The sequence below is a fragment of the Oncorhynchus mykiss genome, chromosome 16, assembly GCF_013265735.2.
Source record: "Oncorhynchus mykiss isolate Arlee chromosome 16, USDA_OmykA_1.1, whole genome shotgun sequence".
Lineage (NCBI taxonomy): Eukaryota > Metazoa > Chordata > Actinopteri > Salmoniformes > Salmonidae > Oncorhynchus > Oncorhynchus mykiss.
The window spans coordinates 25405569-25545415 of record NC_048580.1 but is presented as its reverse complement, the minus strand read 5'-3'; the positions used below and the strand labels follow the sequence as shown (position 1 = coordinate 25545415).

General features: G+C 41.8%; 1 protein-coding gene across 2 annotated transcripts; it reads right to left on the bottom strand.

The window, feature by feature from the left end:
* Nucleotides 1-18412: 18412 nt before the first annotated feature.
* On the bottom strand, nt 18413-111306 carry plxdc1 (plexin domain containing 1). 2 transcript variants are annotated; one of them, XM_021565397.2, is made up of 14 exons: nt 110580-111306; nt 83861-84021; nt 73878-74021; nt 73613-73682; nt 58850-58972; nt 58474-58592; nt 21730-21829; nt 21477-21572; nt 21264-21345; nt 20994-21054; nt 20754-20880; nt 20257-20292; nt 19548-19705; nt 18413-19173 (listed from the first exon to the last, which is right to left on the bottom strand). In XM_021565397.2, exons 1-14 carry the CDS (start codon nt 110653-110655, stop codon nt 19048-19050), a joined length of 1479 nt encoding a protein of 492 aa, XP_021421072.2. In that variant the 5' UTR covers nt 110656-111306; the 3' UTR covers nt 18413-19047. The 2 variants fall into 2 exon arrangements, with proteins under 2 accessions (XP_021421072.2, XP_021421073.2); XM_021565398.2 differs by lacking the exon at nt 20257-20292 and having other exon boundaries at nt 110580-111303.
* Nucleotides 111307-139847: the final 28541 nt, after the last annotated feature.

Below are 139847 nucleotides of genomic sequence, written 5' to 3'. Positions count from 1 at the left end.
ACCCTGATCTGTTTCACCTGTCCTTGTGCTTGTCTCCACCCCCCTCCAGGTGTTGCCCATCGTCCCCATTATCCCCAGTGTAATAATACCTGTGTTTTATGTCTGTGCCAGTTCATTTTGTTTGCCAGCGGTTTTCTCCTAGCTCCTGATTTTTTTTTGTTGTTGTTGCCCAGTCTCTGGTTTTCCTCATCCTCCAGGTTCTGACACTTGCCTGTCTTGACTCTGAGCCCACCTGCCTGACCATTCTGTCTGCCCTTGACCTCGAGCCTGCCTGCTGCCCTGTACCGTTTTGGACTCTGACCTGGTTGTGAACTCTTGCCTGTCCCTGACCAACCTTTGCCTACCCCTTGGAAAATAATAAATATCAGAGCTCAAACCATCTGCCTCCTGTATCTGGGTCTTGCCATCTAGCTATCTAATGTTGGCCAACTTAGTCTTGTTAACACCTGGTTTGCATAACAGCTGAAAGAAACAAAAAATCTATCATATTTACCAGTGGATTCAGGTCTTGACGGGTAATCTGTAAATCCGTTATTTTTCCTGCCTTGTTAGAGCAGCCAAACACTGCACAGAAATTGACCGTCGTGATGAATTAACTAGTTTGAAATCACTGTTATCATGCAGCTTGGGGAAGCCACACAGCAGTTGTTCAAAGAATTGATGCAGTGGTATTCCAACATAGCTGCCAGGAGGAGTCATACGCAGTGGCGACTTTAGCATGTACGTTTTGGTGGGGCAAACACCCCCTCCAATTATTTTTGTTTAGATGCATGCCAGCAAAGCCACTACACAACACTAAACAATATATTAATTGCACTATAACGGTGAAAAGCGGTGCCCACAAACTGTTAGGGCCGACATAAATCTGTCCCAAGAGCAGAGCTTTCTTTCCAGCACAATGTAGTGAATCCTTACCACTGCTACACCTGGCTATCAGCCGAGCCTTGTCTGGCAGTGAAACAATTCATTCAGCCTCGTTGAATTACTTTTTAAAAACATAGCTGATATGGCTGACCATATCTCCCTGGCATGTTACATAATTTATGCAGCAGCAGATAAGACATTTTTGGACTCCCCTTAATGTGTGCGGTGGTCCTTTGTTGGCAAATGTTGTCATTAAAGAAAAATATGTACAATTCCGAGTTGGATGACGGTTCAAAACTAATTTTCCCAGTCTGACTTCCCAGTTGCAATGTTTGCGGTTAGCCACTGCCACCGATTCCTTACAATCAACTCATTGTTGAATTTACGATTTTCAACGTGTTGTGGAATGTTTATGTCCAACGGCCGATGAGCACCGATACGTTTTATCTATAATTTATCTTTATATGACAAGGATTTAAAATGATTTGCCAGTAGACTTGATTCATGATGATGACTGCTAGCTAAGATTGTGAAATGATGATGTTGACATGATCAGTCCAGTCAAAGCTATTGTAGATATAACGTGATTTGACGTCACTTTATCTGTGGCCAATGACTTCGAGCCTTCTTGGATGGGCACTTCTAATGTAACTATGGACCCAAAGGGCTCACATTCTTGATGTCTACCCTTACTAAAGGCGGGTGACATAGGGTCCCGATGAGTGACAGAACACTGAGCCAATCACGATGCAATGCTCCTATTTTCTGCTGGCCTGCCCCACCACAGAAAGTACTGAGCTAGGCTGAAAAACCTGAGCTAGGCTGAAACACCTGCGTTTTGGAAGTGCCTGTTTGTATGCGGCTTTATTAACTAAATTAAAACATTTTTTTACATTGTTTGCAGACTGATATATGACACGTATTAATGCCAAAATATATAGATACTGTATATGTACATACACAGTTGAAGTCAGAAGTTTACATACACCTTAGCCAAATACATTTAAACTCAGTTTTTCACAATTCCTGACATTTAATCCTAGTAAAATTTCCCTGTTTTAGGTCAGTTAGGATCGCCACTTCATTTTAAGAATGTGAAATGTCAGAATAATAGTAGAGAGAATGATTTATTTCATATTTTATTTATTTCATCACATTCCCAGTGGTCAGAAGTTTACCTACACTCAATTAGCATTTGGTAGCATTGCCTTTAAATTGTTTAACTTGGGTCAAACGTTTTGGGGAGCCTTCCACAAGTTTCCCATAATAGGTTGGGTGAATGTTGGCCCATTCCTCCTGACAGAGCATGTGTAACTGAGTCAGGTTTGTAGGCCTCCTTGCTCGCACACACTTTTTCAGTTCTGCCCACAAATGTTCTATAGGATTGAGGGCTTTGCGATGGCCCCTCCAATACCTTGACTTTGTTGTCTTTAAGCCATTTTGCCACAACTTTGGAAATATGCTTGGGGTCATTGTCCATTTGGAAGACCCATTTGCGACCAAGCTTTAACTTCCTGACTGATGTCTTGAGATGTTGCTTCAATACATCCGCATAATTTTCCTTCCTCGTGTAACAGTTGTGAAATGGCTAGCTAGTTAGCGGTAGTGCGCGCTAATAGCGTTTCAATCGGTGACGTCACTCGGTCTGAGACCTTGAAGTAGTGGTTCTCCTTGCTCTGCTTTTGTGGAGCGATGTGTAACGATGCTTTGTGGGTGACTGTTGTCGGTGTGTGCAGAGGGTCCCTGGTTCGAGCCCAGGTATGGATCGAGGGGACGGACTAAAGTTAAACTGTTACACTCATCTATTTTGTGAAGTACACCAGACCCTCCTGCAGACCCTCCCCACAACATGATGCTGCCACCCCTGTGCTTCATGGTTGGGATGGTGTTCTTCAGCTTGCAAGCCTCCCCCTTTTCCTGCAAACATAACGATGGTCATTATGGCCAAATAGTTCTATTTTTGTTTCATCAGACAAGAGGACATTTCTCCAAAAAGTATGATCTTTGTCCCCGTGTGCAGTTGCAAACCGTAGTCTGGCTTTTTTATGGAGGTTTTGGAGCAGTGGCTTCTTCCTTGCTGAGTGGCCTTTCAGGTTATGTCGATATAGGACTCGTTTTACTGTGGATGTAGATACTTTTGTACCTGTTTCCTCCAGCATCTTCACAAGGTCCTTTGCTGTTGTTCTGGGATTGATTTGCATTTTACGCACCAAAGTACGTTAAGTTCTAGGAGACAGAACGTGGCTCCTGCCTGAGCGGTATGACGGCTGAGGGGTCCCATGGTGTTTATACTTGCGTACTATTGTTTGTGCAGATGAACGTGGTACCTTCAGGCGTTTTGAAATTGCTCTCAAGAATGAACCAGACTTGTGGAGGTCTACAATTGTTTTTCTGAGGTCTTGGCTGATTTCGTTTGATTTTCCCATGATTTCAAGCAAAGAGGCACTGAGTTTGAAGGTAGGCCTTGAAATACATCCACAGGTATACCTCCAATTGACTCAAATCAATTTGCCTATCATAAGCTTCTAAAGCCATGACATCATGTTCTGGAATTTTCCAAGCTGTTTAAAGGCACAGTCAACTTAGTGTATGTAAACTTCTGACCCACTGGAATTGTGAATAAGTGAAATAATTTGTCTGTAAACTTTTGTTGGAAAAAATGACTTTTGTCATGCACGAAGTAGATTTCCTAACCAACTTGCCCAAAACTATCGTTTGTTAACAAGAAATTTGTGGAGTGTTTGAAAAACAAGTTTTAATGACTCCAACCTAAGCGTATGTAAACTTCCGACTTCAACTGTATATACATTATTTGTTGTATTTTTTTATTTTGCAAAAAAATGGGGTCTCTGCCCCACCTGCCCTGAATGACAGGTTGCCACTGGTCATACGTCAATTGGCAAATCTCTATAATGTTCCATGTCGCTCCTGGTCTCTTTTCCGTATCGAGACAGTGGACATTATTAGCATCTAAAAAGCTTTGAATATTGTTTTGTATAACATGTAACATAATGAGTAACAAACGTTCCTGTCCATGACACAGCTAATTGTTTTTTGCATAACTGTTAAAAGGCAGGTTGCCTATTTTGAATGCACTGGGTGAGGTAGAGGCTGATACGGGGGCAGGTGTCCCGGTTAGAGTACAAGGATAGGGAGATAGACTTGAGGTTCCGTTTTAGAGAGTTGCAGCTCCCAATTATTTTATTCTTTCAATTATCCATTTCCAGAAGTGTGTCTGCTTAAAATAAACATGTAAACAAAACGTTTGCATTAAGATATTTTAGATCAAACATTATTCTTCGTCATACATATTTCATCATATAATCTAAATGATTTCCTACACATTTACTAAATATATTAATCTCAATCTCATCCAATATTACTGTCCATACGCAGCAACATCAAAACATTCTACCAGTAATAAACCAGTTTGTCTAAATATGCATCTTCACAAATGAAAAAGCGAGTAAAATTCACTTTTGGGTACTGTGATGCACAGTGGGAACACTATGAGGACCTGACCCCCCTTTCACTGGTGGATAAGGTGGAGTTGGCTTGCATGCCACAGGAAGCAACCTTCTCCAGGAGCCAGGTTGAACTCAGGTGAGAGTGTGAGATGACTGTTTGGAGACAGCGATGTGGCCTTGGGAATCCTGGGTAAGGAGATAAGCTACTGCCCCATAGTCTCTCTCTGATGAGTCACAGAAAGTGTGCAGTTCACATTCTACCATCTGATTGTTTGCCCTTGGGGGCACATAGGATTGGGGCATGGTTATGTTGGAGAGGTCTGAGAGCTCACGTTCCCATGTCTTCCATCAGGCAGGGTCATCCCAGCCCCTCTTGCTGCACGAGAGGTCCTGTACAAAAACGTTGCCCGGGTTGTGAAAGGGAGGATGTAGCCTAAGGGATCATATCGGCTGGCCAACACTCTAAATTACCTTCAGGGTAGGTTTCTCTTCTCTATGGACAGGTCAATGTTCATAACCGAGGGTGTCTGACCCTCAATGGTGGACTGGGAGAGCCATAACTCACTGCTCTCTGACCTCACTTTTGGAGGAAGGTGTTCCACAACAGAGGTTATGTTACTGCCCCATTGCCTGACCTCAACCCCCCCTTCATGGGTAGTGTGATGCATATACTCTAAACATTAGCGGTTCAACAAGGGTTCTTCTAAGATCCTCAAAGTTCTTTGAAGAACTTTAAGGTTCTCAGCACTGAAAATTGCACACAAAAGGTCTCTGCTGGGAGTTTACCTCATATTTAGATTTTTTTATTCTGCTTTGCCGCTAAAATCATAATAAACATTAACAACTAAAATATTGTGTTATTGTTATTGTTCATGTGTATTATTATTATTAATAATAAGAATAATAGGAGGGGGGGGGGGGGGGGGGTAGTTAACAATTTACCCCAAAAGGTTCGCCAAAAGGTTCTTTGAGGATCCATTTAAAAGGGGTCTTCGAAGAACTTATAGGGGTTCTCCCACAGTGTCAATTTGAAGCACCCCTAAAAGATACTCCAGGAACCTTTTTTTGTATAATTTTTTTTTTAGAGCGGAGACACATTTTTACTGGCTGTTAAAATGCAAGGTCCTTTTTCTTTCTTCCTTTTTGCCGGAATATAAAAGCAAAAGGTGGCGCTACAAAGTATTAACTTAAGGGGGCTGAATAATTTTGCACGCCCAATTTTTCAGTTTTTGATTTGTTAAAAAAGTTTGAAATATCCAATAAATGTCGTTCCACTTCATGATTGTGTCCCACTTGTTGTTGATTCTTCACAAAAAAAATACAGTTTTATATCTTTATGTTTGAAGCCTGAAATGTGGCAAAAGGTCGCAAAGTTCAAGGGGGCCGAATACTTTCGCAAGGCACTGTATACGGAGACTTGATTACACACAGGTGGATTGTATTTATCATCATTGGTCATTTAGGTCAGCATTGGATCATTCAGAGATCCTCACTGAACTTCTGGAGAGAGTTTGCTGCACTGAAAGTAAAGGGGCTGAATAATTTTGCATGCCCAATTTTTCAGTTTTTGATTTGTTAAAAAAGTTTGAAATATCCAATAAATGTCGTTCCACTTCATGATTGTGTCCCACTTGTTGTTGATTCTTCACAAAAAAAATACAGTTTTATATCTTTATGTTTGAAGCCTGAAATGTGGCAAAAGGTCGCAAAGTTCAAGGGGGCCGAATACTTTTGCAAGGCACTGTATATGGACACAATTATCATGGTGCTTTTTGATGTTAAGGTTACAAAACATTGGTTGTGGTAAGTATAATTTAAACTTGGGTATCATTATGGTAAGTGGGGAAATAAGTGTAGCAAGTTATAATTGTAATGGCTTAGCAGATCATAAAAAAAGAAACTCATTTTTTGCCTGGCTAAAAGAGAAAGAGTACAAATCTATTGTTTACAGGAAACTCACTCTACAACTATAAATTAGGTTCTATGGAAAAAGGACTGGGAAGGAGAAATATATTTTTGTCATGGTCAATGAAACTCAAAAGGAACGGAGATTATATTAATTAACAACAATTTTGATCCGATTGTGCAAACTGTGCAAACAGATCCGCAAGGAAGATGGATCATTTTAAATATGCTACTGGACCAAAAACAGATCTGGCTAATTCATCTATATGGGCCAAATAATGATGATCCACACTTTTCGGAAAGATATATATAGGAAATTGAATCAAAGCCTACTGGATGACAATTTGTTAACTAATACAAAATAATTCATAATTTCCTTTTTTATGCACAACATAGGCACATCAGATCCCCTTGTATGGGTCACTTTGAAATGTACTTTTAGAGGCCATTCAATACAATACTCATCATTAAAACAAAAGCATTATAGGTCAAAAGAGATTGGACTAATAAAGGAAATAGAGGAAATAACAGCGCAGGTAGATGGTAATGGAAACAGTACTAGAGAGGCACAAAATAAGTCAGAGGAAAAACTAAAATAATTTGAGGAACTTATTCAAGAATAATCACGTTATTTTATTTATATCAAGCGAATTGGATGGAAAATTGTGAAAAATGCACATTTATCTTGAATCTTCATCATAGAAGTGCTATCGGCCTCCCGAGTGGCACAGAAGTCTTAGGCACTGAATCACTACAGCCTGGTGTTCGATACCAAATTATATTTTGAAAGAGGAAGCAAAATGTTTTAAGCAGTATTCAGACCCTTTTCCATATTTTGTTAAGTTACAGCCATTTTTGCTCATCAATCTACTCACAATACCCCTATAAGGACAAAGGAAAAATTGGTTATTGGACATTTTTGCAAATGTATAAAAATAAGTAAAAAAATATCACATTTACATAAGTATTCAGACCCTTTACTCAGTGTTTTGTTTAAGCATCTTTGGCTGCCTCGGGTCTTCTTGGGTATTATGCTACAAGCTTGGCACACCTATATTTGGGGAGTTTCTCCCATTCTTCTCTGCAAATCCTCTTAAGCTCTTTCAGGTTGGATGGGGAGGGTCGCTGCAAAGCTATTTTCAGGTCTCTCCATAGATGTTCAATGGGGTTCAATTCCGGGCTCTGGCTGGGCCATTCAAGGATTTTCAGAGACTTGTCCTGAAGCTTCTCCTGCTTTGTCTTGGCTGTGTGCTTTGGATCGTTTTCCTGTTGGAAGGTGAACCTTCGGCCCAGTCGGAGGTCCTGAGCGCTCTGGAGCAGGTTATCATCAAAGATTTCTCTGTACTTTGCTCCATTCATCTTTCCCTCGATCCTGACTACTCTCCCAGTCTCTGCCGCTGAAAAACATCTCCACAGCATGATGCTGCCACCCCCATGCTTCACCGTAGGTATGGTGCCAGGTTTCCTCCAAACGTGACGCTTGGCATTCAAGCAAAAGTGTTAATCTTAGTTTCATCAGACCAGAGAATCTTGTTTTTATCATGGTCGGAGAGTCATTTAGGTGCCTTTTGGCAAACCCCAAGTGGGCTGTCATGTGACTGATCCTGCGATCCATTCAGATGTTGAACATCCGATTTCTGATTCATGAACCTGTTACTCACCAACTGACTACTCACTGGCAGAGGACAATGACACAATGAAAGGTTGTGGCACCCTGGCTGCTCCTGTAAGCCCCTCCTCCAACTGTTGAAGAGAGCCATGAGCTCTATTGTTGGGGGGGGGGGGGGGGGGGGGGGAGCCAGGCTCAACCCTTTGTTGTTGCTCTGGGTCAGGTTCACCACTTTTCTGTTGGTTCCTCCAAATCCCCTCCAGATCCCTTTCAGCTTGCCGTAGCAGTCTTTCTTGCCGTTTGGCTATGGTTTTGCGTGCTTCAAAGGCTTCGTGTTTGAGCATCCATGAGCCTACAGTTCTCGTCAGCTTGAGTGCCCGCTATGATTTGGCATTTGACCTACTTTAAGGAGCTTCATACATTTCTTGAGAGAAGCAGCTTGTGAGTCACTCAGGGCCTCTGACGGGACTCCACTCATCCACTCCCACAGCTCAGAGATGAATGATATGACGAGTGGCCCTCATTGAATGAGATGATTTAGTGGACCTGAGAGATTCAACAGAGTGTCGCTCTGATCCCCCAGTTTGCCTCCTCTGTGAGGTGTCTTCCAGAGGCGGATGAAATGGCGGGCCTTCATGTGTTGGGGACTCCATAGGCTCCGAGGAAGAGGGATGGAGTGTTTACAAATAGCTGCTGTGGTTGTGTGGATAATCTCTTCTGAGATTGGGTTATGTGGGGGAAAAGCTAATTGTCTCTCAAATGGACTGGGGGCTGTTTCCCCCCCTGTGGCTCTTTCCACCCAAAACAGGCTCCTCTGGATGTGCACTTGCTGCACCCACATGTGCCGGGCCCGACTATGGCAGAGTCAGGCTGAGGTTCCCCACTGTCGTTGGAGAAATTGAGGTTCGTATCCATGCGAACACCTGTATCCCACGCCACGTTCGGCCAAAGGACCATTTGTTATGGCAGGTTGCCTATTTTGTACTGTGTGAAGGTAGGAGCTGGTACAGGAGTCCCAGTTAGAGCACAAGGATAGGGAGAGAGACTCGAGGATGCATTCTAGAGAGTTGCAGCTCCCGTTTGTTTTATCATTTCAATGATCCATTTCCATAAGTGTGTGTGTGCAAAGAAAAACAGTAAACAAAACATTTGCATTCTCACATATTATTCCTCGTCATACATATTTCATCATATAACCTAAATTATTTCCTAAACATTTACTAAATATGTTAATTTCAAGGTATATCCAACTTCACCATCCATACGCAGCCACAGCAAAACATTCTACAACTAATAAACAACAGTGCGTCTAAATGAGCATCTATACACATGGAAAAGCAAGTAAAACGTAAACAACATTTGGGTTTCGGTACTGTGATGCACAGACAACAGAAATAAAAGGCTAAATGCAGGAGAGTTCTTCACAACTGCATGGGTTGTTTGGCACTGAACTAAAAGACAAAAGGAACTCAGAGATGTGTAGAGATCTTTAGTGCCCAAAAGCCTGAATAACACGGGGTACCGCCATTTGTGGACTGATATGTAGTGATCTCTAAACATATCTATGGCTAAGAGGTGCCTGAAATTAAAGGGACCATTAACTAAAAACTGCAATTAAAGGAACCGTTAACCATAAAGTGTCTGAATCATGAGAGCCTTTTCAACAATAACACGGGACATGCAGTAATGGGCAGGCATAAGCCCACTTCAAGACACTTCACTACACTGCACTTGTCTAAGCCCAATCATAACGTTAGCTAGATGAAGTAAAACACTTGTAACAGGTGAAATACAGTATATTGTTTGAATTCTAAGTTTAGCTACTAAGATAAGATGCACATTTCTTAACGGAAGATGACTTATCTGGTTACATTGATGCTGAGAAAAGCCGATAGCGGGAGCCGTGAATAGCAAAGCTTAACTTTCCTTAACTTTCGTTTATTCTTATCGTGACGGATGCAATAAATATTTTCTCGGGGGGGGTTATACTAAGTTAAATATAATTGTTTTAAGAATTAAAGGATGATTTTGCTATTTGATTTGGAATTTTAAGACCACTTGAAGTATAAAAAAAAAAAAAAAAAAAAAAAATTTGATGGACATTTTTGTTTGGCCTTTGCTATTGGCACATACAAACGCATAGAGCAACAGATAGTCCCCTCAAACATTATCCAAAAGTGTCCTGAAGTGTATATCCTATACAGTTGAAGTTGGACATTTACATAAACTTAGGTTGGAGTCATTAAAATTCATTTTTCAACCACTCCACAAATGTCTTGTTTACAAACTATAGTTTTTTTTTCCAACAATTGTTTACAGACAGATTATTTCACTGTATCACAAATCCAGTGGGTCAGAAGTTGCCATACACTAAGTTGACTGTGCCTTTAAACATCTTGGAAAATTCCAGAAAATAATGTCATGGCTTTAAAAGCTTCTGATAGGCTAATTGACATCATTTGAGTCAATTGGAGGTGTACCTGTGGATGTATTTCAAGGCCTACCTTCAAACTCAGAGACCCTTTGCTTGACATCACTGGAAAATCAAAAGAAATCAGCCAAATTGTAGACCTCCACAAGTCTGGTTGATCCTTGGGAGCAATTTCCAAATGTGTCATGAACGTTATAATAACTGGACCAAAGCGCAGCGTGATCTGGGTTCCACATCCTTTTATTTCTAAGTGAAACTCACAGCAAAACCAAAACAATACATCTCAAAACAAACCGTGAAGCTAATAATAGTGCTTACAGGCAACTATCCATAGTCAAGATCCCACAAAGCACAATGGGGAAATGGCTACCTAAATATGATCCCCAATCAGAGACAACGATAAACGGCTGCCTTTGATTGGGAACCATACCAGGCCAACATAGATATATAATTCACCTAGATAAACCACCCTAGTCACTGTCACTATAATAAACAGTGACTAGGGTGAATAAACAGCTCTCTATGGTCAGGGCGTGACAAAATGCCTGAAGGTACCACGTTCATCTGTACAAACAATAGTGCGCAAGTATAAACACCATGGGACCACGCAGCCATCATACCGCTCGGGAAGGAGACACGTTCTGTCTCCTAGAGATGAATGTACTTTGGTGCGAAAAGTGCAAATCAATCCCAGAACCTTGTCAAGATGCTGGAGGAAACAGATACAAAAGTATCTATCTATATCCACAGTAAAATTAGTCCTATATAGACATAACCTGAAAGGCTGCCCAGCAAGGAAGAAGCCACTGCTCCAAAACCGCCATAAAAAATCCAGACTACGTTTTGCAACTGCACATGCGGACAAAGATCTTACTTTTTGGAGAAATGTCATCTGGTCTGATGAAACAAACATAGAACTGTTTGGCCATAATGACCATCGTTATGTTTGGAAGAAAAAGGGGGAGGCTTGCAAGCCAAAGAACACCATCCCACCGTGAAGCACGGGGGTGGCAGCATCATGTTGTGGGGGTGCATTGCTGTAGGAGGGACTGGTGCACTTCACAAAATAGATGGAATCATGAGGAGGAAAATTAGGTGGATATATTGAAGCAACATTTCAAGACATCAGTCAGGAAGTTAAATCTTGGTTGTAAATGGTTCTTCCCAAATGGACAATCACCCCAAGCATACTTCCAAAGATGTGGCAAATTGCTTAAAGGACAACACTGTCAAGGTATTGGAGTGGCCATCACAAAGCCCTGACCTCAATCCTATAGAAAATTTGTGGGCAGAACTGAAAAAGCGTGTGGGAGCAAGGAGGCCTACAAACCTGACTCAGTCACACATGCTCTGTCAGGAGGAATGGGCGAAAATTCACCTAACTTATTGTGGGAAGCTTGTGGAAGGCTACCCAAAACGTTTGATCCAAGTTAAACAATTTAAAGGCAATGCTACCAAATCATAATTGAGTATATGTAAACTTCTGACCCGCTGGGATTGTGATGAAAGAAGTAAAAGCTGAAATGAAATAAATAATTTTCCCTGCTATTATTCTGACATTCTGACATTTTTTAAATGAAGTGGTGATCCTAACTGACCTAAGACAGGGAATTTTTACTCTGATTAAATGTCAGGGATCCTGAAAAACTGAGTTTAAATGTATTTGGCTAAGGTGTATGTAAACTTCCGACTTCAACTGTATCTGAGAGATATACGAAAGATCAGGAAACATTTGTTTTAATTTTCTACATGTATTTAACACCTTATTTTTGGCACTTAAACAGTCTCCATATATAGAGTGTTCAGACCTTTTCCCACATTTTGTTACGTTACAGCCTTATTCTGAAATGGATTAAAAACAATAAATAAATTGTGTCGATCTACACACAATACCCCATAATGACAAAGCGTAAACAGGTTTTTAGAAATGTTTACAAATTTATTGTGACACACCCCATGTATAGAAACCCTATCTCTTGCTTAAACTGACAGGGATTTTTTGTATTGTTATTCGATTTCGGACATCAACTCTAGAAACTAAATAATTTAGACCTAACCCATCTTTTCTAAGTATGTTAACTTGAACCTGTTTGCAGTCCACATTTGTTCAAAGTAATTGCATGGCTTCTATATTGAAATAATACATAGCATTCGCACTGATATAGGGGCTAGGCCTACTGAGTTTTAGACACATCTAATCTTTCCAAAGTAACTGGACAAAGATCCAATATAAAGAAAAGGGGAGAATGTCCACTCACCCTTATACTTCTCCCAGATATAATGCTTTATACACACACTGAACAAAAATATAAATGCAACATGCAACAATTTCAAAGATTTTACTGAGTTACAGTTCATATAAAGAAATCAGTGAATTGAATTAAATTCCTTCGGCCCTAATCTATGGATTTCACATGACTGGGAATACAGATATGCATCTGTTGGTCACAGATACTTTTAAAAATGTTTTAGGGGCGTGGATCAGAAAATCAGTCAGTATCTGGTGTTACCACCATTTGCCTGACACATCTCCTTCGCATAGAGTGTTATCCCACTCCTCTTCAATGATTGTGCGGAGTTGCTGGATATTGGCGGGCACTGAAACACGCTGTTGTACACGTCGATCCAGAGCATCCCAAACGCGCTCAATGGGTGACATGTCTCGTGAGTATGCAGGTCATTGAAGAACTGGGCCATTTTCAGCTTCCAGGAATTGTGTACAGATCCTTGCGACATGGGACCCTGCATTATCATGCTGAAACATGAGGTGATGGCGGAGGATGAATGGCACGACAATGAGCCTCAGGATCTCGTCATGGTATCTCTGTGCATTCAAATTGCCATAGATAAAATGCAATTGTGGTCGTTGTCTGTAGCTTATGCCTGCCCATACTATATCCCCACCGGCATCATGGGGCACTCTGTTCAATGTTGACATCATCAAACCACTCGCCCACACGACGCCATACACACTGTCTGCCATCTGCACGGTACAGTTGAAACCGGGATTCATCTGTAAAGAGCACACTTCTCCAGTGTGCCCAACGAATTTGGTTACGAGGACGACGAGCCAAAATGTTTCATTTGTGCAAACCCACAGTTTCATCAGCTGTCCGGGTGGCTGGTCTCAGACGATCCTGCAGGTGAAGAAGCCGGATGTGGGGGTCCTGGGCTGGCGTGGTTACATGTGGTCTGCGGTTGCCAAAAAAAAACAAAAAAACAAAAAAAACGTTGGATGCAAATTATGGTAGAGAAATTAACATTCAATTCTCTGGTGAACATTCCTGCAGTCAGCATGCCAATTGCACGCTCCCTCAAACATCTGTGGCGTTACGTTGTGTGACAAAAGTGCACATTTTAGATTGAGCTTTTATTGTCCCCAGCACAAGGTTCACCTTGTGTAATGATCATGGAGATCATGGTGTTTAATCAGCTTCTTGATATTCCAGACCTATCAGGTGGATGGATTATCTTGTCAAATGAGATAATTGTGAACAAAATTTGAGAGAAATAAGCTTTTTTTTGCATATGGAAGATTTCTGGGAACTTTTATTTCAGCTCATGAAACATGGGACCAAAACATGACATGTTGAGTTTATATTTCTGTTTGTATACAGTACATATTGGAACCATCTTGCAGATCACATTCACACTTCTTACCATAAGACTAGGACAGTGAAACATTCTAATAAGTTTGTTTTTAATAAAATTAAACAAAAAAAACAAGCAATCTGTTAGTTTTTTGTTAACAACAATAAATACATGTCAAATGTAATAATATCATAAAATCGCCAGGGTAAAAAAAAAGACACGAGGCATTGCTGTTGAACCAGCTTTTGTTATAGTAGGCCGAGGGTAAGTAAGGGTAACCTACGTGGGCTTGGGTTGATTTTCTTTTAACAGAAAAACAAACTACTGTTACAGGAAATAACTTCTAAATATGAGGTTTGCCGGTATTCACCGAGGTTCTTATCTCTTGTTTCATGATAGGTATGGACACGTAGTCTACATCACGGAGGGGGTTTTACGCATGTCCAAAGCATGGCTAACAACAATGTAGGCCTGCCTACAATACATAGATAAAAAAGGGAACGTCAGCTCACTGTTTTGCTCCTCTCAAACTTTAGATTTGAACAAAGCTTAAGATTAAAGATGAAGATTTCTTTCCAAGCGGCCTCACAAGCCAAACACTTTGTCAACGGTCTTGACTAGCCTACTTGATTACATTGAGCAGGGTGAAAGGAAAACAGCCTTCATAAAGAGGAGGGAAGTGATGCTTGGTTTTTAATATGTTTATAAATATGAAGTATACAGGCACCAAAAGCATACCTTGTTCCATGTGCATCTGAGCAAAATCGTACGGATGTTAAACTGGTAAATTGCCGAACTTTGTGTGAGGGTTGTAAAATGCCATGTGCGCCAGTTTTTATGTGCGTTTGACACTATCGCCACCTTAAAATAGAGCCCTCAGTGTCAGAAATATGCAAAAATAGAGAAAATTAGGAAGTGAGCAAATACTCTTTCACGGCACTGTTTATCAGTGCATTGGAACAACCTAACCATTACGAAACGTATATATTCGATCAGATAAGTCTCACGTAGCAAATTAGCAATAAAACATTTTGTAGCCCAAATTCAACATGTTGTCATTCACCTCCATTAAAAAAATCCTCATTTTGCAGGGCTTATTATCGTGGACCTATTTTTTTGTAAAACCTCTCGCTTTGCCTATTTCTCTCTGGCCTCGGCTTATAACTGTGTACTAAAACCTTGAATGACTGTATAGGCCATGCCATGACTGACCATGTGCTTGAAAAATGCTAATTTATTTGAGCGACTCAAGGATTTTATCAAAACCAAACACAAGTTTTTATTGAAACATTTTCAAACAGTACTGATGTCAAACAAAACATGTTTTTTTTCATATGCTAAACTTAATGAAAGTAAATTTCTCCAAAACAATGTAACCAGGTTTTTCCAAAGTGGTTCATGGCAATAATGATCATTAGAATCACTAAAATATATCTGTTATATTGAAGTCCATCTGGCTATAGTATTGTACATATACTGAAACTCAACGGTTGTTCACCAACCAAGACATTTTAGAAAACACAAGATATCTTCTCAAAACAGAACAAAATTAAAACACAGCCATTATAAAGTTGAACTGTACATTGGTTTGCAGTAATGAAGGCTAGTGTGTCTGTACCATTCCCTGACTTTACACGCAATGTGTATTCAGCTCTTTTCTCTCAGATGGAGTTTTACCAACATCCATCCTCTCTGATTATACATACAGTGTCTTCGGAAAGTATTCAGACCCCTTGACTTTTTCCACATTTGACTACGTTACAGCCTTATTCTAAAATATATATATATTTAAAGATTCCTCAGCAATCTACACACAATACCCCATAATAACAAAAAGAAAAAACGTATTTAGAAATGTTTACAAATGTAACAAAAACAAAAACAGAAATACCTTATTTACTTAAGAATTCAGACCCTTTGCTATGAGACTCGAAATTGAGCTCAGCTGCATCCTGATTCCATTGATCATCCTTGAGATGTTTCTACAATTTGATTGGGGGCTCTGAGACAGGATTGTATTGAGGCCACGATCTGGGGAAGGGTACCAACAACATTTCTGTTGCATTGAAGATCGCCTAGAACACAGTGGCCTCTATCATTCATAAATGGAAGAAGTTTGGAACCACCAAGACTCTTCCAAGAGCTGGCCGCCCGGCCAAACTGAGCAATTGGGGGAGAAGGGCCTTGGTCAGGGAGGTGACCAAGAACCCGTTGGTCACTGACAAAGCTCAAGAGTTCCTCTGTGGAGATTCTTTCAGAAGGACAACCATCTTTGCAGCACTCCACCAATCAGACCTTTATGGTAGAGTGGCCAGACAGAAGCCACTCCTGAGTAAATAAACACATGACAGCCCGCATGGAGTTTGCCAAAAGGCACCTAAAGACTCTCAGACCATGAGAAACGAGATTCTCTGTCCTGATGAAACCAAGACTGAACTCTTTGGCCTGAATGCCAAGCGTCAAGTTTGGAGGAAACCTGGCACCATCCCTACGGGGTAGAATGTTGGTGGCAGCATCATTCTGTGGAGATGTTTTTCAGTGGCAGGGACTGGGAGACTAGTCAGGATCGAGGGGAAGATGGACGGAGAAAAGTACTGAGAGATCTTTGATGAAAACCTGCTTCAGAGAGCTCAGGACCTCCAACTGGGACGATGGACCACCTTCCAACAGGACAATGACCCTAAGCACACAGCCAAGGCAACCCAGGAGTCTCTGAATGTCCTTGAGTGAACCAGTCTGAACCCGGAGTTGAACTTGATTGAACATCTCTGGAAAGACCTAAAAATAGCTGTGCAGCAATGTTCCCCATCCAACCTGACAGAGCTTGAGAGGATCTCAATAAACACTACCGGTCAAAAGTTTAAGAACACCTACTCATTCAAGGGTTTTTCTTTATTTTTTAAATATTTTCTACATTGTAGAATAATAGTGAAGACATCAAAACTATGAAATAACACATATGGAATCATGTAGTAACCAAAAAGTGTTAACAAATCAAAATATATTTTATATTTGAGATTCTTCAAAGTAACCACCCTTGATGACAGCTTTGCACACTCTTGGAATTCTCTCAACCAGCTTCACCTGGAATGCTTTTCCAACAGTCCTGAAGGAGTTCCCACATATGCTGAGCACTTGTTGGCTGCTTTTCCTTCACTCTGTGGTCCGATTCATCCCAAACCATCTCAATTTGGTTGAGGTAGGGGGATTGTGCAGGCCAGGCCATCGAATGCATCACTCTCACATGCGGAGATCATCCGTTCACCTACACCGCGTCTCACAAAACCATGGCTGTTGGAACCAAAAATTCCAATTTGGACTCCAGACCAAAGGACAATTTGCCACCCGTTGTCGCCAGTCAGCCAGGGGCCGCCAGTGCCGCCAGTCAGCCAGGGGCCGCCAGTGTCGCCAGTCAGCCAGACTCTTCCAGATCTGCCAGTCAACCAGACTCTTCCAGATCTGCCAGTCAACCAGACCCTTCCAGATCTGCCAGTCAACCAGACCCTTCCAGATCTGCCAGTCAACCAGACTCTTCCAGATCTGCCAGTCAACCAGACTCTTCCAGGGGGGTACTGTCACACCCTGACCATAGTTTGCTTTGTATGTTTCTATGTTTTGGTTGGTCAGGGTGTGAGCTGGGTGGGCATTCAATGTTACATGTCTAGTTTGTCTAGTTCTATGTTTGGCCTGATATGGTTCTCAATCAGAGGCAGGTGTTCGTCATTGTCTCTGATTGGGAACCATATTTAGGTAGCCTGTTTGGTGTTGGGTTTTGTGGGTGATTGTCCTTAGTGTCTTGATGTCCTTGTTCTGTTGCTGTGTTACTTTGCACCAGTATTAGGCTGTTTCGGTTTTCGTGTTGCGTTTATTTGTTTTTGTATTTGATCGTGTTTACTTTGTCCTATTAAACATGGATCGCAATAGCCACGCCGCATTTTGGTCTGACTCTCCTTCCCATACAGAAAACCGTGACACCGGTTGCTCATGTTTTTTTAGTAGTGGTTTCTTTGCAGTAATTTGACCATGAAGGCCTGAAGGCCTGATTCACACAGTCTCCTCTGAACAGTTGATGTTGAGATGTGTCTGTTACTTGAACTCTGAAATATTTATTTGGGCTGCGATTTCTGAGGCTGGTAACTCTAATGAATTTTTCCTCTGCAGCAGAGTTAATTCTGGGTCTTCCATTCATGTGTCGGTTCTTATGAGATCCAGTTTCATCATAGTGCTTGATGGTGTTTGCGACTGCACTTGAAGAAACTTTCCAATTTTGTGAAATTTTCCAGATTGACTGACCTTCATGTCTTAAAGTAATGATGGACTGTCGTTTCTCATCGCTGATTTGAGCTGTTCTTGTCATAATATGGACTTGGTCTTTTATCAAATAGGGCCATCTTCTGTATACCCCCCTACCTTGTCACAGCACAACTGATTGTCTCAAACACATTAAGAAGGAAAATATTCCACATGTACTACATGATTCCATATGTGCTATTTCATAGTTTTGATGTCTTCACTATTATTTTTGACCGGTAGTGTAGGTGTGCCAGGATGGTAGAATAATACCCAAGAAGACTCACGGCTGTAATCGCTGCCAAAGGTGCCTCAACTAAGTACTGAGTAAAGGGTCTGAATACTTATGTCAATGTGATATTTCAGTTTATTATTTTTGATAAATTAGAAACCATACAAAAAAAATGTTTATGCTTTGTGTAGATTGATGAGGGAAAAAACAATTAAATCCATTTTTAGAGTCAGGCTGTAACGTAACAAAATGTGGAAAAAGCCAAAGTGTCTGAATACTTTCCGAAGGCACTGTAGGCCCTCCTTCCTTGAAGTTATCGCTGATCTGATATGATACGATTGGTGAAATCAATGTAGTGGACTTCTTGCTCACCTATCAAATAACATTAGATTTGTGCTTACCTCAAGGAAGGGAAGGAGGAAGAATGTATTATTAGAGTATTCGAACAGGGCCATAGACAGCTGCTGCATGTTGGACAGGCGAAGAGCGAGAGACACAGACAAAACAGACAAAGTACTGTTCTCTACAAGCAGTTACACATTGTCCACCATAGTACGAATAAGGGACGTTTTGCATTTCTGTCCCCTTTAGTTCCTTTTTTAATCCCCAAAATGGCGCTCACTCTCTTGTCCAACGTTGCCCCGGAAGTCCAGCCTAGTTAGCAGCACTGTTCGGCCTCAATGAAGCCCTCCTTATCGTGACCCCCAAGCTCCACCTCAGCATAGGTGGAGTGACAGCTCTGGTTGTGGAACTTCATAGATGGCCAGTAGTTATTGGTGTGTCGCTGTGAACGACAGACATTTGACCCAACCAGGATTAGTCAAGTCCATGAGTACAGTACAGCCCTAGACCAAGGTTGTGTTCAGTAGGGAACAACCATTTTGAAACGGGGAGGTTCTACCTGAACGTGTCCAATAAAAACAGCAGATTTTTGTTTCCGGCCCCAGTGTGCCGTACTGAACACCACCCAGCACATCTGGCCCTCAAGGGCCGAAATCCTGCTACCTATCATTTCTTCGTGGCATTTAATGAATATTTTCATGCAGTTGATCATAGCTTAAATTGAGTCATGCATCCCTGCTCTAGACATTTATATATAATAACAGAGCATTCAAGTGGAATTTATCTAATTCTGTAAGGGCCTGCTCTCAGTCTCACCTGCATGAGGTAGAATGGAGGAGCAACAGTGGGGTGTGTGTTGATATAGTAGACAGCCAAAAGGGTCAAGGCTACCAGCAGAATGAGGGCTGCCACCACACCTGCAATAATCGCAGTGTGCTCTGTCCGTTCCTGGTGCGGAGGACCCGTTTGCAAGTCTGAGAGAAAAGGAAAGTGAGGTAATGCCAATGATTCTAAATCCTTGGAATGACTGTGAATAAGAATTGCTAATGTCAAATGAAATTAGCACTAGTCTAACCTGCTACGCTTCATAAAATGGCTAATGGAGAAGGCAAGGTGCCCACGACAGGATACATACAGTACAGACAAACAGTTAGCCAGCTTCACTTGCACATTAGCGACAGTTATAGGACAGAAACACATCACAAAGACAGAAAAACAAAAGATTTACAGTACAACACTAGGAACTCCAGCAGTATTCCAGTTTGCCTGGACTTTTGGTGATAATAAAGGCTTGGAACAGCCAGGATATTGTCTTTCAGGAGGTAGCACACTGAAATGTATATTATATTCATAGTTGCATCAGGATCTTTTTTTTCTACATTTTTTTAACTGAGTTCATCCTCTCAGTGGCTCAGTCTAGTCTACGGTCAGTGCTTCCGGGTAAGGATAACATTACTCACAACCAGGCAGCCTCACTGACCAATGCAAAACACCCACGTAGCCAACCAACTACAAGCCAACTCACCACCACCATTGTAGCGAATGAAAAGTTTGGTGTCATCTGTGGACAAAAAGAGAGTATTGTTGTACAGACACATGAGATGGGAAGAGACAGACGGACATAGAGAAACAAATAGACAGACTGACAGACAGAACCTAGACAACAGAATGCAAGCACAGAAAGCATGGATTGGCATCTCACTATATTTATCAATCTTTCGAGGTTGGATTTGGGTTGCAGCTACATAGCAAAACTTGAAATGTCTCCTTATAATTATACTATGGTATCTTTAAAAACATAGGGAGAAAAACGTTTAAATCTGGAAATTGTTAAATGTCTCGAACCTGGCAACATTGATTTCCTATGTCGACATTGGACTGGACCATTTATTTGGGTTGGACCATACTATCTTTAATAAGCTAATCGGGGTGTGCTGATTTGGTATGTGAATGGCCAGCAACCCTGGGCACCACTATAACTCAGACCCAGCAGACGGGTGGTGCTTCCGGCCCCCAACTCACCCTCGGTGACGGGGATTTCTGAGAGCACTGCAGGGGAGGACGTGGGCTCTGGGGCTGAGTGGTTGAAGGACCCCATGGAACCCTCAGGGCCACCCTGAGTGTAGTCCTCACAAGTGGCCTCTTTTGCCTGAAAGAAAGTTACAAAATAATATTGCCGGGAGAGGGGGAGTAACGGTTGTTCGATGTAATTTGTCGATGTAATTTCTGATTTTTCGGCCCAACGATCTAATACCATCTCACCTCTTCAGGACAGTTGTAGTCGAGCCACTCCTGTCTGTGACGATCAATTCCATCGGAGCATCTGAAATACAAGTGGAGAGGACCGTGAGAGAGGACAATTATGCAGTATAATTCACAAATACTACACAAATAAACCATTTTTACGTCTCATGTTAGTCCTTCTGACATGACATTAAGTCTAACACTCACATGTATGCATACACATGCAAGATTATGCAAACTTGCGCACACACACACACACACACACACACACACACACACACACCTCACCTTTGCAGTGTGTTGCACCAACCACAGCCATTTGTCAGGTTGGATATGAGACAGAGTTCACAGGTGGTGTGTTGGAGACATGCTGGAAAAATAAGTCAAATGATCCACTACAACTTTTACAGGCTTGTATTCAGTGGGGGGAAAGCGTGAAACTGCCATCATGATGTCACAAGTTTGGCTGAGTAGGGGTCTGTGAGCACAATGCATACTTACTGGGCAATGGTGTGAATTCAAAGGCAGAGTGATTGTTGATCTTAGTGGTGTCAATCTCTACTCTATGGTACTCATAGATGGTCCGCCGTCTTGCATCTATAGAGAGGAAATCAAGTAGAAGTCGGGCCAGTATTCTTGACCTTGTGACATTCACACACAAATAATATGACGGTACATCTAAAACTGGTCTGGGTACAGTAGAGAGGGAAGGATATCGGATGGCAGGTGTGAGTGTAGTCTTGTTGTGACTGACCTGAGGACTGTGGAGAGGGGAGGAGGGCCATGAACGCATCAGACAGGCCCACCTTCACTGGGTGTTCAGTGGAGTTGATCTTCTCTACTGGCAAAGGAACCTAAAGGAGTAGGAGAAGGAGGGAATCAAAGACTGGAGAGTTGGCTTTTGCGTTTTTACACACAAGTTGACTTTGAGAGACTGGTTGAGGTATTCCCATTTTGAGCTAGGGTGCGCCTACAGTGATCAATAACATGTTCGAAAATCCTAACCTGTTGTTGTGAGCGTTCCACATCTCCGAGTGAGTATTATTTTATATCTATAAAATGAGGCCAGCTATCTATGGCTGCAGCTAGCTTTTCTGCCACACTGTGCCCATCTCTTTCAGTGTTTGCATAAGAGGATAACTTAAACAAGGCCATACACATTTTATTAACGGTTTAACAGACTTCACATTTTTTTTAAGTGAGGTGAGCAAGCGAGAAAACAAAATACAAAATAAAGTTGAACCCATTGTACAAAATACCAAACAACCTCAGTACAACACCTAGTGTTCACGCCAAGCGACCTCACAAAAACATTGTATAACAGTCACAGAGACCAGGGTTTGAGTCCCAGTCAGGGTACCCCTGCATTGGTGTCAGGTGTTGGATAGCACCTTTGAAAGCATGGCTGAATCTCAAACCGAACACTTAGCTATTAAGCCCTTCTTTGAGTGGCCACTAGCTAATGTGTTCGACAGTTAACACTCGAGTCTGCAAGTGTTTTGGCCAACATGAACATTGAGACGATGCGCACTCAACGTCCCAACTGCCACTTATCAATATTCCAAAATTCCGAAATCCATTCATGAGCATTCTCCCGCGACCTGTCTTGTAGCATATATACAGTATACAGTACCTTACAAAAGTATTCAGACCCCTTGGATTTCCTCACATTTTATTGTGTTACAACGTGGGATTAAAATTGATGTAATTGTCTTTTTTTGTCAACAATCTACTCAAAATACTCTGTAATGTCAAAGTTAAAGACGTTTTGTCATTGCATAAGTATTAAGTAAAATGTTTCTTAACGAATCACATAATAAGTTAGATAATAGGGGTTGACATGATTTTTGAATGACTAACCCTTCTTCTGTCCCCCATACATACAACATCTGTAAGGTCCCTCAGTCACGTATTGCATTTAGCTCAGATTCAACTACAAAGACCAGGGAACTTTCGAAAGCCTCAAATAAGTGATTGGTAGACGGGTAACAATAACAAATCAGACATTGAATATATCTTTAAGCATACAGTGGGGAGAACAAGTATTTGATACACTGCCGATTTTGCAGGTTTTCCTACTTACAAAGCATGTAGAGGTCTGTATTTTTTTTAATCATAGGTACACTTCAACTGTGAGAGATGGAATCTAAAACAAAAATCCAGAAAATCACATTGTATGATTTTTTAATTAATTTGCATTTTATTGCATTTGATACATCAGAAAAGCAGAACTTAATATTTGGTACAGAAACCTTTGTTTGCAATTACAGATATCATACATTTCCTGTAGTTCTTGACCAGGTTTGCACACACTGCAGCAGGGATTTTGGCCCACTCCTCCATACAGACCTTCTCCAGATCCTTCAAGTTTCGGGGCTGTCGCTGGGCAAGACGGACTTTCAGCTCCCTCCAAAGATTTTCTATTGGGTTCAGGTCTGGAGACTGGCTAGGCCACTCCAGGACCTTGAGATGCTTCTTACGGAGCCACTCCTTAGTTGCCTTGGCTGTGTGTTTCGGGTCGTTGTCATGCTGGAAGACCCAGCCACGACCCATCTTCAATGCTCTTACTGAGGCAAGGAGGTTGTTGGCCAAGATCTTGCGGTACATGGCCCCATCCATCCTCCCCTCAATACGGTGCAGTCGTCCTGTCCCCTTTGCAGAAAAGCATCCCCAAAGAATGATGTTTCCACCTCCATGCTTCACAGTTGGGATGGTGTTCTTGGGGTTGTACTCATCTTTCTTCTTCCTCCAAACACGACAAGTGGAGTTTAGACCATAAAACTATATATTTTTCTCATCAGACCACATGACCTTCTCCCATTCCTCCTCTGGATCATCCAGATGGTCATTGGCAAACTTCAGACGGGCCTGGAGATGCACTGGCTTGAGCAGGGAGACCTTGCGTGCGCTGCAGGATTTGAATCCATGACGGCGTAGTGTGTTGCTAATGGTTTTCTTTGAGACTGTGGTCCCAGCTCTCTTCAGGTCATTGACCAGGTCCTGCCGTGTAGTTCTGGGCTGATCCCTCACCTTCCTCATGATCATTGATGCCCCACGAGGTGAGATGTTGCATGGAGCCCCAGACCGAGGGTGATTGACCATCATCTTGAACTTCTTCCATGTTCTAATAATTGCGCCAAGAATTGTTGCCTTCTCACCAAGCTGCTTGCCTATTGTCCTGTAGCCCATCCCAGCCTTGTGCAGGTCTACAATTGTATCCCTGATGTCCTTACACAGCTCTCTGGTCTTGGCCATTGTGGAGAGGTTGGAGTCTGTTTGATTGAGTATGTGGACAGGTGTCTTTTATACAGGTAACGAGTTCAAACAGGTGAAGTTAATACAGGTAATGAGTGGAGAACAGGAGGGCTTCTTAAAGAAAAACTAACAGGTCTGTGAGAGCCGGAATTCTTAATGGTTGGTAGGTGATCAAATAATTGTGTCATGCAATAAAATGCAAATTAATTACTTAAAAATCATACAATGTGATGTTCTGGATTTTTGTTTTAGATTCTGTCTCTCACAGTTGAAGTGTACCTATGACAAAAATTACAGACCTCTACATGCTTTGTAAGTAGGAAAACCTGCAAAATCGGCAGTGTATCAAATACTTATTCTTCCCACTGTAGCATGGTCATATGCTGTGGATTATGTATTAATCCACCAGACACATCAAAGATACAGTCGTCCTTCTGATCTGAGCTGCAGGATAAGTATGAAACTGCTCAGGAATGTTACCACGAGGCCATTGTTGATTTGAAAACATTTACAGAGTTCGATGGCTGTGATGAGAGGATAGATCAACAACATTGTAGTGACTCCATAATAATGACTTAAATGACAGAGTAAAAATAAGAATACAAATATTCTAAAACATGCATCGTGGATGCCCCTCAAACTCAACTCTGGACCTAGAAGCCAGTTCCACTGCTTTTTTTCATTACATTTCCCCCTCTAATCAGGGACTGATTTAAACCAGGAACACCAGGTGTGTGCAATTAGTTATCTGGTAGAACAGAAACCAGCTGGTAGAACAGAAACCGTCTCTGGACCTCTTAGGGTAAAAGTTGAATACCCCTGGTGTTTGCAACAAGACAGTAAAGTAATACTGCAAAATAAATGAAATGCAAAGCCTTATATTTGAGGCAAATCCAACACTCTACATCACTGAGTAACTGCCTACATATTTTCAAGCATGGTGTTGGCTGCATCATGGTATAGGTATGCTTGACATTGGCAAATACTGGGGAGTTTTTTCAGGATAAAAACCAACAGGATGGAGCTAAGAAGCAAAAGCAGAATCCTAGTAGAAAAGATGCTTCAGTCAAATAAAATAATAATGCACAAACAAAATAAAATCGTATTTGTCACGTGCTTCATAAACAACAGGTGTCGACTAACAGTGAAATACTTACTGACGGGCCCTTCCCAACAATGCAGAGAGAAAGAAAATAGATCAATAATAGAAAAGTTAAACAATAATAATAAAAGTAATAATAAATACACGAGTAACGATAAATAAGATATATATTTACGAGGTACACACACTGAGTCGGTGTGCAGGGGTACGAGGTAAATGAGGTAGATATGTACATCAGGGAGTTCCAAAAGGTTTTGAGACAGTGACACATTTTTGTTTTTTTTTGCCTCTGCACTCCAGCACTTTGGATTTGAAATGATACACTTCTAAAATGATACAATACATTATTTACCATTTCTTTTGGGAACAAAATCATGTGAAACCCAACCAAAACATACAACAAATGAATCCAACAAGTTTTTAGAGTCACAAGCTTGATGTAATCACTGTGTGCTATGAATATGAGACCAAATACCAAACTTTTGACTACTTTACTACACATATAAATGAATTCCTCCCAATACTTTTGGTCCCCTAAAATGGAGGCACTATGTACAGAAAGTGCTGTAATTTCTAAAGGATTCACTCGATATGGATGAAAATACCCTCAAAATAAATCTAACCGTCTGCCCTTTAACCTCGGTCATTGTATCAAAGTGCTGGAGTACAGAGCGGAAACAAAACGTGTCACTGTTCGAATACTTTTGGAGCTCACTGTAACTAGGGATAAAGTGACAGATAATAAACAGTAGCAGCAGATTGTGTCGAAAATTGACAGATAATAAACGGTCAATGCAGATTGTACGGGTAACTATTTGGTTAACTATGTAACTAACTGGCTTGGGGATAGAAGCTGTTAAGGGTCCTGTTGGTTCCAGACTTGGTGCATCGGTACCACTTGCCTGCGTAACCCTCTATGACTTGGGTGGCTGGAGTCTTTGACAATTTTTTAGGGCCTTCATCTGACACCACCTAGTATAGAGTTCCTGGATGGCCCTCCTACCCTCTGTTACACCTTGCAGTTGGATGCCAAGCAGTTGCTATACCAAGCGGTGATGCAGCCAGTGATGCAGCCAGATGCTTTCAATGGTGCATCTATATAACTTTTTGAGGATCTGAGAGCCCATGCCAAATATTTTCAGCCTCCTGAGGAGGACGAGGCATTGTCGTGCCCTCTTCATGACTGTGTTGGTGTGTGGGAACCATGATAGATCCTTAGTGATGTGGACACAGAGGAACTTGAAGCTGTCGACCAGCTCCACTAGAGCCCGATCGATGTGGATCGGGGCGTGCTCGGCCCTCTGTTTCCTGTAGTCCACGATCAGCTTCTTTGTCTTGCTGACATTGAGGGAGAGGTTGTTGTCCTGACACCACACTGGCAGGTCTCTGACCTCTCATCTTTGTCGGTCATCAGGCCAACCACCGTCGTGTCGTCGGTGAACTTCATGATGCCGTTGGAGTCGTGCACGGCCATGCAGTCATGGGGGAACAGGGAGTACAGCAGGGGACTAAGTACACACCCCTGAGGGGCCCAAGTACGCACCCCTGAGGAGCCCCTGTGTTGAGGGTCAGTGTGACGGATGTGTTGTTGCCTACCCTCACCACTTGGGGATGGCCGGTCAGGAAGTTTTATTTTTATTTAACCTTTATTTAACTGGGCAAGTCAGTTAAGAACACATTCTTACTTACAATGGCGGCCTACTAAAAGTACAGGAAACAGTTGCAGAGGGAGTTGTTCAGTCCCAGGGTCCTTAGTTTGGTGACAAGCTGGCACTATGGTGTTGAATTCTGAACTGTAGTCAATGAACAGCATTCTCAGATAGGTGTTCCTCTTGCGCAGTTGAGAAAGGGCAGTGTGGAGTGCAATAGAGATTGTGGCATCTGTGGATCTTTTGGGGAGGTATACGAATTGTAATGGGTCATGGGTGTCTGGGATTATGGTGTTAACGTAAGCCATGACCAGCCTTTCAAAGCATTTCATGGCTACAGGTGTGAGTGCTATGGGGAGATAGTCATTTAGACAGGTTACCATGGCGTTCTTGGGCCCAGGGACTATGGTGGTCTGCTTGAAACATGTAGGTATTACAGACGGGGTCAGGAAGAGCTTGAAAAGCCACTTGCCTGCTGGTCAGTGCATGCTCTGAGTACGCATCCTGGTAATCCGTCTGGCCCTGTGGCTTTGTGAATGTTAACCTGTTTAAAGGTCTTACGTCAGCTGCGGAGAGCACTGGTAGAAGAATTCACCTTTCATCAGGACAATATTTTTCAATACAAAGCCAAATCTACACGAGTTGCTTACCAAGAAGACAGTGAATGTTCCTGAGTGACCAAGTTACAGATCTGCTTGACAATATATGGCAAGACTTGAAAATGGCTGTCTAGCCATGATCCCCAACATCTTGACAGAGCTTGAAGAATTATGAAAATAATAATGGGATAATATTACACAATCCAAGTGTGTAAAGTTCTTAGAGACTTAACCAAGAAGATCCACTGAACTGAAAACGCCTCCAAAAGAGTTTCTAACATGTATTGACTCAAGGAGCGGAATCTTATGCAACAACTATATTTTAGTTATTTCATTTCTATTAAAACATTTTTTTAAAGATATTCTTCCACTGACATTACAGAGTATTATCTGTAAATTGTTGACAAAAAATACAATTAAATCAATTTTAATCCTACTTTGTAACACAAAATGTGAAGAAATCCAAGGGGTATGAATACTTTTGCAAGGCACTATACATTATAAATGATGCATTATACATTATAAATGACAGGGAGAAAGTTGTAAAAACAAAACGACATCTCTACCTCTGCCAAAAAATATCTGTAGCTCGAATCATTTGGTCACTTGTCAGTACACTTGTAAAAAATATTATATAAAACACCTTTATATAAAGTACATATGTACAACAGCTAGTAATATCTATACCACAATGAAGTTGTGAACATACAAGGCATTCTATATTATACTACAACATCAGTTTAACTAAATGTGGATATGTGTTGGTTGAATGTTTCAGGCAGGTTCCAGAATGTTCTTCAGCTGGTGAACCTCTTTTTGTGTTGGGTAATGGCAGCTGGTTTAGCAGGCTTAGGCAATGTTTTTCACCACCCACGGCTTCGACCTCTCGCAGAAGATTTAAATGTACTGTCAGTCTCCTGGAAAGACATGAAGACTAATCATGAGGATGTGTAACCATACAATACAATAGGTTAATTTGTAAACAAAATGGGAACAGTAGACGGGGTGGGGGGGGTGTTTTGTTACACATACCCGGGGATGGGAAATGGGATGTCAGCAAAGATGTGAAAAGTTTGAGTTGGCTTGACTTGTACACAGTCTTGTCGTGTATTGTTGTGTATGAGCACCTACAGTTGTGCTGTTGAGTAGACAAGCACTGCCAACGATAGAGTGAGTAGGCTTGAAAAGTATACTAACAGCCCCTCTCCCCAATGAACTGACTGCAAGGGTGTGAAAAGTTTGAGGAGCACTATTGTAAACAGTTTAGTGTATTGGTGATTTAAATACCTTTGGCTGTCCTGGCTTGTTTCAAAGTCAGATGACCTTGAGCTTGACCTTATTCCAGGCTGAAAGCTTTCATCCAATGGGTCTACAGGCTCTGTACAACTAAAGCTAGGGTCAAGGCCATCATCATCATCATCAGCAGCAGCAGCAGGATTAGTCTGTAGGACACACAGTAGTCAGTGATTAGCCAACATTTTACTACTTTATCCCCATCAATACAAATTCAAAAGATGATGCATATTAACCTTCACACACAATACCCAACCCTCAACAGTATATTGATTTGCTCCTCATGGAGCCATGGAAAGATTTAATAGATTTTAGTAAGATTTCAGAAGGTGATTTACACTAATTGCTGGTGCTGAGCTTAATGTTGATGCCGCTGCAGATGTTGATGGGATCAGACTTTAAATGGAACCCATAACGTTAGTCATATTCGCCTCTGTGGAAGTTAGTTAGCTGGCTAGCTAACGTAAGCTAACGAAGCTAAGGTTAGCTTGCAAAGCTACAAATCACACCACCAGATAGTCAAGCCAGTGTATTTTGAATGCTAGCTAGCTAGTTTTTAGTTTAGGTAAACAAACGTAGTTAGCTAGATAGTTAGCTAGGTAACATTAGCTACGTTACCTCAGCTTGACTTATTTTCTTCTGTGCTGATGTTGGCTGACCGGAGGCCTTCCTCTTTGAAGTGATGGGGAAAGTCGATGGAATAGCATCACTTTTCAACGACATATGCAACCCCATCGGTTGAGACTTCAGTTCCGTTTTGAAATCCTCTTGCTGAAAGTGCTGGCTACAAACACAGACATTTAGATTTTTCTCACAACAATTGGATACACCTCCTCAGGGCAGTACTATGTCCTGAAATCACTATGAATTCTGGATATTGTGGTTGGCTTACAACCAGGAAAATTAGCTGGCCCGTTTCTACCAGTGATATGCAGCAACTTCATCTTAAGGTAGCTAGGTGAGACAACCACATATCACAGTCATGGTAAGTACAATTTTTTTCCTCAATTCATTCAAGTGCAAGAGACTGTTGCGTTTAGCCAGCATTGTGTCTGTAGTGGTCTATAGTGAGGAACTATAGTGGAGAATTATAACGGCCTTCTATGCCCTCAGAGAAGGCCCAAGGATTGATAAAGTAATTTTACCTCCTTTTTCTCGTCATATCCAATTGGTAGTTACGATCTTGTCTCATAGCTGCAACTCCCCAACGGGCTCCGGAGAGGCGAAGGTTGAGTCATGCGTTCTCCGAAAACATGACCCAACAAGCCATGCTGCTTCTTAACACCTGCTTGCTTAACCCAGAAACGAGCAACACCAATGTGTCGGAGGAAACACCATTCAACTGACGACTGAAGTAAGCAGGCCCGGCCCACCACAAGGAGTCGCAGGAAAGGAAAGCCCCCCGGCCAAATCCTCCCTAACCCGTCTGTGTGCCGCCCTATGGGACTCCCGGTCACGGCCAGTTGTGACACCGCCTGAGATCGAACGCCAGTCTGTAGTGATGTCTCAGCACTGCGATGCAGTGCCTTAGACCACTGCGCCACTCGGGAGGCCCTTCAATGGTATTTGTTTTGGTGGTCTCTTGGGAGATAAATATAGCTATCTAGATGAGCAATTGGCTAGGCCTTCAGAAACTAGCCAGAAGCCCTCTGCCATTTAATTGTATTAGAGCAGAATTGTGGAGTGGCAATGGAATCAACCAATCATGAGACAGCTTATAGGGAGGAGGTCAGAGACCTGAGCATGCGGTGTAAGGACAACAACCTCTCCTTCAACGTGATCAAGACAAAGGAGATGATTGTGGACTACAGGAAAAGGAGAAACGAGCACACCCCCATTCTCATTGACGGGGCTGTAGTGGAGCAGGTTCTTGGCGTCAATCACCAACAAACTAACATGGTCCAAGCACACCAAGACAGTCATGAAAAGGGCATGACAAAACCTATTACCCCTCTGGAGACTGAAAAGATTTGGCATGGGTCCTCAAATCCTCAAAAGGTTTTACAGCTGCACCATCGAGAGCATCCTGACGGGTTGCATCACTGCCTGGTATGGCAACTGCTCAGCCTCCAACCACAAGGCACTGCAGAGGGTAGTGCGTACGGCCCAGTACATCACCAGGGCCAAGCTTCCTGACATCCAGGACCACTATACCAGGCGGTGTCAGAGGAAGGCCCTAAAAATTTCAAAGACTCCAGCCACCCTAGTCATAGACTGTTCTCTCTGCTACCACAGGGCAAGCGGAACTAGAGCGCCAAGCCCAGGTCCAAGAGGCTTCTATAAACAGCTACTACCCCCAAGCCATAAGACTCCTGAACATCTAATCAAATGGCTGCCCAGACTATTTGCATTGCCCCCCCCCCCCCTATTACGCTGCTGCTACTCTGTGTTATTGTCTATGCATAGTCACTTTAATAACTCTAATACCTACATGTACATATTACCTCAATTACCTCGACACCGGTGCCCCTGCACATTGACTCTGTACCGTTACACCCTGTATATAGCCCCTCTATTGTCATTTTACTGCTGCTCTTTAATAATTTGTTATTCTTATCTCTTACTTTTTTAATGGATTTTCTTAAAACTGCATTGTTGGTTAAGGGCTTGTAAGTAAGCATTTCACTGTAAGGTCTACACACCTGTTGTATTCGGCACAAGTTACATTTTTTGTTGTTGATTTGATCACATTTTGACTTGCATTGGGTGGGAACATTTTTCCCATTTACATTTTTTCAACAGAATTTCTTCTCGAAGGCCTAGAGGCACATCACTACTAAGAGCACGAGCCTATAGTGTACCATAGTATGAGTCATAATACCCATAAAACCTAGCGGTCAAACATGGAAATGGTTCTAATTGTTTTTTCCACCATTCATTTTTTCATAGGGGATTAGATGATTAATGGTATCAGGTGTGTTAGCTGGGGCTGGGGCAAAACTGTGACTCCAATCAGGCCCTCGAGGACTGGAATTGCCCACCCCTGAGCTAGCTCATGGTTAGCTAGTTAGCAACATAAGCCTGAATAGAATAGCCTGAATATAATAAATTGTCTAACAATTTAAAATGCATGCGAAATTCATAAAAACTAGTTTATCTTTCTTTAGGTTTTATAAACCAGCGGTCTAGATTTCTAGTTGACTAGCTAGCTATATTAGAGGGTGAAACTAAGCATTCTTGATAATGTTTACGTCTGTGGGTGAGGGGTGGGTAGCCCTTTTCAATTACTACTTGACATGTAGCTTAGCTGTATTAATTTGTTGTGTATTTTTGAGAGGTTTCAGAGATGGATTGATTAGCATCCTCTGTTGAATCAACAGTGTGCTTACTTTACTGTGGGAAGAAATTGATTTGTTTGCTGTTTCCCTCTGGACAGCAGATCGTTGGTATATCTTGTCGGCAAAGGTATGTAATCTTATTTAGTCCTACATGCTATGGTGGGTTTTAAATTAATTGGTATTCACATGTTTGTTTTTGAGGTAGAATTACTGTCATGTTATTGATGCCAAATTGCAAACCTTATTTGCACTTTCTTTATTCCAGAACCAATTGATTATTTAAGTCAGGTGTCAGAGCTGAGCTCAGACCAGGTTTGCAAAATTCTGAGAACCTTAAAAAAATTCCCCGGTTTCCCTGAAATCCCGGTTTAGGATTCACGGAATCAGAAGGGTATGAGCAGGAAATCTGCAATCCTCCAACCAGGATTTCTGGAAAACCAGGGAATTTATTGAAAGTTCACGGAATTTTGCAAACCTGGTCTGAGCTCAGCTCTGACACCTGACTTAAATAATCAAATAACAAATCACAGCGATAGGCTATATGATTTGTAATCATGTATGAGCTGGGCTGTAACAAAAGCTTATATACACTCCTGCCATTCAGATCTGGAGCTGTCCACCGTTTAACTCATTATTCTGTACTATGGGTACAATTAATTTAGAATTATGGTATTGCTATATAAACAGGGTTGGGGAGTAACAGATTACAAAAAATGCTAACTGTAATCCGTTATGTTACCAGTAAAAATATTGTGATCAGATTTCATATACTTTTGAAAAACTAGATTATTACTTCGAGGATTACTTTTCAATTCAGAAAGAATGTTTGTGAGAAAAAACACTTTGACACTTTGTTTTCTCAATGATATTCAAATCCGCATTGAAGAAAAGGTGCAAGTTTACGTTTGTTCCACCTGAGTGAGTCTGACCACAACTCAGAGACCACTATCGCATTACAAGGGGCAAACTACCTGCACTCCAGGACACCTACAGCACCTGATGTCACCAAGAAGAAGGCCAAGAAGGCCAAGAAGAAGGCCAAGGAGGCCAAGAAGAACATGAAGGACAACAACCACCTGAGCCACTGCCTGTTCACCCCGCTATCATTCCGAAGGTGAGGCCAGTACAGGTGCATCAAAGCTGGGACCGAGAGCCTGAAAAACTGCATTTATCTCAAAGCCATCAGACTGTTAAATAGCCATCTCTAGCATCGTAGAGGCTGCTGCCCTATATATGTACTGTACTGCACATAGACTTGAAATCACTGGACACTTTAATAATGGAACACTAGTCACTTTAATAATGTTTACACATGTTGCATTACTCATCTCATATGTATATACTGTATTCTATTCTATTCTACTGTATTTTAGTCTATGCCGCGCCGACATTGCTCGTCCAAATATTCATATGTTCTTAAATCTTAAATCGATTCCTTTTAGATGTGTGTATTGTTGTGAAATTGTTCGATACTAATGGTTAGATAATACTGCACTGTTGGAGCTAAAACCCAAGCATTTTGCTACACACGCAATAACATCATGCTAAACATGCGTATGCGACCAATAAAATTAGATTTGATTTTATGATGACAAATGTATTTGATGGATCGCGGGAAAAAAGCAGGAATAGGCTTTTGTAGGCTACAGTCCAAGCTATGTCTTCCAATGGTGCGACTGCTGTCGGCATCCAAAGATTACGTAACTTGAATAAACGCTTGGCGGTAAGATGACAGCAGTGGTGTAGTCTACGGCGATATGGATATCATTTAGCTATTTGCGCCTCACGGATTGTGGTTGTTCACAAATCTCAATAAGAATTTGAGCCCAATAATTGTTGAATTGAAGACGTTTAATATCGTAGTAACCCAGTATTTGTAACGTTCACAGAAGGTTCTTGAAATGTACTGACTGTCACGTCACTTTGGCAATATTCTACATAACATTCCCAATGAGTCCAGTGAATGTCAGATCACTTTTGGGATATTCAAAGAACATTTAGGAATGTTCCTTTGAGAGCCCTGGTGTGTCTACAAACAACATTGCAGTTGTGTTACTGAAAAGTACTTTCAAATATTTATTGTGCAGTATGTCCCTTTGTGACCTATATGTCACATTTTCTTTCTGAGCACAAGGGGACATTAGAATTATTATTCAATTTTTTTTTTTTTTAAGTCTAGGCAAGTTCTAAAATTACTTCACAATATGTTGATTTTGGTGACCTTCACAACATTCCCAGTTAGTCCTTTCAATTTTATAAATGTCAGGTCAATGTTGGGATTTAACAATTCAGAGCGTTTGGTATAGAGCCATGCATAGTTACATCTAAAGTTGCAGTTAGAATTATAGATTGACAATGTTCCATAATGTCTGTATGTCAAGTGGGGGTACATCTGACTACATATGGATGTAGTTACGTTTTCAGTAAGTACTTTGGAGGTTATGAATGTCAGGACACTTTGGTATGCAATGTTCCCGAAAAGTTCCTCCAATGTACAGAATGTCAGACTACTTTGTGAATATCCAAAGAACATTTTGGAATGTTTATTTGAGAGGTGTAACGTGTCTATAAACAACGTTGCAATCGTGTTACTGAAGAAACATTTAAACATTTTTACTTAAAACTCCCTTGCTATCTAATATCTTTCCACGAACATGTCATCATGTTAATAGAGTTTATAACATAAAGATACCATAAGAATAATAAATAGATATTCTGGAATATATACACTTAAAAGTAAATACAGTGTATATCATAATACATACTAAAACAATGCTAAAATCAAAGAAACAAATCAAGTAAAATGTTGCTAGGGCTGTCCTTTAGCTATTCCCTAAAGAAGACATGCAGGAAAAGTCAGGGATGGAAGTCTCAACATTAACTTGAATGTGGCACAATGCAGCTTTGCTTTCATGTCTGGGACCAGATTGCTAATTGCCATGGATGACAGCCTGCATGGAGCCTGGATAGTGTTGCTTGTGGATCCATGTGAAGTTGTTCCGTGTGTAACGGAGTAACCCTGTGTGTGAATAAACTTGCGGCCGAGCGAGGATAAATACCTGACTGCTCCACAGTAGTCTTGTGGCAGCAGTGACTCTGGGGAAGAGCTGGTCGATCTATACCCACATATGACTACCAAGGGAAAGAGGGCCTTTAGTGAAGGATAAAGTAGGAGTAGCAGTGGAGGGAGATAAGATATGTCAAAGAGTGGGTGTGAGGAAGCAAGGAGCCTGGTGGAAACAGGGAGTTGAGAGGAAGTCTCATGGAAGTGGGGCCACAGTGCATCAAGTCCCATATCCAGGAAGTTTGTGAAGTTCAACGCAGCCTATCCAACCTGTTCAGTTGGAGTCTCTAGCATGCCTGTTATGCTCCAGATGACGATTGCTGAAGCACATGTTGAGATGTAAACTCAAAGCCTTTGGGAGTGGGTTGGCGGCATAACCAGGTTCTCAAGACTATTGCAGACGCAATAGGTACAGGAATCGGCGTTGACAAGCAAGCATATTGTGAAGGAATGCCTTTTGTGCCTTTGAAGCAGAGTACCATAACTGTTTAAACAATTGATAACCACACCTGTTTCCCTGTGTGTAACCCATTTGGTCTGTTTTGGTCTGCTGTGTTGTTGAAAAACAACGTGCCCTCGATGTCATTTTCCTTGCACACAGGGCCTAGCTTTCTTGACACAAATGGCTCTCGGCTTCATGATGTAACCCATGCTGAAATCATCATTCTGATCCCAATGCCCTAATCAGCCATATTCCATCAATGTCTATACAGATAAGATATACTTGGAATCAACACCATGGACTGTGTACCCATCATCTCCATTCATTAATGTTTGTACGCTTACATTATTTGCATATCTTGTAATATATATATATATATTTTTTTTTAATCATATTAATTTATGAACACACCCTATAACAATAATAATATATATTTTTTAATCAGTAGTGGCATAGTTTGCGTTTTTTGTGTGCTATAAATTCTGTTAAAACCATGTTTAGTGTGTTTTCAATAATGTTCAGCCAAAAGGATGTTATGTATACTAGAAGGGGGTTTACACCGATACCTGTATGTTGGTAATATGTAAATACTTTATTAAACTATGTGTAAAATGTGGAAATATGTCCAAAAGGGCGGATCCTGTATGCCCACCTATGCTGCCTGCAGCTAGCTACAGACAGATAAAGTAGCTAGCAGTAGTGGTGGCCTGACGACGGTTCATCCTGAATATTCCTTTTGACTTCATTATCCATCATTGCAAATATACACGTGGATGTGGCTACTAAAGATTCTGAGGCTGGGGCCAGAATGAAAGCAGCTACGCTACAAATTGCTGAAAGTGAAACAACACAGATGAACAGCCAAGACGCCATCGACTCCGACTGACCCAACACAGTTCCCCTCCTGGAAGTTTTTACGAAAGGGAAGTTATCCAGCGTGTACCATTTAAACCTTACAAGTAAGTTCATGTACTCCCAGCTCCCAAGATAAAGACAGTTTGATGATGTCAGGCTATCTAACTAGCGAGGGAGCTTGCCAGCTAAACTCAGAAAAAAAGAAAGACAGGACCCTGTCTTTCAAAGATAAGTAGTACAAATCCAAATAACTTCACAGATCTTCATCGTAAAGGGTTTAAACACTGTGTTTGTTCAATGAACCATAAACAGTTAATGAACATGCACCTGTGGAACGGTCGTTAAGACACTAACAGCTTACAGACGGTAGGCAATTAAGGTCACAGTCATGAACACTTAGGACACTAAAGAGGCCTTTCTACTGATTCTGAAAAACACCAAAGGAAAGATGCCCAGGGTCCCTGCTCATCTGTGTGAATCTGCCTTAGGTATGGTGCAAGGAGGCATGAAGACTGCAGATAAATTGCAATGTCTGTACTGTAAGGCGCCTAAGACAGCGCTACAGGGAGACAGGATGGACAGCTGATCGTCCTCACAGTGGCAGACCACGTGTAATAACACCTGTACAGCATCGGTACATCCGAACATCACACCTGCGGGACAGGTACAGGATGGCAACAACAACTGCTTGAGTTACACCAGGAATGCTCAATCCCTCCATCAGTGCTCAGACTGTCCGCAATAGGCTGAGAGAGGCTGGACTGAGGGTTTGTAGGCCTGTTGTAAGGCAGGTCCTCACCAGACATCACTGGCAACAACGTCGCCTATGGGCACAAACCCACCGTCACTGGACCAGACAGGACTGGCAAAAAGTGCTCTTCACTGACAAGTCGTGGTTTTGCCTCACCATGGGGGATGGTCGGATTTGCATTTTTCGCCAAAGGAATGAGCGTTACACCGGGACCTGTACTCTGGAGCAGGATCAATTTGGAGGTGGAGGATCAGTCATGGTCTGGGGCGGTGTGTCACAGCATAATCGGACTGAGCTTGTTGTCATTGCAGGCAATCTCAATGCTGTGCGTTACAGGGAAGACATCCTCCTCCCTCATGTGGTACCCTTCCTGCAGGCTCATCCTGGCATGACCCTCCAGCATGGCAATGCCACCAGCCATACTGCTCGTTCTGTGCGTGATTTCCTACAAGACAGGAATGTCAGTGTTCTGCCATGGCCAGCGAAGAGCATATTTTAGAGCATATCATTAACAGCTAACCAACCTAGCTGTACAGTTACCATCGAAAACAGACTGGTATGGTCGCATTCATTTGTGGTAAGTAACGTTAGTTACTTTGTGTCGGTTACTCGTTGGCAAGCTAGTTAAACTGAAAAAAACTCCAGTCAGTGCCTTTTCCCGCTCGTGATCTACGGACTTTCAATAGCACATGTAAAGAAACTAGCTCTCCACCAGCTTGTTTTAACTAAATGCAAACTAATGTAACAGTGTGTGCTTGTGTTTTCCCAGTGTTTAAATAGACCACCTTATTAAGAGCGGATGAATATGGTTGGACCGTGTTATGACGTTGAATTGTGCGTTTGTGTAATGTGTTCTCAGAGGTGACGTTACCTGTTGTAGAACAATTTCTTTAGAGGAAATTATTATTATTATTTGTCTTTATTAGAAAATGATTTCCTGATATATTTAATGACTCACGTTTATTTATTTATAACTCTGCCTCTGCCTTTGGGTAAGTTGTCTTGTTTAAGAACAACTGGTTTCTGATCAGAAGGAAACAGACGCAAATGGTCACAGGCTTGTGCACCAGTAAGTTTGACTCCCCCCGGACAGTAACCAGGGCATATCACTGAATTACACCAATCCACTGTCATGTAAACAATCTGTCCGATCCCTTCGCTCTGTATGTAAATATTCTGTTCCGCCTGTTCCTTTGATTTGTGAACTATAAGACTGGCACCTTTTTCTCTGGGGAATCATATTCCATTCCAGAATGCTCCATATACTTATTTTTAAAAAACTGACTTCAACCTGATGGTTTTTATGTTTGTGTAACTTATTCACTCACGAGGGATTTGAATAGATATAATGTAGTCATTTAACTTGGTGTACTTTTTTGTTGCTGTGGTTCCTTTGTGTGCTAGCCGTGATCAAATAGATATTGGAACTCAATTTGCTGATTTCCACTGTCCATGTGGAATTTGTGACTGAGGGTATGAAATAAGAAAAAGCTATTGTGAGTAAGATGTCTTGCACAGCTGTGTTGTACTGCGTAATCACAGCCTGTGTTACAGGGTTCAGTAATCGTGTTCTTTGGTCCTGACGAACAACATTGACAAGTGTTCTTGGTCTATTACTAGCATAAGCACATCAAAAAATATCATACAAGCTATGGCTTGAAACATACATTTTAACTAAAGGTCTGTCTAAATTTGCACAATCCAGATTATGAAAAGTGCAATTTATCCGTTCTATAACACCAACATTATTCAAACGCCTTGCAGTGTCACGATTTCCTGAGAAGCTGTAGAAGCTCTTTCCTCATTTAAGTTATGATTCAATATTATGATTCTGATATTATGGATAACGTCTTGGGTAGTAGAGATTAATGTTCTTTCTATTTCTTTACTTATGTTCTGAAGATTGAAAATGTCTTCAAAAAAGGAAAACCTATGTGTTGTCTAACTGGTTATTAATTTTCAATGGACAAGTAAGGCAGTCCAATTTCATATTGTACTGTATGTGTGGAGCCATTGTTATATCATTGTTTAATCCGCTTGTCTAACACGGATCAATGGAGAAAACCACTCTTAAGAAAAAAAGGGTGAAGAAGGAAGACAGTGACAATGAAAGTGGATCTAGTCTCATCAGCCAGTCTGACGCGAAGAGTGAAGATAACAGTCCTACTGAAACTGAGAGTAAAATTGAGTCAGATAGTGACGTTGAGGCTGTGTGTGGTACTCCTCCAAGACTGCCAACACACGCTGACGAAGAGTCAGATGGCGAGCTTGAGGCAGTAGGTGGTACTCCTCCAAGACTGCCAACACACGCTGACGAAGAGTCAGATGGTGAGCTTGAGGCAGTAGGTGGTACTCCTCCAAGACTGCCAACACACGCTGACGAAGAGTCAGATGGTGAGCTTGAGGCAGTAGGTGGTACTCCTCCAAGACTGCCAACACACGCTGACGAAGAGTCAGATGGTGAGCTTGAGGCAGTAGGTGGTACTCCTCCAAGACTGCCAACACACGCTGACGAAGAGTCAGATGGCGAGCTTGAGGCAGTAGATGGTACTCCTACAAGACTGCCAACACACGCTGACGAAGAGTCAGATGGTGAGCTTGAGGCAGTAGATGGTACTCGTCCAAGACTGCCTTCACACAGTGACATAGATTCAGAGACTGAAACCAATGCTGGTTGTGCAATTCAGGAGACAACTGACTCTGACAATGATGATGTTGAAAAATATTCTATCTTCAGATAGGACCTGGCATCCTGGATAAGTGATTTCCAAGTGAAACACAATGCTGTTGATGCACTTCTGAAGATGCTGCAGTCTGATGGTCACCCAGATTTGCCTTCCACTGCCAATGTTTGTGTTGAAGTCAAGTGTGATGTGTAGTTCGTCAGATTTAAAGTGAAGTATCACCACCCACAGTGTTTCCTCTGTCCCTTGCAATGGCATCATCGAAACCAAGCTCCCTGGAATTCTTCCATGACACTTTGCTGGAGCTGAAAGAGTTGATGCAGACTGGCTTGAAGTGGGGAGACAAAACGCTGCAAGTGAAAGTTTGTTCTGTAACATGTGATGCACCTGCAAAAGCCAAGGTAAAATGCATAAAGATGTATTCTGGATACCATGGCTGTGACAGGTGCACACAAAAAGGCAGGTATGATGGGAGGATGACGTACCTGCAGGTAAAAAACCTGTGTCTCAGAACTGACAAATCCTTTAGGGAATTAGTACAACCAGAACATCACCATGAAGGGAAAACCTCTCCTTTGTTGCATCCTCCCCATTGATATGGTGAAGTCATTCGCAACTGACTATATGCACCTTTGTTGCCTCGGAGTAACCCGGAAGCTCTTGATGTGGACTAGGGGAAAGACTGGGGCCAGGTTGTCGTTGGTGCAAGTCAAGGTCAGTCAACGACTAAACCGACTAAATGATTCAATTCCAGACTGCTTTGCTCACAAACCAGAGGGATTGGATGACCTTGACCATTGGAAGGCTACAGAATTCAGACAGTTTCTACTCTACACTGGGAAAGTAGTCCAGAGAAGAATCTTGCTTCAATCTTTCTTCAATCCACAGTGCCTTTGCTCATGCTTTACTGAGCAGGGAAGGGTTCTGTATGGAGACACATTTCTTGTGTATAATGTTCACTCCCTCATACACCTCACTGCTGATGCTGAAGAACAGCTGCCTTGACAACTGTAGTGCTTTCAAGTTTGAGAACTACTTGCAACAACTTAAGAAGATGGTCCGTTCAGGGAGGCAGTCACGTTAGAGCTTCTCCCCGCCAACAGGTCATCAAAATGAGATGGCCAAACAATGCCTGCGTACTTAATGATAGGTCATGCTGTGAGGTAGTGAGCCAAGAAGATGCCTCTGATACTAACCTCTGAAGGGTGTTTCAGCATCTGGAATCTTACATGCTGAGTCTCTGTGACTCACGACTCTATTGGACTTTCCGCACCACTACGAGGAGCGCACAAATGCATCTCATTGCAAAGAGCAGTCTTGTTAAGCAAGCTATTATATTTGAGGAGAACCATGGCACTCGTGTTGTGCTTACCATTTTGCACAGCAGGTAGCAAGCCCCATTTACAGTGCCTTGCGAAAGTATTCGGCCCCCTTGAACTTTGCGAGCTTTTGCCACATTTCAGGCTTCAAACATAAAGATATAAAACTGTAGTTTTTTGTGAAGAATCAACAACAAGTGGGACACAATCATGAAGTGGAACGACATTTATTGGATATTTCAAACTTTTTTAACAAATCAAAAACTGAAAAATTGGGCGTGCAAAATTATTCAGCCCCTTTACTTTCAGTGCAGCAAACTCGCTCCAGAAGTTCAGTGAGGATCTCTGAATGATCCAATGTTGACCTAAATGACTAATGATGATAAATTACAATCCACCTGTGTGTAATCAAGTCTCCGTATAAATGCACCTGCACTGTGATAGTCTCAGAGGTCCGTTAAAAGCACAGAGAGCATCATGAAGAACAAGGAACACACCAGGCAGGTCCGAGATACTGTTGTGAAGAAGTTTAAAGCCGGATTTGGATACAAAAAGATTTCCCAAGCTTTAAACATCCCAAGGAGCACTGTGCAAGCGATAATATTGAAATGGAAGGAGTATCAGACCACTGCAAATCTACCAAGACCTGGCCGTCCCTCTAAACTTTCAGCTCATACAAGGAGAAGACTGATCAAAGATGCAGCCAAGAGGCCCATGATCACTCTGGATGAACTGCAGAGATCTACAGCTGAGGTGGGAGACTCTGTCCATAGGAGAACAATCAGTCGTATATTGCACAAATCTGGCCTTTATGGAAGAGTGGCAAGAAGAAAGCCATTTCTTAAAGATATCCATAAAAAGTGTTGTTTAAAGTTTGCCACAAGCCACCTGGGAGACACACCAAACATGTGGAAGAAGGTACTCTGGTCAGATTAAACCAAAATTGAACTTTTTGGCAACAATGCAAAACGTTATGTTTGGCGTAAAAGCAACACAGCTGAACACACCATCCCCACTGTCAAACATGGAGGTGGCAGCATCATGGTTTGGGCCTGCTTTTCTTCAGCAGGGACAGGGAAGATGGTTAAAATTGATGGGAAGATGGATGGAGCCAAATACAGGACCATTCTGGAAGAAAACCTGATGGAGTCTGCAAAAGACCTGGGACTGAGATTTGTCTTCCAACAAGACAATGATCCAAAACATAAAGCAAAATCTACAATGGAATGGTTCAAAAATAAACATATCCAGGTGTTAGAATGGCCAAGTCAAAGTCCAGACCTGAATCCAATCGAGAATCTGTGGAAAGAACTGAAAACTGCTGTTCACAAATGCTCTCCATCCAACCTCACTGAGCTCGAGCTGTTTTGCAAGGAGGAATGGAAAAAAATGTTAGTCTCTCGATGTGCAAAACTGATAGAGACATACCCAAAGCGACTTACAGCTGTAATCGCAGCAAAAGGTGGCGCTACAAAGTATTAACTTAAGGGGGCTGAATCATTTTGCACGCCCAATTTTTCAGTTTTTGATTTGTTAAAAAAGTTTGAAATATCCAATAAATGTCGTTCCACTTCATGATTGTGTCCCACTTGTTGTTGATTCTTCACAAAAAAATACAGTTTTACATCTTTATGTTTGAAGCCTGAAATGTGGCAAAAGGTCGCAAAGTTCAAGGGGGCCGAATACTTTCGCAAGGCACTGTAGCTACAGCCAAGTTCACAAGCTGTATTAGTTTTGCAAAGGATCTTGTCTGGTAAATCAAGAGACAGTGTGGAACTTGAGTTTTGTTTTTCTGCACAGGGCACACAGCGTTATTATGTTGTACATTTTGTAAAAGAGAACACTGTTGAAGTTGTACCAAAAGAGTGGGTGGAGGAGAGAGATGGGGTGAGTTGATCAGTTAAATGGTTTACCATTTTCAGCCAAAGAGATGGATAAATAGTTAACTTTAAACATTGCCTCATATCTTGCAGGTCCTGTGTTGCTTACCGGCCAAGGAATGCCAGTGCGGCAATGATTAAGAGAGGAGACCGGCCTGACAAAATATTAGGGGAGAAGTACAGAATATCCATCTTTTCATCCACTGGTAAAATAATATTTTACTGTATCAATCCACTCCCGTTTATTTTGCCATGCATGCTTGGTTGTGTGGCTCTGGAGCAGGTTGCATCAGTTGAACATAATCCTATACGTGAGGCTAGTTCCAAAGTAGAATATGTTCTAAGCCATGCGTAAACCTGTGTCACCACATGGTTGTAAGTAATAGCTTTTACACCCTGGCGTAGCAAAAGCTAAGTGCATAAATCTATAACTAGTTTCCAAGGTAAGTGTTTCATGGATAGTCATGTCACATCTTGTTCAATTTTCTAAATCGTTACGTCGGGCGTAGGTAGACCCAATTTATCTCTTACACCTTTGTGTCTAACAGGTGCAACCCACTCCTGGTCAGTAGAGTCAGTAACTTCCCCCTCTTAAGTACTATGTTTATTTGCCGAAAGTATTCCTTTGTAAATTACTAATACTCAATTGACCCTGTTTTGTCAGTGTTAAAAGGAAAGTATTTATGACAATGTTTATTGCACGTACAGACAATTTCTTTGTGGCAGAGCAACGAGCCAAACGGTGGGTTGACACCTCCAATGTTGAATCTGACGAGGAACCAGCGAAGAGGGTGACAGATTCCGTGTAGAGCCACCTGGTAATTTTGCACGCCCAATTTTTCAGTTTTTGATTTGTTAAAAAGTTTGAAATATCCAATAAATGTCGTTCCACTTCATGATTGTGTCCCACTTGTTGTTGATTCTTCACAAAAAAAATACAGTTTAATATCTTTATGTTTGAAGCCTGAAATGTGGCAAAAGGTCGCAAAGTTCAAGGGGGCCGAATACTTTCGCAAGGCACTGTATATATTTTTTAGGGGGCATATCAGATTTAATATTGCAGATAGATTGTGGCTTCTATCAATGTAATTGTCTGCATCATTTCCAATGACCCATGTGTATTTTTTGCATATATATATATATATATATATATTTATTATCGGTCAAAAGTTTTCAAATGCCTACTCATTCAAGGGGTTTTCTTTACTTTTACTATGTTCTACATTGTAAAATAATAGTGAAGACATCAACACTATGAAATAACACATATGGAATCATGTAGTGACCAAAAAAGTGTTAAACAAATCAAAATATATTTTATATTTGAGATTCTTCAAATAGCCACCCTTTGCCTTGATAGGTGTAGGTGTTCTAAAAAATTTGACCGGTATTGTATTTAAAAATATGTATACATATTTCCTTGATTATTTCCTCTAACCATATCACCCCTCCCCTAATTGGTAGGAAACTAATGGACAACAACACTTAGGCCTCTACATAATATATACATTTTATGGACACAGTATATTTTACATTCATTATTTTTTGTTTGTTTTTAATCCCATCCTTTAGCTACTTTAGTAATGATGATGTCCATCTCTCTTCCACTTTGAGCCATGAGAGATGGACATGCATGTCATTAATGTTAGCTCTCCGTGTACTTTTAATGGCCAGCAGTGCTGTCCTGTTCTGAGCAAACTGCAATTTTTCCAAGTCCCTCTTTGTGGCACCTGACCACGCGACTGAACAGTAGTCCAGGTGCAACAAAACTAGGGCCTGTAGGACCTGCCTTGTTGATAGTGTTGTAAAGAATGCAGAGCAGCGCTTTATTATGGACATACTTCTCCCCATCTTAGCTACAGTTGTATCAATACGTTTTGACCATAACAGTTTACAATATAGGGTAACTCCAAGCAGTTTACTCACCTCAACTTGCTCAATTTCCACATTATTCATTACGAGATGTAGTTTAGGGTTTAGTGAATGATTTGTCCCAAATACAATGCTTTTAGTTTTGAAAATATTTAGGACTAACTTATTCCTTGCTACCCATTCTGAAACTAACTGCAGATCTTTGTTAATTGTTGCAGTCATTTCAGTCGCTGTAGTAGCTGATGTGTATAGTGTTGAGTCATCCTCATACATATACACACTGGCCTTACTCAAAGCCAGTGGCATGTCGTTAGTAAAGATTGAAAAAAGCAAGGGGCCTAAACAGCTACACTGGGGAATTCCTGCTTCTACCTGGATTATGTTTGAGAGACTTCCATTAAAGAACACCCTCTGTGTTCTGTTAGACAAGTAACTCTTTATCCACATTATAGCAGGGGGTGTAAAGCCATAACACATCAGTTTTTACTGCAGCAGACAATGATCGATAATGTCAAAATCTGCACTGAAGTCCACACGGAACCCAAACCGGCTGCGCGCATAAATGTATTTTGTCCCTCCATACCAAACGCGATCACGACACAGGTTAAAATATCAAAACAAACTCTGAACCAATTACATTAATTTGGGGACAGGTCGAAAAGCATTAAACATTTATGGCAATTTAGCTAGTTAGCTTGCACTTTCTAGCTAATATGCCCTATTTAGCTAGCTTGCTGTTGCTAGCTAATTTGTCTTGGGATATAAACATTGAGTTGAAATTAACAAGGTCCTCTACTCCGACAATTAATCCAAACATAAAACGGTCAATCGAATCATTTCTAGTCATCTCTCCTCCTTCCAGGCGTTTTCTTCTTTGAACTTATATGGTGATTGGCATCTAAACTTTCATAGTATTACCACGATGACCGACAACACAATTCATCTTTCAATCACCCATTGGGTATAACTAATGACGAGATGGTACGTGGGTACCTGCTTCTATAAACCAATGAGGAGATGGGAGAGGCAGGACTTGTAGCGCGATCTGCGTCACAAATAGAACTGAATTCTATTTTAGCCCTTGGCAATGCAGACACTCGTTGGCGTGCACGAGCAGTGTGTTTGCAATAATTGAATAACAGATTCCTACATTTATTTTGCAACGCTCGCGCATGCGATGTGAGCGATGTTGTCAGGGTATAATAACAGGACAGCCCCAACAATAATTGTATCATCTATTTCTCTCAGCAAATCATCAGTTATTTGTGTAAGGCTTGAGTGATAGTGACAATGACCTAAAAGGGATGCAGATTTCCAATCATAAAATACATAAAAAGTATAATATGCAGTCGCAGATAATGCAGATTACGGTTTGACTATAGCCAATATTCACATAAAAAAACTAGAGAATATACAGATTTAGAGTTTAAATGCTTCTCCAATATCCCCGGTTTGCAAAAACTCTCAAAACAGTTCCCAAATATCATGAAACTCTGGGGCTTTCTTTTTAACTATATAAGTAACATTTTGAAGAGCCAGGCTTGGCGTTAATTATTTTAACCAATGACCAAGTCAGGGGGAACTGACATACTTACAGTGTAGAGCAATTGAACCTCTAGCTTGTAATAGACAGAAGTCAACCATTTTATTTTCTCTCCTATGTAAAGAGATATTCTCTGGGTAAAGATTTAGGATGCAAAGTTTAGGGATTAGTGGTATTTGGGTATTGGGGTAATCTCAGAGATACACCGCAGTACTCAGCACATTCCCACAGGCAATGATACAAGGTGCCTAAATGTGTGTTACATTTAACACACAGGTCTGGGATATTAGGGTCAAATTTATGGAGCTTAACAGGGGTGATACATGTTCTCATTATCCAATTGTATTACAACAATCTCAGGCGTGTGTTTGTCTGTATCTGAGCTCTAGAGCATATCATACCCCAGTCCTCTGCTGAAATAGTGTCAGAGTTGTCTTTACGAGTAGCTACCATTTTCCCATATAATGACCTCTCCCACAACACACATTAATAGAGAGCATTTCTAAAGTGGTCAAAGGAGGTTGTAGGGTAGATTGTTTTAGACTGGAAAATAAAGCTTCTCAATTGTAAGTATTTGAAAAAAAGCTTTTGTGGTAAGTTAAATCTTCCCTTTAGTTCTTTAAATGGCATGAGCCCTTTTTCATTGTTAAAATCTATTACTTTAACAATACCTTTTCTTGCCTATTCTTTAAACACCAAGTCATATTTACCGGGTGTGAAATTGTCATTGTCTCAAATTGGTGTAAAACTGGATAATACAGGGAATTCGCCCAGATATTGCTGTACTTTGTGCCATATAGATAAGGTATTTTTAAAAGAAAGAGTCCTGGACTGGCCGGACATCCTTGTCTCGTGCCCCAAAAACGTTTAAAAGATTATTAAATCAAGTTGTTAATGGCAATTTATATAATATCTTAATCCATTTACAGAAGTAGTTTCCAAACCCAAATCTGTTAATGTAACTTCAAATAAATAAAACTTCTCTGCATCAAGTGAGAGTATGGCAGTATCAGGGGACCCTTCACAGGGTAGCCTAGTGGTTGGAGCGTTGGACTAGTAACCGAAAGGTTGCAAGTTCTAATCCCCGAGCTGACAAGGTACAAATCTGTCGTTCTGCTCCTGAACCCACTGTTCCTAGGCTGTCATTGAAAATAAGAATTTGTTCTTAACTGTCTTGCCTAGTTAAATAAAGGTAAAATGAAAAAAACAAAAACATTATGTTTAGTACTCTCCTCACATTGTGAAAACCATGACGGATTTTCAGAAAGCCATTTTGGTCTTCGTGTATTAGATACGAGAGCACTCTATCCAATCTCCTGGACAAGGCTTTAGCAATCATTTTTGAGTTCAGAAGAGAAATCGGTCTGTAACTTTCACATTTTGTTGGGGATTTATCAGGCTTCAGAATAAGAGTGATTAAAGCATTCCTTAGAGGGGGGGGGGGGGGGGGGGGGGGGGCGACAACCTTGCTGAAAGGATTCAAAAAGTGGACCTAGAAGTTTGTCCTTAAATATCTTATAAATATCTATTGGGAGCCCATCTGGACCTGTCGTTTTACCTCCCTTCATATTGAAAATGGCATCAGATATTTCAACACCATCCAATTCCATTTCCAGATCCAATTTTATGTCTTCTGAAATAGAGGGAAAATCAAGACTGATGTCTGAGTAGTTAAGTTCTCAGGAGATCCAGAGTTTTCAAGTGAGTTGTAGTAGGAAGCAAATGTTTGGTTTATTTCTACAAGATCCATTGATAATTGTCCTTGTAAATTATGAATTGCATTAATGGATTTGTCTGAATTCAACTGCTTAATGAACCAGGCCAGCAATTTACCAGGTTTTTCACCTTGATCACAGAAGGCCTCGTTAAACTGTTTGCAGCCTTTGAGGTGGAATGTTCTTCACACTGAGCTTTAAGACCAAATAATTCCTTGTTTACTTCTACTGAGTTGTCTTTAAAAGCTTCCCTCTCAAATCTTCTGATTTTGCTGTCCATCTCTCTCATTTTCAGATTTATTGATTTAAAACTGGTAAAACGTATCATTTAACCCCTAACATATGCATTAAAAGCCTCCCATCTGGTACTTGCTGACGTTTGGTCAGTGTTCAATGAAAAATAAACATCTATTTGCACTCCAACGTAATGTAAGACGTCTGGGTCTTGTAACCATCTGGGATGCAAACACCATGTAGAGGATCCTTTTACTAGTTTTGTATCCCTATAGAATAATGACACAGGGGAATGGTCACTCAGAACAATCCTATCATATCCACTTCCTGCTACAGTGGGAAGCAATGAGCAATAAACTAAGAAGTAGTCAATACGAGAATATGATTTAAATGTCGACAAGTAACATGAATCCTCCCTTTTACTCGGGTTCTGAGTCCTCCAAGGTTCACATAGATTGAAGTCCTTAATGAAATGCTGTAATTTCTTTCTACTCTGCGAGTGGGAAGTTTCTAAACCAGAGGAGCGATCTAGATTAGGATCAAGAGTGCAAGGAAAATCCCCTGCCATTAGGACTTTACCAGAACGGGATGCTATCAATAGAATTAAATTCACAAAGAATTTGGGATTATCATCATCAAATCACATTTGTCACATGCGCCGAATGTAGACCTTACTGTGAAGTGCTTACTTACAAGCCCTTAAACAATGCAGTTCAAGAAATAGAGAATATTTGCTAAATAAAACGTAACACAATAAAATAATATTAACGAGGCTATATACAGGGGGTACTGGTACCAAGTCAATGTGCGGGAGAACAGGTGACTATGCGTAAAGTGACTATGCGTAGATAATAAACAGCGAGTAGCAGCAGTGTAAAAACAAAAGGGGTGGGGTTGGAGTGCCAATGTAAATACTCCGGGTGGCCATTTGATTAATTGTTCAGCAGTCTTATGGCTTAGGGGTAGAAGCTGTTAAGGAGCCTTTTGGACCTAGACTTGGTGCTCCGGTACCGCTTGCCATGCAGTAACAGAGAGAACAATCCATGACTTGCGTGACAAGAGTCTAACAATTTTTGGGGCCTTCCTCTGGATGGCAGGAAGCTTGGCCCCAGTGATGTCCTGGGCTGTATGCTCTACCCTCTGTAGCGCCTTACAGTTGGATGCCAAGCAGTTGCCATACCAGGCGGTGATGCAACCCATCTTTATGTTCTCAATGGTGCAGCTGTAAAACGTTTTGAGGATCGGGGGACCCATGCCAAATATTTTCAGTCTCCTGAGGGGGAAAAGTAATTGCCGTGCCCTCTTCACAACTTTTCTTAGTGTGTTTGAACCATGATAGTTTGTTGGTGATGTGGACACCAAGGAACTTGAAACTCTCGACCCGCTCCACTAAATCCCTGTCGATGAGAATGGGGCCGTGATCGGTCCTGCTAATCCGTCTGGCTTTGGCTATGGGGTGCGTGATCATACAGTCGTCCGGAACAGCTGGTGCTCTAATGCATGCGTCAGTGTTGCTTGCCTCGAAACGAGCATAAAAGGCATTTAGCCCGTCTGGTAGGCTCGTGTCACTGGGCAGCTCAAGGCTGGGTTTCCCTTTGTAGTCCGTAATAGTTTGCAAGCCCTGCCACTTCCGATGAGCATCAGAGCCGGTGTAGTAGGATTCAATCTTAGTCCAGTTTTTACACTTTGCCTGTTTGATCGTTCGTCTGAGGGCATAGCAGCATTTCTTATAAGCATCCGGATTAGTGTCCCGCTCCTTGAAAGCGGCAGCTCTAGCCTTTAGCTTGGTGCGGATGTTGCCTGTAATTCATGGCTTCCGGTTGGGTCACTGTGGGGACAACATCGTTGATGCACTTATTGATGAAGCCGGTGACTGAGCTGGTATACTCCTCAATGCCATTTGATGAGTCCCGAAACATATTCCAGTCTGTGCTAGAAAAACAGTCTTGTAGCGTAGCATCCGTGTCATCTGACCACTTCCATATTGAGTGAGTCACTGGTACTTCCTGCTTTAGTTTTTGCTTGTAAGCAGGAATCAGGAGGAAATAATTATGGTCAGATTTGCCAAATGGAGGGCGATGGAGAGCTTTGACTGTGTGTGGAGTAAATGTGGTCTAGATTTTTTTTGGTCTCTGGTTGCACGTGACATGCTGGTAGAAATGAGGTATAACGGATTTAAGTTTGCCTGCATTAAAGTCCCCGGCCACTAGGACCACCGCATCTGGATGAGCATGTTCTTGTTTGCTTGTGGCCTTACACAGCTTGTTGAGTGCGGTCTTAGTGCCAGCATCGGTTTGTGGTGGTAAATAGATGGCTACAAAAAATATCGCTGAAAACTCACTTGGTAGATAGTGTCAGCCGAGCAATACCTCGACACTTCCGGAATATTAGACATCGCGCACCAGCTGTTATTGACAAATAGACACACAACATCATCCCTCGTCTCACTGGATGTAGCAATCCTGTCCTGCCGATGCACAGAAAACCCAGCCAACTGTATATTATCTGTTTCGTCTTTCAGCCACGACTCTGTGAAACATAAGATAGTCTCGAACGGAGCTCATCCAGTTTATTCTCCAGTGATTTCTCATTGGGCAATAGAACATACAGTAGAGGCGGGTTACCCGCTCACCGCCAAATTCTCACTAGGCACCCCGATCTCCGCCCCCTGTACCTCTGTCTTTTCTTCACGCGAACAACGAGGATTTGGGACTGGTCTCAGAGAAACAGTATATCCTTCGCGTCAGACTCATTAAAGAAAAAATCTTTGTCCAGTTTGAGGTGAGTATTTGCTGTTCTGATACCCTATGGGACTCCCAATCACGGCCGGATGTGATACAGCCAGGATTCAAACCAGGGCGTCTGTAGTGATGCCTCAAGCACTGAGATGCAGTGCCACTCAGGAGTCTCAATTGTGTGTCTCGGTTAGGGTGAACATGGTATACCATGATAAGTTTATAAACTCAAAAAAACGATTAAAGATCCGAAATGAACAGGCTACGTGAGAAAAATAGGTACCATTGAATATGTGCTACGTTAACCAAAGACCCTTTGCACATGAGGTCCGGCTTGCACGTGAGTCTCAATTATTTTAGTCCAAGGATATGATCGAAACTTAAGTCTTCATATAAAGTAGTCCCGATGCTTCTCGGTCGTGCAGGATGAATGAATAAAGTCCCGCTGTGTTAAGGCTTGCACACTGGCTAAATAAGGTTACCGTAGTCGTTTTGAGTCTGTTGACATGGAGCTAAACATACTCGCCGGCATTTTACAGTGTTTTATGTTATCCAATGGAAGAGAATTAACAACATAACAAAAATAAACATGACGTCAAACGTTCAAAGGACAGCTATCTAGCCTGAAATACAGAAGAAACTGAGCAAACTGATGAGCACATACAGGCCACAAATAATATAAGGACATTTTGAGTGGGCTAGCTCGCCTATTATTCACTTAACTGTTATGCTAGCTACAGTACTACAGTAGCAGCTAATAAATTAGCTAATGTTAGTTAGCTTGCCAACAGTCACATAATCCAAGGTGGTTTAATTCTCCATAGTCCAGAGTGGTGGTAAACTTCAAAGTGGCAACATGTTGTATGCCACAGATGAACACCTTGCGTTCATTAATGCGTTGCTCTGCTTCGTCCAAGTGTGTGAAGTAGGCTTGAAGGTCACGTTTAACCTCACTAATCCCTGTTAGGACACCTTTGAGTTTGGTGGAAAAGTCTGCCCTCATGGCAGACATGGCTTCCAAAACCCCTTGGTTCTGGTTCTGGTTTAGGTCGTCGACATCATTGGTTGCCATGTCGGACTCGTGGTGTGAGCAGCTAGCTGAGCTTGCAGGGCTAACTAGGTTAGAAGAGCTGGCTTTCCTGGCCTAGCCTGGACCAAGTTGTCGATAAAATATGTTCTTCTTGTTTTAGGAGGACTATGTTTAAGTCGATTCATAATGGATGTAGATACACTTGAAATTGTCCAAGAAAATTGTTGTTCGTGTTATGAGGATTTAAAATAAGAGTTTAAAATAATTTAAAAGAAGTTTGCTGAAGTTGGTAGGAGCAGTAAAAACAAGTCCGCTCAGTTCAACGCCATAACCACGCAGCCTGTTTTACATTTTGTGTTATTTGTGCTGGTCTAATTCCTAAAATAGAAGAGCAGAAGAGTCTGTGCCATCTCAGGTAGTAATAATAGTTCCTATGGTTGGTGCTCTAAGATGTCCCAGGTTTGTGGCATTGATTAATTAATAAATAATGTAGTATTTACTTCGAGTTACATGTTTATATGTTATGTCATGTATAAAAGGCATGTGTATGCATTGTTTACTATTTTGATTTATTTATAACAATGTAATTGATGGAGTGCAGGTGTTTGATATGATTGATGGGTGACTAGTTGTATTCTTGTCAAATAAATATGCTTGATTATGGATACATTCTGCAATGAGTTAATCTGGTTTTTAATCAGATACAGAACATGTCAACAAGTTAGTTCTGAATTGCTTTATTCCACAGAGCATTCTGACACCATTAATTAAAATGCATTTATATATTTGTTCAGTGTAACATGTAAAGTGTTGGTCCTATGTTTCATGAGCTGAAAAAAAAGAAATGTACCATACCATTTTCTCATTTTGTGCACAAATTTGTTTTAATCCCTGTTAGTGAGCAATTTCCTTTGCCAAGATAATCCATCCACTTGACAGGTGTGCCATATCAAGAAGCTGATTAAACAGTATAATCCCTACATATGTGCATCTTGTGCTCAGGAAAATAAAAGGCCACTTTAAAATGTGCAGTTTGTCACACAACACAATGTCACAGATGTCTAAAGTTTTGAGGGAGCGTCCAATTGGCATGCTTACTGCAGGAACGTCCACCAGAGCTGTGTCCAGAGAATGTAATGTTAATATCTCTACCATAGGCTGCCTGCAACATCATTTTTCTAGAATTTGGCAGCATGTCCAACTGGCTTCACAACCGCAGACCACGTGAGCCCAGGACCTCCACATCTGGCTTCTTCACCTGAGGGATTGTGTGAGGGGGGAGGGGTAATAAAGCCCTATTGTGCGGGAAAAAAATCATTCTGATTAACTGGGCCTGGCTGCCAAGTGGGTGGGCCTATGCCCTCCAAGGCCCACCCATGGATGCACTCCTGCCCATTCATGTGAAATCCAATTATTTCAATAGACTTATTTCCTTATATGAACTCAGTAAAAACGTTGAAATCGTTGCATTTTGCATTGATATTTTTGTTCATATTGATTTAAACTCATTCACATTGTTGGCCCAAATTACAAGAGATTAAATATAGACCTCCACCAGCTGAAGGAGAAGAGGATCAGATAAAAGAAGGGTATGTTGATATTATAGCCTAGTATTCATGGTACATTGTAAATATCGGTCTGCTACTAGGATAGTATTCTGTAAAAGACACGAGCAAATGCATAAATAAGACAACAAATATTAGTTAAATAAAATATGGAACAGTAAATGAAAATGTTCAATATATATTTTGTTTTGGATCAAGGTAGCTAATAGCTAGCTGATTGCTAGGAAAACATGCAAAATCGGCAGTGTATCAAATACTTGTTCTCCCCACTGTAGTAACCAAAAAAGTACAAAACAAATCTAAATATATTTTATATTTGAGATTCTTCAAAGTAGCCACCCTTTGCCTTGATGACAGCTTTGCACACTCTTTGCATTCTCTCAACCAGCTTCATGAGGTAACCTGGAATGCATGTCAATTAACAGGGGTGCCTTGTTAAAAGTTAATTTGAGCAATTTCTTTCCTTAATGCGTTTGAGCCAATCAGTTATGTGGTGACAAGGTAGGGGTGGTATACAGAAGATATTTGGTAAAATACCAAAGAACAGCTCTAATAAGCAAAGAGAAATGACAGTCCATCATTACTTCAAGACATGAAGGGCAGTCAATGCAGAAAATTTCAAGAACTTTGAAAGTGCAAGTCGCAAAAACCATCAAGTGCTTTGATGAAACTGTCTCTCCCGAGGACTGTCACAGAAAAGGAAGACCCAGATTTACCTCTGCTGCAGAGGATAAGTTCATTAGAGTAACCAGCCTCAGAAATTGCAGGCCAAATAAATGCTTCACAGAGTTCAAGTCACAGACACATCTCAACGTCAACTGTTCAGAGGAGACGATGTTAATCAGGCCTTCATGGTCGAATTGCTGCAAAGAAACCACTACTAAAGGACACCAATAAGAAGTAGAGACTTGCTTGGACCAAGAAACACAAGCAATAGACATTATCCCAGTGGAAATCTGTCTTTTAAGTCTGATGAGTCCAAATTTGAGATTTCTGGTCCCAACTGCTGTCTTTGTGAGATGCAGAGTAGGTGAATGGATGAGGCATGGAAGAGGGTGTGTGGGGGTGCTTTGCTGGTGACACTGTCTGTGATTTATTTAGAAATCAAGGCACACATAACCAGCATGGCTACCACAGCATTCTGCAGCGATACGCTATCCCATCTGATTTGCACTTAGTGGGACTATCATTTTTTTTTTCAACAGAACAATGACCCAACACACCTCCAAGCTGTATTAGGGCTATTTGACCAAGATGGAGAATGATGGAGTGCTGCATCAGATGACGTGGTCTCCACAATCACCTGACCTCAACCCAATTAAGATGAGTTGGACTGCAGAGTGAAGGAAAAGCAGCCAACAAGTGCTCAGCATATGTGGGAACTCCTTTAAGACTGTTGGAAAAGCATTCCAGGTGAAGCTGGCTGAGAGAATGCCAAGAGAGGGTGGCTACTTTGAAGAATCTAAAATACATTTTGATTTGTTTAACACTCTTTTGGTTACTACATGATTTCATATGTGTATTTCATAGTTTGGATGTCTTCACTACTATTCTACAATGTAGAAAATAGTAAAAATAAAGAAAAACCCTTGAATGAGTAGGTGTTCTAAAACTTTTGACCGGTCGTGTATATGGATAATATATAAAGTCAGGCACATTTAACAGTTAGACTATTGATTACAGACCTAATTAAGATGGGTTCTTTCAAGTATTCATTTCGGTATTTCACTTCTGGGGATATGCCCCGAGTGTAATCCTCAAAAGCATTTATTACACTACGCCAGTCATGATTGGCTGGATGTCGAGACTTGTGCGTCAGGGAAGGGTGTCCCTCCTACCCTATAAAAGGTTGTCTCTGAGTCATTCAAACATGTCTTCCCGCTTTTTTCAAAAAGCTTACCTTGATGCGACTGCATTTTCCAGAACAAGCTAAACTGTCCACAGATGTGAGCTTACAACTCGCTGCCGGGTGTTATTTTCGGGACTGCAGTGGTTCCTTTTCCTTAACCATAGTTAGAGGAAAATTATTGGAGGGAGGAACGGGTACAGCTGTGACACGGTTAACTCGTTCACGACCAAGTTAGCTGTATCCAAACAGTGACTAGTCGTAGCTAGCTTTTCTGGTTTACTTTGAGGAGAAAAGGTTATACTAGCTACAGCAAGCTATCTTTTCTAACCTGTTGTTTCAGAAACGGTATCCGGCCGTCACACCGAGTGGCACCGTTGGAGATAACCCACTAATCACTAGCTAACGAACTAGCCTACCACGCTAGTTTTTTCAGACAGCTAAAAACGTAGCATCCAAGCTATGGCGACAAACACATCTCCCACCCCAAATGAAGAGAAGCTCCCAGTACTAATCTGCTCCTGTGGAAACAAGATATCGGCCAAAGACACCCACTCGGTGTGCTCCACTTGCCTTGGGCTGCAACATGCCCAGGAAGCCTTAGCCTCCCCTGGCTCCTGTCCACACTGTGCCCTCTTCACTGTGAAGAGCCAGCCACTGTGAAGAGCACGGCAAGCTAGCCTGAGTCAACAGGAACCTAACATGGGGGCCGGCGCACCACTCACCAGAGGAAATGGATATCCCCACAGGGAATCGTGGTAAGACGCTAGCTGGGGCGACCAGCTCGACGCCATTGCCCCGCTGTCGGAGGACTTCAGCAGCAACCTCGTGGCCTGTGTTGCCACAGACCTCCATCTTCGTCTGCTTAAAGCCGTTGTCCAGGTGTCAGGAAGAGCGATGGTGCTCATGATATCCCAGGAGAAGGCTCAATTGCTCAACCTAAACACGGTGTGTGATAGTGAGAAGCTGATGATCCTGGATGCTCCAGTAGACCCTAAAAACCTTTTCGGTCCCTCTGTTGAGATGATGCAGATGATACACTCCGGCTCAGGGGGAATCAGTGCGTGTACTCCAGGAGGATATCACATTGCTAATAGTGAAAAGGGCAATAAGAGTTGTTCCTCCCGAAAAAAAAACTGCAGTTTTTACTATTGATATTTCCTGGTTCCAAAAAAGGGGGGCAGTATTCGCCCGATCCTAGATCTACATGTTCTGAACAGGCACATGAGAAAGTACACGTTCAGAATGTTGACACACACTGCTTTGCTACGTTCTCTGCGCCCAGGCAATATGTTTGTATCTGTCGACCTGAAGGACGCTTACATCCACATCTCAATACACCCTCCTCACAGGACATTTCTCAGATTCGCTTTTCAAGGCCCAGTAATCTCCACATTTCTCGTTCTCCCTTTCGGCCTCTCACGGGCACCTCAATTTTTACGAAGTGTACCGAGGCAGCCATCGCCTCACTCAGAGTACCGAGGCAGCCATCGACTCACTCAGAGAAAGGGGCATTCAGCTGATGATTTACATAGACGATTGGCTGCTGTTTGCGCAATCGAGACAATAGGTCTTAGTACACAGTCAGCTACTATTGGAACACCTGACATTACTAGGTTTCAGAATAAACACAGTAAAGAGCGTTCTGATTTCCACGCTCATTCAAAGCTCGCCTTTCAGTGGAACGTATAAGAACATTCCAAGATTGCCTAGCACTGTTTCACAGTGCAAACCTGGTCTCTTTCAAAGCATGCCTGAGACTGCTTTAGTAGTCATCCCATTAGGACGTTTGAATATGAGAGGCTTTCAACGCTGGGTCTCTTCTCAAGGTCTGAGCCCAATACGTCACAGACATCTCCATAGGCTGCATGGTAGCACTGCACTCCTGGGGACACCGGAAGTTTCTGTCACAGGGTGCCCAGATGGGCACTGTTTTATCCAGAAAAGTACTCACAACGGACGCATCTCTCTCGGGTTGGGGTGAAACTCACGAGGGCAGAACAGTGTGGGGACCCCATCACCGTTCTACTCACATAAACTGCCTGGAACTCCTTGCAGTGTCCCTAACATTAAAGACATTGCTCCATTTCTGGAGGGTTGTCATGTTCTAGTCAGAACTGTTGTGGCTTACATAAACAGACAAGGGGGACTGCAATCCCCTCACTTATACACACTGGCACACAGACTGATTATGTGGAGCAGTGTGCATCTCCAGTCACTGAGAGCTACTCATATACCAGGAGTACTGAATCTGGGGGCAGATTTACTTTCCAGAGTTCAAGTTGAACTATTCACTTGGACCGTGAATGGTTTAACTTGAACTCTGCCGGGCTTTCCCAAAATGTAATTTGCTAGAGCCTCATCCACCAGGTCCCTATGGCTTTACAATGATGGTGAAAACTTGGAGAAATATTGGGGTTAGGTGGGTTAAAATATTTTAAGAAGCCACAGCGTGCCCAGAGGGACATGTCAAAATGCTGAATTTTGGCAAGTCTTTATTCATATGAAAAAGTCATATTTATTGAATTGTTCATGTGGTCACAATTTCTACATAAAATATCAAAGGGGTGCTAAAGGAACTCATTTCTGGGAAGGTGCTTTTACTGTTCGCGATTCACAAATTATTATTTTGATTCCCATGTTTTAATTCACTGCGATTGAACCGAACCCCAACTATTATAATGTTAGAGCAAATCATTGGATTCGTCAAAATATATGAAGTAGATCATCCGTTTAACAGTAAAAAAAAACAACACCTATTATAGTATATTGTATTAGAAAACTCACCTCTCTGTAGTTGAACGCAATTGTTCCATTGTTATGGAGAGCAGCCTGGAAGGTGAAGGTTCCCTCTGCCTCGCGCCCCTGAAGCCGCACCTTGTCCCATTGCACCACAAACACCTCACCTAGCACAGAGCAAGGGTCAGAGGTCAACATTAAAGGTCACGTAAGGGCTCCCTAAAGGCACCCACAAAAATAAAATCAGCTAAAACCCTAATGAAGACAATTTAGCTGTTGAAACGTTGGTAAAATAAATTATTACACCGGAGCAACTAAAGTGTGCTACTTTTCCTTTTCTTTTCTTAACCCCACACATACACTGCCGCTCCCACTCCCACTCCCACTCCCACACACAAATATAGACATATACCAACACACTCACCATTGTCCATGTACCGCACTGTTGAGTTTTTTGAAAAACTGGGGTCAAAGTTGGCCATGAGGGGGGCGATGTACTGTGTGGCTGTCAGCATGCGATGCGTGATCTCCCCCGTGAAGATGAACCCTTCGAAAGATCAAAAGTTCAAACATCAGAGGCACTGGGAGAAAGTCTTAACTTTCTACATTGTTGTGTCTGGCACTCCAACAAGATGATAAATAAAACAGGAAAACAGGACCCAAAAGTTCAAACGCCAAGAGACTGGAAGAAGCACGCCTGCACGAAAGTCTTACATCATTCTACATTGTTATGTTTGGCACCCCAATGAGATGATAAACAACCCAACAGGACCCGGGGAAGTGATATACGGCCATTTCCTTGTACCACAGAAACCCAGCCATTCTTCACTCTGAAGGGCAGGCGAGGAATCGGAAACGTTATTGGGACTTGATTGTTCAGACGAGAGTTTAGAAAGGACACTTTGGGGACTTTAAAGGCTCAGAGTAGTCACAAATATGATTTTACCTGTGTTTTAAATACAGTGCCTACAGTAAGTATTCATACCCCTTGACTTTTCAAAATGTTGTGTTACAGCCTGAATTTAAACAGATTCAATTGAGATGTTTCACTGGCCTACACACAACACCCCATACTGCCAAAGTGGAATTATGTTTTTAGAAAATGTACACCTTAATAAAAAATGACAAGCTGAAATGTCTTGAGTCAGTAAGTATTCAACCACGTTATGGAAAGCCTAAATACAGTGCCTTGCGAAAGTATTCGGCCCCCTTGAACTTTGCGACCTTTTGCCACATTTCAGGCTTCAAACATAAAGATATAAAACTGTATTTTTTTGGTGAAGAATCAACAACAAGTGGGACACAATCATGAAGTGGAATGACATTTATTGGATATTTCAAACTTTTTTAACAAATCAAAAACTGAAAATACTTTGTAGCGCCACCTTTTGCTGCGATTACAGCTGTAAGTCGCTTGGCGTATGTCTCTATCAGTTTTGCACATCGAGAGACTGACATTTTTTCCCATTCCTCCTTGCAAAACAGCTCGAGCTCAGTGAGGTTGGATGGAGAGCATTTGTGAACAGCAGTTTTCAGTTCTTTCCACAGATTCTCGATTGGATTCAGGTCTGGACTTTGACTTGGCCATTCTAACACCTGGATATGTTTATTTTTGAACCATTCCATTGTAGATTTTGCTTTATGTTTTGGATCATTGTCTTGTTGGAAGACAAATCTCCGTCCCAGTCTCAGGTCTTTTGCAGACTCCATCAGGTTTTCTTCCAGAATGGTCCTGTATTTGGCTCCATCCATCTTCCCATCAATTTTAACCATCTTCCCTGTCCCTGCTGAAGAAAAGCAGGCCCAAACCATGATGCTGCCACCACCATGTTTGACAGTAGGGATGGTGTGTTCAGGGTGATGAGCTGTGTTGCTTTTACGCCAAACATAACATTTTGCATTGTTGCCAAAAAGTTCAATTTTGGTTTCATCTGACCAGAGCACCTTCTTCCACATGTTTGATGTGTCTCCCAGGTGGCTTGTGGCAAACTTTAAACGACACTTTTTATGGATATCTTTAAGAAATGGCTTTCTTCTTGCCACTCTTCCATAAAGGCCAGATTTGTGCAATATACGACTGATTGTTGTCCTATGGACAGAGTCTCCCACCTCAGCTGTAGATCTCTGCAGTTCATCCAGAGTGATCATGGGCCTCTTGGCTGCATCTCTGATCAGTCTTCTCCTTGTATGAGCTGAAAGTTTAGAGGGACGACCAGGTCTTGGTAGATTTGCAGTGGTCTGATACTCCTTCCATTTCAATATTGCACAGTGCTCCTTGGGATGTTTAAAGCTTGGGAAATCTTTTTGTATCCAAATCCGGCTTTAAACTTCTTCACAACAGTATCTCGGACCTGCCTGGTGTGTTCCTTGTTCTTCATGATGCTCTCTGCGCTTTTAACGGACCTCTGAGACTATCACAGTGCAGGTGCATTTATACGGAGACTTGATTACACACAGGTGGATTGTATTTATCATCATTAGTCATTTAGGTCAACATTGGGTCATTCAGAGATCCTCACTGAACTTCTGGAGAGAGTTTGCTGCACTGAAAGTAAAGGGGCTGAATAATTTTGCACCCCCAATTTTTCAGTTTTTGATTTGTTAAAAAAGTTTGAAATATCCAATAAATGTCGTTCCACTTCATGATTGTGTCCCACTTGTTGTTGATTCCTCACAAAAAAATACAGTTTCATATCTTTATGTTTGAAGCCTGAAATGTGGCAAAAGGTTGCAAAGTCTTAACAAGTCACATAATAAGTTGCATGGATTCAGTCATCTCTGTACCCCACACACACAGTTATCTGTAAGGTCCCTCAGTCGAGCAGTGAATTTCAAACTCAGATTCAACCACAAAGACCAGGGAGGTTTTCCAATGCCTCGCAAAGAAGGGCACCTATTGGTAGATGGGTAAAACAAAGTAAACATTGAATATCCCTTTGAGCATGGTGAAGTTATTAATTACACTTTGAATGGTGTATCAATAAACCCAGTCACTACAAATATACAGGCGTCCTTCCAAACTCAGTTGCCAGAGAGGAAGGTAACCCTTCTGGGATTTCACCATGAGGCCAAGGAGTTTAATGACTATAATAGGAGAGAACTGAGTATGAATCAACAACAATGTCACTCCCCAATACTAATCTAAATGACAGAAGCTTGTATAGAATAAAAATATTCCAAAACAAAAATCCTGTTTGCAATAAGGCACTAATGTAAAACTGCAAAAAACATGGCAAAGAAATGTACTTCATGTCCTGGATGAAAAGCGTTATATTTGGGGCAAATCCAACACAACACATCAAATCAAATTTATTTATAAAGCCCTTCTTACATCAGCTGAGTACATCACATCACTGAGTACCACTCTTCATATTTTCAAGCATGGTGGCTGCATCATGTTATGGCTATTCTTGTCATCGGACTAGGGAGTTTCTAGGTTAAAAAGAAACAGAATAAAGCAAAGCATGGGTAAAATACTAGAGGAAGACATGGTTCAGTCTGCTTTCCAACAGACAGTGGGAAACAAATTCACCATTCAGCAGGTTAATAGCCTAAAACACAAGGCCAAACATATACTGGAGTTGCTTATCAAGTCGACATTGAATGTTCCTGAGTGGCCTAGTTACAGTTTTGACTTAAATCGGCTTAAAAATGTTCAAATATTGTACAACCCAGGTGTGAAAAGTTCTTAGACTAAGCTAGAAAGACTTTAATAGCTGCCAAAGGTGACTCTAACATGTATTGACTCATGGGGTTGAATATGTATGTAATCAAGAAACAGTTGAAGTCGGAAGTTTACATACACCTTAGCCAAATACATTTAAACTCAGTTTTTCATAATTCCTGACATTTAATCCTAATAAAAATTCCCTGTCTTAGGTCAGCTAGGATCACCACATTATTTTAAGAATGTGAAACGTCAGAATAATCGAAGAGAGAATGATTTATTTCAGCTTTTATTTCTTTCATCACATTCCCAGCAGTTCAGAAGTTTACAAACTCAATTAGTATTTGGTAGCATTACCTTTAAAATGGTTTAACTTGGGTCAATCCTTTTGGGTAGCCTTCCACAAGCTTCCCACAATAAGTTGGGTGAATTTTGGCCCATTCCCTGTGACAGAGCTGGTGTAACTGAGTCAGGTTTGTCAGCCTCCTTGATTGCAAATGCTTTTTCAGTTCTGCCCACAAATGTTCTATAGGATTGAGGTCAGGGCTTTGTGATGGCCACTCCAAAACATTGACTTTGTTGTCCTTAAGACATTTTGCCACAACTTTGGAAGTGTGCTTGGGGTCATTGTCCATTTGCGACCAAACTTTAATTTCCTGATTGATGTCTTGAGATGTTGCTTCAATATGTCCACATCATTTTCCTTTCCTCTCGATTCTATCTATTTTGTGATGTGCACAAAATAGCAGCAAAGCACCCCCACAACATGATGCTGCCACCGCCGTGCTTCACGGTTGGGATGGTGTTCTTCGGCTTGCAAGCCTCCCCCTTTTTCCTCCAAACATAACAATGGTCATTATGGCCAAACAGTTCTATTTATATTTCATCAGACCAGGGGACATTTCTCCAAAAAGTACGATCTTTGTCCCCATGTGCAGTTGCAAACCGTAGCCTGGCTTTTTTATGGCAGTTTTGGAGCAGTGGCTTCTTTCATGCTGAGCGGCCTTTCAGGTTATGTCGATATAGGACTCGTTTTACTGTGGATATAGATACTTTTGTACCTGTTTCCTCCAGCATCTCCACAAGGTCCTTTGCTGTTGTTCTGGGATTGATTTGCACTTTTCGCACCAAAGTACGTTCGTCTCTAGAAGACAGAATGTGTCTCCTTCCTGAGCGGTATGACGGCTGCGTGGTCCCATGCTGTTTATACTTGCATACTATTGTTTGTACAGATGAACGTGGTACCTTCAGCCATTTGGAAATTGCTCCCAAGGATGAACCAGACTTGTATAGGTCTGAGGTCTGGTCTTGGCTGATTTATTTTGATTTTCCCATGATGTCAAGCAAAGAGGCACTGAGTTTGATGGTAAGCCTTGAAATACATCCACAGGTACACCTCCAATTGACTCAAATTATGTCAATTAGCCTATCAGAAACTTCTAAAGCCATGACATCCTTTTCTGGAACTTTCCAAGCTGTTTAAAGGCACAGTTAACTTAGTGTATTGTAAACTTCTGACCCACTGGAATTGTGATACAGTGAATTTTAATTGAAATAATCTGTCTGTAAACAATTGATGGAAAATGACCTGTGTCATGTACAAAGTATGTCCTAACAAACTTGCCAAAACTATAGTTTGTTAACAAGAAATGTGTGGAATGGTTGAAAAATTATTTTTAATGACTCCAACCTAAGATCTTCCTTGATCTTGCCACCTGACCAAACTGAGCAATCGGGGGAGAAGGGCCTTGGTCAGGGAGGTGACCAAGAACCCAATGATCACAATGACAGAGCTCCAAAGTTCCTCTGTGGAGATGGGAGAACCTTCCAGAAGGACAACCATCTCTGCAGCACTCCAATGATCAGGCCTTTATGGTAGAGTTGGCCAGACAGAAGCCACTCCTCATGAAAAAGCACAACAGCCCGCTTGGAGTTTGCCAAAAGGCACCTAAAGACTCTGACCATGACAAACAAGATTTTCTGGTCTGATGAAACCAATATTAAACTATTTGGCCTGAATACCAAGCGTCAAGTCTGGAGGAAACCTAGCACCATCCCTACGGTGAAGCATGGTGGAGACAGCATCATGCCGTGGGGATGTTTTTCAGCGGCAGGGACTGGGCGGCAAGTCAGGATCGAGGGAAAGATGAACAGAGCTATATATAGAGAGATCCTTGACGAAAACCTGCTCCAGAGCACTCAGACCTCAGACTGGGGCGAAGGGTCACCTTTCAACAGGACAATGACCCTCAGCACATAGCCAAGACAACACAGGAGTGGTTTCGGGACAATGTCCTTGAGTGGTCCAGCCAGAGTCCGAACTTGAACCCAATCGAACATCTCTGGAGAGACCTGAAAATACAGTGGGGAGAACAAGTATTTGACACACTGCCGATTTTGCAGGTTTTCCTACTTACAAAGCATGTAGAGGTCTGTAATTTTTATCCTAAGTACACTTCAACTGTGAGACACGGAATCTAAAACAAAAATTCAGAAAATCACATTGTATGATTTTTAAGTAATTCATTTGCATTTTATTGCATGACATAAGTATTTGATCACCTACCAACCAGTAAGAATTCTGGTTCTCACAGACCTGTTTTCTTTAAGAAGCCCTCCTGTTCTCCACTCATTACCTGTATTAACTGCACCTGTTTGAACTCGTTACCTGTATAAAAGACACCTGTCCACACACTCAATCAAACAGACTACAACCGCTCCACAATGGCCAAGACCAGAGAGCTGTGTAAGGACATAAGGGTTCAATTGTAGACCTGCACGAGGCTGGGATGGGCTACAGGACAATAGGCAAGCAGCTTGGTGAGAAGGCAACAACTGTTGGCGCAATTATTAGAAAATGGAAGAAGTTCAAGATGACGGTCAATCACCCTCAGTCTGGGGTTCCATGCAAGATCTCACCTTATGGGGCATCAATGATCATGAGGAAGGTGAGGGATCAGCCCAGAACTACACGGCAGGACCTGGTCAATGACCTGAAGAGAGCTGGGACCACAGTCTCAAAGAAAACCATTAGTAACACACTACGCCGTCATGGATTAAAATCCTGCAGCGCACGCAAGGTCCCCCTGCTCAAGCCAGCGCATGTCCAGGCCCGTCTGAAGTTTGCCAATGACCATCTGGATGATTCAGAGGAGGAATGGGAGAAGGTCATGTGGTCTGATGAGGCAAAAATAGAGCTTTTTGGTCTAAACTCCACTCGCCATTTTTGGAGGAAGAAGAAGGATCAGTACAACCCCAAGAACACCATCCCAACCTTGAAGCATGGAGGTGGAAACCTCATTCTTTGGGGATGCTTTTCTACAAAGGGGACAGGACGACTGCACCATATTGAGGGGAGGATGGACGTGGCCATTTATCGCGCGATCTTGGCCAACAACCTCCTTCCCTCAGTAAAAGCATTGAAGATTGGTCGTGGCTGGGTCTTCCAGCATGACAATGACCCAAAACACACAGCCAGGGCAACTAAGGAGTGGCTCCGTAAGAAGCATCTCAAGGTCCTGGAGTGGCCTAGCCAGTCTCCAGGCCTGAACCCAATAGAACATCTTTGGAGGGAGCTGAAAGTCCGTATTGCCCAGCGACAGCCCCGAAACCTGAAGGGTCTAGAGAAGGTCTGTATGGAGGAGTGGGCCAAAATCCCTGCTGCAGTGTGTGCAAAACGTATGATCTCTGTAATTGCAAACAAAGGTTTCTGTACCAAATATTAAGTTCTGCTTTTCTGATGTCTTAAATACTTACGTCATGCAATAAAATGCTAATTAATTACTTAAAAATCATACAATGTGATTTTCTGGATTTTTTTCTGTCTCTCACAGTTGAAGTGTACCTATGATAAAAATTACAGACCTCTACATGCTTTGTAAGTAGGAAAACCTGCAAAATCGGCAGTGTATCATATACTTGTCCTCCCCACTCTAGCTGTGCAGCGACGCTCCCCATCCAACCTGGCAGCGCTTGAGTGGATTTGCAGAGAAGAACGGGAGAAACTCTCCAAATACAGGTGTGCTTAACTTGTAGCGTCATACCTAAGAATACTTTTCTTCAACAATGTACTGAGTAAAGGGTCTGAAAGCGTATGTAAATACAATGATTAAGTTGTTTATTTTTAATACGTTTGCAAAAATATCTAAAAAACAGTTTTGCTTATTATGGGGTATTGTATGGTACAGTATATTGATGAGGAAAAAAACAATTGAATCAATTTTAGGATTAAGGCAAGCGTTCTGAATACTTTCCGAATGCTCTGTACCAATTGTCAAGGTTTTGTTTTTTATTTCAAAAAGGAATAGATGCTAATTTTCAAATTCATGACCTTTTAGATGTATATTCATGATTTTCACTGTATGTGAATTGTGAAGTTTTTAGCTTATTTGAGTAGAAGCTATATATAAGAAAAGCTGGATGTGTTATTTATCTGAAAGCAATCAGATATAGACGTTCATTGTCTTTGTATTATTTACTAAACTAAGGCAAATATGGCTGATATTTTCAGGACCTTGTCTTTCAAAGATAATTTGTAAAAATCCAAATAACTTCACAGATCTTCAACATAAAGGGTTTAAACCCTGTTTCCCATGCTTGTTCAATGAACCATAAACAATTAATGAACATGCACCTGTGGAACGGTCATTAAGACACTAACAGCTTACAGACGGTAGGCAATTAAGGTCACAGTTATGAAAACCTAGGGCACTAAAGAGGCCTTTCTACTGACTCTGAAAAACACCAAAAGAAAGATGCCCAGGGTCCCTGCTCATCATTGTGAACGTGCCTTAGGCATGCTGCAAGGAGGCATGGAGACTGTAAATGTGGCCAGGGCAATAAATTGCAATGTCCGTATTGTGAGACGCCTAAGACAGTGCTACAGGGAGACAGGACGGACAGCTGATTGTCCTCGCAGTGGCAGACCACGTGAAACAACACCTGCACAGGATCGGTACATCTGAACATCACACCTGCGGGACAGGTACAGGATGGCAACAACAACTGTTGTAAGGCAGGTCCTCACCAGACATCACCGGCAACAACGTCGCCTATGGGCACAAACCCACCGTCGCTGGATCAGATAGGACTGGCAAAAAGTGCTTTTCACTGACGAGTCACGGTTTTGTATCACCGTGAGGGATGGTCAGAATCGCGTTTATCGTTGAAGGAATGAACGTTAAACCAAGGTCTTTACTCTGGATCCGGATCGATTTGGAGGTGGAGGGTCCGTCCTGGTCTGTGGCGGTGTGTCACAGCATCATTTGACTGAGCTTGTTGTCATTGCAGGCAATCTCAACGCTGTGCATTACAGGGAAGACATCCTCCCGCATGTGGTACCCTTCCTGCAGGCTCATCTTGACAAGACCCTATAGCATGACAATGCCACCAGCCATACTGCTCGTTCTGTGCGTGATTTCCTGCAAGACAGGAATGTCAGTGTTCTGTCATGGCTAGTGAAGAGCCCGGATCTCAATCCCATTGAGCACGTCTGGGATCGGAAGGTGAGGGCTAGGGCCATTCCCCCCATGTCCGGGAACTTGCAGGTGCCTTGGTGGATGTGTGGGGTAACATCTCAGAGGAAGAACAGGCAAATCTGGTGCAGTCCACGAGGAGGAGATGCACTGCAGTACTTAATGAAGCTGGTGGCCACACCAGATACTGACTGTTACTTTTGATTTTGACCCCCCCTTTGTTCAGGGACACATTATTCAATTTCTGTTTGTCACATGTCTGTGGAACTTGTTCAGTTTATCTCTGTTTTTGAATCTTAAGTTCATACAAATATTTACACATGTTAAGTTTGCGGAAAATAAACACAGTTGACAGTGAGAGGACGTTTCTTTTTTTGCTGAGTTTACATTGTAGAAGAATAGTGAAGACATCAAAACTATGAAATAACACACATGGAATCATCTGGTAACCAAAAAAGTGTTCTTTTTTTCTCTCAACCTTCTTCACCTGGATTGCTTTTCCAATAGTCTTTAAGGAGTTCCCACATTAAAAAAAAAGTATTTGTCAGGGTTTGTAATTAATTAATTTGCAAATTATGGTGGAAAATAAGTATTTGATCAATAACAGAAGTTTCTCAGTACTTTGTTATATACCCTTTGTTGGCAATGACAGAGGTCAAACGTTTTTTGTAAGTCTTCACAAGGTTTTCACACACTGTTGCTGGTATTTTGGCCCATTCTTCCATGCAGATCTCCTCTAGAGCAGTGATGTTTGGGGATGTTGCTGGGCAACACGAACTTTCAACTCCCTCCAAAGATTTTCTATGGGGTTGAGATCTGTAGACTGGCTAGGCCAATCCAGGACCTTGAAATGCTTCTTACGAAGCCACTCCTTCGTTGCCCAGGCGGTGTGTTTGGGATCTTTGCCATGCTGAAAGACCCAGCCACGTTTCATCCTCAATGCCCTTGCTGATGGAAGGAGGTTAATAATAATAATTACTCCCACAGTTGATTTCTTCAAACCAAGCTGCTTACCTATTGCAGATTCAGTCTTCCCAGCCTGGTGCAGGTCTACAATTTTGTTTCTGGTATAGCTCTTTGGTCTTGGCCATAGTGGAGTTTGGAGTGTGACTGTTTGAGGTTGTGGACAGGTGTCTTTTATACTGATAACAAGTTCAAACAGGTGCCATTAATACAGGTAACGAGTGGAGGACAGAGGAGCCTCTTAAAGAAGAAGTTACAGGTCTGTGAGAGCCAGAAATCTTGCTTGTTTGTAGGTGACCAAATACTTATTTTCCACCATAATTTGCAAATAAATTCATAAAAAATCCTCCAATGTGATTTTCTGGATTTTTTTCTTCTCATTTTGTCTGTCATAGTTGAAGTGTACATATGATGAAAATTACAGGCCTCTCTCATCTTTTTAAGTGGGAGAACTTGCACAATTGGTGGCTGACTAAATACTTTTTTGCCCCACTGCATGCTGAGCACTTGTTGGCTTCTTTTCCATCACTTTGCGGTCCAACTCATCCCAAACCATCTCAATTGGGTTGAGGTCGGGTGATTGTGGAGACCAGAACATCTGAAGCTGGTTGAGAGAATGCCAAGAGTGTGCAAAGCTGTCATCAAGGCAAAGGGTGGCTATTTTGAAGAATATGAAATACAATTTGATTTGTTTAACACTTTTTTTGTTTACTACATGATTCCAAATGTGTTATTTCATAGTTTTGATGTCTTCACTGTTATTCTACAATGTAGAAAATTGTAAAACTAAAGAAAAACCCTTGAATGAGTAGGTGTGTCAACTTTTGACTGGTACTGTATGTTTCTAACTTTGGAATATGGCCAACTTTTGCAGCTGTAGCATCTTTTGGACAGTAATATCAAATCTAATTTTATTGGTCACATACCCATGATTAGCAGATGTTTTTCCGAGTGTAGCGAAATGCTTGTGCTTCTAGTTCTGACAGTGCAGCAATTACTAACAATTCCACAACAACTACCTAATAGACACAAATCTAAGTAAAGAAATGTAATAAGAATACATACATATAAATATATGGATGAGCATTGACAGACAAGATCCAATAAATGGTATATAATGCAACATATGAGTTGATTAATGCAAGAAATGTGAACATTATTAAAGTGACGAGTGATCCATTTAGTGGCCAATGATTTCAAGTCTGTATGAGACATCAGCCTCTCTGTGTTAGTGATTGCTGTTTAACAGTCGGATTGCCTTGATATAGAAGCTGTTTTTCAGTCTCTCGGACCCAGCTTCGATGCACATGTACTGACCTCACCTCCTGGATGGTAGCGGGGTGAACAGGTAGTGGCTCGGATGGTTGTTGTCCTTGATGATCTTTTTGGCCTTCCTGTGACATCGGGTTTTGTAGGTGTCCTGGTGGGCAGTTAGTTTGCACCTGGTAATGCGTTGTGTAGACCACACCACCCTCTGGAGAGCCTTGCAGTTGTGGGAGGTGCAGTTGCTGTACCAGGAGGTGATACAGCCCAACAGGATGCTCTCAATTGTACATCTGTCAAAGTTTGTGAGGGTTTTAGGTGACAAGCAACATTTCTTCAGCCTCCTGAGGTTGAAGTGGTGCTGTTGCGCCTTCTTTACCGCACTGTCTGTGTGGGTGGACCATTTCAGTTTGTCTGTGATGTGTACGCCCGAGGAACTTAAAACTTTCCACCTCTTCCACTGCTTTCCCGTCGATGTGGATATTGGGGTGCTCCCTCTGCTGTTTCCTGAAGTCCACTATCATCTCCTTTGTTTTGACGACATTGAGTGAGAAGTTGTTTTCCTGACATCACACTCTGAGTGCCCTCACCTTCTCCCTGTAGGCTGTCTCGTAGTTGTTGGTAATCAAGCCTACTACTCTTGTGTCATCTGCAAACTTGATTGAGTTGGAGGCGTGCATGGCCATGCAGTCATGGGTGAACAGGGAGTACAGGAGGGGGCTGAGCACACACCCTTGTGGGGCCCCAGTGTTGAGGATCAACGAAGTGGAGATGTTGTTGACCCATGCTTATCTATAGTCAATGAACAGCCTTCTTACATAGGTATTCCTCTTGTCCAGATGGGATAGGGCAGTGTGCAGTGTGATGGCAATTGCAGCATCTGTGGACCTAAATTTGGGCGGTAAGCAAATTGAAGTGGGTCTAGGGTTACTGGTAAGGTGGAGGTGTTCCTTGACTAGTATCTCAAAGCACTTCATGATAACAGAAGTGAGTGGTACGAGGCAATAGTCATTTAGTTCAGTTACCTTTGCCTCCTTAGGTACAGGAACATCTTGAAGCATGTGGGGACAGCAGACTGGGATAGTGAGAGATTGAATATGTCCGTAAACACACCAGCCAGCTGGTCTGCGCATGCTCTGAGGACGTGCCTAGGGATGCCGTCTGGGCCGGCATCCATGCGAGGGTTAACACGTTTAAATGTCTTACTCTTGTCAGCCCCGGAGAAGGAGAGTCCACAGTGCTTGGTAGCGGGCCATGTTGGTGGCATTGTATTATTCTCAAAACGGGCAAAAAAGGTGTTTTGTTTGTCTGGAAGCAAGGCATCGGTGTCCGTGTTATGGCTGGTTTTCCTTTTGTAGTCCGTAATTGTCTGTAGCCCCTGCCACATATGTCTCGTGTCTGAGCCGTTGAATTGCGACTCCACTTTGTCTCTATACTGACATTTTGCTTGTTTGATTGCCTTGCGGAGGGAATAACTACACTGTATTCACCCATATTCCCTTTCCCTTTATAGTCACCTTTCCATGGTTAAATGCGACAGTTCGCGCTTTCAGGTTTGTGCGAATGCCGCCATCTATCCACAGTTTCTTGTTAGGGTAGGTTTTAATTGTCACGGTAGGTGCAACATCTCTTGTACACTCCTATGTACAGTACGATGTCAAAAGTAGCCTGTTGTTCTGTACTGTGGCTTGCATAGTGACAAATAAAACAATAAGACAGTTTTACCTGAAAAGCCTTTCATTCCAAGAATATAGAAATTATTGAAATTGTCAAATATATCGAAAACCTTCTCATAGTTTCAGAGGAGGAACTGCATAATGTGAATGAATTAGTAATGGTGCCATAAATCACACATCCCTGTAATTCGGAGGCTTTGGGTCTGTAGCGGCTAACTCAATGGTTACCATTTTCAATCTTAATACAGTGCCTTGCGAAAGTATTCGGCCCCCTTGAACTTTGCGACCTTTTGCCACATTTCAGGCTTCAAACATAAAGATATAAAACTGTATTTTTATGTGAAGAATCAACAACAAGTGGGACACAATCATGAAGTGGAATGACATTTATTGGATATTTCAAACTTTTTTAACAAATCAAAAACTGAAAAATTGGGCGTGCAAAATCATTCAGCCCCTTTACTTTCAGTGCAGCAAACTCTCTCCAGAAGTTCAGGGAGGATCTTTGAATGATCCAATGTTGACCTAAATGACTAATGATGATAAATACAATCCACCTGTGTGTAATCAAGTCTCCGTATAAATGCACCAGCACTGTGATAGTCTCAGAGGTCCGTTAAAAGCGCAGAGAGCATCATGAAGAACAAGGAACACACCAGGCAGGTCCGAGATACTGTTGTGAAGAAGTTTAAAGCCGGATTTGGATACAAAAATATTTCCTAAGCTTTAAACATCCCAAGGAGCACTGTGCAAGCGATAATATTGAAATGGAAGGAGTATCAGACCACTGCAAATCTACCAAGACCTGGCCGTCCCTCTAAACTTTCAGCTCATACAAGGAGAAGACTGATCAGAGATGCAGCCAAGAGGCCCATGATCACTCTGGATGAACTGCAGAGATCTACAGCTGAGGTGGGAGACTCTGTCCATAGGACAACAATCAGTCGTATATTGCACAAATCTGGCCTTTATGGAAGAGTGGCAAGAAGAAAGCCATTTCTTAAAGATATCCATAAAAAGTGTTGTTTAAAGTTTGCCACAAGCAACCTGGGAGACACACCAAACATGTGGAAGAAGGTGCTCTGGTCAGATGAAACCAAAATTAAACTTTTTGGCAACAATGCAAAACGTTATGTTTGGCGTAAAAGCAACACAGCTGAACACACCATCCCCACTGTCAAACATGCGGTGGCAGCATCATGGTTTGGGCCTGCTTTTCTTCAGCAGGGACAGGGAAGATGGTTAAAATTGATGGGAAGATGGATGGAGCCAAATACAGGACCATTCTGGAAGAAAACCTGATGGAGTCTGCAAAAGACCTGAGTCTGGGACGGAGATTTGTCTTCCAACAAGACAATGATCCAAAACATAAAGCAAAATCTACAATGGAATGGTTCAAAAATAAACATGTCCAGGTGTTAGAATGGCCAAGTCAAAGTCCAGACCTGAATCCAATCGAGAATCTGTGGAAAGAACTGAAAACTGCTGTTCACAAATGCTCTCCATCCAACCTCACTGAGCTCGAGCTGTTTTGCAAGAAGGAATGGGAAAAAATGTCAGTCTCTCGATGTGCAAAACTGATAGAGACATACCCCAAGCGACTTACAGCTGTAATCGCAGCAAAAGGTGGCGCTACAAAGTATTTACTTAAGGGGGCTGAATAATTTTGCACGCACAATTTTTCAGTTTTTGATTTGTTAAAAAAGTTTGAAATATCCAATAAATGTCGTTCCACTTCATGATTGTGTCCCACTTGTTGTTGATTCTTCAAAAAAATACAGTTTTATCTTTATGTTTGAAGCCTGAAATGTGGCAAAAGGTCGCAAAGTTCAAGGGGGCCGAATACTTTCGCAAGGCACTGTATTTCATTATGAAAAGCGATTTAGAATTCCATTTATCTGGAACCTACTCTGGAAATGGGATAAGCAGAGCGCTAATAGCTTCTCTTGCTTAAAGTGTACCTTGTAGGAAACAAAACAATTGGGGCCCAATTTGAAGGGTTTAAGAATATATCTGTGTGGCAACAGTCTAGTTTTTCAATACATAATAATGTGATACTGTTGGATGTGTTCGCATAGAAGCATTTACCGCATAGTGAAGAGACGGCTAGTTTGGACAGTTTTAGTAATATAAATTCAGTTTACCTCCTGTTGCTATGGTGATTTGTCTCAGGTAGTGTCCATAGAAGGGGAAGTCAAAGGAGAGAGCCACACGCTAGGAGGAGCATATATCATATCAGACAGCATGTCAGTCATGATGGCAATGTCATGGTGTCAAAGACTGCATGCAGGCTTATGTACAGTATCGTTTCTGTGCTCTTGTGTACGTCTCATTCTCCCACCAACTCTAACCACTTTCCATCTGTATGTGTATAGTGTGTGTGAGTGTGCGCATGCGTGCATGTCTCACCGCTGCCTGCCGGTGTGTGTTGGACAGGATGCCGTGCACTCTGACTTTGCTCTGTTGCACAGCATTTAGGTCTACCCAGAGTTCCTCCATCCGTCTGTCTCCTGGCCCGTAACTCCTCCACCTGTAGTACCTCTGAGAGTCCTCCTGAGAGAGAGGGCGCTGATTAGCACGGAAAGCTTTTCCAGAGTTTCAGTGAATTCACTGGTCAATTGCCCAAGGCCTTGATTTGGTCAAAATTGACTTTGACTACATCACCATAATGCATTTATTACACATCTATAAGCATTTCATCAACGTGATAACATGTTCCAACTGCATTATTAAAGGTTAATGAAATATATCCATAGCATATGTATAGCGCACTCATGTTATGCAAAGCTCATATTTAGGTATCTTAAAAACTTCTTAGGGCTGCAATCCCGTTAACGGGATGATATGACAACAGCCAGTGAAAGTGCAGACGCCAAATTCAAAACAACAGAAATCTCATAATTACAATTCCTCAAACATACATGCATTTTATACCGTTTTAAAGGTCATCTGGTTGTTAATCCCACCACAGTGTCCGATTTCAAATAGGCTTTACAGCGAAAGCACCACAAACGATTATGTTAGGTCACCACCAAGCCAAAGAAAAACTCTGCCATTTTTCTAGCCAAAGAGAGGAGTCACAAAAAATAAATAGAGATAAAATTAATCACTAACCTTTGATGATCATCAGATGACACTCAAAGGACTTCCTGTTACACAATACATGTATGTTTTGTTTGATAAAGTTAAAATCTGTGTCTAGAGAAGCAATGGAACGCAGTACGATATCATGTGGCCAGGAAATGGCTCTCTGCCAGTAACCTGACTCAGCTCTTATTCAGGCCCACAACACAGTAGAAGCCTCATTCAAGTTTCTAAAGACGGTTGACATCTAGTGGAAGCCCTAGGAAGTGCAACTTCATTCATATCCCACTGTGATTTCAGTAGGGCCTGGGTTGGAAATCAACCAACCTCAGATTTCTCACTTCCTGTTTGGATTTCTTCTCAGATTTTTGCCTGCCATAGGAGTTATGTTATACTCACAGACATCATTCAAAGTGTTTTCTATCCAATACTAATAATAATATGCATATATTAGCAACTGAGACTGAGGAGCAGGCCGTTTACTCTGGGCACCTCTGGGCACCTTTCATCCAAGCTACTCAATACTGCCCCTGCAGCCATAAGATGTTAATAGATGCATCATTACAATGACAGCATAGTGTCATCATTATGGATGTTCTCAAAAGTGTGCTTCTGCTATACCATTGTTAGTGAATATGCAAAAAGGCCAAACGATGACTTGAAAATTATGCTGATATACAGTGCATTCGGTCATTTTCCTGTTGGAAGGTGAACTTTCACCCCAGTCTGAGAGACAGGATTGAGGTAAAGATGAACCTAGCAAAGTACAGAGAGATCCTTGATCAGAACATGCTCCAGAGCGCTCAGGACCTCAGACTGGGGCAAAGGTTCACGTTCCAACAGGACAACGACCCTAAGCACACAGCTAAGACAACACAGGAGTGGCTTCTGGACAAGTCTCTGGATGTCCTTGAGTGGTCCAGCCACAGCATGGACTTGAACCCGATAGAAACACCTCTGGAGAGCCCTGAAAAAAGCTTTGCAGTGACGCTCCCCATTCAACCTGACAGAGCTTGAGAAGATCTGCAGAGAATGGGAGAAGCTCCACAAATGCAGGTGTGCCAAGTTTGTAGCGTCATAATGCTGTTATCGCTTCCAAAGGTGCTTCAAAGTACTGAGTAAAGGGTCTGAATGCTTAAGTAAATGTAACATTTCTGGGTTTAAAAAAATACTTCTACATTTCTAAACATTTCTAAAAACCTGTGTTTTCTTTGTCAAAAACAAATACATTTTAGACTAAGTGTGTAACTTAACAAAATGTGGACAAAGTCAAGGGGTTTGAATAGATTCCGAAGGCACTGTATATTGTCCTGTATAAAACAGGATCAAATTAAGACACAGAAATCAGTTGCTTTCGTTTTGACAGCAGAGGAGTGGTTAAAGGCAACTGCACTTCCTGATTTGGCCTTGTTTTTGATTTGATTCATTAACTTCTTATGGATAGGGGGCAGTATTCGGACGTTCGAATGACTGACATGCCCAAAGTAAACTGCCTGTTACTCAGGCCCAGAAGCTAGAATATGCATATATATTTATATATATTATATGATTGATAGTATTGGATATAAATATATATAATTATATCATTGGTAGTATTGGATAGGAAACACAAGTTTCTAAAACTGTTAAAATAATGTCTGTGAGTATAACAGAACTGATATGGCAGGCGAAAACCCGAGGAGAATCCATCCGGAATTTTTTTATTTTGAGTTGACCACCCATTGAAATGCCTGTCTATGGGAAAATCAAAGGAAATCCTCCCAGATTGCAGTTCCTCTGGATTCCACTAGATGTCAACAGTCTTTAGAAAGGGTTTCAGGCTTGTTCTTTGAAAAATTAGCTAGAATTGGTAGTTTTTCAAGGTGGCTCTTATTTTGACTGTAGTGTTGTGGCGCACGTGGATGAGCGCGCACTTCGTTATTTATCTCCGGTATTGAACATACAATTCTCCGTCTTAAATTTTATAGTTTATTTACATATTAGGGGATTGATTAGAAACGTTGTTTGACTTGTTTGAACAAAGTTTATTGGTAACTTTTGGGATTCCTTTGTATGCATTTTGAATGAGTGGAAAAGGTGGATTACTGAATCAAGCACGCCAACTAAACTGACTTTTTTGGAATATAAAGAAGAACTTTATCGAACAAAACGACCATTTGTTATGTAGCTGGGACCCTTGCGATTGCAAACAGAAGAAGATCTTCAAAGGTAAGTGATTTATTTTATCGCTATTTCTGACTTTTGTGATGCCTCTGCTGGTTTGGGAAAGTTTTTAATGCTTTTGTAAGCGGGTCGCTGTCCTCAGATAATCGTACGGTGTGCTTTCGTCGTAAAGCCTTTTTGAAATCTGACAAAGCGGCTGGATTAACAAGAAGTTAACCTTTTAAATGTATGACATGTATTTTCATGAATGTTTAATATTATGATTTTTGTATTTTGAATTTTGCTCTCTGCAATTTCACTGGATGTTGGCGAGGTGGGTCACTAGTGTCCCACCTAGCCCAAAGAGGTTTTAAAGACATTTTCCAATACTTTGGGAACGTTCGGCTGGATGTGTGAGTGTGTAGTTCATACATGCATAATCTATGTGCAGAATTACTGTCTCATCTCAATTAACCACGAAAACCCTAGTTTGAAAGTAACTTTTCTTGAAGCTGTGCTGCGCCATTTTCCCTACATTTCCCCCCACGTGGGCCAGCCCTCTAGCAATTCGAGTTCTAGACAATGAGCTTCAGCCCCTCGCATTTGAGTGACAGCAATCAAGATGCCTGCCCAGCGTTATCCAATGAGGTTACAGGGCGGGCCCAACAGCTCAGTGGACATAGCAGACAGAGAGCAATAATGTGGTGCACATAACCGCACATATGTGATGTAGTACCCAATGTTCTGGGGGAACACTTTTGGCCTGTGCTTGCGACTTTCAGAACAAAAAAAATGTACCCTTATGATTCAACCCTGTGGGGATTTTAATGCACTATTGACCTAAGTGAGGAGGAGGAAAAGGGCTGGTACAGGCTATACAGTGTATACAAAGTACCTGAGAATCTCTTAGAAATGCTTGCGGCCATGACTGAATTCAGACCTGAGTTGGTTTTGATGTGTGGTTTGATGTGCTTGTTCAATGGTGGGAAGAGTTAGCCAAATTATTTAACTAATTAGCTTCAGCCGGCTGGTGTGCGACCGTTGCAAAGTTGGTTTGACTTTGGATTGCCTATCTCCGTGGCTAGTTAGGGACCATCAGTGAATTACACAATGTAGATGACAATATTTTCTTGTTTTCATCCTTTTAGTTCTCATTAAATGCTTTCAATATTTTATTTGAATTTCTACAATTTATAGTTGGTTTTAGGTTTAAGTCATTGAAGTTTGGAGCTATGTCAATTTTAACATGAAGCTATGCTAATGTCGTACATCAGTACTTCCCAGGAGAGGCATTTGTTTTTAATTTGTTTATCAAAATGCGTTTTTGTTTTGCCAGAAATGCCTTCTGGAATATGCAAACTGACATGTACCTTAACGAACTTGTACGCCATCTGTAAATACAAATAAAATGGTTAAATTACGAGTCTAGTTGGTTTAGACACGGAAAAAGACAGGAACCTTCCCGCTAGCCATGATTGTCTGAGATAATGGATGGACTGGACATGCCAAGCAATGAGTTCAGATTAGTCTGCCACATAGCATGATTCTGTCTATAACATGAGCTGCTCAGCATGTGTAGATAATCCTTGCTTTTGCCATGGATTACTGCAAAAGTGTTGCTACTGCTCTTAACATTCCTGTCCTGAATTTAGCAGGCACTATCGACAAAGATTAGTGGGAAAAAGTTGTGATGGACTACTTTCTGCACACGGTCAGTGTGAACCGGAGAGACTTGACACAACACGGGCCAAACAAGCTGTACAAACAAAACATAGTTAAAGGGTTCTAGTCTGCTGTGAAACGTTCATCTATGTATATGGGTAAGAGTTTAGCTACATTTTCAAATATTACACGTTTCTTTTTCATTGCAAATTAAAGCGTACTGTTCGCTAGCTAGCAAACGTTACGTGTGTGATCTATGCAGTAATATTATTTGTATCTCAGAAAGCCATTTGCACTGCTAGTTATAGCCTAATATTAGCTAGCTATCTAAAATTGAACCTAGTTGGTTAACTTTAGCTACCTGCAGATTGATACTACAGCATTTCATGTATGGTGGCTAGCTATGAAAATCAGTTTGTATTGCTATTAGTATGGGTTGGGATTATGGTTCATTGTTTAGCTAGCTAGATAACGTTACATGTCTAAACAAAAGACTACACTTCGCTAGATGATTACTCATCAAGTTAGCCAGGTGTGTCTGGGGATGATTACAGCCATCTATTGTATTTCACAAACATGTGTACACGCCTAGACAATAGTGACCCATCCACTTAGCTAGATGTGGCTGGGGGGTGGTTATAGCATTTCTTTCACATGACCCATCAATTTAGACAAGTGTGTCTGGTAGGGGTGCGCCGACATATCTATATTCGTATCCGTAAATTGACAGTTGAATCGGATTATACTCTTGATCGGGGAAAAAACAAGTGCTTTAATATGCCTAAATAGATGTTGGCAAAACACCTCCCTGCATGTTCTCACTGCAAAAAAAGCTGCAGATTAAGAGCAGTGTGCGGAGGGGTGGGTTTGTATGTGTGTCTGTCCTCAATTTGCAGCAGGCAGACAAGTTTGCTGTCACTCAGTCAGAATGTGCATTAGCGTTTAATCTTTCCCAAACCCTTGCCCCACTTGTTAGATATTATGCTCATTGAATACAAATGTCCTCGCCATGTTGATTTATCATAGTAACAGGCAGCAGCAATCTAAATGATCAGATCGAAAACATGCGAGGAAAAGTGTTTGGATGAAATTATGAAGCGAGTGGGCGGAGAAATACAGCTTCACTCTATCCAATCAGAACAGCAAGTTCAACATACAGCCCGCCCTTCTCTTTTGACAGACAAACTAGCCAGTTGAGTTATTTAGACCACGCATATGAGTGACTCAAAGACAAAATAGTTTGATTTAAAAAACTCTCACAAGTAAGAAACATGCTTGCTGGCACCCCAAAAAACATATTTTTTCTGATCATAGATAATTACAAAAAAATACTCTGATCATAATTGTATCCAGAAAATTGCCCATATCCGTTACGATACTCGTTTGTCGGACTACTCGGCACACCCCTAGTGTCTGGATACGCATCACCTAATAATGATAAAATATTTATACTATATTTTTATCTGGACACTTTATATTTTTAATAGTGCTGCTATGCAAATATACAAGTAACTATTTCACTGTATCGTTTACACCTTCTGCATCCTGTGCGCGTGACATAAAATGATTTTATTTGATATAGTGTGTGTTTACTAGAGACGTTAATGTGAAGAACAACATAACCTGCACCAAAGTCAGATTAGAATATAGGCCAAGGATTAGATCAGGTGTATTTTTGCCTGGAGTTTCTCCTTATTGTAGGCTACTACTTTCAGTCTTGAAATCTTTGGTTCTTTACTACACCACCTTACTCACTCTGTTTAGCACATGTGAATCCTTAAAGAGATTGGGTGGGTTTAAGACTTAAGAGGGTGTGAACGATGCACAATAGTTGTAAACAAAGAAGAGCTCTCCAGTAGGTGTACCAAAACATTCAAGGGCCATTTGCTCAAAAGTGGGGTTACACGTTCAACTTTCAATGCAGAATTACTTTCCTATTGTTCCTCAACTACAGTGTATGATATACAATTTTGTAGTTTTGAGTCTCTACTTTTATCTAATGTAAAAAGAAAAACACAATTCAATTATTTTGCTGCATAAGACATATTGTCCCATGTACATTCTGTAATTTACAGATGGTCCCTAGCTAGCCCCATAGGGATATCCAAAGTAACCCAAATTTATCACAGGCATTATAATCGGGTCATGTGCAACTGCACTCTGCATTGATGATTCCTTGTGTGCTGCCAACCATGGGCGTGTGGGCAGGATTGAAACAAACCCAACCTCCATTTACGTTGTGATGCAGTCAAGCATTTCGCAACACCCGCAATAACATCTGCTAAACACGTGTATGTGACCAATAAATTTGATTACCACAAGTCTCACAAAATTCAGTTTTGGACGAGCCTGACTATGACCAAAATTAAACTATTCACAATTTGTCAATTTTGACAGTATAATAAACGTTTGACTCATATACACTGAGCATACCAAATATTAGGAACACCTTCCTAATAGTTAGTGGCAAGTGACATCAATAAGGGACCATAGCTTTCACCTGCACAGTCTGTCATGCAAAGAGCAGGTGTTCTTAATGTTTGAGTACTCAGTGTATATGCTTTTATCCGAAGCGAAGTAGTCATTCATGCATACATGCATACACCCACACGAATGGCTGTTCCTGGGTATCAAGTCCATTACCCTGGCATTACAAGTGCCATGCTCTACCAATCTTTGTCAAATCTACTCAAGAAAAGTCTAACTGAAAAATGTCAACAGTAGGATTCTTCGGCGATGTCCTCAACAATTATTTTCTGTGCTAGCTACATCTGGAAAATGTAAATAGAATGTTCATATTTCCTTTAAAGGCACAATGCGGCCATTTTTAGCCCAACATCAAGTCATTACTGGGTAACAATTAGGTACCTTACAGTAATAGATTTCCATTAACTGGGCACAAATAGCTTTTTAGCAAAAAACTTTGTCAAGCAAGGACTGTCTGAGAATGATCTGGGGGGAGGGGGAAAACTAAAACAGTCTCTTATTGGAGTGGTTTGGAACTGTGTTATTGGTCTATTAACAAATTTACCGTATGGTGATGTCACCATGGAAAGCTGAAATTCCCTCGCATGCAAACCTGCGGATTAGAAGGTCCTGTGTAGATTGTATTTTTAACCAGCAACTGTCAGAAAATAACACTGATTTAACACTGATTTAACACTGATAACACAGATTTCTTTCAAAATGTTAGTTTTAGCTGTTGTACAATATGAAAAACACAGGAATTTTTATTTATTTTGACTGTACTGGGCCTTTAATATTGTGTTGTGTCTGTATACTTTTTGATAAGTGAGACATGTTTATAAATGCTTTATAAATACTTTAATGGGAAAATAGAATTGACAGTACATTGACTGCATAGAAATCATACATAGACTTGTAATGTTGGTGTTATAGATCAGTGGCAAACTGCACAGGTAATTAACCATGAAATGCTTAGTTATAAATGCTTAATGAATGGGAAAATAGATAAGCTTTACTTTGACTGCATATAATTCATAAATAGACCCTTTATGTGTGCATTATGGACCAGTACGCTCAACCTAATAGGGATGTGGAGGAGGGCTGTTTAATGAGTTGCGAAAGAGCCTTGACCCTCAACTACACGATTTTGATCTGTAAAATTTACCCTGAGGATTCAACACTGTGGGGATCTTCATGCACCATTGACCTCATTGAGAAGAAAAAGACCATACTTTAAGTCACGGGCCTATACCGGCCGGTGCGGGAAATGGGGCAAGTACTGGCTATATAGCAGCATCATTTTCAAAATGTGGTTTGGCCTTTAGGCATATTCGCTAACACTGGTATGGCACATTTTAGAGAACAGCCATAATGATCACACTACGCTGTTGTTGTAATGATGTGTCTATTAAGACGCTATAGATATGCTATGGATGTATTTCATTAACCTTTAATGTGGTTAGGACCTGTTATAACACGTTCATGAAATACTTATAGATGTGTAATGAAGGTGTTATGGCTATGTAGTCAAATTAAATCATTACCCTTGATTCAATCTAGAGCAGGAGGCTATTCCATTGTATTCTTAATATGTATGGTTGTGGAAGATGGTAGTCCTTATGATGGTAAGATGATAGCTATGATGCTAATTAGTAATAGAGGTTGGAGTTAACTATTGTGCATAGTGACACCAGGGGTCCTTTCCATGTACTGTATTTTCATTTACACCAGGTGGGGGAGCTGTATACATACTCTAATGATCTCAGTGCTTTGGCATTGTAAGCCTCTCTATCTATTTAACGGATCTCAGAACTCGATCACATTATTAATGTGTGCCTTGCTTCAAGGTGACAGAGAGCAATGGTGCTGGGGTTTAGGTGTGGGCTGTGAAAGTGGAGCAGTTAAATGCAGTGTTCTCAATGACGATCTGGCTGCTCCACATACAGCGAGTGACCCACTTTCTCTCCTTCCCCGAGACCCAACACAAGGCACTGTTTCTGGGGGAATCTCCGGGTCTGAGAGGAGGGCAGATCCCCAGACTTTGCCCAGGGCTGAAACACCTAAGCTGCATTGAGATTGGTCAACGAGAGCTGCCGCGGTGAGAAGTTAGTTAGAGGGTCTTGTGTGAAACCAGACGACACACACGCTAAGTTGACAGGACAAGGCCAGGATCTGTTGTCAATTTGTAGTGCCGAAAAAAGCTCATCACAATTTATTTGGCAGAAATTATACTTATGTGGTAATAAGAGCAAGATGATACACTGGTCCCCACCACACCAACTAATCCAACAAACACATTTAAACACACATTTTATTAAGCCAAAAATGTATTCCAATTCAAAATCCTATTTCCCTAACCTCAAACCCCTAACCCTAAAACTTAACGTAACCTTAACTCCTAAACCCTAATTCTAACTCTAAACCTGACCCCAAAGCCTAAAATAGCCTTTTTCCTTGCGGGGACCGACAAAATGTCCCCACTTTTCCGAATTGTCCTTGTTTTAATATCCTTGTGAAGACTTCTGTTACCCACAAGGATAGTAAAACCAAACCACAAACACACGGTGTAAAAACCCATCTATGGAAAACTCGCTTGCAAACTACCATACACCTGTCATTAATATCCCAATAGCAGTCACCCCTGATAAAGGGTCATAGCTTCAGCCAACGTGTTCCCATCAATTGGCTTCATCTGCTGGGGTCACACACTGCTGCCCATTATCAAAGTGCTTAGCCATGCATTGAGATGTGGTTATTAGCGGTGGCTAATGAAGATGTGGCTAATTACCTACAACCAGCTGTGTCACAGAGAGGGCCTAGGCTTTAGCTCACAGGGCTAAGAGTGTTATGTGGTGTGCAGGAGACGCAGTCGGTCACATGAGCCTGATCCTGAGCAAACGTGATGTGGGTGCTAGGATGGCAACTAACAAGATGCTGAGCAGAGGGGAAAATAACAATTTTGCTATCGATATCATGCCTGTTAGTTAGACCTTACCACTACAAGAGTTATACTGAACATAACTCATTCAATTTCTCACCACCACATGGGTCATGTTGTCGGGCAGGGTATCAATGTCCAGTCCTCCCCCCAGTGCGTTGCGTACCGCTCGGTTCTGACCATGTTTGATGGAGGGCTGCTGGTCTTGGTAGATCCTGCCCATCTCAGGCGAGCCCCCATCTATCCGCAGTGACGTATTATCTACAAACATGAAAGATGACATAACAGTCAAGACAACATGGCCATTCGATAGAAACAGCAATATCACATCTCATGCAAACTATGAGAACACCACAACAAGAAATACATAACTGATTAAAAACAAACAGAAAAGCTATACTCGGGGGCGTCATGCCCCCCCACACAGGCAAAAATGTATATTCTTATGCCACTAGTACCCTAACCCATAATCCATATTGTAAATAAAATGAAAATATAATATTTATGACCAACGGAACAAGCAGTGATCTACTTACAGTGCATTTGGGAAGTATTCTGACACCTTGACTTTTTCCACATTTTGTTAGGTTGTGGCCTTATTCGAAAATGTATTCAATTGTTCCCCCTTCATCAATCTACACACAATACCCCATAATGACAAAGCAGTAATGGGTTTTTCAAATTTTTTTGAAAAAGCCTCGAGTCTTCTTGGGTATGACGCTACAAGCTTGGCACACCTGTATTTGGGGAGTTTCTCCCATTCTTCTCTGCAGATCAGGTTGGATGGGGAGCGTCGCAGCACAGCTATTTTCTGGTCTCTCCAGAGATGGTCGATTGTGTTCAAGTACGGGCTCTGGTTGGGCCGCTCAAGTACATTCAGAGACTTGTCCCAAAGTCACTCCTGTATTGTCTTGGCTGTGTGCTTAGGGTCATTGTCCTGTTGGAAGGTGAACCTTCACCCCAGTCTGAGGTCCTGAGCGCTCTGGTGCAGGTTTTCATCAAGGATCTCTCTGTACCTTGCTCCGTTCATCTTTGTCTCGATCCTGACTAGTCTCCCAGTCCCTGCTGCAGAAAAACGTTCCCACAGCATGATGCTGCTGCCACCACCATAGGGATGGTGCCAGGTTTCCTCCAGACGTGACACTTGGCATTCAGGCCAAAGAGTTCAATCTTGGTTTCATCAGACCAGAGAATCTTGTACTTTAGGTGCCTTTTGGCAAACTCCAAGGGGGCTGTCATTTGCCTTTTACTGAGGAGTTGCTTCCGTCTGGCCACTCTACCTAATTGGTGGTGCTGCAGAGATGGGAGAACCTTCCTGAAGGACAACCATTTCATGGTGACCTCCCTGAGCAAAGGCCCTTCTCCCCCGACTGCTCAGTTTGTTCGGGTGGCCAGCTCTAGGAAGAGTCTTGGTGGTCCCAAGCTTCTTCCATTTAAGAATGATGGAGGCCACTGTGTTCTTGGGGACCTTTAATGCTGCAGAAATGTTTTTGTACCCTTCCCCAGACTCTTCGACCTAATGGCTTGGTTTTTGCTCTGGTCTGCACTGTCAACTGTGGAACCTTATGCACCGTAGACAGGCGTGTTGTAGAAACATCGAGGATAATCAAAGGAAACAGGATGCACCGGAGCTCAATTTCGAGTCACATAGCAAAGGTTCTGAATACTTATGTGAATAAGATGTGTTTGTTTTTGATACATTTTCAAAAATTTATAAAAGCCTGTTTTCGCTTTGTCATTACGGGGTATTGTGTGTAGATTGCTGAGGAAATTGTTTTATTGAATTCATTTTAGAATAAGGCTGTAACATAACAAAATGTGGAGAAAAGTGAAGGGGTCTGAATTCTTCCCGAATGCACTGTAAGCCTACCTCTTAACTTCATTGATAGCCTGAAATGGCTTCTTGGTAGCTAGTTATGAGGTTGGGACATTGGGAACCTGTCTGGGCTAGCTAAAGCCAACTTCATAAAACTGCTAGGTGGCTAGTATTTTATTTAGAATTTTTAAACGGAACAAATCTGAGGTGGCATGTGCCCGTGCCCCGCATGGGGGTGACACATCTGGTTATACTTGTAAAACAATGCCTTCTGAACATCACCCGATGTCCTATGACCCATAGGTGAACCTTAAATCTTACTGCCTTATTTGGCACCTAGTGTTTCACCAGTGACTTGGATTGGTCTGTGGGTTGTGGAGGTATTACCTTTGAAGCTGACTGCTTAACACAGACGTGTGAAAAAGATTGATGGAGTTGTGATGCATTAGGTGGGAAAGATACTCATCAAACCACAAGTCACAACTATGTGCGCCTCATAAAGAATACAGTCAATGAACAGAAACATGGGGATGGAAGTTTTTAACATTCACAATTAAGATTCCCAGCAGGAAAATCAATAACTCTAAACTATCTCTGGGAGACCACCAGGACACCTTTGCAGAGACAACTCAACACGACACATCTGGACAGACAGTAACACTTCCGTGTGTGTTTGCTTTATGATGAGCCTTGTAACCGAAATTGATTCAACAGCAAATCAGCATATGAATCATATACAATTGGCGGGAAGAAGACAGTGACCATTGACATACGCATTACAGCAAGTTCGTGTGACTTAATATCTTGGGATTTTCTAGATTGTAGACCCAAATAATCAACTGGGTTAGCACTCTCTGGCTTTAGCATCACGCCACATGTGGAAAAAGTTATCCCCTGCCACATTATGAGCAAAACTTTCAGGCTGAATGAAACTTTCAGGTTGAATAAAAAGTACTTTTGTAAGGACCGTGCAAGTGGTCAATAGTTTCGTAAACGTTCTGTAATTGAGCCAAAGTATAATTAAGGAAAAACAATTAGTCTGTAAAAACAAATAGTGTTCTGACAATGCCAGGACATTTAATCCATAGTACAGACATTCAAATCACTTAAAAGGGTAACTGTAGTGCCTCTTTTCGCCCTGTCTGCCCCCTTTTCCATTTGAAAAATGCTTGAAAACTGGGAGCATTATGTTGAGTGTGTCATCTCTACAAAAGGTGAGTTCGTTCAACAAACCTACCACCTGGTATCAATTTCAGTTGAACGATTTGATTTTACATTCCAAAATGTTATGGCGAGGCCACAAATAGCACATTTTTGAATGGATTACTGTATGGATATAGCAACAATATTCAAACTGAAAATGGCTTTGCTATCTCTACTACATGCAATGGAAAGTCACTGCAGTTTAGACCCGAAGCAGACACAATCGCCACACTCTACCTCCTCGATGGCTAATTCACACTCCAGTCAGAGACGGAAGAGGAAGCGAGACATCCCTCATCTCTTCTAGTTACATTACAGTCAATGAACTAAGCAGACCAGACTGCTAATGCATTGGCATCTATCTCTGAGCTGTTTCCTAAAAACCATTGTTACGAAAGTTGCACTTTGAAAACTCGCATTATTTACCGACTGCTAAGTGCTTAGATGCTTCTTTGCTCTTCCGCATCAGTTTATACACAGACATAAACGTCTCCACTAAACATAAAACGTCTTGATTCTGGCTCTCTGTGACCGCCAATAACTTCAGAACAAAGTTGACTACAAAGACAAAGTTGCCAATGTCTGCAATTGTTTCAAACAAGCAAAGGCAAATACTAAAATTATTTCAGAGGAAAACTGCGATGACTGCATTAAAAGATAACAGTATACAGTATAGGCTACAAAGGCCTATATATTTCAACCATGACTATGAATACAACCGCTCTAGGAGCTGATCCGTCATCAGTATTGTGGAATAATTCTAATGGTAGGGTAGGATTTGAATGGAGAAAGCTGATATGAGAGCAGCACTGCTTTTCTTTCGATCCTATTGACACATGCTCCAACGACGCACTTGAACGTTCTCAACACGCGGTGTTTTGGGAAACGCATGTGAAATCTTTGGCAGCTGTAGAAAGATGCATTATTAAAACCCTGGTAAGCTTAAGTTCCATCGCTACCAGGAAACCGTGCCCAGGAAGTTACCAAAGTTAACATCTTCAGTCCAACATTGGCTGTTTGGCCAATTATATTATAACTGTAGAAAGGCCGTAAACAGGATTTGAGTTTGTGTGAGGTCCGAAAGGGGGGGGGGGGGGGGATATTTTTGAAAGTTGAAGCTGATTTACTGCATTTCTATACAATTACAAAACTTTAAAAATGCTATTTGAAGAACCTCAAAAACATGCAAAAATGACCTCGGCTGCTGTAGGCTCATTCACCTCAGGTCGATCTACAAACACAGCCTATTAGCGATACAATTGTAATGTTATAGCCTTGAAAAGGGGGAAATATGAACAATGTATCACACTGATACGTAGCATCAGCGACAAAACAAAAACGGATTGCATTTTCAGAACTGTATTGCTTGCATTTTTATGGCATTTGAATGTAGGCCTAGGTCTATAGAGAAGACAGGCCATGTGGAGATGTTTATACTGTAACACATCTTCTTTTCGATAAGATTAGTGTTCTGAGCTTTGAGCAACACTAGGAGCAATATTTAGATGTGGACCCCTAATTGATTTTCTTTGTGTACAAAATATCTATTTTGATGATTTTATTTTTCTCAAATTAAGAGTAATTACAGGAAAGAAAGGAAAAAAAAACGCCCTTGAGGGGTATCGTGACATCACAGCATCTCTGAGTCCACCTATCAGTTCTGTTTCAGGGGGAGGGGTTAAAAGTAGGAAATTAAGAATTAAAAACATATCACTTTTGCACCTAAAAGTGGAAATTAAGACCAGGATTGATGTGTTTCACTAATTTAACCCTGAACAACTATTTTAACAGAGTTGTTTTTTGAGTCAAGTTACTCAATGGGGAAATAATCAGAGTTAACATTTGATGTGCAACGCTTTACGGTGAGCTTAGTGTTTTGAATGTTTTCTGGAGAGTTGTTTGATGGTCTTTTCATATTTCAAGTTCACACAGTCAGAAGAATTACAAAATACTTCATACCTGCATCTAACATATTTGGAATTTGTCCAATTCCTGTGTGTGCGTGGGTGTGTGCGTGGGTGTGTGTTTTTTTTTCAGTGTCCGAGTATGTGCATGCGCATGTATGTGTGTGTTATGTCATCTGGTCAACACATCAGAGGGTTACGTTTTCATGTTCACTCTGGCCATTGCTTTGCTGGAGGAATTTATGTCCTATTTAACAGCTCCATCGTGACTTACTGTGTTGTGGACATTTTACTATGGCAAAACCACATTTACCAAGTAACTCGATCAGTAGAAATGGTTATATAAACAGACTGTCATATGGAGAGGGAGGAGATAAACAGAAAGCCCAACACATTAGACAAACAATATAGTGGCAGTTATTTGGGGACTTTAACGAATGCTCTTCAGAAACGACATTCTTAGTTGAGGTGGGTTATTAAACTGTGACATGGACGTTAATAAGCTTGAGTCAAGGTAGTAATATATTATTACAAAATACACAGAGGGTGAAGAGGGTAAGGGGGATACACGAGAAGCTTGGCTGGTTTGGTTGGATCTCTTTCTAGTGACGCTATGCCCTCACCAGGGAGGAAATAGCAGGAGTGATTCCAAACCAGGGAGGCAGAACGAGTGTCTCTCTCCCACCCTCTCTCGCTCTCTCCTTAAAGGTATACAAAAACTATAATGTTAGGTTGTATATAGCCCCCACTTATGGTGTAGGAATGAAACTGATTATTTTGAAAAACCAACTGTCTCTCCCTCTTTCTACAGAACCATATGATGTAAGGTAGTATACCTAAATATAGTCCGTATTTATGGCGTTGGAATGTAAAGTTTAAACAAAATAATTTGTCGAGGGAGGTTGGCCAACACAGCCATTCCTGAGTGCAGAATGTGCATAGCCGACAACTATATTTATTGAGACCATTTTTTGCGTCAACGGATGTAACAAAAGACTAGCCTGGTCAAGCAGACTGACTGCTGCGCTCACATTGAAATGTTAATGTGAGCAAAAGCAGGCCTGTTCCACCAGGCTACCAAGACAAAGGAAGATTACACCAGGCAAAATAACTGAAAAGAGGGAAACACATTTGGGAGGAGTAAGAGAGAGCGAGATATAGGATTTAATTGAAATCAAATTGAATTTATTTGGGTAGAAACATACAGCACGATGTCCATTGCATCCCCAGAGGATAGCACTTAAAAGTGTTCATTTTAATACTTTCACAAGAAAGGAATCTGTGTCAATGGAGTTCATGTGCACAGACTGAGTAGTCAAGCATTTGAACATTATGGCACATCTCTTTTCCGTTTTACTGTCAAGCTTAATGTTGTAGGGTCTGAAACGATCCATCCCTGTGGAACAGAAGGCTGGCTTGTATAGGTGGAGACGGGATGCTGGGAGGTCCCAGGATGGTTCCGTTTGTCATCGTAGTTCTGGATGATTAGCTTTGTGACAGGATGGCAGGGGTCTAGGATGATAGTACCTGGAGTCATCCATCCTGTCACAGTGACGTAGTATCCCTCGCACCCGGATTAGTCCCGAGATGATGCAGATCTAAGCAGAGTATGTAGCTAGTGGATGAGAGCGATTCCTGGGCTTGTAGGCATGCCAAGTCTTCACTACAACGGTCTAGCTGGGCTTCTCTGAGTAGATCTAGCTTTGCATCAAGGTAGTCTGCTGCAGAGGGACTTGCGGTTAAGTGGTTGATAATGTGTTGTACTTGAGCAGCAGCATCTAGGAGCTCTTGATAGGATTTGTGTATGCTTACATCTTGAGCACAAGGGTTGAACGTCACTGTACCACAGAAGAAGGATTTCTTGACCTCTGATTGATCTTCTGATGGCTCAGGAGTAGAGTCTTTGGGCGGTTGCTCTGGAGACTGGGGTAGAAGAGGGCCACGTTGCCATGTGCTTGGTTTAGAGAGCTCTGATAAAATCTTTTCTCTAGTCAGATCATCAGCTGGGTTGTTTGCTGAATCAATGTATCGCTGGTCTTGGATTTTATTTTTTACTATTTTCTACAAAGTATGATAATAACAGTGAAGACATCAAAACTATGAAATAACACATATGGAATCATGTAGTAACCAGAAAGTGTTAAACAAATTCAAAAATATGTTATATTCTTCAAACTAGCCACCATTTGCCTTGATGACAGCTTTGCACACAAGCTTGTAGTGTCATACACCAAGAAGACTCAAAGCTGTAATCGCTGCCATAGGTGCTTCAACAAAGTACTGAGTAAAGAACAGAATAAAATGTTATTGCCCATCCAGGATGGACATTTTTCTTTGGCATCACCTTCCATGAAAAGGATCACATACATTCACACATCATACACATTTAAACCAGTCAGTCCGTCATGTTATTGATCTGGCCAAGGCTTTCGACTCTGTCAATCACCACATCCTCATCGGCAGACTCGACGCCTTGGTTTCTCAAATGATTGCCTCGCCTGGTTCACCAACTACTTCTCTGATAGAGTTCAGTGTGTCAAATCGGAGGGTCTGCTGTCCGGACCTCTGGCAGTCTCTATGGGGGTGCCACAGGGTTCAATTCTTGGACCGACTCTCTTCTCTGTATACATCAATGAGGTCGCTCTTGCTGCTGGTGAGTCTCTGATCCACCTCTATGCAGACGACACCATTCTGTATACTTCTGGCCCTTCTTTGGATACAGTGTTAACAACCCTCCAGGCAAGCTTCAATGCCATACAACTCTCCTTCCGTGGCCTCCAATTGCTCTTAAATACAAGTAAAACTAAATGCATGCTCTTCAACCGATCGCTACCTGTACCTACCCGCCTGTCCAACATTACTACTCTGGACGGCTCCGACTTAGAATACGTGGACAACTACAAATACTTAGGTGTCTGGTTAGACTGTAAACTCTCCTTCCAGACCCATATCAAACATCTCCAATCCAAAGTTAAATCTAGAATTGGCTTCCTATTTCGCAACAAAGCATCCTTCACTCATGCTGCCAAACATACCCTTGTAAAACTGACCATCCTACCAATCCTCGACTTTGGCGATGTCATTTACAAAATAGCCTCCAATACCCTACTCAACAAATTGGATGCAGTCTATCACAGTGCAATCCGTTTTGTCACCAAAGCCCCATATACTACCCACCATTGCGACCTGTACGCTCTCGTTGGCTGGCCCTCGCTTCATACTCGTCGCCAAACCCACTGGCTCCATGTCATCTACAAGACCCTGCTAGGTAAAGTCCCCCCTTATCTCAGCTCGCTGGTCACCATTGCATCTCCCACCTGTAGCACACGCTCCAGCAGGTATATCTCTCTAGTCACCCCCAAAACCAATTCTTTCTTTGGCCGCCTCTCCTTCCAGTTCTCTGCTGCCAATGACTGGAACGAACTACAAAAATCTCTGAAACTGGAAACACTTATCTCCCTCACTAGCTTTAAGCACCAACTGTCAGAGCAGCTCACAGATTACTGCTCCTGTACATAGCCCACCTATAATTTAGCCCAAACAACTACCTCTTTCCCTACTGTATTTTATTTATTTATTTATTTTGCACCCCCATTATTTTTATTTCTACTTAGCACATTCTCCCATTGCAAATCTACCATTCCAGTCTTTTACTTGCTATATTGTATCTACTTTGCCACCATGGCCTTTTTGCCTTTACCTCCCTTATCTCACCTCATTTGCTCACATCGTATATAGACTTGTTTATACTGTATTATTGACTGTATGTTTGTTTTACTCCATGTGTAACTCTGTGTCGTTGTATGTGTCGAACTGCTTTGCTTTATCTTGGCCAGGTCGCAATTGTAAATGAGAACTTGTTCTCAACTTGCCTACCTGGTTAAATAAAGGTGAAATAAAAATAAAAAATAAAATGTTGCATACACTAAACAGAGGGCATTGACACATTCACTCCCAAGCGACCGCTTTCCCAACTGGACTGGATAGATAAGTATGTATACTGATACAACAGCACAAGGAACGAATGAATGTTTGAACGCATCCTCAAGCACCGGCCAGAAGGAAGCCTCTCGAACGGAGGGTGTAGAGGGGACGCCAATGATAGCCGTTGCCTTCTTTTTTGGTTGCTTTGTGGAACAGGCTGCTGAAATGTGCCTGTGGTCAACCAATCACTTTGCTGGCTGTGTTTGCTATTCTGGTGAGTTTGATTTTGCTCCTCACCATACAAGACTGTCATATTGAACGTGAGGATGCTCTCCACCAAGCTGCTGTACACCCTCTCCAGAACATCCTGGCTGATCCCAAACCCCTTCAATATCCCGATTGAAAAACAGGCGTTGGTTTTCTTTCTTCTTTTTTTGATCAGCTCCTTTGTCTTTTCCACTTGACGAGCACCATTCTTGAAGGTTGTTGGTCTGTTTAAAATAGCTGTCCCCATCTGACGTAGCATCTAAAAAAAATAATGTTTTTAAAATCCTACCAGAGCCATGTCATCCGTGTACTTGAGAAGGCTCACATTGTTTCCTTGGATCTTCATCTCATTAGTGTAGATGGATAACAACAACGGTGAAAGGACACACCCCTTTCCATGCATTTGGCCTGAAGGCGGTGTGAGGGCCACAGGTCGAAAGCCATTTGGTGATTTAGCATCTGCCTTCTTAGGCACTGGTACAATGGCCGACAGCTTCCAGGAGTTTGGCACTGTACAGGAGCTCAGCAGGAGTTGAAACAGTCGTGTGAAGACTCCCTTGAGTTGGTTGGCGCAGACCTTCAGTACTTTGCCCCATAGTTCGTCTGGGCCCGGTGCTTAATGTGACTTAATATGTGACAATCCTGAAGCCACCTTGTTCTCTGACAGGAGAGGATTTGGGGATGCGCTCATATTTGTTTCATCAGTCTTTTAAAATCGACGGTATCAAATCTTCCATAAAAACAGTTATGGTCGTTTACAAAAGATGAACAGTCTGCTATGTTATTGTCCTCTCTTTTCCTTTCTCCTCCCACCCTTGCATTAATCCCTTCCCATGCTTGTTTTGGATTGGCTGGACAGATCCACTGCTCCACTTTATCCTTGAAGTCCTTTTTTAGCTTTCAACATTTTTGACCGGAATTCATTTCTCTTTACAGCATCAGTATCTCCTTTCAGGGATGCAAACTTCCTTTCATTGAGGCACATTTTCAAGTCATTGGAGACCCAGGGCTTGTTGTTGGGAAATACTGTATGTATGATATGATGCTGTCTGTCAACTCAACTCGTGGGGATCCCTGCACGAGTCAAAGAGTACCTCCCAGTCTGTGACGTCAAAGCAATCCTTGAGCTCCTCCCTACTCTCCTCTGTCCATACCTGAATGGATTTCTCTACAGGTTATTTTTCTTTGTTTCACCTGCTGGCTGTATCTCAGTAGGAGATGGATAACGTTATGTCTGATTTCCCGATGGGTGCTCTGCACACTGCCTTGTATGCATCCTCTGCGTTGCCATAACACTGGTCCAGGATACAAGTTGAGCGAGTTGGACAGGTGACATACTGTTGCAGAGTTGGGAAGTGCGAGGAGAGGTAGAGTGTATTAAAATCCCCCAAGCAAATACTGGCGGGTCAGTTGATCGTGAAAGCGCAGCATTGAAACCATCTGTAATCCTAGCAGCAGCTTCTTTATTGTTTGGTCCAGGCACTTAGACCAGAATAACGGTAATCTGTCCAAACTCACGTGGTAGATAGAATGGCCTGAATGATACAACTCGAATGATACAACAGGAATTTCAATCGCATTACACTATTATCTACAAAAGATACATAGCCCCCAACCTATTGATTTGTGATGTCTTGATCTGCTCTAATAAGTGTATCCATCAATGTTCACATCAACATTGTCCTGCTTGAGGCACGTATCTGTAAAGCAGATTGAATGAATCTTCAAATCTAGCCCTTTGCTGCCAACTCATCCAGTTTATTATTTAGTGACTGCACATTCAACAGGGTGATCACCGGGAGTTGTTCTTTTTATTGACAGATAGCCAGGGGCACACGCCAACACAATTTACAAACAAAGCATTTGTGTTTAGTGAGTCCGCCGGATCAGAGACAGTAGGGATGACCAGGGATGTTCTCTTGATAAGTGTATGAATTGGACCATTTTCCTGTCTAAATGTAACGAGTTCTTTTGGGTGTCAGGGAAAATGTATGGAGTAAAAAGTACATTTTCTTTCAGAATGTAGTATAGTAAAAGTAGGCAAAAATATAAATAGTAAAGTACAGATACCCCCAAAAAACGACTTAAGTAAAAATAATTTAAAGTACTACTTAAGTACTTTATGCCACTGTATCCCATATAATCACATTGAATAACACATTCATAAATGGCAAACCAGAAAGTCAAGAAATGTATCATAAGGAACCAGGTTTTGAAGTATCTGTCCTATATACAGTATGAGAGATACTTTTGGTCATGTAGTGTATGTGGACACCTGCTCATCGAACATCTCATTCCAAAATCATGGGGATTAATATGGAGTTGGTCCTCCCTTTGATGCTGTAGCAGCCTCCACTCTTCTGGGAAGGCTTTCCACTAGATGTTGGAACATTGTTGTGGGGACTTAATTCCATTCAACCACAAGATCATTAGTCAGGTCATGCACTGATGTTGGGCCATTACGCCTGGCTCGCAGTCGACATTCCAATTCATCCCAAAGGTGTTTGGTCAGGGCTCTGTGCTGGCCAGTCAAGTTCTTCCTCACCAATCACAAAACCATTTCTGTATGGACCTTGCTTTGTGCACGGGGGCATTGTCATGCTGAAAGGGCCTTCCCCAAACTGTTGCCACAAAATTGGAAGCACAGAATCTTCTAGAATGTAATTGTATGCTGTAGCGTTAAACTGTATCTTCGCTGGAATTAAGGGGCCAAGCGCGAACCATGAGAAACATACTGTATATAACGGTCATGAATTTGTATGGTCCTTTTGTATGGTTATTTTCTTAAACACCATTTTAAGATGTCTACATGATACTGCAACACATTTTCCCCAAGGGAACAATAAAGACAGTAAAGTAAAGTAACATGTCTGTTTATTAGGGGTGTGCCAAGTTCTAGGATATGGATAAATTAAAATAAAATGTAAAAAAAAATATATATATATATATATATTTTACAAGGTGCCTTATTCCTATTATAAACTGGCTACCAACATAAATAGAACAGTAAACAATAATTTTTGCATCGTATTGTCTGATATACCACAGTTTTCAGCCAATCAGCATTCAGGACCCAAACTACCCGACGCTATTTTGATGTCCATGAGGGAACGTTACAAAGAGGTTCCTATTTGGTTCTGATAGAACATCATCCTTGGTGACATTTTGTAACGGTCCCAAAGGAACGTTGTTCATGGGGCCTTTCTGTAGTTCCCTCTAAGTTACCAGGATGTCGCTGAGGACCATGTCAATACTTTTTTAGGACGTTCTCAGGACTCATTTTACTCGTCGTTAGGACATTGCGTGATTGTCCCAAGGGAACATTCTATGGGGGACCTTAGTCTAGTTCCTGTAAGTTACCAGGATGTCACTGAGGACCATGTCAATACTTTTTTAGGACGTTCTCAGGACTCATTTTACTCGTCGTTAGGACATTGCGTGATTGTCCCAAGGGAACATTCTATGGGGGACCTTAGTCTAGTTCCTCTAAGTTACCAGGATGTCGCTGAATACCATGTTGGGACGTATTTAACACGCTCAGGACATTCATTTTAACAGTCTTCAGGACATTGTGCGGTGGTCCTGTTCAGCTAAAATAATGTAAAAAAAACAACATTTTAAAGCAGTGGCAAGATGATTACATTTGACATGATCACTAAGTACTGCTTTTTCAATATGACCCCACCTGGGATTTTGGGTACTCTGATCTTTCTGCTGCGCCACAAAGAAAGTCTCTAGCATTCTCAGAAGTCCCCTACACATTCATTACTTATGATACACCTCTTAGAAAAAGATACCCACCTGCTCTGCTATTTCAGTTAATCTGACTCTTCTCTAATCACATATTTAATGTATTTATTCAAGCAATGAGGGTTTTCTGTATAGTTGTATAATGTTGGTGGGGCATATCATTCTGTTTAGATGTTACTCCTGAAATCACTATGTTAAATTAAATCGATTCTCGTGTAGTTTTAACAACGTTCTGATTTACTTAAGTGCAAAGTAAATGGAATAAAGGTGAAATCAGTCATTGACACAGACACGGTGGTGTATCAGGATGATTGGACTGCTGTGAACCAAGTATAATAATGTTTGTGACCAACAGAACAAGCATTGATCTACCTACAGTACGTTTGGGAAGTATTTAGACCCCTTGACTTTTTCCACATTTGGTTAGGTTATAGCCTTATTCTAAAATTTATTCAACCCCCCTCCCCCACCAATCTACACACAATACCTCATAATGACAAAGCAAATGGGTTTTTCAATTTCTACATAAGTATTCAGACCCTTTACTCAGTACTTTGTTGAAGCACCTTTGGCAGCGATTACAGCCTCGAGTCTTCTTGGGTATGATGCTAAGCTTGGCACACCTGTATTTGGGGAGTTTCTCCCATTCTTCTTTGCAGAGCCTCTCAAGCTCTGTCAGGTTGGATGGGGAGCGTTGCTGCACACCTATTTTCCGGTCTCTCCAGAGATGTTCGATCGGCTTCAAGTCCGGGCTCTGACTGGGCCACTCAAGGACATTCAGAGACTTGTCCCGAAGCCATTCCTGCGTTGTCTTTGCAGTGTGCTTAGAGTCGTTGTCCTGTTGGAAGGTGAACCTTTGCCCCAGTCTGAGGTCCTGAGCAGGTTTTTAAACAAGGATATTTCTGTACTTTACTCCTTTCATCTTTCCCTCAATCCTGACTAGTCTCCCAGTCCCTGCCGCTGAAAAACATCCCCACAGCATGATGCTACCACCCCCATGCTTCACCGTAGGGATGGTGCCAGGTTTCCTCCAGACGTGACGCTTGGCATTCAGGCCAAAGAGTTCAATCTTGGTTTCATCAGACCAGAGAATCTTGTTTCTCATGGTCTGAGTGTACTTTAGGTGCCTTTTGGCAAACTCCAAGGGGGCTGTCATTTGCCTTTTACTGAGGAGGGGCTTCAGTCTGGCCACTCTACCATTAAGACCTGATTGGTGGAGAGCTGCAGAGATACTTGTCCTTCTGGAAGGTTCTCACATCTCCAGAGAGGAACTCTGGAGCTCTGTCAGAGGGACCATCGGTTTCTTGTTCACCTCCCTGACCAAGGCACTTCTCCCCCGATTGCACAGTTTGGCCAGGTGGCCAGCTCTAGGAAGAGTCTTGGTGCTTCCAAACTTCATCCATTTAAAAATGATGGAGGCCACTGAGTTCTTTGGGACCTTTAATGCTGCAGACATTTTTTTGTACCCTTCCCCAGATCTCTGCCTCAACACAATCCTGTCTTAGAGCTCTACGGACAATTCCTTCGACCTCATAGCTTGTTTTTTTCTCTGACAACGCACTGTCAACTGTGGGACCTTATATAGACAAGTGTGTGCCTTTCCAAATCATGTCCAATCAAGTTTTGTTTTGTTTTTTATACATTAGCAAAAATGTCTAAAAACCTGTTTTCGCTTTGTAATTATGGGGTATTTCTTTCTTTTTGGATTTTGTGCTTATTGCTAGGTGTTTTTACTGGACTGTTTGAGCTAGAAACACAAGCATTTCTCTGCACCTGCGATAACATCTGCAAATCTGTGTACGTGACCAATAAACTTTGATTTAAAGTATAGGGCGAGTGAATACCTTCAACTAAATCTGCGTCTGGCATAAATGCAGGTCTGCAGTAGCCAGCCATGCATTATTTATTAGCCTATTTCGTGGATAATTGAATAGGACTAAGTAAGTAAATCATGTGCATTTTCAGCTGTCGGGATTGTTTCTTAGCTTGGAACAACTTGTGAAGAGTAAAATAAACATACAGATGTGCTTGGATTGATAGTGCAGTCATACGCACTTGGGGTATAGGCTTACTGGCATTTAAAGCGCACTTCCGTTTTTTAGATCACGAGTAAATCCGATTATCACACCGAGTTTCGGGTGTGATAAAACAGATAGGATTACAAATGTAAGTATGACGAGATCGGCGCATCCCTATTGTTTTTCTCCTCTTTGTGTTCCCCCTGTAGAAACCACAACTACTAATCCATGTCCTCATCCAGTTCCCATGTTATTTGGGTAAAGTATCTGTGTGTGCCTTTCCAAATCATGTCCAATCAATTGAATTTACCACAGCTGGTTCCCAATCAAGTTGTAGAAACATCTCAAGGGCAATCAGTGGAAACAGGATGCACCTGCGCTCAATTGAGTCTAATAGCGAAGTGTCTGAATACTTATGTAAATAAGGTATGTTTTTACTTGATACATTTAAAATGTTAAAAATAAATGTTTACGGGATTGTCATTATGGTGTATTGTGTGTAGATTTAGATACACAAAAAAAACCTCACCAAGTTTAGAATAAGGCTGTAAGGTAACAAAATATAGAAGTCAAGTGGTCTGAATGCTTTCCAAATGCACTGTAACTTGCAAACTTTTTCCTCCTGGCCAATATACCGGCTGGCGCCCGCATTGCTTCTGTGGTTTTCTTTACTAATAACAACATTGGACATGTGTGCGTTCCTTTCAAAGTAAGTGCCTTATTACATTGTCATTATAGTTTCTGTACATCGTGTTGTCGTTTCTACTGTAGCACACTATGGAGCATAATGTATATTCTGTTTTAATCACATTTTCAAATAATGGTGACAAATCATGCATTTTGATTATTGTATAGATTGTGTGTAAAATAATTTTTGAAGGTTGTACTGAGCTAATGCTAAGCTAAATGCCAGCTATACATCGTGCCGTGTTTGACATCATACAATGCTTTCTGGATGTCATAACAAAATTGATTGTTCACTCAACTTAGATTGTAACTATCGTTACTCAGGGTTGCCAGCTCAGACCCCCCCCCCCCCCCCCCCCCTTTCCAGAAGGTTTTATTTATCTTACAAACTTTGTTTCCTTCCACCCCAATTTATTGATAAATCCTCCATCATAGTAACATTTACTGCATTTCCCCAGAACTGAAATTAACCCCCCTACAAATCGTTTCAACCAAGTCTGGCAGCCCTGTTTAACTTTCACGCTACGGTTAGGCAGTTAGGCTTGCATTTGCGATGATCTGAGGTGATAACATTATTTGCTTTGTCAAACTGTAAACAACTTGTCAAGTCATGTGCTCCAGTTCTTGTAAACACTAACAAGTAGATCGAAGACTTATAATATCCTTTAAAAATGCCCAAACTAAATTAATATTTTACAGGCAATGGGCGCAGCCATCTTTGACTTTGCAATTCACTGTAAGATGCAAATAAACAATCTGGGATGAAAGTTCGCTTGTTTAACAAACATGGCTGCCATCCAAGTTAGCTAAACTAACAGCAGCTGACGCGCATCTCTTTTCTAAACAATATTACATTTCTTCGTTGTACCACATCTCTGGTGAGCACATTGTAAACAAGTCTAGCTGTTAGGTCGCTAACTTACATTTAGTTTTTTTGTCAGCGCAACCTGTTACTTAGGCTGGTTTATAGATTGAGTTCTGCTGTTAATGCGTTTCGTTCTGTTGCTACTGTTCCAGACATATTTGCAAAGGTACACTGCAGGGACCATTCAACAACGACCACAAACGTGCGCTCAGACGCAGAAAATGGTTCAAACATTCCAAACCCACGAAGCACTGTTTAAAACTAAATGGAGAACAGCTTCAGGACCATGCAGCACTGTTTGCACAGTTGTGGTTACAGGAACCATACACCCCTTCAAGGTCCAGTGCACAGCACTACTCCAACCCAGCCTCCAGCTATAACCCCTAAACCTGAGCAAACACCACCAGCAGTGGGCTGCCATTCCTGAGTTGTGGCTTCCCCTTAGCAAATCACTGCTGTCTCACCTGCAAAGTTTAGGCAGTTTCTGCAGAGGAAATACAAAACGGGAGATAAACAGAGCGTCAAGCGTGACTGACCGTGCCAAAACTATAGGTGAAGATTATAAAACATCTAAAAGATAACAAAAAGGATATAACTACTGACAATAGGGACAATACGTGTACTAAGGTGATGACAGTAGCGTACAAACTGCAGCCATTGCAAGCATCTCTAACATCAGCATGTTACATTCTCCAATGAATAAGGCACTCACTTATTATTTTCCAGAAAAAAAAAAGGAGAACATGCCACCCATGGCATCCCCATGAAAGTATTGTTAGTGTTCAGAAGGGGAGATTGTGGTTATATGGGATGGTGAGGAGTGAGAAAAGGCTTGGGAGTGGTGATTTGGGAGTGAGAACAGGTGTGGGAACAGGTGTAGTGGAACAAGGCGTGGCCTGCACCAATTTGGAGCAATTAGTGCAATCAGGTCATCGGAAGAGGAATGGTCTTCAATACAGTTCCGCCTCTGGGCAGCCGAAGAAGTTTGTACAAAGATGTTGATCATGTTGTTTATTACAGTAACTACAGACAAAAAAGGTTTGTACAAAATGTTGATCATATCATTTGCAGTTACAACAGACAAAGCAGTTCTAAAGACATCGGGTGATGGAGAACAGGAAGGGAGGGGAAAACAGCAGCGGAGCGATGTAAATGGCTTTTTGCATAAAGTAGCATATGCAGAGACGTTAAGGTTGTTTCGCTTTCAGGAAGAGGCGTGTTGAGCCTGGTCATGCAGCCACTCCCTTAATTAAAACACTTGTTTCCAATGTGGACCTCAATGTTGTCGAAAAGAAAGGATGTTGTCGAAAAGAGACAGCTAGAGTGAAAGAGAGAGAACATCAGAGAGAGAGAGAGAAACCTACACAGGGGGGAGGTGGTTCTAATAAGGGGTTTTGTTTGATTTCACTGCAACAGCGGAAGAGGATCTATTTCTGACGCTTCACAATCAAAGCTGTTTAATTGGGTCAATTTGGCTGCATTTATCTCTGCTGAGAAGATGAGGGGCTGCATCCCAAATGGCACCCTATTCCCTATATAGGGCACCACTTTTGACCAGTCTAAAGTAGTGCACTATGTAGGGAATAGGGTGCCATTTTGACCAGTAAAAGTAGTGCACTATATAGGGAAAAGGGTGCCATTTGGGACTTAGCTGAGGGGTGTCGTCCGAGTACGGAGGGAGGACGAAAAGGAGGAGTGAGAGAGGGTGAGTGAGAGAGAGAGAGAGAGAGAGAGAGAGAGAGAGAGAAAGATGGACAGTGACTCAAGGAATGGACAGTTGTCATAACACTGTTCTGCAAAACACACACACACACTGGGTCTTGCTCCATCAGTGTGTCTCCCTCAACGATCCAACAAATCTCAGCACATCTTAAAGGCAATCAATGGGAGGACAGGCCTATATACTGCACAGTACATACATGTCTTACAATAGGTGCACCCCTCTACACCAGACCTATGCTAAATTAGTATCCATTTTCTTTCAAATACTTTCAGAGTTCGATTGAACCTGCCTGCGTGTCAGATGGGCAGGGTTTGCAGTTTGCACTTCTGGGACTATTCCATTGGTTCCATTGTACCAGGCAAGCTCAATCAAGTGCATCATTTGAAACAAAACAAATACTGTTTGAACCCAGGTTTTCTATAGATCCTTTGGAACAGGACGGCACCATTGCTTTATGTGAGATAACACTACGACAAAGGGAGATGTGTCCGCCCTAGAACATCCCTCAGGAGTGCCTGCATTGCGGCACCAACCTTGCAAATCTGGTGGGTGTTTGAAACACATGTAAGGAAAGAAGCCAATGTAGGGCAAGCATCATCAGCCACATATGTACAGTACAGATACATAGGCCTATATAATACACTGGTAAGAACAAATCCCTAAAGCTTCCACACTGGGTAACATGCTCAGAAACGCATGCATGCACATACACACACACACACACACACACACATACACACACACACACACAGAGATCAGTAGGCCTAGAGTCAATAAACCCACATCAAGTGAAGCTACTATTTACCACCTTATCGAGACAAAATAATTATCTCACTAAATTATGTAGGTTAATTAAGCGTCATAATCACTCATCATTAGCAGTTTTTGTATGGGACAATACACTGTCATCCATCTCCTGAGTCTCTCAAATTGAACTATTCACTATCGTTATTTTCTTTCCCCCATTCTCTGTCAGCATATCATCCATCCACAGTTATCTCACAAGCCTCAGCATTATCATGGGCCAATACGGCCATACTCCATGCTGAATGCACTGAAGTTCAAGCTGTCTAAGTTCAGTGTCATCCAACAAAATGAGTGACAATGAAGGTAATCCATACTGCCCCTTTTCTTATAGCTGCATATAACTTATGTACTTTCTTTTGCAGGGAAGTTAATGGACTTGGTACTTTAAGCTTTTTCCAATACATTAATGAACAATAAATTACTTCTGCTGACTTAACGGATGGCGCTCATACTGTTGGGTAAAGATTCCAAACGTAGGAGATTACGCATTTCTTAATTAAGAACGCCTTTGCTACGCACTTCTCAGTAGTTGGTATTCAGACTTACCTTATGAAGGTGTGAAACGGGCTTTGCATGCATGGTTCCCTTGCGCACGCTGAATAAATGTAATTCATCCCTCCCACTTGCTGGCCAACATATTTTCTCATGGGGTTTTCATTCAACAGGGTTTTCAGTACATTTATCTTTAAGCCATCCCTTTAAATATGGTGAACCTTTAAGTTAGAAATTTGTCAACAGATTCAATAGAATATATTGACAGAATGGGTTCAGAATATTAGGGATCAATGAAAGAACGCCACCTCAATATATGCATGTTCGTCTCTGTTTCAGCAACAATTGGTAGATTTAATAATACTCTGGTCTTTTAGATTATTTAGGGTTAGGAAAGTATTTGTGAATCATAAAAAAGGGGTTGGAGAGCCTTTACGAACAAAATAAAAAAAATCATGCCACATTTACAGTTGAAGTCGAAATACATTTAAACTCACTTTTTCACAATTCCTGACATTTAATCCTAGTAAAAATGTCCTCTCTTAGGTCAGTTAGGATCACCACTTTATTTTAAGAATGTGAAATGTCAGAATAATAGTAGAGAGAATTATATATATACATTCCCAGTGGGTCCGAAGTTTACATACACTCAATTAGTATTTGGTAGCATTGCCTTTATATTGTTTAACTTGGGTCAAACGTTTAAGGTACCCTTCCACAAGCTTCCCACAATAAGTTGGGTCAATTTTGGCCCATTCCTCCTGACAGAGCTGGTGTAAGTGAGTCAGGTTAGTAGGCCTCCTTGCTCACACACACTTTTTCAGTTCTGCCCACAAATGTACTATGGGGTTGAGGTCAGGGCATTGTGTTGGCCACTCTAATACCTTGACTTTGTTGTCCTTAAGAAATTTTGCCACAACTTTGGAAGTATGCTTGGAGTCATTGTCCATTTGGAGGACCCATTTGCGACCAAGCTTTAACTTCCTGACTGATGTCTTGAGATGTTGCTTCAATATATCTACGTAATTGTCCTACCTCATGATGCCATCTATTTTGTGAAGTGCACCAATCCCCCCTGCAGCAAAGCATCCCCACAACATGATGCTGCTACCCCCATGCTTCACGGTTGGGATGGTGTTCTTCGGCTTGCAAGCCTCCCCCTTTTTCCTCCAAACATAACGATGGTCATTATGGCCAAACAGTTCTATTTTTGTTTCATCAAACCAGAGGACATTTCTCCAAAAAGTACGATCTTTGTCCCCATGTGCAGTTGCAAACCGTAGTCTGGCTTTTTATGGCAGTTTTGGAGCAGTGGCTTCTTCCTTGCGGGGCGGCTTTTCAGGTTATGTCGATATAGGACTTGTTTAACTGTGGATATAGATACTTTGGATATAGACTTGTGGAGGTCTACAATTTTTTTTATCTGAGGTCTTGGCTGATTTCTTTTGATTTTCCCATGATGTCAAGCAAAGAGGCACTGAGTTTGAAGGTAGGTCTTGAAATACATCCACAGGTACACCTCAAGTTCACTCAAATGATGTAAATTAGCATATCAGAAACTTCTAAAGCCATGCCATAATTTTCTGGAATTTTCCAAGCTGTTTAAAGGCACAGTCAACTTAGTGTATGTAAACTTCTGACCCACTGGAATTGTGATACAGTGAATTTTAATTGAAATAATCTGTCTGTAAACAATTGTTGGAAAATTACCTGTGTCATGTACAAAGTATGTCCTAACAAACTTGCCAAAACTATAGTTTGTTAACAAGAAATGTGTGGAATGGTTGAAAAATGATTTTTAATGACTCCAACCTAAGATCTTCCTTGATCTTGCCAACTGACCAAACTGAGCAATCGGGGGAGAAGGGCCTTGGTTAACAAGTCTGTTAACAATTGTTGGAAAAATTACTTGTGTCATGCACAAAGTAGATTTCTTAACCGACTTGCCAACACTATAGTTTGTTAACAAGAAATTTGTGGAGTGGTTGAACAACCTAAGTGTACGTAAACCTCCGAAATCAACTGTAGTTCTTCAACCCATGGTACTGTTGAAAGATTAGTGTACATAGACTTATAATCGGAAGAATAGTGTACTATAGTGTAGGCTATCTCCTTATCTCATCTATAACTTATCTCATCTATAACTTGCACTACCCATGGAACTGTGTGATGCCAAATATTGCACCATGCTTTGCATTCAAACTCTTACGGACTGGTCTTTTAAACATATTATTAACTGCTACTAATGATCCTCAGCAACAACCACATGGCCGTGACAGCATCTACAGAGGAAACAAATGAAGGTAAACTAAACAATGTAATTAAATGGAATAATAATGCAGGCTATACCAACTGAAGGGAACTAACAGTTAACTGGCAGTTGAATATGTGTTGTTATTAGACCTACTGACAGTCAATACTGATAGTGGCTAATGTTTCACATGATAGAAATAGGAAACAGAGAAAGTCGGAGTAGTCTATAATTAAGACATTTGACAGCGCCGATCTCTCCAAGTTAAAAGGCTGTACAATTTAATTTCTGCATAATGGCACAGCATTTAATAAACTATACTGTGGGAAAGTTGATATGTTGATATGTTTCAGTTTGCTGCCATATGACTGGTTTCACATTTGTCTCCGGCGATTATAAGGTCAAATAGATCTAAAACAAGTGTAATTTATATTTACAATTCCTTTATCCAAATTGATTACTCATTTACCTAGCTATGCATAGAGAATAGTGTTATTTCTATCATAAAAAAAGAGGTAGATGCTTTTTCCACTTGGAACCGGTAGGTTTGCTGGACGTTATTCCTGGTTTCCTCACGTGTACAGGCGGTGGAATTATTAGGGAATTAAGTCATGCGAACAACAACTTACAGACGCACACAAATAATGACTACGTCTCCTCTGCCCAGACACGCATGCTCAAACCCCTGTGGACAGACAAAGAAAGGGAGAACGGCCAGAGTTTAAGTCAGTAAAATCACTTTTAATAAAAGGAGATGGCTATCTTTGAGGTGGAGCAAAATGTTTCTTGGGGACTGCTAATCATTATAATCACTGTGGCCTTGTGACTGAAACAAATATGGCTTCTGTTCATGCAAGTTACACTCTTACGGGGAAAAAACCACATAATTTCACGTGAAATTCCACATGAAGTGTTCCAAAAACACGTTTTCACATTCAACTGAAAGGTCATAGGGGTGTGGGATAAAAAGGTGTTTATGTTGCACATATCATAACATAGAGAAGAGCTTTTCTCTGAAAATGGAAATATGATTAATATGATTTTTAAATCGTGTTTTAATTCTATCTAAATCTGTTTCATTGCTCCCATCTCTCACTGCAGTTACGGATGCACATACAATATGTGCCCCTGGCCCTGACTTCCCATGTTAAAATTTGTGTTTTCACATGTGCTCATACAGTGTCGGATTTAGGCATCGGAGACATGGGCAGCCGCCCAGGGCGGCATCTTGTCGGGGGCGGCGTGGGGCACCCGCACAAAAAAATAAAATAACAAATATTCAGAATGGTGACATTTGCGTGATCGGTTTTCTATCGCTCATTTGCACGTCACGTCAATGACATCATGTCACCGTGTGGGACTGTGGGTCAATTAACCTTGTCGGAGTGGGTGGGTGGGTGGGTGGGGGGGGGGGGGGGTTGACCTCAGGTCTCCTCACTGGAAGCCCGAGGTAGTGGGAGCGGGGGAATCTATCAAATAGCGCACCTCTAACTTTGTACAGTGCTAATTCAATTAGTAATGCAATTTAGTTTGTGTGTTTCTTGTTTGAAGTGCAACAGTGTAGTAATCAGGTTCTCTTCTTTATAAGTGTGTTATTCTATTTGTGTATTTTTTGATATAGGATTTGTGCAATTTAGTTGTATTTGTGTGTTTTTTGTTAGCAATAGGGTAATAGCGTAATAATTTGGTTCTCTTTTTTATTTGTATTTATATACTACAATTTCTTTCCATTTGTTTTTGTTACTTCATTTTCATTCATTTTGCATATATATTGATATAGTTTTAAATGATTATGATTATGATTACTATGATTATTTATTTGTGTTGTTCCAAATGTCTGAATAAAAATGACAGTTATTGCAGAATGGTGCTTTCTTTTGTGGGGCCACACAAGCTGGGCGCCATACAAGCTAGAACCGCCACTGTGCTTATATGTTAAGTGTAGTTTCATGTTATCACGTTACAATTGTCACATTTATTTCACGAGATGTTTTCACATCTGCTTACCTGTTGTTATGTGTGTTGTTTCATGTTATCACGTTAAAATTTGACATCCCCATGTTGTCACGTTTAGATCCAGATCCAGACTCATTGCAGAGAATAAGCTAACGTCTGTGGGGGCGTGGCGTAGTGTTTGGAGTTTGGGTAGCCAGGCAACAGAAATTGCTTCTCCAATATAAATCCTTGATCACATTTGTAAGCGATGTCATGGGGATGTTAGCTAGCTAAGCTCATGAGTAGAAACACGTCAGCGGGTCTAACGGTCATGTCGTACTGAACTGCACATTTCCAGGCATCCAAATCAAAGGCAATCCTTTGACACAAATTAAAACATGTCAAGTTGACACTTTCACAAAGTTGGAGTAATACCATGTTCATCTATTTAAAGGAATAATCCACAAAAACCTATATTTTTATTTATTTGGGGGTATTATTACTCAGCAGGTCAGCAATTAACTTCTCAAAATATAGGACTTTCAAAAAACTGAATGTCAATAGTCACATTTTTTTTTAACTAGGCATGTCAGTTCAGAACAAATTCTAATTTTCAACGACAGCCTAGGAAAAGTGGGTTAACTGCCTGTTCATGGGCAGAATGACAGATTTGTAACCTTGTCGGCTCAGGGATTTGAACTTCCAACCTTTCGGTTATTCGTCCAATGCTCTAACCACTAGGCTACCCTGCCGCCCCATCACATCATCAAAATATAGTTGTTTTTTATCCAGAAAATGAACAACTATAAGGATTAATTTTTCACTTCTCTCATTGACTTTCCAAATCCCAAAACCTAGTCTGTTGAGTCTGCTTTGCGAGGCATTCCTGGAAGTATCGGTCTTTTGGGGCTTCTGGGTTTCAAAACTCTGTGGCCAAACCCATATTGAGTGGGGCCTGTAATAGTTTATAGGGGGCAATAGAGTTAATATGAGTTGGATTCACTGCTGTCTTACAAAGGGCTTTATTAACACCACTATCTTTTTATTGACTGTTCTTCAATCAGGGGTGAGTTTCCCAGACACTTTGTAGCACAGAGATCATCTTAAAGGGATAGATTCCCCGTTTTTTTTGTCCCAATCTTAATCATTTCCTTGCCCCGAGTGAAGTTTTTTGACGATTTGTCACAGCAGTCCATTTAAGTACTTTCTAGGCAATGGACCAACAATGGTCTTAGTGCTACGAATGTTTCAGGAAAATCACCCAAGGTTAAGTGACCTAATTCACACAAATTACCTCAGGGAGAATTGTGTTCACATGTAGTCATTCTACAATGGTAAACGCACATGCTACATTCTTCCCTTTCCAAAATATATGAAATCCTCATGCCATCATTATATAACATTTACAACCACCGATGTGCCCACAGAGAGTGACAAACGTCTTGAGTGTGTTCCAGGTTGCCTATATTTGCCAGAGGCTGCAGACAAGGGATTGAGCTTCAGATCCATATGGTCATACAGTCAAAAGATGACGATAACAGCAAAATGGCTGTTCAACCACAATTGGTGTGTTTCCTCGTTGTTCGTTTCAAAAATGCTCTGGCTGTACTTGGTCTGCACACGATCGGGTTGTGCTCGGTACGCACATGCTTAGACAGTTCATGCCGAAGCTGCAAATGCTCAGTTTAGGCTCGTTAAATGAGTGCTAGATAAACATGTTTCCTTTTCTTAACTCCTTTCACTCATCTGCAATAACTGGACGGATGAAAGTTCACCAATGTCCACTTCAATTTGAGTCCTTCATTTTTAACACAAAGTCATAGCTGATCTTTGAGAACCTTTTGAGCGCTCTTCTGAGCCCTCCCAGGTGTCTATTACGTCATTTTTTATTTTATTCTCAATCCCGAGACACCTAACTGACCTTTCAAAGCACTTCAAGCTAGTCTCCATCAGAACCAACTATGTGATTCGAGGGCTCTAATGTTCCTTTATCCTGTTGTCTCACCATCATCTGATTTGTGGATGTTCCTTTAACATTAGGCCAGTTCTTCCATCATGGACCTGGGTATACCTACATGGTGGGCAGGCTTATGTTCCAGCCGAGCATTAGCACCCCTGCATCGATAACACCCCTCGATAACAATATCTAAATCATGTGTGTGATGGAACTAGAAGGCTGTACATCCAGTGGTTTTCCACGACCAGGATCGAGGAACACTTCATGAGGCATGACAACCTCTTCATCCAAGGGGAAAGCACTGTTCTCTTGCCAGGCTCTGCTGTTGCGATATGGGGCCCCTGTGGTGGGCATATGGGGCTGGGGTCTGTCTCTTCTCACTGGGGGCCCAGAGGGGCCTCTCTGGGCTGGGCTCTTCACTGCAGAGCTGGGCCCCTGATCAGAGGGAGGGGGACCACAGGAGAGGGCAGTGAATCTAGAGCAGCACTGATTGTAGGAGGAGGAGCGGTGGAAGAACGGAGGCTGCTAAAAATACTGCATCTCCAAGGAGTACTGAAATACACACATGCACACGCACACACACACACACACTCATAGGCAAACACTGTGACGTGGTTGAACAGACATAAAGGTGTTTGCACACACAGACACACACATACATACTTTCCCTCATGCAAATACACACACACACACACACACACACACACGCACACACGCACACACATGCATGCATACACACACACACACACACACACACACACACACACTCATGACTGGTGATGAGGACAAAGAGTGGGTAGAAAATCAAATCCATCACAGGGCCTTCAAGTATTTCCTCTGACTCACAGAGATAAGTTTCGAAAGGACTGTTAGCCTTTTAGCATAGCTTGCACAGATGTTCAGAAGAGTAAGGCTTGGCCACATATACAAACTTTTGTCCATGAATCGAAAACAAATCTCTTTCACACACACACATTCTCTTTCTCTCTTTTTCTCTCTCTTACACACACACACACACACACACACACACACACACACACACACACACACACACACACACACACACACACACACACACACTTTCACAGTATTTTGACAGTGGGAAGTTAGTTCTGGGACTATTTACCTCAGGTATGTAAGTGTATTGTGTGTGTGTGTGTGTGGGTGTGCTAGTGTTTGTTTGTGTGTGTGTGTTCATGTGATACAAGTTGAGATCTTACCTGTTCGCTCCTGCGCCCAAATTCTCCCAAACTGTGCCTGGGATAGACAGATCAACAGAACAGCACACAACCCCATGTCCACACAGTAGAGTGCGCTCCCTCCTTCCTCCTCTCTCCTTTTCCCCTTGCACGCTTACTTCTTCAAGGAAAGGGTGCCTACTCCTCCTCTCGCCCACCTTTCCTCTCTCTCCTTTCACTCTCACTCTTCTTCCTTTTTTTTTTTTGGTTCTTGCTTTTTTCTTTTTCTCACTCCTCTCTCTTTCTCTCTCACACTCGTGTCTTTGTTTCCTCCTTAGTCTAAGTCCTGGGATGTTGTAGCCATGGTAAAAGAAGAGTTGACAAACAGTACAAACAGCTGATGAGGTGTTGCAGGTTTTCTGCTCCTTTCCCCGTCTCTAGCTCTCCTCTCTTAGTTTTCGGCCACCCTCCCTCCTTTTTCTCACTCCCCGCGTCTCTCTCTTTCTCTCCCTCTCCTGAGCACTGCTCTGATTTAGACACAGGGCTGAGACTACCCTACATAGAAATATTTATATATTTCTTCCACAGAAGCTGCCAGGCACGTGGCACCCTCCTGTGGACATCCGTCAAAACAAAAACGAACTAGTCAAACAGTAGAACTGTGCGACAGGAACGTGTGTTGATCCAGTCTCTCAAATAATCAGTCATGTTTAAAATACACCAAAACATAAAAATAAGCTTCACTCAACACTTGCTATGGAGCAGTGACATCGGACATTGGATCCTTTATTGGTGTATTACGCCGCAACACTCATAACTGTGGACATTGGATGTCCATGTGGCTGAGAAAAAGTAGTGCCAACACCAATATTTAGACACCCCTACACTGTGCCTCTTCCCATCCCCATGGCGACTGGAAGGAGTAGGGTAATTGTGTTGTGCGTTGTTGGCACACTGTTAAAATGAAGTGGAACAAGTCTGGTAAAATCCTGCACAGCTGTTGTGGATGATTAAATGTCAATACTCCCACGGACTCTACAGCCGAGGAGAGCTGAGCAAAACACGTTCTCTTTCATTCTTTTAAAGACCGATGAGCACAAACGCACACAATGTGTACTGGCACAGGCGAAGACACACACACACACACACACACACACAAAGAGGTTTAGTGCACACACACACAAAAATAGGTTTTGCGCACACACAGACCTACACTAAAACAGAGGTTTTAGTACACACACACACAGCCCCTTTTCAGGCTGACTCGTATGAGACTAACTGCAGACAGAAATGCTCATTAGATTGTCAGGAAATGTAGGGAGACTGTTGGAGGATGGTGGACGTCAGGGCTGAGAATGACACTCAGAGGGTTCAGCAAGTGAGCTGCAAAGGTAAGTTATCATCCTGTCATGGTTAACCTCAGTTTGCAAAATGATCCTATTGTTCTATCTTCATTTTGGGGGTGTTTCAATCCGTAAAGCTGAAGTTCAGCGCTATAGCGTGATTGAAATTTGCGGCGACTGATTTCACTGTAAACGCTGCATATGTCGGCTCAATCGGAATATACCTTTAAATTACAATCGAGCTATAGCGCTGAACTTCCGCAATATGAATTGAATCGAGCCCTTGATAATAAACAACACTGTCTAAATAGCCGGCTGTAGACAGACAAAACAAAGTTGGTTTGCCTATTGTTGGGCGTCCAAGGAAAACGTATATCTCACTTTATGTGCATGTATGTCACTTGTGCTCCCTCTCCGGCTTCTAGGTCACCAGGCTGCTCGTTATGGCGCACACCTGTCACCATCGTTACACGCACCTGCGCGTCGTCAGACTCACCTGGACTCCATCACTTCCTTGATTACCTGCCCTGTATATGTCAATGCCTTTGGTTCCTTCCCCAGGCGTCATTGTTTCCAATTTCTGTTTCATGTCTGTGCGTTGTTCGAGGTTCTTTCGTATGATGTTCCATTTATTTAATTAAAACACTCACTCCCTGAACTTGCTTCCCGACTCTCAGCGCACATCTTTACAATGTATGTGAATGTTATGTTTCCATGTTCTGTGAAAGTTTCATGACTCTATGACTAATATAATTCATTTAAAACTTTTAAAGATTTTCCAGGATGCAGACACTGTTTTTGTAAAAAGGCATGTGTTGATCTACAAAACACAATTCACACAGGCCCCGATTCCAACTTACTGTAAGAATATACAGTATGTGCCCTTTCTACATGTTTGGATTGAAGCATTTCTCAGTCGTTTGTTTTCAGACCTTATGCAAGTGCGTAACTTGTGTTAAATACATTTCATGGGAAACTTAACCACCTGGTAGGGCATATTTTTCAATATTTACTCAAATGAAAAAAAACAAAACAACATCTTAGTCATTTAATTTTTCCTAAATTATGTTTTAGAGGTCAACAACATTTTGCAATCTTGTCATTTCCCATTTTAACTTTTTTTTTTAATATATTTTTTATTTCACCTTTATTTAATTAACCAGGTAGGCCAGTTGAGAACAAGTTCTCATTTACAACTGCGACCTGGCCAAGATAAAGCAAAGCAGTGTAACAAACAACAACACAGAGTTACACATGGAATGAACAAAAGTACAGTCAATAACACAATAGATAAATCTACAGTGCCTTGCGAAAGTATTCGGCCCCCTTGAACTTTGCGACCTTTTGCCACATTTCAGGCTTCAAACATAAATATATAAAACTGTATTTTTTTGTGAAGAATCAACAACAAGTGGGACACAATCATGAAGTGGAACGACATTTATTGGATAATCCAAACTTTTTTAACAAATCAAAAACTGAAAAATTAGGCGTGCAAAATTATTCAGCCCCCTTAAGTTAATACTTTGTAGCGCCACCTTTTGCTGCGATTACAGCTGTAAGTCGCTTGGGGTATGTCTCTATCAGTTTTGCACATCGAGAGACTGACATTTTTTCCCATTCCTCCTTGCAAAACAGCTCGAGCTCAGTGAGATTGGATGGAGAGCATTTGTGAACAGCAGTTTTCAGTTCTTTCCACAGATTCTCGATTGGATTCAGGTCTGGACTTTGACTTGGCCATTCTAACACCTGGATATGTTTATTTTTGAACCATTCCATTGTAGATTTTGCTTTACGTTTTGGATCATTGTCTTGTTGGAAGACAAATCTCCGTCCCAGTCTCAGGTCTTTTGCAGAATGGTCCTGTATTTGGCTCCATCCATCTTCCCATCAATTTTAACCATCTTCCCTGTCCCTGCTGAAGAAAAGCAGGCCCAAACCATGATGCTGCCACCACCATGTTTGACAGTGGGGATGGTGTGTTCAGGGTGATGAGCTGTGTTGCTTTTACGCCAAACATAACGTTTTGCATTGTTGCCAAAAAGTTCAATTTTGGTTTCATCTGACCAGAGCACCTTCTTCCACATGTTTGGTGTGTCTCCCAGGTGGCTTGTGGCAAACTTTAAACAACACTTTTTATGGATATCTTTAAGAAATGGCTTTCTTCTTGCCACTCTTCCATAAAGGCCAGATTTGTGCAATATACGACTGATTGTTGTCCTATGGACAGAGTCTCCCACCTCAGCTGTAGATCTCTGCAGTTCATCCAGAGTGATCATGGGCCTCTTGGCTGCATCTCTGATCAGTCTTCTCCTTGTATGAGCTGAACGTTTAGAGGGACGGCCAGGTCTTGGTAGATTTGCAGTGGTCTGATACTCCTTCCATTTCAATATTATCGCTTGCACGGTGCTCTTTGGGATGTTTAAAGCTTGGGAAATCTTTTTGTATCCAAATCCGGCTTTAAACTTCTTCACAACAGTATCTCGGACCTGCCTGGTGTGTTCCTTGTTCTTCATGATGCTCTCTGCGCTTTTAACGGACCTCTGAGACTATCACAGTGCAGGTGCATTTATACGGAGACTTGATTACACACAGGTGGATTGTATTACTCATCATTAGTCATTTAGGTCAACATTGGATCATTCAGAGATCCTCACTGAACTTCTGGAGAGAGTTTGCTGCACTGAAAGTAAAGGGGCTGAATAATTTTGCACGCCCAATTTTTCAGTTTTTGATTTGTTAAAAATGTTTGAAATATCCAATAAATGTCGTTCCACTTCATGATTGTGTCCCACTTGTTGTGGATTCTTCACAAAAAAATACAGTTTTATATCTTTATGTTTGAAGCCTGAAATGTGGCAAAAGGTCGCAAAGTTCAAGGGGGCCGAATACTTTCGCAAGGCACTGTATATACAGTGTGTGCAAATGGAGTAAGGAGGTAAGGCAATAAATAGGCCATAATAGTGAAGTAATTACAATTTAAAAAATTAACACTGAAGTGATAGATGTGCAGATGAAGATGTGCAAGTAGAAATACTCGGGTGCAAAAGAGCAAAAAAGTAAATAAAAACAATATGGGGATGAGGTAGGTAGTTGGGTGGGCTCTTTACAGATGGGCTATGTACAGCTGCAGCGATCGGTAAGCTGCTCAGATAGCTAATTCTTAAAGTTAGTGAGGGAGATATAACTTCAGCGATTTTCTAGGTTTATTCTAGGTTTTCTCACACGTAAAGGTGGTGGAATTATCAGGGAATTATGCTGTGTTCATAACCAAGTGGGAAGGTGATATTTATCATATATGACTGGGAAAATTTCACTTGAACGCCCCTCCAACTGGTAATTATTAGTGGGAGACTCGTCTATCATCCCTGAGCTCCGACTTCTCCCACATGCTGACCTCTGACGGCGCCTACTAAGGAAATTATCTCAACAACAGCATTTATGGGCAGTTAAATGCAACAAAAAACATTACATATAAAGGCAATCTATTAATATCGTTTTTGAACACTATAATTTGTTTACAAGAGTGATACTATAGCTGAACATTTAGTTTGGGGTTTACGCAGCTTGTTGGCCATTAGCCAATAAGCTTTTGTCAATGAGTTCAAAGCAAGTGAATGCATCCAACTGGTATTTACAACTTCACAACTGGTAATTACCACCTTCCTATTTGGTTATAAAGCAGCATTAAGCCAAAATCAGAATTCTCTTATCTGTAGACACACCTCTACCACACCTCCATTTCAGGGATATCAACCCCAAACGTGGACCAGGTTGGCACTTGCATTCCCCCCATGCTTTAGTTCAAGGTCAGAATACTCACGGAGAAGAACGGGCATAACAAAAGGAATTAAGTTCCATTTAAGAGCGCGTATCTCAATGATGAATTCCCCAGCGTTCAGTGTAGCACATACAGAGTGGATGAAAACTAGGGCATTTTTGGAATGAGATTCACTGCAGAAATGTTGACCTTTCAGACAACTCATCCCGAGTGAGACAATTTTGCTCTTCCTCTGTCCCAAGGTACAATCCATAAATCGACTGAAACAGAGCGCTTATGAGAAGCTAATAACAATCAAACTTGATGGCACTATAAATTGTAATCTATTTTGGATATACTATTTGTGGAAAATATATTGGTAGAGATAAAATACGGTAAAAAATACACCTGAACGATAAAAAAAGGGGAAGGTCGGGACGGTTCTGCTGCGCGGGCCACCAGTTGCAGGCCCATCCCTATAACAAACTGTCCAGAGTTTCATGTTTGTCTCTTCATTACCTCTTTTGATTGATAGGCCTTGTCAGTCATGGTGTGTATCCATACGTTATTCCTCTTTGTCCTTTTTCCATGGCTGGAGACACTATGAAAAGAGTCTGCCACTGTGATGGACCTCTCCATTCCCCCAGGATGCATTGCTGCCATGCTGCTGGTCTAAATTATGGGCGTCCACCTCTGACAGGCAGAGAGAGAGAGAGAGAGAGAGAGAGAGAGAGAGAGAGAGAGAGAGAGAGAGAGAGAGAGACCTCTCCATAACAGGGCTTATCTGAAGGTTGAGGAGGCTGGGGTGTGCAGGGACAAGGAGGTTGTTTGACAAGTCATGGATACAGCTTAATTGAAATAGAGCAGTGCTTCCCAAACTTTTTATAGTCCCGTACCCCTTCAAACATTCAACCCTCTAGCACCAGTTTCAGTGCACTCTCAAATGTTGTTTTTTGCCATCATTGTAAGCCTGCCACACACACACACTATACGATACATTTATTAAACATAAGAATGAGTGTGAGTTTTTGTCACAACTCGACTCATGGGAAGTGACAAAGAGCTCTTATAGGACCAGGGCACAAATAATAATATAATAATAATCTATAATTTTGCTCTTTATTTAGCCATCTTACATATAAAACCTTATTTGTTCATAAAAAAATGGTGAATAACTCACCACAGGTTAATGAGTAGGGTGTGCCTGAAAGGATGCACATCACTCTGCAATGTTTGTTTGTATTGGAGAGAATCTCAGTCTTAAATCATTTTACACACACAGTCTGCGCCTGTACTTAGTTTTCATGCTAGCGAGGGCCGAGAATCCACTCTCACATTGCTACGTGGTTGCAAAGGGCATCAGTGTCTTAACAGCGCAATTTTACCAATGCAAGAAACTCTGAACGCAGCCCTATCCATAAATCTGGCAGTGGCTTCTGATTAAAATACATTTTCACAGTACCGCTTGTTGCAATTTCGATGAGGCTCTCTTGTTCACATATCGGTAAGTGGACTGGAGGCAGGGCATGAAAGGGATAACGAATCCAGTTGTTTGTGCGTTTCGGGAAAGTACCTGCGTAATTGTGCACCCAGCTCACTCAGGTGCTTCGCTATATCACATTTGACATTGTCCGTAAGCGTGAGTTCATTTGCACACAAAATAATCATACAATGATGGAAAGACCTGTGTGTTGTCCTTGTTAATGCAGACAGAGAAGAGCTCCAACTTCTTAATCATAGCCTCAATTTTGTCCAGCACAATTAATATAGTTGCGGAGAATCCCTGTAATCCTAGATTCAGATCATTCAGGCGAGAAAAAACATCACCCAGATAGGCCAGTCGTGTGAGAAACTCGTCATCATGCAAGCGGTCAGACAAGTGAAAATTATGGTCAGTAAAGAAAACTTTAAGCTCATCTCTCAATTAAAAAAAAAAAAAATGTCATACTTTGCCCCTTGATAACCAGCACACTTCTGTATGTTGTAAAAGGGTTACATGGTTGCTGCCCATATCATTGCATAGTGCAGAAATACATGAGATTTCATTGACCTTGCTTTAACAAAGTTAACCATTTTCACCATAGTATCCAAAAAGAGCCTCTCTCTCGGTGGATGCTGCAGTGTACCCAAGTGGCGTCGGGAGCAACTGCTTGCACTCGTGTTACCACTCCACTATGTCTCCCAGTCATGGCTTTTGCCCCATCAATACAGATACCAACACATTTTGACCACCAAAGTCCATTTGATGTCACAAAGCTGTCCAGTACTTTAAAACTATCCTCTCTTGTTGTCCTGGTGTCCAGTGGTTTGCAGAAGAGGATGTCTTCCTTAATTGAACCCCCCCCCCCCCCCCATAAATGTAACGGGTGTATACCAGGAGCTGTGCCAGACCCGCCACCTCTGTTGACTCATCCAGCTGTAACGCATATAATTCACAGGCTTGTATGCGAAGCTGTAACTGTTTCAAAACATCTCCTGCCATGTCACTGATGCATCGTGAAACAGTGTTGTTTGATGAAGGCATTGTCTGTATAGTTTTTTTGGCCTTTTCTCCCAGCATTGTCCCAGCCATATCCGCGGCAGCAGGAAGAATGAAGTCCTCCACAATAATATGGGCTTGCCTGTCCTAGCTACTTGGTAGCTCACTATAGAAGAATCTTCTAGCCCCTTCTTATTAATGGTATCTGTTGCTGTTATACATGTCTTACTATTTGAAAGTTGTCCTTATTCTCACTGAAAAAACTCCCATTATTTATTTTTCAAATGGTCATGTTTAATTTCTAAATGTCTGCGCAAGAGTGAAGGTTTCCCGTGAGAGAGTAACGGTTAATGTGATTGGATGTTAATTATTTGACTAGGCTACCTGTATTTGACATTGTGTTGTTATTTCGCTGAACACTAGATGGTTTCATTTTATTTTTGGCAGTGCAACAAGGCTACTCAGGTGAGAAAAAAACCTCACCCAAATGTATAGCCCCGTTGGAAAATATAAATGTACTGTTTCAAAATGTGAAGATAAAAAATAAAAAAATAAAAAAATGTATTCTTTGGCGTACCCCCAACGGCAAGGGTACGCGTACCCCAGTTCGGGAATACCTGCAATAGAGGGTTGTACAATAGGGGATTTGGGCCGACAGTATGATATAATAGTGGTGACGGAGAGAAAGAGTAATGTGCTAGGATAAAACGGTGAGAGGGGGGATGGGTGGACATAACCTAAAACCTATATTGCGTTCATTGGGTTAGTGAAACACAGAAATGGGGGGATTTCACAAAGTTATGAATAATTTCTTTTCCCAGCTTTTAAGCAGACGCACAATGACTTCAGAGCATGGGGAAAAGTTATAGCCCCTTTTTATAGGTCGAACAAGACGATAAAAATGTTTTAACGATTTTGGGGTGAGTTTGGACAGCCTTGTGGTTCTTTTCCCCTCCGTCGTAGACTGTTTTCCCCCTTGGTGAGTTTTGTGAGCAGTGCTCTCAGGCCCAAATCCACATTACTTAGCCTGGCTATTTTGCCCGTTACTCACATCTGTATTAGTTTTACTAAAGCTAGTATAATGATGACCCGTCTCCTTCGTGTGTCAGAAGTGGGATTTGAACCTATGACTCCTGAAGATAACGTAATGGTCTCTTTATCAATACAATTACCACTTGACATCTTTTACTACCTGATATAACCTGATATCCTGATATCCTTTATAGCTTAAGCCTTACACCATAGCATAGCATAAAATAGGACCAAGGGAATGTGATCGACACTGGTTTCTGCTCATTTGGATGCCCTTGTAATTTTCATATATTTGATTTGAGATAAAATGATAAAATGCAACGGTTTTTCAAATGTCCAAGTAAACAAACAAGCAATTCATAGCTTATTACTGTGTAATGAATATGTAATTCCATCTGGTCATTACTGTGCCGTAAAATATGTTACCGAAGAACAAAACCAGTTTTCTGTAACAAATTTTACGGTACAGTAATGACCAGATGTTACACAGTAATAAACTATGAATTACTTGTTTGTTTTTCATTGGAATTATTCAATAATGCTGCCTCTTCTGTGTATATGACGCTACTTTATGACTCAAGTCACTCTGGGCAGCAGCTAGCCTAGTGGTTAGAGTGTCGGACTAGTAACCTGAAATGGTTGCAAGATCGAATCCCTGAGCTGACAAGGTAAAAATCTGTCGTTCTACCCCTGAACAAGGCTGTTCCATTGTTCCTAGGTCGTCATTGTAAATACAATTTTTTTTCTTAACTGACTTGCCTAGTTAAATAAAGGCAAAATAAAAACTATGTGTAAAGATTGTCATGACGTCCAGAAAGAACTGCATTAAGGCTAGGGTTGGGCTCAATTGGGAATTTTGGAATTGACTCCTATTCAACTCATGAGTTGAAATTTGAATTGGCCACACACCACAGGATGTATAATTTGACTTTGAATTTGAGTGACAGGAAGTTGAATTTCATTCAGTGCAACTCAAAGAAATTCCACTCAGTCATAGAACATGAGAGTTTCGTTGAATCTGTCAGGTCACCATCAGAAACCAAAGAATGTAACACTTTTCTCTCAGAATAGCCAATTATATTTCCACCAACCATATCATTTGTTTGGCTTCTTTTTAAAGGCCTCAGAGTCAACTTGAGGGTTAAACTAATGCATTCTGAGAAATGTAGTATTTTCCCTATATTGAACTAAATTTAAGTGATTACTGCAATATAATAACGAGGAATACAGATTGTTTTCCTTGAGCATTCAATTTAAGGGTTTGTTCTGAAAATCAATTGTTTCAACAATAATTTATATGTATGCCCACAGTATAACATCATGAATGATGTTTTATGTACAATATGTGTATTTGTATAAACTACACCTAATATAGAATAGAAGAAGCATTTGAATTTCATTGAATGACAATTATATATCCTGTTCGCTACTTCAATTCAAATTCAAGAATTGAATTGGAATTTATGAGGCCCAACCCTGATACGTACTGTATCAGCGTGTATTCATGGCTGCTGTGTGTGTGTGTGCGTGCGTGTGTGTCTGTGTGTGCGACAGCAACATGGCTCACCCAAATGACCTCATTCTTTCTAGGTGAGCAGTGGCCACGCTGACCCTTGCTCCAGATCCTCTCTTCATTTTTTCCCCTCTTTTTTTCTCTCTCTCTTATACCTGGCACCAGATAGATAGGGCTGTTTCCTATTACAGCAGGAATCACACTCCTCTCCCTCGTTCCAATTGGAGACAGGTTCGAGAGAACGTGATTTCAGCAACACCAGAAATCCAATCTGAACATCTGACTACTTAGCAGAAAAAAAAAGAGAACAACGATTAAAGAGAAAGAAAAAGAAAGGCGGAACAAGATTACGAAACAGTTCAATGTAGGTATGTAGTAAGGGTAAGAAGAGGTTGGAATTTGCTGAATGTGCGCCTCGCTGTGACATTGCAGCCTTTTTTCTTGTTAAGTCTTTCCGATCTGTGCTGCTGTGCAGATCCGTTTTTGCTAGGGGTGGGTGGGGGATATACATTTTAGATTTGTTTAATTAAAATGGGAAATGACAATAAAAAAATGTATCACCAAGAAATGTGATCACTCTAAATACTCCAACACCATTGCAATAGAAAATACAGAAGGTCGATCTGAAGAGGAGTTGAGAGAGTTGGCACAGCATTACTTAGAGCAGGGGTCTTATATTCAAGGCCCGGGAGCCACATAAGGCCTGCTAGATGCTTTCCTGTGGCCCCAGATTGATGTCAGAATCCTGTTTCTCAAGTGAAGGGACTTCTTGTGTGGTGATGACTGATAAAAGATACAGGATGTCCAAACTGATACAAGAGACAGGATGTCCAAACTGATACAAGATACAGGATGTCCAAACTGATACAAGATACAGGATGTCCAAACTGATACAAGAGACAGGATTTACGTAATGGTCAACACAGATAGCACAACACACAGTACAGTAGCCTACACAATGTAAAAGCAGTCCGTTCAAAAGTCAATTTTACCCTACGTGTTGCTTTGATAGATGTTGAAAATGAAAAAAGGTTGACATGACAAACACTAATTGACAACACGACATCCCACCTCCCTCCTTTAAAACCATAGCATGGTCAAACCCTGGAAACGAATGACCTCATACAGGTCTCTTCACAGTAACACCCAACCACAGAGAGATTTCTACAAAGCAAGCAAAAAAAAAATATTGACAAAGACCATGTGTCTGGCCAGTGGTAAAGACACCTTCAAAGACGTTGCAAGTTGTAAAATGACCTACGGTTTCCATCACAGGGTGAATTGGGTAAGTGTCTAACAATTACATGTTTATGTTCTTCCTGTAAAGCTAACAAAGATAACTACAGAGCCTTCAGAACGTTTTCACACCCCTTTACCTTTTCCACATTTTGTTGAGTTACAGCCTGAATTGAAAATGTATTTAATTGACATTTTGTGTCACTCATCTACACACAATACGCCATAATGTCGAAGTGGAATTTTGTAGGTAGACATTTTTTCAAATCAAATCAAATGTATTTATATAGCCCTTCGTACATCAGCTGATATCTCAAAGTGCTGTACAGAAACCCAGCCTAAAACCCCAAACAGCAAGCAATGCAGGTGTAGAAGCACGGTGGCTAGGAAAAACTCCCTAGAAAGGCCAAAACCTAGGAAGAAACCTAGAGAGGAACCAGGCTATGTGGGGTGGCCAGTCCTCTTCTGGCTGTGCCGGGTGGAGATTATAACAGAACATGGCCAAGATGTTCAAATGTTCATAAATGACCAGCATGGTCCAATAATAATAAGGCAGAACAGTTGAAACTGGAGCAGCAGCACGGCCAGGTGGACTGGGGACAGCAAGGAGTCATCATGTCAGGTACTCCTGAGGCATGGTCCTATGGCTCAGGTCCTCCGAGAGAGAGAAAGAAAGAGAGAAAGAGAGAATTAGAGAGAGCACACTTAAATTCACACAGGACACCAAATAGGACAGGAGAAGTACTCCAGATATAACAAACTGACCCTAGCCCCCCGACACATAAACTACTGCAGCATAAATACTGGAGGCTGAGACAGGAGGGGTCAGGAGACACTGTTGCCCCATCCGAGGACACCCCCGGACAGGGCCAAACAGGAAGGATATAACCCCACCCACTTTGCCAAAGCACAGCCCCCACACCACTAGAGGGATATCTTCAACCACCAACTTACCATTCTGAGACAAGGCCGAGTATTGCCCACAAAGATCTCCGCCACGGCACAACCCAAGGGGGGGGCAGCAACCCAGACAGGAAGATCACATCAGTGACTCAAAACACTCAAGTGACGCACCCCTCCCAGGGACGGTATGAAAGAGCCCCAGTAATCCAGTGACTCAGCCCCTGTAATAGGGTTAGAGGAAGAGAATCCCAGTGGAAAGAGGGGAACCGGCCAGGCAGAGACAGCAAGGGCGGTTCGTTGCTCCAGAGCCTTTCCGTTCAACTTCCCACTCCTGGGCCAGACTACACTCAATCATATGACCCACTGAAGAGATGAGTCTTCAGTAAAGACTTAAAGGTTGAGACCGAGTTTGCGTTTCTTACATGGGTAGGCAGACCATTCCATAAAAATGGAGCTCTATAGGAGAAAGCCCTGCCTCCAGCTGTTTGCTTAAAAATTCCAGGGACAATTAGGAGGCCTGCGTCTTGTGACCGTAGCGTACGTGTAGGTATGTACGGCAGGACCAAATCAGAGAGATAGGTAGGAGCAAGCCCATGTAATGCTTTGTAGGTTAGCAGTAAAACCTTGAAATCAGCCCTTGCCTTGACACATTTTTTGGTTCTAGTCAGGATTCTAGCAGCCGTATTTAGCACTAACTGAAGTTTGTCTGTCATTTTTATCATAGGCACACTTCAACTGTGAGAGACGGAATCTAAAACAAAAATCCAGAAAATCACATTGTATGATTTTTAAGTAATTAATTTGCATTTTATTGCATGACATAAGTATTTGATCACCTACCAACCAGTAAGAATTCCGGCTCTGACAGACCTGTTAGTTTTTCTTTAAGAAGCCCTCCTGTTCTCCACTCATTACCTGTATTAACTGCACCTGTTTGAACTCATTACCTGTATAAAAGACACCTGTCCACACACTCAATCAAACAGACTCTAACCTCCAACATCAGGGATACAATTGTAGGCCTCCACAAGGCTGGGATGGGCTACAGGAGAATAGGCAAGCAGCTTGGTGAGAAGGCAACAACTGTTGGCGGAGTTATTAGAAAATGGAAGAAGTTCAAGATGACGGTCAATCACCCTCGGTCTGGGGCTCCATGCAAGATCTCACCTCGTGGGGCATCAATGATCATGAGGAAGGTGAGGGATCAGCCCAGAACTACACGGCAGGACCTGGTCAATGACCTGAAGAGAGCGGGGACCACAGTCTCAAAGAAAACCATTAGTAACACACTACGCCGTCATGGATTAAAATCCTGCAGCGCATGCAAGGTCCCCCTGCTCAAGCCAGCGCATGTCCAGGCCCATCTGAAGTTTGCCAATGACCATCTGGATGATCCAGAGGAGGAATGGGAGAAGGTCATGTGGTCTGATGAGACAAAAATAGAGCTTTTTGGTCTAAACTCCACTTGCCGTGTTTGGAGGAAGAAGAAGAATGAGTACAACCCCAAGAACACCATCCCAACCTTGAAGCATGGAGGTGGAAACCTCATTCTTTGGGGATGCTTTTCTACAAAGGGGACAGGACGACTGCACCGTATTGAGGGGAGGATGGACGTGGCCATTTATCGCGCGATCTTGGCCAACCTCCTTCCCTCAGTAAGAGCATTGAAGATGGGTCTTCCAGCATGACAACGACCCGAAACACACAGCCAGGGCAACTAAGGAGTGGCTCCGTAAGAAGCATCTCAAGGTCCTGGAGTGGCATAGCCAGTCTCCAGACCTGAACCCAATAGAAAATCTTTGTAGGGAGCTGAAAGTCCGTATTGCCCAGCGACAGCCCCAAAACCAGAAGGATCTGGAGAAGGTCTGTATGGAGGAGTGGGCCAAAATCCCTGCTGCAGTGTGTGCAAACCTGGTCAAGAACTACAGGAAACGTATGATCTCTGTAATTGCAAACAAAGGTTTTTGTACCAAATATTAAGTTCTGCTTTTCTGATGTATCAAATACTTATGCCATGCAATAAACTGCAAATGAATTACTTAAAAATCATACAATGTGATTTTCTGGATTTTTGTTTTAGATTCTGTCTCTCACAGTTGAAGTGTACCTATGATAAAAATGACAGACCTCTACATGCTTTGTAAGTAGGAAAATTGGCAGTGTATCAAATACTTGTTCTCCCCACTGTATAAGGAAATCAGTTCATTTAAATAAATAAATTAGGCCCTAATCTATGGATTTCAGATGACTGGGCAGGGGCGCAACTGTGGTTTGGCCTGGGAGGGCATAGGCTCACACAGTTGGGAGCCAGGCCCACCCACGTGGTAGCCAAGCCCAGCCAATCAGAATTTGTTTTTTCACTACAAAAGGGCTTTATTACAGACAGAAATACTCCTGTCTTTTTTCCTACAAAATTATCAACAACTTACATTCCTACATCAAACATGTCTAACAAATAAATAAGAAAATACTAAATACATACAAAAAAAATATCTAAAATAAGAGGTTGCAAGGATCTCGTCCTGATCTGTCTTGTTCTTTCTCTTGCTTGAGCTCGCTGCATCTTGTGTATCCATGCTGCTCTGGCTCTTGTCGTAGCTACATGCCTGCTGACTTCTGTGAAGCTTGGATATTCCGTCTTCTGTTGCCTTTCTGTCGTGTTCTGTCGTGTTCTTCAAAAACGAACTCTAAACTTGCCATATGTAGCGAAAACAAGTTTTATTTCGTTTCTTGCTACATTGATAGCCACTATTAGACTGATAACCACCTAACCCTCAAAGTTGCTTGGACAAACCAGAAAACACTCTCTCTCACAGCGATGCCATCATTGCAACACTTAGTGAAGTTTTTGAAAAAACTATGTTTGACCAGATCAATGCTATTTTACAGTAAACAAATTGACAACACACTTTCAGCACGCTTATAGGGAAGGATACTCAACAATGTTATTTATTTTACAAGCACAGCACTTACTCAAATTGATGATTGGCTGAGAGAAATTGATGATAGAAAGATTGTGGGGATGTTTAGTTAGACTACAGTGCGGCTTTTAACATTATTGATCATAGTCTGCTGCTGGAAAAATGTATGTTTTATGGCTTTACACCCCCTGCTATATTGTGGATAAAGAGTAACCTGTCAAACAGAACAGTGTTCTTTAATGGAAGCCTCTCCAACATAATCCAGGTAGAAGCAGGAATTCCCCAGAGCACCCGTCTCGGCCCCTTACTTTTAAAATTATTTACTAACGACATGCTACTGGCTTTGAGTAAAGTGAGTGTGTCTACAGTATGTATGCAGATTACTCAACAGTATACACGTCAGCTACTATAGCGACTGAAATGACTGCAACACTTTACAAAAACGTGCAGTTAGTTTTAGAATGAGTGGCAAGGAATAAGTTAGTCCTAACTATTTCAAAACTAAAAGCATTGTGTTTGGGAAAAATCATTCACAAAACCCTAAACCTCCACTAAATCTAGGATTAACAAGTTCCAAATGCTGGGACTAATATAGTGTATAAGAGGTCTTACAAAGTTTATGATTCCTATGTTGTTGATGTAAATAATATTTGTTGGTCCGTGGTGTGTAATGAGGTGCAAACAGACGTTGCACTTGACACATTTATGGAATCCCCGTTACTAATAAGCATGCACCCATTATGAAAATGACTGTAAAAACAGTTAAATTCTCGTGGCTTGATGAGGAATAGAGAAATGGTATGGTTGATAGGGATGAGGCAAAAGGAATGGCAAATAAGTCTGGCTGCACAGCCGATTGGCAAATGTACTGCAAATTACGAAATTACGTGACTAAACTGAATAATAATAAAAAATAAACTACACTATGAAACAAAGATAAATGACATAAAGAATGATAGTAAAAAGCTTTGGGTTCTAGGAAGAACCTTTAGACGATCAAAGGGTTCTAGGAAGAACCATTTGTAGAGGGTTCTATGCAAAAGGTTCTACATAGCACACAAAATGCACACTTTGGTTCAAATAGTATTTATTTCAAATGCATTGAGTGTTTGATTGAGCCTGCATTAAGTGCCAGATGGGTATTGTTTGCACTTTTGGGACTATTCCATTAGTTCCATTTCATTAGGTTAGTTCAATCAAGCGCATATAAAGTATTTTAAGAAAGCAAATCATATTTGAATCCAGGTTTGCCACTAAGTATAGCCTTCTGTGAATGCTTATGAATCGGCATCTGTGTAGAGAGCAGAAGGCCCAGACATGACTACAACACACCAGACAGTTTACCAGCACATCAGCCCAAGTCTATTTAGTGTTTACAAAGGAAACATGTTGCGCAGCTGTAGACAGTCTAGGGTGGTTAGCACATTTCTTCTGATTTGGTCTGAAACTTTGCTATGCTACTCATAGTCATGTCAGTAATATTTTCACCTGTTAATGGCTGAAGACTGTTGACAGCTTTATCGTCATACAGTCAGTTAGTATGGAACTCCTAGAAAGCTATCATTCTTACTGCCACCATCAACACATCATTTGGTGAACTCATTATCACAACCCCATAATTGTGTAAAACATTAGGTGCTTGACAGCAACTAAACTCATAATGTATTAACTAATGTCCATGAACTACATTTAGTACAATAAGCAAATGCACTACAGAAGGAATTCTGCCTTGGACATTAATGGTTTAACACAAATGTATTTAAAAAAAATACTTTCTGCCCATAATATCTGGAGAGAATATTGGATAGCCCTTGTTGATGTGAGTTATTCAGATTCACCAGCAAAGTATTTATATCCTAAGCCAAAACAGCTAAGCCCATTTGACTGTGTTCCCTGCTCTGCAACCAGCTGTTGGTGTTCGAGGACATTTGCAAGATGTTGTTAAACTGAGTCCTGCAACCTTTATTTATTTATTTATTTTTTATTTGTCACATACACATGGTTAGCAGATGTTAATGCGAGTATAGCGAAATGCTTGCGCTTCTAGATCCGACAATGCATTAATAACCAACGAGTGATCTAACCTAACAATTACACAACTATTACCTTATACACACAAGTGTAAAGGGATGAAGAATATGTACATAAAAATATATGAATGAGTGATGGTACAGAACGACATAGGCAAGATGCAGTAGATGGTATAGAGTACAGTATATACATATGAGATAAGTAATGTAGGGTATGTAAACATAAAAGTGGCATTGTTTATTAAAGTGGCTAGTGATACATGTATTACATAAAGATAGCAAGATGCAGTAGATGGTATAGGGTGCAGTATATACATATGAGATGAGTAATGTAGGGTATGTAAACATTATATTAAGTGGCATTGTTTAAAGTGGCTAGTGATAAACTTTTCCATTATTAAAGTGGCTGGAGTTGAGTCAGGGTGTTGGCAGCAGCCACTCAATGTTAGTGGTGGCTGTTTAACAGTCTGATGGCCTTGAGATAGAAGCTGTTTTTCAGTCTCTCGGTCCCTGCTTTGATGCACCTGTACTGACCTCGCCTTCTGGATGATAGCGGGGTGAACAGGCAGTGGCTCGGGTGGTTGTGGTCCTTGATGATCTTTTTGGCCTTCCTGTGACATCGGGTGGTGCAGGTGACCTGGAGGGCAGGTAGTTTGCCCCCGGTGATGCGTTGTGCAGACCTCACTACCCTCTGGAGAGCCTCACGGTTGTGGGTGGAGCAGTTGCTATACCAGGCAGTGATACAGCCCGACAGGATGCTCTCGATTGTACATCTGTAAAAGTTTGTGAGTGCTTTTGGTGACAAGCCAAATTTCTTCAGCCTCCTGAGGTTGAAGAGGCGCTGCTGCGCCTTCTTCACCACGCTGTCAGTGTGGGTGGACCAATTCAGTTTGTCCGTGATGTGTACCCCGAGGAACTTAAAACTTACTACCCTCTCCACTACTGTCCCGTCGATGTGGATAGGGGGGTGCTCCCTCTGCTGTTTCCTGAAGTCCCCGATCATCTCCTTTGTTTTGTTGACGTTGAGTGTGAGGTTATTTTCCTGACACCACACTCTGTAGGCTGTCTCGTCGTTGTTAGTAATCTAGCCTACCACAGTAGTGTCGTCTGCAAACTTGATGATTGAGTTGAAGGTGTGCATGGCCACGCAATCGTGGGTGAACAGGGAGTACTGGAGAGAGCTCAGAACGCACCCTTGTGGGGCCCCAGTGCTGAGGATGAGCGGGGTGGAGATGTTGTTACCTACCCTCACCACCTGGTGGCGGCTCGTCCGGAAGTCCAGTTCTCAGTTGCACAGGGCGGGGTCGGGACCCAGGGTCTCGAGCTTGATGATGAGTTTGGAGGGTACAATGGTGTTAAATGCTGAGCTGTAGTTTGATGAACAGCATTCTCACATAGGTATTCGTCTTCTCCAGATGGGTTAGGGCAGTGTGCAGTATGGTTGCGCTTGCGTCGTCTGTGGACCTATTGGGGCGGTAAGCAAATTGGAGTGGGTCTAGGGTGTCAGGTAGGGTGGAGGTGAAATGGTCCTTGACTAGTCTCTCAAAGCACTTCATGATGACGGAAGTGAGTGCTACGGGGCGGTAGTCACCTTAGCTTAGCTTAGTTACCTTAGCTTTCTTGGGAACAGGGACAATGGCGGCCCTCTTGAAGCATGTGGAACAGCAGACTGGGATAAGGATTGACTGAATATGTCCGTAACACACCAGCCAGCTGGTCTGCGCATGCTCTGAGGACGCGGCTGGGGATGCCGTCTGGGCCTGCAGCCTTGCAAGGGTTAACACGTTTAAATGTTTTCCTCACGTCGGCTGCAGTGAAGGAGAACCTATGCCTTGAAGAATGTAACATTCTTTTGTCTTCACTCTCTCAAAATAATTTACCTATTGTCAAAATAATCATCAGGCCTATCTAGGGACAAATAAATCAGCTTTCCCCTTGAGAGAACATTATGATGCGGCAATGATCCATTATAAGACTTGTCATAAGCAGCTATGACACCCTTATAATGTTTTATGATCATCTCAAAATTATCCTGATTAAATAGCACACACCTTGAGTCCTAAATGTCATACATAGAGAGATATACAATAACATATTATAAGCTTTATAATAAGACATTATTGAGGCTCATACACGCATGTAACAAGTAGGCTAATAAAGCTTTATACTGGTTGGCTGTAAGTCAAGTGTTACTCATATGTTTTTATATAATATAGAAAATAATTAACGAAAGACTCTTTTCATTGCTACACTCTACACTGAAGTACACATTCACTCTCCAGAAACTCATTATAAATGGTCTGTCCCTGGGGGAAGGGGGAACGGTTTATAGAGAGGGTCTTCTGGGTGGGTAGCGACCAATGGGTGGGCACTTTGTGACATCGGCTGATGTAAAAAGGGCTTTATAAATACATTTGATTGATTGGTTTCCCTGTGGTTCCTGCTTCCTGTGGGTCCTGCTTTTCATTTTACATCCATGGGCTTATCAATTCTAAAGATAACAATTATGTTTAAAAAACTAAACGATTCTCTTGTGGAATTAAAACGTTCCAGCTGTCTTGATATTTTAGCAAGTAGCCATATATACTGTCTGAAGACTGAGGCTACTGAGGGCTAAATAAAGAGGAAGTAATCAAGACAATGATGAAGTCCAGGTGTGCATTATGCGGATTGCCAGGCCCAGTGGTTAGTCGAGAGCCAGAGAGAGGAGTAGATGACCCTGTTCCTCGACCGTCCGGAATGTGGTGTTATATTGATAGCCCCCCGGCCCCGAAGCGTAACGCCGGCCAGGAGGATGGCCCGAGGGCAAGGAGCGGGCCGGATGGCGGAGATGGAAATCCCGGACAATGTTGGGGTCCATGATGTCGGCCGCCGGAACCTAACAGCACTCCTCTGAGCTGTACTTCCAGTCCACCAGGTACTGAAGGGGCCTGACAGCGTAGGCAGGGGACCCATTGTTGTCCAGGGGAGGTGGAGGGGTGTCGCATCAGCAAGGGGACCAGGAACCACCGGCCTGAGGAGGGAAACATGAAAAAAGGGTGAGATCCGGTAGTTGGTGGGGAGTTGTAAACGGTAAGTTACCTCATCAACCCTTGAAGGGCCCCACAAACCGTGGGCTCAGCTTCCGGCAGGGCAGGCAGGCGGAGTGGGAGGTTCCTGACGGAGAGCCAGATGTAGTCACCAGGATGGAACATGGGGCGCCTCACTGCGGTGGCAGTCCACCTCGTCCTTCTGATGGTGGACAGCGTGCTGGAGCCTCAAGTGGGTGGCGTGCCACACCTCCTCTGCATGTCGGGACCTCTCTGTCTGGCTCAGAGTCCACGGAGCCAGGGCCGGCTGGTGTCCCAGGACGCACTGGAAAGGAGTTCGCCCCGTGGAGGAGTAACGAAGTGAGTTCTGAGCAGAAGAGTTAACATTGTACCTGTCAGACCCTGACCTTAGTATTCTTTGTTTTCCTGGTTATTTTGGTTAGGTCAGGGCGTGACATGGGTGATGTATGTGTTTTTTCTTGTCTAGGGGTTTTGTATGTTTATAGGGCTGTTTCCTTTCTAGGTAAATTGTATGTCTATGGTTGCCTAGATTGGTTCTCAATTAGAGGCAGCTGTCTATTGTTGTCTCTGATTGGGAACCATATTTAGGCAGCCATATTCTGTGGGTACTTTGTGGGTGATTGTCTATGTTAGTTGCTTGTGTCAGCACAGTTCTCATTATAGCGTCACGTTCGTTATTCGTTTATTGTTTTGTATAGTTTGTATTCAGTGTTCAGTTCTTTCTTTTATTAAATTATCATCAAGATCACATACCACCCTGCATTTTGGTCTGCTTCTTACGACGATCGTGACAGTACCTGATAAAAACAGCACAAAATTGCATGTCATGCAATGCACAGCTCACCATCCAACTCTGCACTCACGCACTGTACAAAATATACAACCCCCCTCACCAGACACAGTAAGTTACTAGCTAGCATTAGATTGAATTCTCTACAACAAAATTCACAACAAATATGTACAAAAAAATGCTGAATTTTATGTGTGATGTTCGAATAACATTTGCAAACAAATGTATATAAATTGTACATACAAATCATCACTTGGGAGTATAAAAATCACTTTTGACGTACAGTGCATTGCAGCCAACAACTTACTGCTGGTTTGGTGCTTGTTCACTGGAACGATTCTAACTGAAACATCCTCCCTCGTAAGCAAGCCACGCAAACCAGCCAATAAGATGCCATGTTGAGCAAGACCAAACTAAAACCAAAAGCACATTGGCTTGTGTTAGTGTTTATTGGCTTATTTCACTGTAGAGCCTCTAGCCCTGCTCATTATACCTTATCCAACCTTTCAGTTACACCACCCACACATGCGATGACATCACCTGGTTTCAATGATGTTTCTAGAGACAATATCTCTCTCATCATCACTCAATGCCTAGGTTTGCCTCTACTGTATTCACATCCTACCATACCTTTGGCTGTACATTATCCCTTGAAGCTATTTTATCTCCCCCAGAAACCTCCTTTTACTCTCTGTTGCGGATGTCCTAGACGACCAATTCTCATAGCTTTTAGCCGTACCCTTATCCTATTCCTCCTCTGTTCCTCTGGTGACGTAGAGGTGAATCCAGGCCCAGCAGTGCCTAGCTCCAATCCTATTCCCCTGGCGCTCTCTTTTGATGACTTCTGTAAGCATAATAGCCTTGGTTTCATGCATGTTAACATTAGAAGCCTCCTCCCTAAGCTTGTTTTATTCACTGCTTTAACACACTCTGCCAACCCGGATGTTCTAGCCGTGTCTGAATCCTGGCGTAGGAAGAACACCAAACACTCTGAAATCTCCATCCCTAACTACAACATTTTCAGACAAGATAGAGCGGCCAAAGGGGGTGGTGTTGCAATCTACTGCAGAGATAGCCTGCAGAGTTCTGTCCTACTATCCAGCTCTGTACCTAAACAATTTGAACTTCTACTTAAAAATCCACCTCTCAAAAAACAAGTCTCTCACCTCACCGTTGCCGCCTGCTATAGACCACCGTCTGCCCCCAACTGTGCTCTGGACACCATATGTGAACTGTTTGCCCCCCATCTATCTTCAGAGCTCGTGCTGCTAGGTGACCTAAACTGGAACACGCTTAACCTCTAGCGTATCCGGGAGCGTAATCATAGCCTCAAGCTCATTACCATAACGCAACGTTAACTATTCATGAAAATCGCAAATGAAATGAAATAAATATATTGGCTCACAAGCTTAGCCTTTTGTTAACAACACTGTCATCTCAGATTTTCAAAATATGCTTTTCAACCATAGCTACACAAGCATTTGTGTAAGAGCATTGATAGCTAGCATAGCATTAAGCCTAGCATTCAGCAGGCAACATTTTCACAAAAACAAGAAAAGCATTCAAATAAAATAATTTACCTTCGAAGAACTTCGGATGTTTTCAATGAGGAGACTCTCAGTTAGATAGCAAATGTTCAGTTTTTCCAAAGATATTATTTGTGTAGGAGAAATCGTTCCATTTTGTTCATCACGTTTGGCTAAGATAAAAATAAAAAAAATTCAGTCATTACAACGCCAAACTTTTTTCCAAATTAACTCCATAATATCGACAGAAACATGGCAAACGTTGTTTAGAATCAATCCTCAAGGTGTTTTTCACATATCTATTTGATGATAAGTCATTCCTGGCAGTTGGGTTTCTCCTCTGAAGAAAATGGAAAAATACACGCAGGTGGAGATTACGCAATAATTGCAACGGAGGACACCAAGCGGCCACCTGGTAAATGTAGTCTCTTATGGTCCATCTTCCAATGATATGCCTACAAATACGTCACAATGCTGCAGACACGTTGGGGAAACGACAGAAAGTGTAAGCTCATTCCTGGCGCATTCACAGCCGTATAAGGAGACATTGGAAAACAGCGCCTTCAAAATCTGGGGCATTTCCGGTTAGAAATTTCATCTTGGTTTCGCCTGTAGCATCAGTTCTGTGGCACTCACAGATAATATCTTTGCAGATTTGGAAACGTCAGAGTGTTTTCTTTCCAAAGCTGTCAATTATATGCATAGTCGAGCATCTTTTCGTGACAAAATATCGCGCTTAAAACAGGAAGTTTTTTTTATCCAAAAATTAAAAGAGCGCCCCCTATATCAAAGCAGTTAACACCCCAGCCATCCTACAATCTAAGCTTGACGCCCTCAATCTCACACAAATTATCAATGAACCTACCAAGTACCACCCCAAAGCCGTAAACACGGGCACCCTCATAGATATCATTCTAACCAACTTGCCCTCTAAATACACCTCTGCTGTTTTCAACCAAGATCTCAGCGATCACTGCCTCATTGCCTGCATCTGTAATGGGTCAGCGGTCAATCGACCTCCACTCATCACTGTCAAACGCTCCCTGAAACCCTTTAGCGAGCAGGCCTTTCTAATCGACCTGGCCCGGGTATCCTGGAAGGATATTGACCTCATCCCGTCAGTAGAGGATGCCTGGCTATTTAAAAAAGCATTCCCCATTGAAGAAATGTAGAACCAGGAACAGATATAGCCCTTGGTTCTCTCCAGACCTGACTGCCCTTAACCAACACAGAAACATCTTATGGCGTTCTGTATTAGCATCGAAAAACCCCCGTGATATGCAACTTTTCAGGGAAGTTCGAAACCAATATACACAGGCAGTTAGAAAAGCCAAGGCTAGCTTTTTCAAGCAGAAATTTGCTTCCTGCAACACAAACTCAAAATAGTTCTGGGACACTAAAGTCCATGGAGAATAAGAACACCTCCTCCCAGCTGCCCACTGCACCGAGGATAGGAAACTCTGTCACCACCGATAAATCCACTGTAATTGTAAATTTCAATAAGCATTTTTCTACGTCTGGCCATGCTTTCCTCCTGGCTACCCCTACCCCGGTCAACTGCACAGTACCCCCCCACAACAACTCGCCCAAGCCTTCCCCATTTCTCCTTCTCCCAAATGCAGTCAGCTGATGTTCTGAAAGAGCGGCAAAATCTGGGCCCCTACAAATCAGCCGGGCTAGACAATCTGGACCCTTTCTTTCTAAAATGATCTGCTGAAATTGTTGCAACCCCTATTACTAGCCTGTTCATCCTCTCTTTCGTGTCGTCTGAGATTCCCAAAGATTGGAAAGCAGCTGCGGTCATCCCCCTCTTCAAAGGGTGGGACACTCTTGACCCAAACTGTTACAGACCTATATCTATCCTACCCTGCCTTTCTAAGGTCTTCGAAAGCCAAGTCAACAAACAGATTACCGACCATTTCGAATCCCACCGCACCTTCTCCGCTATGCAATCTGGTTTCAGAGCTGGTCATGGGTGCACCTCAGCCACGCTCAAGGTCCTAAACGATATCTTAACCGCCATCGATAAGAAACAATACTGTGCAACCGTATTCATTGACCTGGCCAAGGCTTTCGACTCTGTCAATCACCACATCCTCATCGGCAGACTCAATAGCCTTTGTTTCTCAAATGATTGCCTCGCCTGGCTCACCAACTACTTCTCTGATAGATTTCAGTGTGTCAAATCGGAGGGCCTGTTGTCCGGGCCTCTGGCTGTCTCTACGGGGGTGCCACAGGGTTCAATTCTGGGCCTACTCTCTTTTCTGTATACATCAATGATGTCGCTCTTGCTGCTGGTGAGTCTCTGATCCACCTCTACGCAGACGACACCATTCTTTATACTTCTGGCCCTTCTTTGGACACTGTGTTAATAACCCTCCAGACGAGCTTCATTGCCATACAACTCTCCTTACGTGGCCTCCAACTGCTCTTAAATACAAGTAAAACTAAATGCATGCTCTTCAACCGATCGCTGCATGCACCTGCCCTTCCGTCCAGCATCACTACTCTGGACGGTTCTGACTTGTGGACAAGTGACTTGTGGACAACTACAAATACCTAGGTGTCTGGTTAGACCGTAAACTCTCCTTCCAGACTCACATCAAACATCTCCAATCCAAAGTTAAATCCAGAATTGGCTTCCTATTTCGCAACAAAGCATCCTTCACTCATGGTGCCAAACATGCCCTCGTAAAAACTGACCATCCTACCGATCCTCGACTTTGGCGATGTCATTTACAAAACAGCCTGTACCATGTCTGTTATGAAATCCATGGAGACCTCCCCACTCCTTATATTTGGCAAACCTCTTTCATTCACATCCTTGGGCGTTTCCATGGGGAAGCTATCATCAGAACTCAAAACCCTCCAGTTTAGGCATAGGTGTAGAAGCAACTGGAATTTTGGCTGAACCCCTACCAACAGATGGTGACAGATTAAATGTCAGGAAACCCCTGCCTCTCCCAACACGTTCCATCTTACTAATGGGAAATCAACACACTAAAACACACTAACCTATATCTAGTACACTGGTAAAAATCACACTAGTTATATCAGATATACGTTAGAATTGCAAATAAACAAGTAACACAAAAGTTATATAGTACATCTGTGAAGTTAAAGTCCCAAACAGTATAGAAAGTCTCAGAGAAATCATAAATTTCAGTAATAAAAAATAAAATGTTGCCGTAGCTCCCTCTTGTGGTGAAATGCGATATCGCCATAAACTGCACAAGCAACATCTTAACTGATTCTCGAACGGCAACCACAGCGAAGTTCTGAGATGGAAAACCAGCGAAGGATGATCCGATCCAGAAGAGCGGTCACGGCACCACTGTAACAGTACTCTTCTTGCGTTGTGTACAATCAATCATCGACGTAAACTCCAACTTGTAGCACCAGCCATGGAGATTTATTCAGCACAAAACAGCACAAAATTGCACGTCATGCAATGCACGGCTCACCATCCAACTCTGTACTCACGTGTAACAGTATAAAATTGGTCCATCCCCTCGCCCCTACCCGGGCTCAAACCAGGGACCCTCTGCACACCAACATTTCACATCGGTTACACTCACCCCTCTTTTGACCTTCTCCTTTTCCGCAGAAACCAGTCATCCGGGTCACGGCACCAATGTAACAGTATAACTTTAGTCCATCCCCTCGCCGGGCTCGAACCAGGGACCCTCTGCACACCGACAACTGACACCCACGAAGCATCGTTACTCATCGCTCCACAAAAGCCACAGCCCTTGCAGAGCAAGGGGAACCACTACTTCAAGGTCTCAGAGTGAGTGACTTCACCGATTGAAACGCTATTAGCGCACACCACCGCTAACTAGCTAGTCATTTCACATCGGTTGCACACACACACTGTAAAAATATACAATCCCCCCACCAGACACAGTAAGTTACTAGCTAGCATTAGCTGGAATTCTCTACAACAAAATGCACAACAAATATGCACAAAAACGCTGCATCTTATGTGTGATGTTCGAATAACATTTGCAAACAAATGTATATAAATTTTACATTCAAATCATCACTTGGGAGTATAAAAATCACTTTGACGTACAGTGCTTTGCAACCAACAATTTACCGCTGGTTTGGTGCTTGTTAACTGGGACAATTCTAACTGAAAAATCCTCCCTTATAAGCAAGCCACGCAAACCAGCCAATAAGATGCCATGTTGAGTAGGTGAAGGCAAGTCCAAACTGAAACCAAAAACAATAAAATGCAAGGGGAATCACCAATATAATTTTACAATGATGCATTGTGATCTAGAGGGCAGACTTCTGCATCCCCCAATGGTCCAAAAGTGAAATCCATACTCTTGCCAGTATAGGTTTGAGAACATTTCAAAGGTAGAAATACAGCAATTTAGCAGACACTCTTATCCAGAGGGACTTAGAGAAGTGAGAGTAACCATTTTCTTATCACACCCCATGCCACTGACATTCTGACAGTCATACCCTACCAACTGTGCCACACAGGACATTACCAGACATTACCTTTTTTTTATATTTACAATTTACGTAATCTATGCTGGCCTATGGAGTACCTTGGAATATTCAACTACCAAACCATACAATGATGGGATTTATAAATACATGATTTGGTCTCCAGAAAGGACTGATATCTATAATATATAAACGATTCCTGGAAAGCTTGTCTTCTGAGCTAGGCATTAATTAGGGATAGGCGTCCCGCTAAAGTCTGTTTAGTTGGCACCATCGATTTGAGTAATACACTCGTTCGATTTGCAGAGAAAGGAATCCAAAAATCTACCCCTAAACTTTATTTCAACAAGACAAAATACATTCCTATTTACTCCTCAGATACCCTAAAATGAAATCAAACTATGATATTTCTTACGAAAAGAAGTATGTTCAATAGGAAACCGATTTTAGTAGGTGCGTACTGTCTTAATGGCGCGCGCAAACACGAATTTCCAAGACTGTGTCCCTGTACTAAAACTGATATTTCTTATTCATTTTTGAAGCTACAAGCTTAAAACCTTGAACATAGACTGCTGACACCCTGTGGAAGCCATATGAATTGCATAGGGAGCATATTTAAGCATATTTAATGCATTGCACCCACTATGTTACTTAACGATAAAAGCTCCTTGAATCTCAATCAATCAGAGGCGATGACTACTGGCAGGCAGCACTGACGCAAAAAGATGTTGGCTCTTAGATTTTATTCACCCGACTCTCTCCCAATTCGCCGGTGGATACAGTTGCTATTAGAAGTTACAGTATAGAATTATCGACTGGACCAATATAATGACTTTGTAAAGTATCATCTTGGCCAAAGCCCAACACATACAAATAAATTATATATTAATCCCAAGACATACATACAGTATAAACAATAAATATATAAATATATATATATATATATACAGTACCAGTCAAAAGTTTGGACACACCTACTCATTCAAGGGTTTTTCTTTATTTTGACTAGTTTATACATTGAAGAATAATAGTGAGGCCATCAAAACTATGAAATAACACATACAGAATCATGCTTTTCACTCTGCTGTCCAACTCATCCCAAACCATCTCAATCGAGTTGAGGTTGGGTGATTGTGGAGGCCAGGTCATCTGTTGCATAACTCCATCACTCTCCTTCTTGGCCAAATAGCCCTTACACAGCCTGGAGGTGTGTTGTGTCATTGTCCTGTTGAAAAACAAATGTTTGTCCCACAAAGCGCAAACCAGACCGCAGCAGAATGCTCCTGTAGCCATGCTGGTTAAGTGTGCCTTGAATTCTAAATAATTTACTGATAGTGTCACCAGCAAAGCACCCCCACACCATCACACATCCTCGTCCATGCTACATGGTGGGAACCACACATGCGGAGATCATCCGTTCTCCTACTCTGCTTCGCACAAAGACACGGCGGTTTGAACCAAAAATCTCAAATTTGGACTCGTCAGACCAAAGGACAGATTTCCACCGGTCTCATGTCCATTGCTCATGTTTCTTGGCCCAAGCAAGTATCTTCTTCTGATTCACACAGTCTCCTCTGAACAGTTGATGTTGAGATGTGTCTGTTACTTGAACTCTGTGATGCATTTATTTGGGCTGTAATCTGAGGTGCAGTCAACTCTAATGAACTTATCCTCTATAGCAGAGGTAACTCTGGGTCTTCCTTTCCTGTGGCGGTCCTCATGAGAGCCAGTTTCATCATAGGGCTTGATGGTTTTTGCGACTGCACTTGAATAAACTTTCAAAGTTCTTGAAATGTTCCGCATTGACTTCATGTCTTAAAGTAATGATGGACTGTTATTTATCTTTGTTTATTTGAGCAGTTCTTGCCATAATATGGACTTGGTCTTTTACCAAATATCTTCTGAACTCAAACACATTAAGAAGGAAAGATATTCCACAAATTCACTTTTAACAAGACACACCTGTTACTTAAAATGCTTTCCAGGTGACTACCTCATGAAGCTGGTTGAGAGAATGCCAAGCGTGTGCAAAGCTGTCATCAAGGAAAAGGGTGGCTACTTTGAAGAATCTCAAATACAAAATACATTTTGATTTGTTTAACACTTTTTTGGTTACTACATGATTGATTCATGATTGAATGATGTTATTTCATAGTTTTGATGTCTTCACTATTTTTCTACAATGTAGAAAATAGTTTTAAAAAATAAAGAAAAACCCTTGAATTACTAGGTATGTCCGAACCTTTGACTGGTACTGTATATTGTG

Coding starts and splice junctions, on each gene's coding strand:
- plxdc1 (XM_021565397.2), bottom strand. CDS start 110,655: ATGGGGTTGTGTGCTGTTCTGTTGATCTGTCTATCCCAGGCACAGTTT. Junction 58,593..58,849: donor AGTGCGGTACATGGACAATG/GTGAGTGTGTTG, acceptor GCTCTGTGCTAG/GTGAGGTGTTTGTGGTGCAA. Junction 20,881..20,993: donor ACTACAACTGTCCTGAAGAG/GTGAGATGGTAT, acceptor ACTTTCTTTCAG/GCAAAAGAGGCCACTTGTGA.